Source organism: Amphibalanus amphitrite, unplaced genomic scaffold (genome assembly GCF_019059575.1).
Source record: "Amphibalanus amphitrite isolate SeventyFive unplaced genomic scaffold, NRLGWU_Aamphi_draft 000756F_arrow, whole genome shotgun sequence".
In the NCBI taxonomy this organism is placed as follows: Eukaryota; Metazoa; Arthropoda; class Thecostraca; order Balanomorpha; family Balanidae; genus Amphibalanus; species Amphibalanus amphitrite.
Genome location: NW_024882250.1, coordinates 1 through 108,508, shown reverse-complemented (window position 1 = coordinate 108,508; position 108,508 = coordinate 1). Strand labels below are relative to the sequence as shown.

The following is a 108,508-nucleotide window of genomic DNA, read 5'->3' as shown; positions in this document are numbered from 1 at the left end:
ATCACTACACGGTACGGCGCAACGCAATTGTCACTGCACGGTCCTGCGCGACGCAAGAATCACTACACCGCGCGACGCAGTTATCACTTCACTGTCGGCACCACGCGATCAGGATCGTCCTCGAACGCACGTACCTACGCGGGCGCACTTAAAAGTATCTGAAGTCCGGTTGCGGCCGGAACTGCACGCGGCGGCCGCTGCGGGTGTGCACCGGCGCAGCCGCGGACGGCTTGTCGTCCTCGGCCGGCGATGCGGAAGACGTCACTCCAGGTCTTGAAGTCCTCTTGCTGGACGGTCTTGTAGTCGTCGGCGTCGGTGTCGGCTCGTCGGGCGCCCCAGTGGCGAGGGGCCCGAGCGAGGTCGACGGTGACGGCTGCTGCTCCGGAGCCGTAGGCTCGGTACTGCTCGGACCAAGCGTGTCCGCAGATGGCGGCATGTGTGCCGGTTTGAGTCTGTCGACGCTTACAGTGTCGTGGGCGCCAGTCGGCAGCTCCAACGTGAACACTTTAGGGCTGCGTCTGATGACTCGCATGGGGCCGCGGTACGGGGACTCCAGAGAGTGCCGCACGCGGTCAACGCGTACCCACACGTGTGTGCATGTCATGAGATCGGGTGGCACGTGCGTCGGTGGTGTGCGGGCGTGGTTCGAGCCCTGTGAGAGTGTGACGAAATCGATTTCTGACATACGCTTTGCCAGTTCTTGGACGTACTTTGTCCCGACGGGGACCTTCTCGACGGCGCAGCGGGGAAACAGCACCTGCGCGCCTGTGACGGCAGTGAATGCCGAAAAACCCGACTCTGCTGGCATGGCTCTCAAACCTAGCAAAACGACGGGTAGCGCGCGCAGCCACTCTTGCTTGCGCGCCCGGATGGCAGCTTTGAGCGTTCGGTGGACCCGTTCCACCATTCCATTGCACGTCGGATGATAAGCAGTGGTTCGGAGGCGATGGAAACCTATCATTGAAGACAAGTGTGAAAACAGTTCTGATTCGAATTGGGAACCGCGGTCCGTGACTACATGCAGTGGCACTCCGAACCGGGTCACCCAAGTGTCGAGGAAAGCGGAGGCTACACTTTCCGCGGTGATCGAGACCAACGGCACGGCCTCGACCCAACGCGTGGCGCGATCGATGCATGTCAACAAATAACGAAATGGTGCGGTGAAGGGGTACCCGTGAGGTACTGACGGGGGCAGCGGCCCGACTATGTCTATATGTACAGTTTCGAACCGCTGCGAGGGCACATCAAATCGACCGGGCGGAGAACGAGTGTGCCTGTGCACCTTGGCTTCCTGGCACGATTCACACTCCTTCACCCATCGAGCAATGTCGCGGCGCATGTCACGCCAGAAATAGCGTGAGCTGATGAGGCGGGTGGTGCCTTTCCTACCCGGGTGCGACAAGCCGTGGAAACGATCAAACACGGCGCGCCTGCATGCCTCTGGTACGTACGGGCGTGGATGTGGTCCAGAGTTTTCACACAGGACTGTGATGTCGCCAGAAAGTGTTACTGGCTCCAATCGGGAGGTGTCCTGCGGCTTTGAGCGCGATTCTGAACCTGACTCGGCATGCTGGTGCTCTGACTCGGCACTGTCGGCGTCTCTCTCCTTTTCCTGTTTCTGAGCCGCCGCGATAAAATGGAGGTCACATGCATCGAGGGACACTGCATTTACCGGGCGACTGAGGCAGTCCGCCACCACGTTGTCACTGCCACGAATGTACGAGACCTCCGTGATGTATTCCGTGACGACACACCAGTGGCGCTGTTGGCGGTCAGACTTAGCAGTGTGCGGGCTGTGAAAAGCGCGCACGAGTGGCTTGTGGTCCGTTCGCAGGGTAACGTGGCGGCCTTCGATCATGTCACGAAAATGGAGTGTGGCCAGATAAGCCGCGAGTAGCTCTCTGTCATACGCGGCGTACTTCTGTTGGGCCTGACTGAGCTTCCGTGAAAAGAAGCCAATGGGAACGGGTACTCCGTCCACAATCTGATGGAGCGCGGCACCCACCGCGACTTGTGATGCGTCAGTAACGAGCTCGTACTGCTCGCAGTGTGGCACTGGGTGTGGCAGAGTGCAGGCGCCAGCCAGCGCTGCTTTACTGTCACTGAACGCCTGAGTCTGTTCCTCTGTCCACGTCAGTTCTTTGCTTTTTGGGTTGAGTCGAATCAGTTCTGTCAGGTGGAACGTGACATCGGCGAATCGCGGAATCATACGCCGGTAGAAGCCGATGAGTCCCAGATAGCGACGCAGTGACTCTGAGTCATGCGGTAGAGGGAGGTCCAGAATCTCCTTCACTCTGGCCTTGGGAGGTGTGACACCTGTGCTGGTGACGTCATGACCGAGGAAAATGAGTGACTTCTTCATGAACTCGCATTTCTCCAGTGAGATGCGAAGCTTGTGCTCAGCCAGCTTGCTGAACACGAGGCGCAGATCTTTCTCATGCTGCTCCTGGTTCTCGGAAAATACCAGGATATCGTCGAGATAGACGAACACGCACGGCACGTCTCGGAAGATGCCGTCCATGACCCTCTGGAATGTGGCACCTGCGTTGCGAAGGCCCATGGGTATGAAGGTGTATTCGTACAAGCCGAAGGGCGTGGTGACGGCCGTCTTCTCTGAGTCAGCGGGGTTCATAGGCACCTGGTGATATGCACGGAGCAGATCGATTTTGCTGAACCACTGAGCGTTGTGGAGCTTGGTTGAGAGGCTCTGAATGTGCGGCAGTGGGTAGCGGTCCGGTTTGGTTAAGGCGTTGAGCGCGCGGTAATCACCGGTGACACGCCACTCACCAGGGGTACTCTTCGGAACCATGTGGATGGGTGAGGCCCACGGGGACCTAGAGGGACGAATCACTCCTGTTTTGAGCAGCACATCGAGTGCTTGTTTTGCTGCGGTTAGTTTGTCGGGCGGCAGCTTGCGTGGGCTGGCGAACGTGGGTGGAGCGCTGCCGGTGTCGATGAAGTGAGTGGTTTTGATTGGCGAGTCTGTGTAATCCGGCTGGTTAGGGCTGAGAACAGCGGGGTGATCCTCTAGGATGGGCCGCACTGCCTCAGGCACCTGAGCGAGATCATTTATCACCAAATGAACAGACTCCCCGGTCGTCGGTACACCGGGAGCAGAGAGCAGAGTGGTGGAGTCGCGGAGAACTTGGGAACCACAATCGACAACCAACGAGTTGTGAGCGAGAAAATCGTTACCGAGTAGTGGCTCTGTCACTTCAGCCACTACAAATGTCCATGTGTAACTGCGTCTGAGTGTGGGGAGGACAATATCGAGAGTGGCCTCGCCATGCACGCGCAGTGGCTGCCCGCTGGCAGTCGTGATCGAAACAGCGGACGGGTGAATTAGAGTTCCATTCACATAGGAGGGTGGAACCAGGGATACACCAGCGCCAGTATCCACGATGAATTTCAGGGGCTGATCATTCACCTTGGCTGTTACCCTAAGGAGCGGCAGGCCGAGGGCTGCGTTTACGGCCTGCTCCTCTCGTTTCCCGACTCTGAGACTGCACGGGAGGGAGATGCAGCTCGTGAGGACGGCTGCATGGTCAGATCAGCAGCTTTGTCGGGCCAGTGACACCATGGCTTGCAAGTGCGTGCTCGGCTGCCGAAAAACAGGTGAGCACGGCATACTTTCGGCTTCTGGTCAGGATGGAACGGCGTGAGACCGAGAGACGCCCTTGAATCACGAGCATCACGAGCAGGGGAGTGTGTGGCGGCTCGGCTCTGCGGCTGAGTGGCCCTGTGGTACCTTGGGTGCTGCTGAGCCACAAAGAACGCCTGTGAGTCGGACTGTGGGTCCTGATCCTGACAGTGAACCATGTTAGCAGCTGAGTTTTGCACAAGAGGCATCAGCTCGTCCGCGAGTTTGCCCAACTGCGACAATGAGAGCTCGCGCTGAGAAGCCAGGGCCGTTGCAATGCCTGTGGGTAGCGACTGGATAAATTTGTGCCGAACGAGATCGTCTCCGACACCAACCTTGTCGGCCACCTCTCTGAGTTCGCTTAGAAAGAGTGAGGGCCGGCCCGTCAGACGCGTTTTGCTGATCAGTTTCTCAAACATCTCTGGCTTTGTCTTTTCGTACATGTCAGTGACGGCTGTCTGTAGCTCAGAGAAATTTTTGTTGCTCAAGACAGCACGCGGGATGTGCGAGATGGTTTCCGGAGGCAGGGCAGAGAGAACGTGGTAGAATTTGGTCTGCGAGTTGGTGATTTTGGCAATGTTAAATTGGGCGTCCATAATAGCAAACCAGCCGTCAACTGCGGTGTCCATAAAAACCGGCGGCTTGATCGACACATGATGGACCGGCTCAGCATGAGCGGGTTCCATCGTGCCCTCGTTCGTCATGATCGTTAAAAGTATAGCCGGTGTTTGCAATGCACTGAACAATTAAAATTCAAAACACCGAGTGCAAAATCCGAAAGAGCCAATGGAACGCCGAAATAAAATCACCGAGAAGATAACTGCCTAACTAATCACACGGCGGAGAGATGGCACAGAAACCATCATGGAAAAGTGGCGCAGAAGCCACAGTGGAGCGACGGAATAGCAATCCATGTGGGGAATAATATAAAATAATTGATTCGGGAATGAGCGGAGGCGACAACCCGGAAGTATGGAAAAATCGAACAAGAATCACGTCGGGCTCACCAATATGTGGTGCTGTGGGGCTGTTCACCACATATCAGTGACTGGATTTTACGTTAATCAGAAATGGATAATATCAACCTGGTGCGTGTTCCAAAAATTCAATCAGTTCGATCCAAACGGCCCCAAGTAAAAGAATTAATTAAAAGAGCGGGTTGTTATATTTAAATTACCAAAACGAAGTCAAAACCAAAACAGCGAATCAGACAATGGAGCGACGAAGAGACGAGAATGAAATCCAAGTTTGCCAAATATGCCCTGCTAATCTAAAGTTCTAAATCCCGGACAGAACGGGCCTAATGGAGCCAGACGTGACGCGTCTGCTCGGGTCAAGAGCTCGGCCTAGAATGTCGGGGGAGCGGAGCGCGCGGCCCGACGCAGCGGGCTGGGCCCCAGACATGCGCAGAAGCACTCGGACACCACGTGGCTGCCGATCGGAGCGCGGATTGGTCACTGGCCGACGCACTGCGGCAGCGCAGGCCGCAGCCACGCGGTCGCATCGTGATGGGACAAAGTTCACGAACAGACACGTCCTGGGCCGCCCCCCCCAGCGCCGGGGCGGGGTAGCGACGTCACAAGTCGGCGCGCGAATCGGTCTGCGCCGGGAACTCCCGTGCCGGCCGGCGACACACGTGGTTACCACAACTGGACTGCTCAAGTGCGCCGAGCCAAGGCCATGTCACCGTGACGACATTGGTATTCAGTCGGTCAGCCGGCGTCCTACACGTGATTCAGGCGGTCAGCCGGCGTCCTACACGTGACTTAACGCCAGGAATGGCAGATCAGTGGCGCGTGCTGTCTTCATGGAGTTTTTACAGACTTCAAACAAAATGTATAATTGGGATTCCATTCTGTTCATGTAAGATTTCCATAAAAAAGGAGATATGCTTGCCTGAACGTGAGGAACGTCATTTCTCGAGCCGCGCGATAGTACTAAGTGCATTGTTCGGTTTTATGCAATGTACTAATTTACTAATTTTATGCAATGCATGTGGAGGAAGGACATCCCAGGGATGGCGATAGGAGGTAACGGAGAACAGACAGAGAAGTCGGCGATCAGAGCAGCGAAAAGACAGAAGGACTGACTGACCGACGGATTGATATATGTTGAAGCTGACAGACTTAGAGACGGAAACGGGCCACTGGACTGACAGACCGATAGAGACAGACAGGCTGACGGATTTAGAATGACAGAGACGGACAGCTTCACATCTGATCGCCGATGATGTTCGTCCTTGTGACGCCACTACCGCTGCCGGTTCGGGTTCCTGTCCCGCTGCCGCTCCCTGCGGCAGGTGCGGACCGGCCATCGCCACTGTCCAGGTGTTGGGAGCCCCCGAGGCGGAGGATCCGTGGGGTGCCCGCGACCACCGCCAGCTGTCCCCAAAAATACACACCACCCATAGGCAGACGGTGCTGAGCGGCTTTGTACCGAATGAGGTTAGTGAGAGTGGAGGACACAAGAAGAGCGGTGAAAGCATTTGTTATTTTGTCGACTTTCGAACAGGGTAGACATTTATAAGTTTACACGTTTCCTTATTTACTGAGATTTTTTATTGCAAATGTAGATTGTAGAAACTGCTGATATCGTCATTTTACCAGAACGTTCAACGCTCTACAGAAAAATAAAGCCAACGGGCAATTCAAAATAAGTCGGACATAAAGTAACCGCCGTGTCCGTGTCCGTAATCGTATCCTATCGTATCGTATCGTATTTCTGCATATTGCCGTAAATTTTTTCCCCGTAAAATCAACCTACGAATGAATAACTCAACCGCGATCGTGTTTTCGTTTGTACCCCAAATGCACGTGACCATGAAAACTGTCATTTTCAATTGTTGACCACGGCGAGGCGGGCCGCGGTCTCTGCACCCCTGCGTCCATGCACCCCAGCTAGCTGATTCAGCTGCATCTACATATGCCGTGAGCCCTCGTGTTCGTTGAAGCTGCTCTGTTTGAAACGTCAGCGCCACAGCTGTCTGACCGTGTCGGTCTTTTGTGTCATGTTTTCACAGCAGATCGATATGCTTTGCCCACGGTTTAATGGAGCGTTTATCAAACATGGGTCGTGTTTGTAAACGTTCATTGTTCAATGGTAAGGCATGCAGAAGATGTGGACAAACAGAGGGAGAAATGAAGCAGGGCTGAGGCCCTCAGATAGTGTTTAGGGCACGGAGGCGTGCAATTTAGTCCACATCAAGATATCAATTGCTCTCTGATGCATTAAAAAACATCTTTTAATAATCAAATGTGGCATGCGTCACATCATTGCTCTAGGCGATTAAACAAACCGTCTAGCTCGCAACAGTTATCGGATTATTTGCACTTTAATCTGATTCACTGCCCAAATCAGCCTCCTCTCAACCCAGTGCTGCCGCTGCAGAGCGCTCTGCTCTTTTCGGTTCATCTGCAGAGAGTCAGACAGGGCGCCAGCCAGGGGTGTCAGAGAAACCGACCCATCAGCTCGCAGCCACTCAGGTCACGGGGTCATTAGTGGCGCGCCCCCACTGACCGGAAGGCCCTCAGTGTGGTCCCTTCCGTCCATCAGCCGGGCCCCAGCTCCAGCGGACATGTCCCGCACGGCAGGGCATGACCATGGGAGGTGAGGGTGCAACCGAGGAATGGGAGTGACAGAAAGGATGTCCTTTCTCAGGGTTGAGGACGTTAGTTTGTCAGGAATAGTGGGAGGAAGCAAAGAATGAAGACCGTCGGAAAAGAAATAAAGAAAACGCTGATAATTGGCTGCTGGTGGTGTAAGAACACGTGACGATTTACTCTTCTTTTTTTTTCTTTTTTAGCGGTGTCATGGAGAAGGGTGGGTGTGTTCCGGGTGTGCGTCCGCACCGCTTAGTCATTCGTGTCACGGGGCAGAGGCCACTTGGGAATTGTCGGCGGTCTCTGATGCTGCCGGAGGGGACAGGTCCGACGTCTAAGCTGATAGCGATGCAGAGAGGATCTGACGTCACCCTGCGGGAGGGGTGACGTCACCCAGAGGGGTGTGGGAGTGACGTCATCCGGAGGGGAGCGGCGACTGTTTCGATGCGTCTGACCGCGGGAGTCGTGCGGGTATGACATCATAATTCATAACAAGGGTGTGCTGTTCATAATTGAGGTCTAACAGGAAGTGATGTCATAGTCCAATGTCGATATTTTTTCAAATATTTTTAAGCTTCAATACCTGCAAAACCACATCATCATACACGAGGCAATGTCTTCCTGGGATGTTGACCTTTTACCAACCATGATTTGATGCAACGGTGAAATTCTAAACGTGAACTGGTTAATTCTGAATGCCCGGGGGCTCCGATTACAGCCGCGCGCGGAGGCGGCGGCCGACTCTGGAGCGAATAACCTGGATTTATGCTGGCCGCTTTATGCGTCTGACAATGAGGTGAAATGTGCTGCACGTGCCAGGTCGGCGGCTGGCGGCGTTTGGTCGGTTGCCAGACGCCGTCACGTGCCACGGATAGCCGCCGACCAGCGCGATGCCAGTCGGCCACTTCCTGGAGGCAGAGATAGAGGAGCAGTTGCTAAGTTCGACAGTGGTTTGATAAGATACATGATAACATTCCTCATTTTTGAACGTTGCTGGTGCGCCCAAACATTTAATAACTTCTGCAGAATTGTGCGGGTTGAAGGAGCATATGTTTGATGCTCATGCTCATGTTTCATTCGGCGTACGTAGCTCATGCTTCTGATCTACAGAAGCTAATTAGGTGCATTGGTCCAGACACGTTCTGCAAATGGATTCAGTCTTTGTCATCACTCTGTCTTTCCTTCTCCACGCGACAGGACAGCTAAAGTACATCATTTTGCCTCTGATGTTTCTCTTTTTCATGGCAGTGTGCTTCAATATTACGAGGGTCAAGTGTGACATCCGACCCTCAGTCCTACCACTAACACTCAAACTAGGAGGACTTCTGAAGACCACTGTCGGTGTTCGTAACGTGTCGCAGCCTGGCGTCTCACAAACAATATCATGCACCCATGCACTGACATTGCACAGACGGTGCACAGTAACAGACGCTGGCTAGGTGTTTGGTCCACTCGGCGCACATAGACAACTGTGACGCGGACTGTTTACACGGCCCGTCCAAACACCGCCGGCGACACTTGGTTACACGGCGTGTGTAATGTGTCCATTGCATATCGACCGCAGGAAGATGCTTATGCTCTCCGCGAAGAGCTTTCCTTTTGTCTTAGCCTGCTTTAAACTAGTTATGTCTCGGCTTCCGGATGGACTTGAGCAAGTCACTTAAGGTTTCCTTCTTTTCAGGCAAGAACATTTTTGGGTGGATATATATCCAACATGATGTTTCATACAATGAAATAATTTGCATGAGCTAGTGAATTTACAGGGTGTCCAGAAAAAACGGATACTATTATTTTTTGCCGTAATTCCGAAAATAAACACCTTACATTTTAAAATGGCACATGCTTGTATTCGCCAAAATATGGCAAAACAGACAGCAGGTGCCACATGGCATGTAAACTCTTTGGTTAGTTGCGGCAGCTCCTCAAAGCAGATACTCAATGTGAGCGGCCTTACGGCGGATCAGCTCCAGCACTAGCACAGTCTGCAGGTGACTGATGGTCATGTTGACCATCTCGGAGGGCAGGCAGACAACTTTCCAACGACGCATTACAGTGCTCATGAGTTTTGCCAAATCTTGCACTATAAGCACATGAATTTGGAACAAAATCGGCACGTGCGTTAATGAATGCGACATAATTTCCGTAGTATCTTTTTTTCCTGGACACCCTGTACGTAATGGACATCAGCGATCACTGAAATGCATTGATTCAACTGAAGTAAATGGATACCTGAATCTCGCTTCCCAAGTCTCTGCAGATTCGATCCCTCCGTTCACCGGGCAATGACCGGTGGGCTAGGGGTCACTGGGGGCGACCACCATGTGTGTGCGACGTGCGTGCACCTCTCGATGGCCGTGCAGACCACATAGCTGCATGATTTTGCAGAAAAGTTGCTGCGCGCGCATTGATAAGCCGTACACGCGGCTGCAGCTGCGGGTTTGAGCTGATGCCCATCAGTCAGAGTCGGGCAGCTCGCCGCGGCTGCAGCGCTGAGAGAGACCCGTCCAGGGGCTCCGCCACAGGGGGGGTCGGGGGGTCCGGACCCCCCCAATAATTTTGGTGTGGGGTACAGACCCTCCCAATAATCCATGTACATATCTCAACTTTTGCTTTTATTCTCTTTAAAGAAAGAACTTAAAAAAAGTTTAACCGCGGAATATTTTTTTGGTCTGTTTTCAGTATTTCGTTCTAACAAATAATTAAATTCAAAGTTTTCAAGAGTTCATCACCAGCCCGAAGGCCTCACTGAGTATCTGAGAGTGCAGTTTCTTCAGGTCCTAGACAGTGCACTGAGCCATCTCAAGGATAGGTTTGACCAGGATGGGCTAAAAGAAGTGGCCATCGTTGAGGGAGTTCTGCTGGGCCAGCATGACCAAACATCGGTGTCCGAGGCGAAGGAGCGGATGCACTCGTGGCCACCAGAACTGAAGGTGGACGAGCTACTCTCGCAGCTCCGCGTGTTTTCCGAGAAGCATCCATTTTCGACACTCAAAGAAGCGTGCGAGGGTTTCTCAGGGCTCAGTGAAGATGCCCGAGAGCTCCTGCCTCCAAGTGAGGCTTCTGCTGACCTGGCTCCTGACAATGCCCGCGAGTACGGCGACGGCGGAGCGCAGTTTTAGTGCGCTCCGCCGTCTCAAAACATCGCTGCGTTCAACGATGAGCCAAAAACGACTCAACGCTGTGGCCATCTGTCATATTCACAAGGACACAACCGAGTGCATCGACGTCCGCAAGCTTGCCAGAGTGCTCCCAGCTCCTGAGCTCGCCTCCCAAGTGGATTTAAGCGCTATGAAAAGCGACGTCAAACAATGTGAACGTTCCTCGCAATACAACTGCTATGCTCTGTAGATTTTCGTTTTTGTATTGGTGTTCCATTTCTATTATCAACCACTTTTATTTTTATCATTGCTGAGTACCTCCATTACAATTTTGAAATGTAGGGAAGCCGGGGGAAGCCCGGGCGCGGGGGAAGCCCGGCCACCCCGTTTCCGGCTAAATTATTCACAATAAAATGCTCAACTGTTTGTCCTTTCAGCGTGGCAGCTAAGGTAACGCCAGCAAAACAGTTAAGGCTAACAAAAATTGCATATTTTTAAAGTTATAGCGCAAAAATGATATTTTAAGGGTTTTTAGCTAAAAAGTGAGATATGTTGCACTGTTAATGTTATACCATACAGTACTAATATTTATACGAATGTTATGTAAGGACCGTTTAAGTGTTTGTAGTGAGGGGTGACGAGGCAGGCTGGCTTAAGTATGACATTTTTTTCGAATATCGCTGTTCTAAAATAAACATTAGCACATTGGGGTAACCCCGGGCGAGTGGCCAAGCTTACCCCCAACCGAGAGCAATGCCACTAAACCACTGTTTTCCATGAGATAATAGGTACTGAGCAGGTTTGGTTTACACCTAGATCAAAGATAAATTTCGAAAATAAACATGTTATCATAGACAAAGCCAGTCATGTCACTTAAGGTCAACTGGGGTCAAACTACGTTTTTGCAGATAACGCGACAGACAATGAACATAGAGCTTCAAAAATGGTGTCGTTGTGTTCTTCTTCATCAGCCGAGTCGAATGATATGCAATATGATGCATTAAGGTAATAAGAAAAATAAATTTTAAGAAATTTTGAAATACACATTTTTTGTCAATTTTGCATCACGATTTTCATCGACCTGTACTGTATATGTGGTAGACGCTAGCTAAAATACCAGTAGTGACATAAACTCTAAGATGTCCAGAGCTAATCAGTACCTTAATATTTCACTTTCTGTTAATATTTGGAAGACACATAATGGTTTCATCAACTCGTTGTAAAGCGCTGGGGAGGTGGCCGGCGTTACCCCTATGCCGGGCTTACCCCAGAAAAATCAACACTTTTTTAAAACTCGATTTTCTCAACCTTATACTTATTCCACGAAACCGAATTTTTGGGAAAACACGGCCAATGAACTTAGCTAGCTAACAGGATATCAACATTTTATACAGCACGTATGGTATGTAATAAAAATGAAAAAGAGCTTACTATGCCGGGCTTCCCCCGGCTTCCCCTATCAGTCCTAGCAGAAGAACAGCTATTACAAACACAGGAGAAATAGGTGCACTGACAGTAATATGAGTTGATGATATATTTATTCAACATTACACTAGGTACTTAAGTAAAGTTTTGCATGTTGATCCAGTCCATATAAGGTTATGCACTGTCCTGTCGGACCATAATAGGCGCGGGAACCGGGGGGAGGGGGCAGTGGGGGCAGCTCCCCCCAACTCTGGGGCCGTGGGGGCGGTGCCTCCACAGCTTTGAGACGGAATACTGCACTTTTTTGCAATTTTTTTGTTGTTGTTGAATAAGCCAAGGGATGAAAAGTAAATGGCCTAAAACCGGTGAGAAAACGGGATTTGGGGGTACCCTAGGTTGATCTCTATTATGGTGTGCCCCCCGCAGTCTGAAGGTAGTTCCCGCGCCACTGTGTCGGACCCCCCAATCATAAAAACGTGGCGGAGCCCCTGGACCCGTCCCAGCACTGTCTTAGGTTCAGCGGGGAACGGGATAGAGGACTGGTGCAGGATGTCACAGAGACCAAGACCTGTCTTGGATGCCTTAGGACCGACATAGTCCATTACAGCCCAGCGACACGGGCTGTCATGGGACCGCCCGCGCTGTCACAACAGGTCTGAAAATGGAACTCAATCAATTTCCTAGCTGTCACTTGAAAATCAGTGGCCAGTTCGGTGTCATAAGCTGATGTCAACGGGAAGACCAAAAGGAATAATTGGAATCAGCGCCGGCTCAATTTTGGTTCATTCGAGACTCATTGATTCATTGGATCATAGACTGCTGTATTACTGATATGGAGTGGATATAAGTTGATGATTGGATGTAAGTTGACGTGGTCCTCCTTCTCTTCGCCACTAAATGAAGATGCTATGTGACATATTGGTATGGTTTTGACTGCGGCCTGAAGCTGCCGATTCGAAATAACTGGAACCTTAGATCATGTTCCATGGAGGCATACAGGTGCTACGGTGATATTTATTTGACTTACGATTACATTGGTTATTACGGTGAGTCAAAATAGTAAATAAAACCGATGAATGCTTAACTTCCCAGACGGTTTCAGCGAACATGACGCGGTCTACCCGTGTGCGGATCTGCCAGAATGTCGTTCCGTCAGCGGACAGTTGGCTGACGGTCGACTCGGCGGCGCAGTCAGACCACCTCACGTGACCGCTAGTAGCCTCAGGCGGTGCCAGGAACCCCTCCCCTCTACCATCCGACTCGAGAGGTCGGCCGTCCGATCGTCGAGAGACGACGGTGTCTTCCCGCAGCCACCCGCGCCGCCCGGGTCCCGGCCCGACCGTGACCTATGCAAAACTGCCCCGTCTGGTGCGGGTGAACGGCCCTCAGCACAGCCGTCAGAGTGAGGTACCGAGTGGTGAGCGAGCCTCTGCTGGGGTCGAAAGGTACTGACCAGCTGCATGGCGGGTACAGGTGGCGAGCGGGGCGGCACAACGGCTCTGCCCGAGGCAAATTGGTGGGGATGCGACTTGGCATTGAAAAGAGGAAACATCCATCTTTCAGCAACTTATGTTTGACCATGAACTATCCAAGAACGGCACCCGGCAATGCATGTAGGTGTTAGCATCACTCCAGTCAGCCAAACATACATAGCGTAGTTAGTACACAGCAGGGCAAACACCCAACACGTGATGTCAACACTCGTAGATAACGCGAGCCCTCATTCATTCAGCTCTGGTTCGTGAGTCACCGCTCTGCGGTTATCCTACCCTCATGACTCAGAACCACACCGAGAGTGAACCACGTCCGCTCCGGTCCCACACCCCACAGGTATTTAACACGGGCACTAGACACGTTCCTTGAGGCACTCCCCACCTTTGTCTTCTGAGCACGGCTCTCGCATGTCAGACTCGAGTGGAAATGCCCTATCCCGTGTCGCTGGGGTCAGGAAAACCCGTCTCCTTTCCAGTCTTGATTCCAGCTGAAGTGGCCAGACGGTGACTGTTCAGTCGTAGGATAACGGTTCTCTCTTTCCTGGAGACGTGTAAATATGAATGAGATTCTCACTCACCAGACAGCGCCTTCTTGCAGGTATCCCAGAGGACATGGAAGTGTTGTTGATCAACATATACTTTGTAGCACCGACCTCCTGAACGGCCTGGTCGACGCCAATGGCTGAAGAACGTAACGCTGTACGCTAATGAATGACAAATCATTACAATGGTTATAATACATTCTATCTCTCCTCTCTTATATCTCCTTTAATTGCCAACCCATGGGTGGTCTCATGCAGGGACCAATCCTTCTCTTTGCAAACCTTCTCTGCAATTTGATCACTTCCTGCAGTCGACCTTCAAGCCTCCAGATTCCTCCATCATTTCCTTCACCGTGTGCATGTCTGCCATCACTCTCTCGGCTTCCTCCATGTCTGCCCAGCCTCCTCTGTATTCTCTGCGCTGCCTCGTCACGCATCAGCCGCCCCGCGGGGGCGTCTCCCACACGTCGGTCGGCCGTGACCGACATTATGAGCAGGCCCCATCTCCCCCGCACGGCCCATGCAAATGCGCCCGCGGCGCCGGCGGCGGCCGTCCTGGGATTAATCACCGAGAGGTGCGCTCCGTCCACGCCCGCGGCCATTTGTCAAAACTATGTCCGTTACGCACGCAGCGCTGCTAATTTCTACCACAGGTGCCGGCGTGCGGCGCCCCTGGAGGTCGGGAGGAGTCGCGGTGTGGTGCAGAGGTGTTGGAAGATTGTAGGTAGAGCGTCGGGGAAGTGCTCGTCGATCAGCGGTGTCCACCTGACGGGGATATATAGTGGGGACTTATATGCAAACAGTAGCATTTTTATTTTCGACAAAGTTGCCTTGCCTCCTTTTAAAAAATCAAGCTATCAATCGTTTGGTAGCAGTAGATTCGTAGCGGGTCGCTTTGTTAGAAACTGATAACAATTATCAATCTTCATCCACCAATTCATTGATGCAGAACCGTCAGTCAGATGCGTTCTTCCACTACCCATTGAAGAGCGTTACTTCGGTGTAACACATCATGCAACATCTATCAAACTTCCTATCCACAGACAGACAAGTCTTTGACTACCGCCTCTCACCCGTTATGATGGTGGTTGCTCGGCAAATGTAAACTGCACGCATGGTTTGGAGAATCACACCGTAGATTGTGTAAGATCTGCTCGTGCAGGGTTCACTGACAACGATCAAAATGTTGGCCGACACTTCGCAAGATTGGTGAATGAACTCAGCCCAAAAATCACAAGTTCAACGTTCTTAAAATTTCTAAGTCGGTAATAAGATCGTCCGAAGTAGAATTCATCATGGACCAGACCACCTTATGGCGTGAAGTGTAGGTTTACGATAGACTCAGATCAGATTGTGCATACAAATCCGCAGTGAAAGTTAATTAACTGAATCATCAACAATAAATCTCTTCCCGGCCATTGTGAATGCATGGGCGGGCGGAGGAAGGGCAGCCTTGTCTCGTCGTGAACAAGTGTTGTTGTTTGTCCACAAATCAAGATTAATGTGTCGGCCATTTGTCCATCAGGCGTGGTGAGTTGTACGGGGCTGGGCTCATTTGTCCATTGGCCACATACGGTCCATTGAGTTGTTTGTCGCCGTGGGTGCCAGTAGAGACGAATGGGTCAACCCGTGAGCGCAAGTGCAACGGTGGAGAACACAGCGCAACTGCAGCAAGCCAGCAACCTCTTATATGCTTTATATGCCTCATTTTGAACCGACACGAGGTTTTCGAACAGGGAATTCTGCTTATCATCCGTGAGCAGCTTGACTACATGCCTCTCCATCACTCAACTTTCCTTCTTGACGCTATTCCTATAGGTCCAACTTGCCCAACTGGCCCTGCCATGATAGCCCGCTCAGTGGCTGCCTCTCCGAGTCTCTATGGAAGTCCAAGGACCCTCCACCTCGCACCCAGCCGCTGGCACGAGGGTTACCGTCCGTGGACACTGTAATTTGAGGGTTCCGCTTTTCCCAGCGATGTGCGGCTCGAGTCCGACGATTGGGCGATAGTGGCCATTTCTGGGGAAGTTGGCGGCCACACACGCCGGGCAGCGGTCGTAAGTGGTCACCGACCCTGAGCAGGTCTGCAGTCGGGCGCCAGAAGACGGACGGACAGACAGACAGACGGACGGAATGACAGACAGACGGACGGACGATGAACGGACGGACGGATGGAGACACCAGTCAGAATGGACGTCGTTCAGACGGGCCAGCGGGGAGTGCTCAGTGCATGTGACCACTGTGAATTCGGAGCGGACATTCTAAAGACAGCTCAGTATCGTGTTAGGCTGCCGTGGAAGATATGACTTATTAGTTGGCTCCCTCCGCCAAGCGAGTACGATATGCTGCTGTGGAACGCGAGGCCACGAGGACATACGCGTTGTGCTGCTGATTATTTCCGGCCATTTTATCGTAATTGTCTCCAGTCGTTAAAATTTTGTTTGGCTCCAAAATTCGAAGTTCTAAAAAGACAGACAAAGGCTAGCATATTTGAAGACTTAAAATGTAGAAAATACTTGCACTTTTATTTTCAGAAAGGTAAAACACAACTCAAATGTATAATAAGTAAATAAAATGATCAAATTACACATCAAACAACTTTTGATACGACGTAGAGGCTGCTCTTACGCAAAATGACTCATAGAGCAAACTAGAATGGGAGGCCTCGATTAGGTACTGCACTATTAGGGGATCGCGACCCTGTAAGGCAGTTTCAATGGAGCAGAAAAGGTACCAAGATGGATGACTGAGCCACCGAGCGAGAAACTAATACGGAAGAAATATTACCAGTAAAACGCCTTTTGGGCGAAGAACGAGCGAGCGAGATAGTGAGCCCTGCACGTGCAGAAGGGCGAGAGGGTACTTCCAACGGGCTTGTGCAAAGCACCCTTCTAACCGGTCACTAGCGGTGTACCAAATTTGAACGCAATCGGCCCAGCCGTTCCTGAGTTCTGGAAGCGGCATTCTGCACGTGCGCACGTGCAAACGGGGTCCAAAATGACTTTTGCACGGCAGTCTACTAACCGGTCCCCAACCGTGTACCAAATTTGAGCGCAATCGGCCCAGCCGTTCTCGAGATCTGGAAACGCCCCCTGCACGTGCGCACGTGCAGTAGCACCCTAACCGCAACACATGGGAATGCATTGCCTGGTGGGTGCCTACCTGTATGCCAAGTTTCAGCGAAATCGCCCCAGTAATTACCGAGTTACTGAAATGGGAACAAATTTGGCACCTCTTATTGTTGTATTTTGCACGTGCAGTGGGGGTCATTCACATAGATCAAGAGTATCCGACCATTGGTAGAAGGGATGCAGCTACCCTATAAAAATGACCGCAAGACAATCGCCCAAGCGGCTGCTGAGATATGAGCCTTTCAAAATCACTACTTTTGCAAAACAGCTTGAACACCCTTGACTTTTCACGTGGCACGTGCCACGGCGGTCACTGAGATGTGTCAAGAGTAGTCAATTACGGGGTAGAAGGGATGGGGCTACCCAGCAAAAAAGACCGCAGGCCAATCGGTCCAGCGGTTGCTGAGATATAAGCCTCTCAAAAGCGTTACAGGCCGGGCCGGGCCGGGTCGGGCCGGGCCGGGCTGGGCCGGGCCGGGCCGGGCCGCTCATACTGAGATTTTTCCGTTATATTGAAAAGACTTCGCTTCGCTCGCTGCGCTCGCTCGCTCGTAACAAGCCAAAGAAGGGAGACAACCATACAAAGGGGCTCGTAAATGCGGATATATGTGGCGTGAGGATGATGTTATTGGCCTATCCAATAAACCACCCCGTAAAACTCAAGGTTAACGTGTAGTGTACATTGTCCACGGTTCTTCACGGAGTAAGAAAATAAGGAATGCTCACATAAAATCACAGCGGACGATTTTTTTTTCTAGTTCCTGGCCCCTGACCGCACAATACATCTATAAAAGTGGGCTAATGTGATTTACTATGGAGAGGCCTTCACTCGAAAATAAATGACCGACTTGCACTCCCTTTCAGTTCAGCAGTAGTGCCTTTTCCGTATGCACAGAACTGTCAGGCTATCCGAACAGTCTCTGCTCAGGTGATACCCATTGGCCATCGACAGCGTTCTGACAGCTCTTAAAGTTAGGTCACACGCCGCATTTCCATTCATATCCCAAAATCCGACTTTGGTGACTCGAACAAAACACAGTCGGAGAGAGAGAGAGAGAGAGAGAGAGAGAGAGAGAGAGAGAGAGAGAGAGAGAGAGAGAGAGAGAGAGAGAGAGAGAGAGAGAGAGAGAGAGAGAGAGAGAGAGAGCTTTTCAGTTGGAGCCGTGGCGGTGGGAGGATTTACATAGACGGGACCGCGACCTTCTCCATCTCGCATACCCAGAGAAATGCTCATGAGCCGGTCACTCCAGTTACTCTCAGAGCGCCCCGCCTCAATGGCGAGTTCCTGATAGTTCGGTAACTCTGCACGGTTCTCAGACATTTCACGGGCGTTCCCTCTGAGTGTGCAGGGCCAGCCTTGGCCGTAACCTTTATTCGTCCGTCAGCGGTCCTGGAGGCTGTCACTGGACGGACCGGTCGGTGGGGTACCAAAACAAACACACCGTCTCTGCCGTGTCGGTCCCGACGTCTCCACCGTCACAGCCGCCGCTGCAGAGAGCTGCTAAAATGAGCCGGTGCCGGTCGGTCCCATAGTGCGCCTGTGGTGTGTTTGCGGTGATCGTGTGAAGTCCGCTTAACGCTTCCGTCTGTAACAGTCACATAGATGAAGGAGGACGGCTTGATGGCTGATGACTAAGCGTGGTTTACTTGGTGTGTTTTTAAGTTTGCATGACTTTGCCAAGTTTTTAGAGGCAAAATCATGTTTGACAGAGTGAATCGTCTGCATGTTTTCAGTAAAAATAGCGCACGTCACGCCCACCTTTATCTAGCGACGCATCTTCCCACACCCTTCCAGACGTCCACACCAGAGCAGCCACCGCACCGGAAGCTGCAGGAGCGACCAGTGGCCTGCGACCCATCCCGCCCACACCGCCACCGCCGTGGCCGACTGGCGCGGGAGGCCGATTTACCGGCAGCGGCGCCCCCGCCGTCCGTGCCTGCCGCTGACAGCTCGAAGAATGGGTATCAGATGCGGTCGCCACTGCGGCGGCGACTGGAAGTCGTCAGAGCCCAGAGGTCGGCCGGAGCCGCGAGATGTCTCCGTGGTGAGTGCGGGGGTGGGTGTATGTGGGTGCCGTGGGTGCGGCGGGTGCTATTTCAGGTGCGGTGGGGTGGCCGGCGGCTGGTGGGTGACTCAGTGGTCCGAACGGGTGGGTGGGTCGCCCCCCCCCCTGGGTGACGTCAGTGACTGTGGGTGGGTGGCCGCACCCCGAGTGATCTCACCCTGTCCGCAGTTATCACTACCAGTTGGAACCTGTCCGGGGCAGCGCCGCGGAACTGCGACGGCTCAACAGAACTCAGTGAGTGAGAGCGACGGCTCAGAAACTCAGTGACAGCTTAGGAGCTCAGTGGCGGCTCATGAACTCTGCACCCTGCAGATCAGTCGGCCCAGAGACTAACTCTGCGGGGGTCAGTATCAAACGATGGTGCGGTCTGCAGCGGTGCAATGTTTTACATCTTCATTTATGGACCAGCTTGATGTTTCTGCCCTGTTTATGAACCGTTTATGGGACGATAAAGTGTACCGATGAAAGCCTTACTGAGCCTGCAGCCTACAATATGTTACTGAGATACCAGTCAATTCTTTTGTGTTAGAGATTACCCATATGCATGTAGGCGCATTTAATCCATTTTTGTGCTGACTTTGCGTTGTACGTATAACGAATGGATGCACTTGCGTGTACGTATGCTCACATAACTGATATTGTATACAGCGCACACCGCCTGTATATCTGATCTACGCATCACGCTGCGCACTTCGGAGGGCCCGCAGAAGTCGCGCTGTAATGCATGCCTCAGCTGACTGGCATCCGGGTTAGGGCTGGCTCCATACTCGTGTTTTGGAGACGCACACCAGTAATTATGGAAATTTATACTCAGCCGCGAGACCCATCTTATTACGAGCTCGTACATGCGTGAGCGCCGCCTGATCTGGTTACCGATTCAAACAGCGGTGAAAGCAGCACCGGCCGGGGGGTAAATATCACACAGATTCTCATTGGCGCGCAGTGAGAGTAAATTCGGGGCAGATCGCGTGTCCACCAGTGCTGTAAGCTAGCTATTCCCTAAGCACCGAAGTTCTGCCGAGTTAGCAACCTCGCCCGCGCTGCATCCAGTGCCTATCTCTGATCCCTTTCAATCGACATCACCTCGCGGCTCGGGAAGCAGGTAGCCCACCGTGCCTCGAGCGGCCGCTCTATCCCGACCTTCGTGATCTCCCGTCACGGCAGCATGACCATCACTAAAGAGGCGATCAGGATTTGACGCGGCCATTCACCAGACGTCAGCCACACTTGGGGCTATTGTTCATTGTTCATTGTCAGATCGAGATATTGCTCCCGTCCGAACTGATATGAAATGTGAACTCGTTTGCCGCCAACTAACACGAGTTTGAAAGGTGAGGATGAAGAAGCATCTTCACCATAAAAGATGTGCAGAGTAACGGCTATCGGACGGACATCGATCAAGGCTGCTCTCCGGACAAATGTGATGCCAATCGTTCGGCTTTGAGACACAGACGTCAAGGTGCATGGGCAGAATTAATCACCACCACCTCTTGGCTTCTCATAGACTGCAGCCGGTACTGTACCGATCAGTTATACCACCTACAAAGGCCATCCATCACTGGCTAATAATGGAGCGGCGTGCGGGACGAGATGCAAGCCGTGACCCAATTACGAGCGGGCACGACCGGCTCCATCGCCGCGCTCAGAGACAGACCCGAGTGCCGCGGCCTGCAGCTCTGTGCTGCAAGTGCATGCAAGCTGAGCCATGGCTCAGCTCAGCAGAGAGTAGCTCAGTAGCTCAGCAACGGAGAATCTCAGTAGCTCAGCTCATCTCAGCGCTGCTGCTGGCATACTATGGCTAGCCCACTGGCTCAGTTGTCCATCTACTATGGCATAAGTTGTTGGTTTTTCTGTGCCTAGTTTGGTTGGCCCTTTGCTGAGGCCAGCTCAGTTGATGTAGCTTGTTCGGCTGCAGTCAGCCCCGTTGCTTACGTCCATCGTCGAGTGAGCAACATGTTGGGTAAGAGGGGAGAGTCTGTGCCGGTGGAGGGGGAGGAGAGGTGTCGTGGGGAGTTGTGACCTGTACTGAAGAGGAGAGAGGAGAGAGAGGGGCGGAGAGGGTCAACGAGGGTCGGAGGTGACACGGGGCCGAGGTCAGCGCGGTGTCGGTAGGCGGGCGAACAAATGTTGTTTGCTTTGTGCTGCATAGGCTTTATGAAAGCTGTAGCCGGATCGTTTACAAATGCGCCGCGTTTAACAGAGGATTGACGGCGTTTTTACAACACGATAACAAGGTGTGTGATGTTCGACGTCCGCTTCAAGTGTGATCAAAACAAGCAAACGGATGTCATACATTTTCAACAGTGGTTGAAGATGTATGGCATTCACAATACACCATTACACCATTCACTTTACACCATTCACAATCCTCCTGGGTTTCGTTGCTGCAGGGCCAATTTACAATGTTTATATTGCAAACGTTCTAATATCGTTACTCAAAGGAGGTAATCAGCTATCCACATTCTCTCATCGATCTCACTTATTCCTCACACACACACACACTCATTCACCTGCCCCAGGCCACTCCTTCGCACCCGCCCTCCTGTCTAGGCTGGGAACGGCACTCATCAGTACTGCACGCACAATCGAACGCATAGACGGTGGCTTCTTCAGTAACCGAGTGCTCACTGGTACACCTCACCCCAGTCCAGAAACCGCCAGACCTGCCTGCAATGACACGCAAGTTTTCCCCGTCTCTTCCTGCGCCTCCCTCCTTCCTTTCGACCTCCCTCCCCTGTTTCGGCTCACGACTGTGCGCAGAAGGCTGCAAGGGGCGCGGCGGCCTGGCCTGGCGGTCATTCGGAGGACAGGCCCATTGTGCGCTGCAGTGCGTGGCGAGTGCAGTGCACGGCGCTGAATCGAGCCACCTTCAATGTGTGAGGAGGTGCCTACGTGCAAAGAGCGGCTTTTGATTGAAATGATGACCGTGAAGGTGGCCTATCAGTATTACAGCGCGTGAGGGGGCGTATGATTGTGATTGCGCAGTGCAGAGAGAGAGAGAAAGAGAGAGAGAGAGAGAGAGAGAGAGAGAGAGAGAAAGAGAAAGAGGGAGAGAGAGAGGAGAGAGAGTAAGAGAGGGGAGAGAGAGGGAAGGACGGAGGGACGGAGGGGGAGAGAGAGAGAGAGAGAGAGAGAGAGAGAGAGAGAGAGAGAGAGAGAGAGAGAGAGAGAGAGAGAGAGAGAGAGAGAGAGAGAGAAAGAGAGAGGGCTATACCGACCTATGAGCGAACAATGGCCGACTGCGTTCGGTGATCTGTTTGAAAAGAAGCAGACGCGGCGCCCGATGGTCACTGATGGATGGCCCCGGAGTCTGTCGATCCATTATGTGCACTGGCCGCTGCTGTCAGCTCACCGTCAGTCCTTCTGCAGTGCCCATCCCAGGAACTGTGGTACCGAGTACCAATGGAACCATTGGTACTCGGTACCCACACGGCAGACGGTTCTAGCGACAGACGACAGGAGTTGAGACGGGAGTGGGAGAGTGACCAGCGGAGTGTGTGTCGGTTTCATATCTTGTCAGTCTGACAACCGCACTAAAGCGCGTCCTGGAACAGCTCATGCTGCCAGTGTCCTTCTCTGTCACTTCATCCACTGGCATCCTTGACAATCTTGTTCCGCGTAGATAGGAAGTGACAGTTTGACAGGTTGGCAAATTTAAGGTGGCTAAGTGGCCGGTGGTATGCGAATCGCTCACACTTTCTATGTGTAAAGTATGCAAGTGCTGGACATTAACGAGTTAGCTGTCCTACGGTGTGACGCCTGAATGTCAGTTCCCTGGTCATTTAAAACGCTCAAGATCTAGCTACGTTGTGAACGTTTTGCTTTTTTAGTGTCTATGTACGCTCAACGACCGTTGATTTGTATTGTAATGTATTGCGATGTATTGTATGGTACAATCATTAGCTATCTGCATTTTAACTCATCGTGAGATACTGTATTTCAAGTTACGTTATCGTAGTATGCGCTATTGGTAAACGTTTTCTTCGCACCAGTCGCGTCGATCTCGTTTTTTATCCTTTGCCTCCCACGGTCCAGAAACGGACCGCCCTGGCCCACTCTGAGCTGCTCACCTCCACACCCTATCTGGTGTTTGATCTCCTCCCAGCTCCCTTTGAGCTGGTGACAGCCCATTGGCATGACAAAGCGGCAGCGCTCAGACCCTTTCATCGCGGGTCTGTCGGCACCTGGGACCAGGGGCGCGGGAACTACTTTCCGACTGGGGGGGCACACCATAATAGAGATTAACCTAGGGTACCCCCAAATCTAGGTTTCTCACCGGTTTTAGGCCACTTATTTTTCGCCCCTCGGATTTTTCAACAAAAAAAGAAAACATTTGCAAAAAAAGTGTGGTATTCCGTCTCAAAGCTGTGGGGGCACCGCCCCCACGGCCCCAGAGTTGGGGGGGGCAAGCTGCCCCCACTGCCCCCCCGGCTCCCGCGCCTATGCCTGGGACCGTCTCCAGTCGGCTCTGATTGCTCTGATCTCCCGCTCCAAGGCTAGGGCTGGTCGTGTGTGCCTTAGCTGGGACATGGGAGCTGCTTAACACAGTGCTAAGATACAGGCATTTATGTCGTGTATAATATGTAGGTACTAAAAAGACCGTGCAAATGCATTGCTATCACGTGGTGTGTCTAAATGAGTGTTGTATTTACCGTTCTAAGAGGTGTAGTTAGATACCTGACGTCGGTAACTGAGAGAGATTAACAACCGGTCCAAATGTGAACTAACTATGCAGCATGCAGATGGACTATCTGATTCTCTATACATGGCTGTCGTAAAGTGCTTAGTCACCAAACCAGCAGCTAAACACTTGCAGCAGCCTTAAGCAAGTCTTAAACGGTTGGATTACGAGCGACGATAATGTGACTGAAATTTGATCTACGCCACAATCTGGCCTTGAAAGAAAAGATTGTAAAGCCCACCTTTTCCGTATCCTTATGGTGAGCTTCTCACTAAAAGTTCGGCTGAATTCGGAGAGCTGTGAAGATGACACGAAGATTTTATCTCGGGTGCGATTCTAGGGGCTGAATACAATGGCCGTTAAATGTCCATGGCGGCACTTATTTGCCACGAAGGTCACACGACCACGGCTATAAAAGTCCATTACCGATTTACTGTCCTCTGTTAAGTGGTCAGCCAAGTGACGCATCACACAGATACCATCACTAAATCACATCTCCGTGTTTAGGCACGTGCTGGTATGCGTATCTGTAAAATAGCTAAGAGCCTTATGGATCATCTCAGGGATCATTTACCGTTTTTAAAGAAAATTTACATCGAATGGATGCTTGCATACGCTGGAAACCGCGTCATTACTAGCAAAGACCGTCTCACTCGCTCACTCTACCACCTATTGGCGTCCCCATTTTCCTCCCTATTACAATCTGCCCTCGTTTTGTGGTTGGCGTGCAACGGTACACTGACGACCAACTGCACAGGAACAGCGACACACCTCAATTTAGGACCGCATTTAAAAGGGTCGGCTGTCGCCATTTTTTATTTATCCCGCGTGATATGATGATGCAACTGAGTGATTACATTGTACTGCTAAGTGGAGCAATGTTGTGACCACCTGCAATAATTACCATGTGGGGATCATCACGACTGTTAAACCTTGTTAATGTAATTACGCTGCCGTGCAATAATTGCGCTAACATGCAGAGTTTTTAGTGATGCACCCGCTTGGCGTTTCACCGTTCCCACCTTAGCAGATACGTCCTATTAGTGCAGTTCCATGGTACAGACTACAGGGTACCTCACGTGTCACGGTGCAGTGGGGTTATGGTGAGCTAAGAGCTGAGAGTTTTGATGCCTTTCCATACAGCTCTAAACTCAAACATCATATGCTGGCTGTCATGTATGTAAGCTCGAGCATTTTAGAGTCCCAGCAATGTGTGCTTCTGACGTCTGAGACCATCAGCTTATTGATTTAAGCCGATCAGACACGCACTTTGTGTGCTTTTACATCCCTCAGCAATGCCACCTTCTTCTTTATGTTATCGCCACACAGTATAAGCCATGGGCTGCCGAAACATCTCGCCCGATGAAAGCCTACTTCTTGGAAGCCTCGCAAAGCTCACATTCAAAGATAAGCACATGATCATGTGTTTCACAACGGCCGCGCTGCACAAATAAGCCGCGGAACACCGTGCCAAACGACATTTCAAGCCCACCAGCTGAGAATCGACCGTCCGAAATAGTTCCCAGGCTGAATCAAGGTTTGATTCAAGGAACTATTGACGGTCGAATGCTTATACCTATTGGCTATTGCTGCTGAAGAGATGCAGTTATTAGAGAGTATACAGACGCAGTTCGTAGCAATAAATAAGCAGGAGCTAGGGACAGTCTTTTACGACGTCGACGGTCGAATGGATGTCGTAAGGGAGCTTCATTCAATCCCACATTTGGGTGTTTGAACTAAGCTCTATCACGCATACCATTCCCTCGCCTGTCGGTTTAACCCTATTAGTGGCAGGCTCCTGGCTACCCCCTATTAGTGGCAGGGGTGGCTGTTTACGACCCCCCCTTGATATCTCGAGATCTAACGGGCCGATTTTCAAAATTCAAACGGCATTCGCTTTCGCTCAACGTGATCTACATTTCTAAAAAATAAAAATTAAAAAATGTCAATAGGGGGGGGGGGGGGTAGAGGGGGGTAAAAACGGGCAAATTGCAGATACATTTTAGACTGTTTATCACGGCCAGGTTTCTGAACCAATCTTAACGCAACTTTTGCCGATCGATAGAGAATGAACCAGGAATTCACATGGATCCTAAAAATATGCATTTTCGAAAATCATAGGCGGATACAGATCATTGAGATTGGGGGTACACAAAAAGTATAGTAAATAAGGTTTTTGTTGGTACTGTTTCTAAAAAGGGTGGTAATGGTCTTGTTATGTTACAATTTTCTTATGAGAGAACGACTACAATTGTATTGGTCATGCATAGGCGGTGTCAGGGCACCTATGTTGGGAGGTAAAACATAACCCCCCTTTTTGGACGCCTGGATCCGCCTATTATGGCAAAAACGTGTCAAAAGAGGATGCACAATAACTGTATATGTTATCACATGATACCTTTCATTCACTGTTCGTAAAACTGGTGCAGCATCGTGATCTTCGCCCAAATGACTCGCTTCACGAATAGGACCCCCAATTCCCAGTGCTCTGGAGCCGCCCCTGGTAAAGTTATGAACTTGAAATTTTCAGGGAATGTGCCCAATTTAGTTTTAGGAAAAGTCAGAAAATTTCAGCATCGTAGCTTCAGCGGTTTCGGAGATATTCCCGAAAAACCTGAGGGGTGGATAAAAACAACCCCCCCTGCCACTAATAGGGTTAACAAAGTCCCGTCACGCCCTCACACACAGCTTTCTGTCACCCACGGCACATCCCCCCTTTTCGGTCCATCACTGCTGACGTCTCTGCGGCTACTGACTGTCCGACCAGTCTCCGTTGATCCGTCAGGGCTCCTGCTGGTTTCCGGTTCGGCCGGGTCTGAGGACCGCCAGGCTTCTGGCCAGCCCGTGATGAGCCACCAGTGGTTGGTAGACGGAACCAGACGCCACCGGCGGCGGTCAGCGATCAGTCGGCGCTGTCTGACCGCAGGACAGTGGTGGCTGGGTGTGACGGCGATCTGTGACAAACAGAGGTGACGGCTCTGACACACGGAGGTGACGGAGGGGTGACAGGGTCACGTGACGCTGTGTGACACCACCCGGCACGGGGCCGGACGTGACGACTGGAAACGCGAGTCAAACGGGTCACGGAGCTGGAGAACGTTCGTGGGAGTGGGTGAGGCTGGGAAGGGTATGTAGGACGACACGGTAATAAATTTAAGTGAGAAAAATGTTAACAAATCGGAACGATGTTAAACATAAGAAAAAGACATACAAATTGGTTTATTTTACCCAAAGAAGCATCAATTCAGGTTTTCAAGTAGCACATTGAAGACAGGACTTGTAAGCGATTTTACCTATACAGTTAACACTTCGAGCATACTTTTTACCAGCTCAGCGCACCTGGACACAAATTACCTTAATTTCACTGAATCTATCACTAGATCACACCTTTGCCCCGTCCCAGCCGCCCCGGTGTCCAGATCACTTCGCGAATATCACAGGCACGCGATCTAGGAACCACAGCTTATGTCTGACGCTAGTTCCTGGACGCATTTCCCGTCAATTCCAGGTACCGCGATCGATCAGCGCTCTGAATGGCGCCAAATTATGTGTCTAGCCAGCCGTGCTCACCGACCCTCCATGGTGAGGAAGCAGACCACGGTGGCTCGGTGGAGGACCCCTCCTTACCCTCCCACACATCACACCCGTCACACACGAGTGCGATCACAACCCCCACCTGCGGCGGCCGCTCCCAAACACAATCTCCCGGCAAAAACCGCGCGCCGCGCGCTGCCCCACTTACCTTAGCGCCCACTCAGCTGGTGGCCAGCGGGGTTACGGCCGCAGCAGCAGGCCGGCGGCGAGCCCCAGCAGCAGGGTGGCCGGGCCAGCACGCGCGCACACCGCCGGATTGCCGCCACCGAGGGTGCCAGCTGAATGGGAGACGGATAGGGAGGTGGTCAAACGATAGACACGGCGACGGTTATGAAGTTTCATAAAAATAAGCCACATAAATATTATGTATGTTTTACGTGTTGTTTCTGCTGACTACCGCCGAAAAAAAATATCTGTTTCGTAGGATCGAGACGGTCTTTTTAATGGAGACGAATGCAGCTCGAGAAGTGCAGCCTAAGTCCCCATCGTTTGGGCGGTCCGAGGACCGAGCGCTGTCCTACGCCTCGTGCGTTTCTTGGAAGATCAATACAGAGTTTGGTGGGTTCGACGACGCTTTGTTTGAGATTTATTGAGACCATTGACCGCAGTAAATCCTGAGTTTCAGAGTAGCCCATAACCAAATACACAGAGTGAAGTCGTAACTGTAACAGAACCACGATAAAAAGTGATGTGGATTTAATGTCAAATCAGCACCACTCTTCTTGACATTCAAAATTAAATTATTTGTCTTCCAGTGAACGAAAATGCTTGATAATGTGTTATGCAGCATATTGTTCCTAGTGCTTAGGCTAATTCTAGTTTGATTCATTTCTGACTGGATTAATTATGCGCTGTGGTACCCGAGAGCCAATAATGACGGGATCTAATGGTAATATGACGTGACGGCCGCTGCCCATGACTTTTTCATTAGCCTGCTATTGAATGCTTTATTAGCACTATGATGAGAGTTTGTATATGGGGAACATCCGATGCGCACCCTTTGCTTTGCTCATTTGCCCATATTTGCTCGGTGTTCGGCTTCCATCATCACCATGGCTTTTATCGATGGTACTGTAGGTAGGTAGGCTGTGCCGCAATACACTGTCACTGCAGGTAGGTAGGCTGTGCCGCAATATATTGTCAGTTGTCACTGATTGTAGGAAGGCTGTGCCGCAATACACTACCGGTAGGTAGGCTGTGCCGTAATACACTGTCACTGCAGAGGTAGGCTGTGCCGCAATGCACTGTTTCTTCTGGTAGGTAGGCTGTGCCGCAATGCAATACAGGAAGGTAGGCTGTGCCGCAATGCGCAGAAACGATCATATTATACATTTCCCGATTATCAACTTTTAGTTCCCGACGTCCGTAATTCATCTCCACCGTCAATGTTGTTGCAGCTTGCAAGGATTCATTCCGACTACGTTGCTGTGGCGTAACACGGCGCTGAAGGGTTGCGAAATAATGATAATCCAAATCACCCGAGTTACAGTTTGTAAACAATGACGGGCACTGTAAGTGAATGTTATTTCTCAATTAGGGCCCACTGAATGTTGTGTAAGTATCTCAGTTACACGTAATTTCTACGGTAGTTTGATACAGCACGACGTGTAATTCGTTTATACGATGGCCCCTCCGCTGTTCATGAGTTTTATGATGCCATGACTGCCATAACGTGCCATGAAGTCGGTCTGTCCGACAAAAGAAGTGCGAGCAGTTACAGCCAGAACACCACATGACATGCACTTAAATTATATGAAGGTTATTCCCAATAACAGATTGTCCTCAGACAGTAACAAAAAGCATGCAGTTAAATTTTGAAATGAAATATCGTAACAGGAATCGTCCATTTGGGGGTTCGTCTTTGGGAACGACGCCTCTCTTGGCTATAGGCGTTACCTGTGCTTCGAAGTGGGCTTTGCAACTCATCTACATATGCAGTTTCCGTGACGAGCATTTTTCACACACGCAAAGTGAAGGTCTTTTCGGACTGTGAACACTGGTGTCACTATTGACAAATGGCGAACAGGTGGCCACCACCCCTGTCATCATACTGCTGGTCCATCAGTCCTGTCACGCTGAAACGTGCCACCGTGCAACTGTGCAACGCAACTGCGTGGGTTTGCGTGCTTCTGAGCGGTGCGTGAACATGGTTTGGCCCTGTCTGCTGAGGACCTGAACGAGTGCTTTTACACGCCATTGTCTTTTATGTACACATCATTGCCATGTATGGTTGCATATTTTATGCAGAACGAACTCACCACTGTTATGTTGGGTCTGACGAACAGGGCCCTTTCCTGCGAAAACAAAAGAAATTGTTACATTTCCACGCATTTGAAGTCGTGATTATTTTCATCATTCTTGGATGATGAAAATAATCACCCCTTCTCTCGCTCTCACTCTGAATCTCTCTCTCTCTCTCTCTCTCTCTCTCTCTCTCTCTCTCTCTCTCTCTCTCTCTCTCTCTCTCTCTCTCTCTCTCTCTCTCTCTCTCTCTCTCCACCCCTACTCTCACCTGAACCTGGTGCCGTCCGGAACACGAACTTTTCGCTCGGTTTACTCCATCCGTGTTTGTTCTGCGCCAGGACATTCACCTCATACTCCGACTGAGGCTTCAGCTTGCGGATGACGTACTGATGGCTGTTGTAGCCGTCATCGGCGGCGTCATCCAGATCGTCCTCGGCGGCATTCTTGTCCTCGTAGCTGTCCTCCTCCTCCTCCTCTAGGGGGATGACCGTCTCCAGCCAGGCGGTTCGCCAGTACCCCACCGGCCGGTTGGCGTCCGTCTGGGGAGGATGTAAAGTGCCGCGATGTAAATCATGAGCAGAGCACAGTGCCGCTTCTGTCTATCCGTCCCTTTGGTGTTGTGTGGGGAGGATAAGCGCTATGCAGTGTGTGTGTGTGTGGGGGGGGGGGGGGTACCTACTTGTCGCAGCGATGGTAAAAAGTGACGACTGTGTTGTTGTGTTGGGTTGAATGTCATTATAGAAGAGACTGCAGGGAATCATGTCCCAGAATCCGTGAGACAAAAGCTGAATAGAAACGGGATAGAAAAGGTCAAGACGTGAATGGATTTACACTCCCGTATCATAACAGCGGTCATGTGCCTCTTGCTACATCCGATGCTATTCGTATGCATGCCTGCAGCTTTGGAGGTGCGCGCCGTTAGACAGACCGCTGTACCACCTGGGGCTTTTTTAGGTGCACCCTGCCTCCTCTGTATGAAGAAACTCCCCCGCCGGAACCCCAGCGCAGCTTCTGTCCGTCACACGGCAAACAGCCGGGCCCGAGTGGCCTTTTCTCTGGGCCGACCGAACGCACAGCCGGTTTCAGAGGGTTCTCCCGGGTAAATATGGCGACAGAGTGTCGGCAAACAGCCATGACGGCGCTGTGGACAGGCGGTGATTTGCGAGACCAACTGCTACGTCCCAGCGAAGTGCGTGGGAGTGGATTCATGTCTCGGCATTCATGCACCCCGTGAAGCGTGGCAGTGTTGACAAAGGTGATTCGTAAGAATATCAGCCGAACATCGCAACTCATTTAGCCTTCGAGGTATCATCTGACTTTTAAACAGAAATTGCGAAATGTTAATCCGTATGGTTGTTTGGCTCTTGCCAATGTCAACTCACCCCTGAATTCACCGTAAGATTATTTATCCATTATTGAGCCCATCTATCTATTGTACTCGCTTGGCCGTACACGTGTGCACATCATTGTGATATCATCGATGATCCCAACAAACTGGCATATTTACCAAGGAAATAACAGCTAACCTAGTTCAATAATGCAGCAATGGCTAGGTATAATGACATTGTCGCTGTGACGGCGCGCATGATTAATAAAAGAACAGTCCTTTCTCATCAAGTCAGTCACCTGCCGACACAGATCAATAACATTGGGAGCTGCGTTCGACTGAGCCGGTATCTCCATGTGAGGCCTATGTACAAATTGCTCCACGTCGTCTATTAGCCTCATGTCCCAAATCTGTTGTAACACTTCTCTCAGCCACCTAGCTCCACTCAGTCCCCTGAAACCGCCTGATGACCGCCCGCTGCGTCTCGTTACCCCCCCCCCCCCCCTCTGAGAGACGACGGTGCCCAGTCTCTCTCCCTAACAGCGTCGAGACCGACGCGACGCGACCGACGGGCGCCAGGACCGGCACTGCGGCGGGGGAGGGGGGGGGGAGGGCGCTGCAATGCACTATCGATCGCCCAAACCGGCCCGGCTGGGGCCGGCGAGAGGGACGCTGCAGGTCGGCATGAAGGTCGTGCAGAAATGAACGTGGGGAGGAGGAGGGATTGGATAGTTGGGATGTACCGAAAAGGGAACAGACTCCATTCGTTTGTGGTTTATTGATTTTTGACATAGCATGCACATGAATGGAAAAAAGATAATACCTAGTATCGACCAGGTGTGTTGCGTCACTGCTTAATACATTGTCCGTAATACCATGATCGCAACTAAACGAACGCTGTCACCGAACTGTCTGTTTGTCTGTCTGTCTGTCTGTCTGTCTGTCTGTCTGTCTGCCTGCCTGCCTGCGGGCGGATGCTGTAACGCAACAGGCCAAAAACACGATCATAAACCCAAGAATATGAAGATAAATGGAGATGCTATACATCATAACCGCCGTATTTTATGCAGTAGTGCCTATAACGTCCCGGCGTAAAATCACGTTTGCTAGATTTTATAGGGATTTTTTTTTGGGACATGCTAGCGAATAATTCAACTTGAAACTTATGCGTGTTGTTCGTGCATTTGTATGACGTCGGCCTTTATGTTCGCCTCTAAAGGGTATCTCTGTCTTGCCATTTATACCTATCGATTGTATGATTTGAAAATGCTTGCAGCCTAACGATTTCAAAAGGTGGTACTTTATACCTCTTATTAGATAAAACTTGGCGACCATGTGACCTTTAAACTTTAATGAACCACTGTTATAAAATCTAATCAAGTCGCAGCATCTCGAGTAGGGTGGTCACCAATGTTGGATTACTGAGCATCTGAGGGGTCAGTTTTAGTTGCAAAAGCAGTCAACTGCAGCTGTTTTACAAATATTCAACAACAGGCAGCCACAATCTTTTGGGCCTAATGCTATCGTAACGCCCCCGCTTATCGAATCAATCATCCCCAAACACCGACTAGCATTTCGCCACGGCTCGTGGAGCGTGGGCGTGTTTTCCCCGAACGGAACCGGCTGCCGAAAGTTCGCGTATGCATGCGATTCAGCAAGGCCCAGTCAGTTGCAGCCACATGGCACCGCTGATCCGTCGATCCCGCTGATAGCCTACTGAGGCGAACGGAATCTCCGATACACTAGGCACCAAACTCGTTCTGTTGGCCAACGCGCGGCTGCCACCGGGCTGCACTGGACGGGGCAGTGGCGGTCTGGTGTGTGTGGAGCACGGAAACCGGCACCGTTATATTGAATGCGAAAGTGAGGTGTTATGCGATTGATTCAATAGTTAAATGACTGATAATGAATAGTGAATACTTTCTATATCCAAATTATATTACGATTTTAACCAGTTCTTATTACGGCAAATGTTTCAAGTCCCGTTAAAAATCAACAAATATTTAATCTATGCCGGCAGGTTCTCCAAAGCAAATAGGGGAAAGGTAAAGACGAAGTGTTTTATTACACTGTTACAAACAAACAGCTCCACAGTCCACATTTCGCCGTTAGATTGCAGCTGTTTGAGTGCAATACCCACTTTTCCCCGTTTGATTGCAGCTGTGTCCCATATCCCCCGACCACCGGCGTTGCCCCGCCCTGTCCACATGGCACCGGTGGCAGTAAATCATTAGCAGCCATTGTCTCCGGACCGGTGATGACAGCTGGAACCGCCTACCAACCGTGACACCGGGCTGACGGATCAACCCCACCCCACCCCTGGTGACGTCATCGTGCACAGGGGGGGGGGGCACATCCGCAGCGGCCGGCTTTGAAGTGAGGTCATCAGGGGGAAGGTCGTGACTCGTGACCGTGGGGTGCTGCGACACGGAAGGGTGGCTCGGTGTTCCGCACTGCATTGGTCGGGAATGGCAGGAGTAGATAGGGACGGTATACAGGACGGGTTATTGTGATCCGAACAACGCAGCCCTTTGATAACAGTAAACAACCGCATACAGTCTATAAGAGTCACAACAATCTGTGTCAGAGTTCAATGTTGACATGTCAGCTCTAATTCTGGCATGCATTGTTGCTCTTGCGAAGTACTTCATTCACTAAAAGTAACACAATTTATGAAACACTCGTCGATTCACCTGTATTTTTAAGCCATAAAATGGCAACTTTACTGGGAATCTGAAAAAAAAAAAATGTGTAAAATGCGTATCAATCAACAATTCAAATTGAATTCTTTATCTTCCAAAAAGAGACAATCAAAGGTTACATAATTTCTTAGCTTCTCCTGTCTCCAAATCATTTTTGACCTCAAAAACTTCCTTCCGATAAAAATAGCGGTTTGGGCGTTGCCACGGGGCTGGGGCGTGCCTGTACGAGTGCGGCGAACTTTTAGACATGTCGGCGGTGCGCGAACCACCATGAATGACAAAACCCCAGGTGGCCGTAAAAACCGCTACGTGGAAAGAGACATTGGCATTGTGGGAGGAAGCTAATGATAATGTTCGGCACTCACGCTTCCGGCGCGGATTATGGGACACCGCCAGCCGCAAGGTGCTGGTTAGGTGGCGACTGTCGCATGCCTAACGCGACGCTCGGCAAAATTGGAGGAGACTGTCGCCTGTGCAGCGGTTGTAACGCGACGCAACAGGCACATTGTGATGTGAAGATTGTAAACTGGCTGTCAATTATGGTATTTTGACGATACGACGAGCAGTCAGGAAAGGTCCAACGAATGAGCATTTCATCGGAAGCAGCAACATTGAAGCTCTAAAATGCCAAGTTTACTAGTGTTTTCCTGTTGCAGGCAATCCCGCACGGCATAAATACCCGTAGTATTCAACGCTAAGCCTCAAGCCGTGTATAAGAATATGCACTCAATGCAGCGATCCCCCTGTGGGTGACGGGTCTGCCGATGCTGCGACTCTGTCAGACTGTGTTACCGCCTCTCCTCTGACATTCACCGCTCCATTAGCTATTCAAATCCCACCCGAAGTCGCTGTTTAAATCACGGTTTAAATCACGGCTTAGTGGGCGGAATTCCTGCCACTGTCTCGTGCGACTGCTGCCGACATCACCTCCGCCATCCGTCACCCGAGACCGTCATCGACGTCATCACGCGGCGTCATCGCTCGGCGTCATCACCGTTCACCTGAACGGGCCGCGCCGGGCAGGTAGGAGCGGCGGCGGTGGTATCATCATCCGCCTGTCTCCTCCCCCGCACACTGCGAGCTTTTAGAGTGGTATCACTGACCGGCCGAGTCGCGGCCCAGGTCATTTGGAGGTCGCCTGAGGACGCCAGGTATGCGGCACATCCGTAGAGTCGAGCTGAGTCAGGGCTGAGTCAGGGCTGGTGAGTCACAGAGTCAGTTGACTCAGCGCTCCGCGAGACAAGTGTCACTGAGAGGCCACGCCGAACCTCGACAGCGGTGCACTTCGGGAAATGGGGAAATTATACGGATGTTTCGGAGAAACACTTGGGGCTCTGTTAGTGGCTCCGATAGAGCTGTGCGCCTAACGGCACCAAAATATCTAATGAATCGAGACAGTCATGCACAAGTTTGGTCTCCCTGGTGAAACGAATTTCACGAATTAGATCAATCGTTCAAACGAACGAATCAGATATCGTTCCGAGTGGCGTCATCGTGATTTTCTCCTTGTCATTTCGGTAATGTTGAGCGTCGAAATGGTTAAAGGTAAGGCGGGTAAGGATAACTTCCAGACCCCATGATCGTTGATGTATACATGATATACATGATCGTATGATGTAGCCTGCTCGATTGCACTCAGCCTTACTATTCGCCGTCGGTAGATGAGTTTGTAGGCCATCAGCGGCGGGAAGCTGGGGGCCCACCAGCGCAGTGTGTAGGTCTCAGACTCGGAGCCGCGGGCTGGAGAGGTCACCACGGGTCGACCGGGCCGACCTGCCGGTCACAGAGGCGTGACGTCATCGCGGGCCGACCGGGCCGACCTGCCGGTCACAGAGGCGTGACGTCACCACGGGCTGACCGGGCCGACCTGCCGGTCACAGAGGCGTGACGTCACCACGACTCGACCGGGTCGGTCACAGAGGGTGTAAGGGCTGACCTGCCGGTCACAGTAGGGTGACGTCACTTCGGGCCGACCTGCGGCCACAGACGATTGACGGCATCTGAGGCTGGTTTACAAAACAGCAGCCGGAATAGCCTAAACACTTTAGGTACGACATTTAGGTATTGTGGATGACCATAAAGTAAAGCAAACGGACCAAACCTTGGCAATGCATCGACTTCGAAACATGAACTATCGGCAGATGTCACGAAACTAATCAAAGGACGAATACAAAAAGACGCCATGCAAAAAATTGCTTAGCCATTTATTGTGGAACGTAAATGCACCTCCACGACCAAATAAGGGTAAACAAAAGTGCAATGCAACACAGCACATAACAAACAAGGTCTGGACAATAAACTGCTGATCAACTACGGTATCACCATGAATCGAATCAACATAAAGCCGAGTTGAATCTCATATGACCTCATACGGCAATAAATATGTCATTACCATCGGTGCATGGTATGAGATTTGCGGGACAATGGCTCGGGGCTAGGATGACATCAGCACGAAAAAAGGAGAGGCGTGCACTGAGGTGTACATGGGTCAAAACGGAGAGGAAAAGGTTGTAAATGGCGTCAATTCACGGGTGCGGGTCGGTTCACCGGTATCTTCGTCGTAAAATGGCGTAGCAGCAGGTGGTCTAACATTACCGAGCTTTGCTGGGGATGGACATAAGACAAAGGCATGTTATGAATGACAAAGTTATATGAGAAAGTTTGCATCGGTCCATCAAAACGAGGAACGGATGCGTCGCATCATCCGCCGAATTATATGTCATGGAATGTGACCAACGGCTTATCAGCTGATTACTATTATCAACTCCCATTTCATTTGTTCTGAAATGGGTAGACAAAACTTATAGGAAGGCCGGATGTTCGTATCTAATTGCAGTGACCACTAAATCGTCGGGATCCTGGCAATGCAGCTGTCACCACGTGAATATGATCACGGGGGACGCGGGTAGGTAATGTCCCCTCCCAAGTCCACACGCACCGCCATAACCGGATGCAATTTCCGGGCCCACTCTCCCCTCAGCCGGCCCGCTGCCGGAATCAGAATACCACCCTGTTCCCCCCCCCCCGCTCCTGCTGCTCCCACGCACCTAACAAAGTAATTGCGTGCGTCGGCGTCGTTCAGGGTGAAATCGCAGCCAGTGGTCGGCGAGACCATGTGCAATGTTCCGGCCAGTGGTCAGACCAAGACCACTCGGCTGCGGTTTGATGGTTCGGTGCACGATGGGATCACAAACGCCGCCAGAGTTTGGTGGTCCACAGGGAGGAGGTACATATAGTCGCACGGTGGAAAGAAAATCGTAAATTGCGGCTGGAATGAAGTGCGGAAGGAGCTCACGAGGCTCGGGTTTTCAAGAAAACGAAAGGTGTGAAGTAACGAGTTCCTTAGAAGACGTAGAGGAAAACGTTGAATGTCTTTTACCGAGTCCGGAGCTGTTCTGGCCCTATACCTCATCACTTGAGGCCCATGTGTGCCTCTTGAGCCACCTGGTACATTTGAGGTCACCTGAGAGTCTCTGAGGTCACCCGAGACTACACTGAGTGTCTGCAAGGTCACGCTAAATGCATCTGAGGTCACCTGAATGCCTCCGAGGTCAACTGAGCTCTGAGGTCACGTTGAATGTCTCTGAGGTCACCGTGACTTTTCTGTGATCACCTGATGATTTCTCTCCCACCCACCTGTGAGGACGACGGGCGCCTCGGCTCTGCCCAGCGAGTTTTCAGCCTCACAGACGTACGTGTCCAGGTCTTCGGACTCGACCAGCATTGTCAGCCTGAACATGCCGTCCTCCTGGGTCTGCAGGTGGTGACCCGGCCGGAGCGGACGGCCGCTGGTCCGCCTCCAGTGAACCTGCAGGGTGGGACGGTGGCGAGAGGTCACTGGTTATAGGTACTGCGTTCAAAGCCACATGAGGTCTAGGATGGTATACTTCCCATATGTCCATTGGGTGTACCATTGACGCTGAATTTAGGCATTCTGCTTGTACCAGAACATGTTAGAACCGTGTCGGAGCGTCTGCAGCGATCCGTCACCCTCGGCGAAGGAGGCGGTGATTATTCCGTTTCCCAGCGGCGGTCCTGTGGTCGGATTGATGACAGGTTTGTGGTGACAGTTTGAGACCGGTCCGCCGACACTCACCCGGCGAAATGGAGACGGATCGCCGCCCCCGCGGTCCAGAGGTGCCCGAAACGGCACGGCGCATACATTACCAATCGACCCTATTTGTGAGATTCGCGTATCCACCGTTACACGGCGCGCTGTGTATTGGAGACGGCCGAGGAAGATGTATTGCCGACTGCGTGTGGTATATGGTGATGACGAAAATGGATGATCGGCTCATGTGCTGTCGTTGATGCGTCGGTCGGTGCTTACAAGGCCTTATGCACCGTTAATTGACGGCGAAAATCAAGAAAGCGTTGATGTCGGTAGGAGTGCGCTTCTACACTTTGTGTAGTTCATAACAACGCATTGCATGATAAACTAACTGGCTCTGTGCATGGGTGCCAGATCTCCAAAAAGCTGCTTGTGTAGGATATCTGAACGAGGTTACGTGTAAGAGGTAAGAGAACTCACCTATTCTGGCTGGTGTGAATACGCTTACCTTTGCCGGCGGGTGGGCCTCGACCCGGCAGTTGAGGACCGCCTGGTGGTCCTCTCCCGAGTGCACCTCCGGCTCCGGAGCGGTCACTTCCGGAGCAACTGAGCACATAAAGGCGGCAAAACAGTCAACTACGCACTGCACAATACACACAGCATTAGGCGGGTGGTGATTGCAATGCACTTAAGTAATACAGTGCAATTATTATTACATCAGTGTAAATCAACAGTACAATCCGTGGTATCGTGTTGTTGCTGGTAAGACGCAGATAAGTTTTTCTTTAATGCCAGCATAGCAAATCATTCGCCTAACGCCCCAACATCGCACCAGCTCTAGAAAGTCCTATGTGCGTTTTCGACTCATCATGCGCCCTAATGGTCGACCGCTGGGGGCTCCAGCCGCAAATTGTCACATCAGAGGACGTCCGACAAAAAACTGTTGACGTAGCGTGCGCCCGAGAGAGGGTTGCGTCGGCGCAGAGCGACGATTAATTCGGGGGTGTCGGTCCACGGCCCGGTGTGGGGACGGGAGAGAGGGGAGGCAGGAGTGACTTAGCACTCTCGGGCACTCTGCATGAGGGACTTTGTCAACGCAACTGTCGCCGGACGTTATGCAGACGGGCTCTTTTAGGACTTGCACTGCATAAAGGAGCGTCCGAGTGATTTTATTTCTGAGTTCCATTTTCGTATCTTGCATAAATAAATAATTAAATAGGTTGCAATCCCGTAAACTGAGTGACCACGAAATTTTGACTCATGGGGATTTGCGTTGAGATTCGCGTTGGTAGACGCGGTCTCCAAGTGTGAAAATGTAAAAAAGCAATCGGGTTTACATTCATTCATAGTTCACACGGGTGAATGAGTGACTGTAGATATCTACTGATAAGTCGGAGGACACTTGATTATTGAGTGAACAGGAGAGCCATTTAGGTACGGTGCTTCACAACGATGGCCTGCTGACACTGATTCTTATCTCATTGCAGGTTACATGAAATTGACCAGCACTACTTGATCACCGTATCAGACCAAGTGGACTTCTTAGAATTGATATTTGATAAACAGGGACACAGATAATTTTCTGATATGTGGTAATGTGAAAGGCTCCGCCTCTGCCTATGTCATGTTTTTGCAACATTTTTAACCTGTGTCACCCACAGTTGACCTGCGCCCCTCGCGGTTGACTCGTGTCACTCACAGTTGACAGCTCATAATTGACCCGTGTCACCCACAGCTAACCCATGTTACTCACAGTTGACTTGCAGCAGCAACGTGCGGGTCTCTGTCCTATTGTCGGCAGTGGTCACAGTGCAGCGGTAGGTTCCACGATGGGCCGGCATCACCTTACCAATGTCCAGTCGGGGTCCTCTCAGCATTGACTCGCCGTACGGCAGATTGCCCTCCTGGGAGCAGAAACGGACTGTCAGTTGGCGTTGTGTACCGAGGGAAACAGGTGCGCCCTTCTACATATGTATAGTTACAGACACGGGCTATGGAATCGGAGAAACAGTCGATGTCTGGAAGACGCTTTAGACTAGATAATCCATCAAAACGCGATTGTTGAGACTACGTGATGCTAACACTTGCTAAACAGATTGCATCGTGAGGAATTCACATTCCTCCCCAATGCTGTCAGACCACTCGTCTGGCTTCCCGTTCCGGTGTGATCCTTGACCTTCGGAGCCAGGGATCATCCCTGGATCGCATGTCACCACACAGCCATAACAGGGCCGAGGCGCGCCATTCATTGCTGGCCCGCTGCACCGGCGGCGCCCCGAGGACCCTTTTAGCTTATTGCCGCTCAGGGTCGACGGGTTCTCATCGTGCTAAAACGCCGCTACTGTCCATCGGTAAACGATCTACAAGCGATTGGAGCGAGTGCAGATGGTAGACTCTGTTAAATGGTGCGAGTACGTTTGTGGCATGAAAGATGAGCAGACGATTTTTACTGGGCAGTTTACCTTTGAGCGATTTGCGGTTAAGATTGATAGAATGTGCTTTAAATACACGTCATGACGACGAAAATATTAAGTTGACTAGGACAGACGAAAAAATCGCTAAATCGATAGAACTTGTAGCAAGACGCCTGCTTCGTGAGATAGAATATGACTCAAAAGACAGTCCCATCGATTTCAGATTTGTGCTAGGGCACTGTTGGATGACACATTATTTGCATTGGAAAACGTGCTCATGTGAATCCTTCCTTTATCCTTTTGATAAATTTTGTGCTGAATTATCATGACGTAATCCCATCGAAGAAATGACATTCTGGGACACTGCAGTCCCATTTGGACGTAATAACGTCAAAATAAGCTGGGAACCGAAAACCCGGTGAGTGACACGCCTTGTTCCCCACGATTAGCGTACTTCTATGTGAAAGAGTCACCAATGAAATAAATAAGATAGTTCAGTAGGCAGCCGACACAGCGAGCGCGAACTGTTTGACGATAAGGATCGATAATAATGACTCGAAGGACCGCATTTCACATACGAACACCGTTAGATGGTTCACCGTCTCCATAGGGTTTCAGAGTTTGCCCGTAAAAGACTGTCGAGCGCGAACAAACAACCCTGCTGGTCTGTAAGCAAAATCGTTGCATTCTCCTAGCTACCTTTTAATCGTTCGACCAGTTCGGTCACCTCATTCTATTCGTGCACCGCAAGCAAAGACCGGATGAGCGAATGACTCTGACACGAGTGCCTTCGTTTAATCCGAGATTAGCTATTTCCGCGCCCATCCGCGCCCATAAGTTCGTTTAAGATATTGTTCAAGTACCCACTAAGACGTCATTTAGAAGTGATATCGTCACATATGTGGTAGTAAAATAGTTATTCAGCCTGAATAGATGCAACAGTAACAACGAGCTTAGAGTGCATAATTGGACAATACGACGGTCACATATCGTGTCTAAATTTGCACGAGTTCACTATTGCAAACTACGGCACCAAGTTCCGCATGTGAAGATAAGGCATGAGATCATGTCCGTGTGACAGAAAAACATGTGTATCATCCAAACAAACAAACAAACACAGGCTATAGCATCATTCATGTAGTAAAACAAAGAGCGTTATTTTAATGGGAAAGAAGTTTATCTAACGAAAGGTCTCCCTCTAGGCTCCGTCAGCCGGACTCGTCGACGCTCTAGCCTGGCTCGCTGACTCTCTGTGCTGCTCGCTGACGCTCTAGACTGACTCCCCGGCTTGACGTTTCCATCCGACAGGGATGGTGTGGGAGCACCCCTCACCTGTTTGGTCCAGGTAACTGTGGCGCGGGGCTGTCCGGGCGCCCAGCAGGACAGGCTGGTGGCCTCATCCCTCTCCACGATCCTAACGCCATCCGCGGGCTCGGTGACCACCTGAAGGGATGGGGCTGAAAATGGGGGCGGGGGCGGTCAACAGGCGACAGGACAGGGGACGCGACAGTCAGGAGGCGACAGGGGTAACAGCAGTCAGTATATGGCGACGGTCAGCGGTGGAAACAGTGTAGCTGCGACAGAGACGGCAAAAATGAAGAGGGAACAGCGACGGGGACGGTGACAGTATCTACGACAATACGTGCTCTTTAGCATCTGTGGCAATGGTAAGTGACAGCGGACATTCTGAATAGAGAACTCGCTTGCTTCAATGCCCAGTTTCGGTGGGTTTGATTTTGTTCGGTGGGTTTGATTTTGTTTTGTTGTGTAGTGCTTACTATGCAGGTCGAAGGACCTCGAAAATTCGAGCTAGTCATCATTGTGGAATGCTGCAATATGCATGAATGCATTGCTGTAAAAGTTAAAACATATGGATAATACACGCCTGCAACACGTGGTCAGCAACCTGAATGGATGAAAATTGTCCAGGAATGTCTGTATAAAGATGAAAGATTCAATGGATCATTGCGATCTAAATTGAGCGAATAAAGGGAAGAGCGCATCGTGCTCGTCAGTCTAATTACCTACCAGTGATCATATCATTATTATACCGTGTACCGTGAGCGGATTGGAAAGCATCCGTGCAGGTATTCGTGTGTCTATCAGCCACGTCATCAGGTCCCAGTCGCAGCTGCCCCCGGTCACGTCAAGGTCGGGGCAGCTGGCGGAGTGGATCCACAGCCAGGCAGACAGACAGCACGGGGGGTGGAACGCGCCGGCAGGAGCACTCCAGGCCAGTGGAGTTCATGGGGGCTACAACCCTTATGGAGTTCTTACGGACAAACTCCAGTGAAAAGTGATGTCCGTCGCGACAGTTGCCTTACATGGCGAGACCAACAACAGCTTTCAATCTCATTTGATGGCGAGCTGGCGGGCGACGGAGCTGGCTCGATGCACGGCAGCATTGTCTCAGAGAAAGGGCATGGCACGCGACTTAGGGGCGAGAACCGGCGATAAAACAATAGACGGCAGACACAGACTCGATTATGATTACGGTCGGCACACACGAAACGCGAGTGTTGCAGGAAATAAACGGAACAGCCTGGGATAAAGGATGGCCGCCGCCCAGTGGGCGCTTCGCGGCAATGTTTTAGATCTGCGGACGGTAGAATTCTGCTTAAGCAATGGCTGCCAAGTAAACAATGGCCATGAACGCCAAGTAAACTACAATTGACGAACATGTCTGAAATTCACCATAAAATGTGCTATAGAACCATCGACACAGAGTTGAGTTTCATGCAGCTGCTTTATGCGATGACGATAAGGATTTGTCGGGTTTGGAAGGATTGGTGTCATCCCAAACAGACTCGACGGTTAGTCCATTCCATGGGTTCCGGACGGTGATGGCTCATTTTGCAGCTGTTCGGCCTCCATGACATAAATGGTAGGGAAATCATCCGCTTTTTATAGCGTTTGCCATTATGAATGCTTAGTTATTCCAAAGTTTTTTTTACAGCCATATTACGTCACGTTGCAAAACGCTTGTTATAATTCCTTATTACAAAAGGCCGATACATTTAATTGAATTGGTGTTATTAAACAGATGCGATAACCCGTTGTAACAAAAGAGAATTGACAATTACACCAACCATTAAATTATCCACGTCACGGGCTATAGGAGATGACCGTGATAACACAAACGCCGCCTCACATCGTATACCCCTTTCTTGCGAAAAAGTACCCGCCTCAAAGTTATGTTAATTGTAATTGTGATAATTATAGTTATGATTATAATAGAACAGATGGGTGTTACATCGGAAGTTTTGTGCCTGTCACACTTGTTCCCTTATCGAAATATAATATTACCAATTTCAAACCACAATGGAGCCCGAAGAATTCCCGGGACGTTTTATCGGGGCTTGCTTTTGAATCACCCGATCAGGACACCAGGGATCCCCTCTGCTGAGCCTTGCCGATAAAACAGAGTGGAAGGTGTGTACGTTTCAGTGATATAATTTCACTAGTAATGCATGTAGCATCGGAAGGTGTTTATGAGGCCATTGAACAATGCGTCTCTTCACTCACATATCGACCGAATAAAACAAATTTACCAGTGGTACGAACGAGCGAATGGGAGACGTTTAACTAGATATACAGGAAATGAAACCAAGTGCCATGCTATCAACCACAGATTTGCTCCCGGTTTAGTCATTGTCACAACAGCGGCACTCACCACTTCCCAGGGTCCTGCCGGCCTCCTCCTTCAGCGCCTCCTCTCTGCTCCTCACGTGCACCCGGTGGCTGGTCTCCGTGAAGGCGCCCTCGTCGCCATACGCCCGGCACGTGAACATGCCGTCGTCCTGAGTGGAGGCTGAGGTCAGCCGCAGACTGCCGTCGGCCAGCAGATGGAGGCGACCGTCTGCAGATAGGGAGCTCTGCCCCTGGAACAGCGGCCGGCCGGACCGGTACCAGCGTACCGAGCTCTCTGACCGAGGACCAGGGCAGACGGGTCAGTGCGGCACATCTGCTAGGTGCTCAGCTCATAGAAAGGCTTCTAGTGCTACAATGACCGTCGCTAGTCATTTACAAGACATTCTACGTTCTTACATTACCATATGTTTATGCACTGTTGTGTAGGTGGTTCTGTCTATGATAACGCTCACGTAACAGTAATACGAGTGGCAACAGGGTCGTGCTCCCGACCGAGGGACGCCTGATGGCGTGTCACAGACGGGGCGTGGTCGGCAAAATGACACCGCGACACGCGTCCGCTGACAGTCCAATGGCCAGGACAGTCACTGCATTGGCGGCGGACGCGGTACATGTATCTACACTCTGTAAATACATTAAACATCACCAATGTACATACAGGCCACCGCGCGCCTAAAGAGGCTGGCATGGGGAGGCACGGTTTGCCCGAGAGGTTAACTCTGTATCGCCACTCACTTGTCATCATGGCGGAGCCACAGGGCAGGATCAGAGAGCCCCCCTCCTTCACGCTGAATTCCACTGGTGCGCTGGCAAGGGCGCTGGAGTCGAACGTTCCTGATGACGGCGCCTGGAGACTGGCAGGTGCTGCAGACTCGTCTCTGACCGGCTCAGCGCTGCCGACCTCCACAGCAGCAACATGGATGGATGGCGACCAGAGCTCAGACGGCAGCTGCTCGCCAGAATCGGCTGTGTCGTCATCAGCGTCTGTGTCGGGATCGTGATCAGTCTCAGAGTCCTCGTGCTGATCATGAGACGTTTGCTGGTTTTCTTCGCTGACGTCTATTTGAAGCCGTTCTTCCGGTGCATGATGGTCGCCAGTCTCGAAGTTGTCAGGCTCAGATTCCTTCTTCCGACCGTCAGTGCTTCCTTCATGATCCTCTTCCTCTCCTTGAGCACCCTCTTCTAGGGGCTGCTCCAGCACTTCATGGTGACTATCAAATTCAGCATCAGACACATCCGCACTACCTTCCTTAGAGTGTTCAGGATGAGTTTCAGCAGTTGCTTCTTCCTTCTCTTCGTGTGATAGCCGGTCCTCCACTTCTGACAACTCCACGGTCTCTTTTTCTTCTGCTAGCCCAGCTGCATCTTCAGACTTCTCTTGAGTCTCACTAGCAGCGTCATCCGGCTGATCTTTCAGGATGTCATCGTCCTCAAGACCATCGTCCTCGACCACAGCAGGCTGTTCACCTTCAACAATCTCCGGTCCTGGCTCTTCTCCGGCGGGGTCAGTGACCTCGGCGGTCAGTTCGTCCCCTGCTGGATCCTCCGGAGGGTCCTCGTAGTCCAGAAAGGGCAGCTCTCCCTCGGAGACCGGGGGCGGTGCCTCGAGGTCGGCGGCGACATCCGCTGTCGGCGCCACCTCTGCCGCCGCTGAAACACAGCACACGTCCGACAAATTTGTCACATTAGACCATGGGAACGGTGCGGAATAAATTCAGGTAACAGTGTCGACGGGTACATACATTACTGAAACCCCGAAATATGCTGGCAGCTCGCATGTAAATTGAACTTATTGAGGAAGCAGGTGTGTGAATTATTTAAGCCGATAATGCATTGTAATCCGAGGTGTAAGTCTCGTTAATGAAACCTGATCGACCATTTGAAAATGAAGCTGCGCTTTGACGCAACTGACACTGGATAAAGAGGATTATTTGAATACCAATCGAGGCGCCGCATTCCGCGGAGTTCCCTCCCGTCTTGTGTTCCGTCGTGTCTGCCTCCCTCCTGTCCCCGCCGGCCGGAGGGTCCCGCTGGCCGCCCTCCCGCGTCCCATCGGAGGGGCGGGCGCCGAGCGAGGGGCGCCGCGGCGCCGCTGACGCCCAAAACAAATGATACCAATTTGATTCGTTAGACGGAGTGGCCATTGTGAATGAACACAAAGAACCCAGAGGCGGAGACTCGGCGGAAAAACCGGCCAGAAAACTGTTTTGTCCACGCTTCTTTGCCAAGGGTGCCGTTGCTCTTGCCTTTGCGAGGAGCTTTATGTCGCTTTTTTGGTGTTAATTTATAAGGGCCGGTCCTAATGCATTTCTCTGTTGGTGCATGTGATGCACTCTACGAAATAACTGACGTCGGATTGACCTCACCGGGTCTGTCATGGTTGAGCCGCCACTGATTTGAGCCGGGAACTGATACAGATCTACAGCTAGGGCACCAATGGCAACTTAGCGGCCCCCGGCTAAGAGCCGTTGGGCGAGGGCTAGCTTTGTCGTTTAAAATGTACGGCATTTTCGGAGCTAATTCGAAGACCTGCCTTATATCATAAACATCCCGCATATCAATGCCCTCAAACACGGAGCTATAGCTGCTGGTGCATGGATGACGTCACCGGACGGGTGGCCCGAAAATTGAGCTGCCAGCCCCACTCCCGTGAAACTACCAGCTCTAGTCGGCTGGTCGCGTCGGAGCAAGTACTTCAACGACGCAGAGAGGCTATATAAGTGCCTATATCCATGGACATTGGACACGTCATGGGCAATGACCGGCGGATATTTCTTACTGGCGGTCATCTCGCGCCGTTCCCATAACCTTCCGTAGATCACGCTGATCTTTATCGATCAAAAATAGGTATGCTGACTGAATTATCGTTTACCTGTGAGCTTCCCTTTACACCTATATGTCCCATGTACCTACCTATTTAGCATTTTTCCTATATATCTTTGTTCCTATGTTGCTCATTACATAAATTTCCAGAGGCGAGGCTGTTCTCCCGGGGTTTCTGACGTGCGTGAAGTTAGCGTCGTATTCCGCGACGGATTCAGCGTCGAGTCCGAATTTAAACTAAACCCAACCTATCCGATGCAGTTTGGGACGCTGATTCCGAATATCGTATTCATTTCAAATTTCAAGGTCATCTCCAAGGTCAAATCACGGATTGAAATTGAGTCCCCGATTTTTCCTACACCGATCGTCCGATCCGATTTCTGAAGGTCGCATTCGATAGCTAGGGTCAGAATCTCGAATTCCCTAATATATACCTTATTAAAAATATTTGACCTTAAAGGTCAAATCACGGATTGAAATTTTGAGTCCCCCCAATTTTTTCTACACCGATCGTCCGATCCGATTTCTGATGGTCGCATTCGTTAGCTAGGGTCAGAATCTCGAGTTCCCTAATATATACCTTATTAAAAATATTTGACCTTAAAGGTCAAATCACGGATTGAAATTTTGAGTCCCCCTATTTTTTCTACACCGATCGTCTGATCCAATTTCTGATGGTCGCATTCGATAGCTAGGGTCAGAATCTCGAGTTCCCTAATATATACCTTATTAAAAATATTTGACCTTAAAGGTCAAATCACGGATTGAAATTTTGAGTCCCCCTATTTTTTCTACACCGATCGTCCGATCTCATTTCTGATGGTCGCATTCGATAGCTAGGGTCAGAATCTCGAGTTCCATAATATATATCTTATTAAAAATATTTGACCTTTAAGGTCAAATCACGGATATTTGACCTTAAAGGTCACATCACGGATTGAAATTTTGAGTCCCCCGATTTTTTCTACACCGATCGTCCGATCCGATTTCTGAAGGTCGCATTCGATAGCTAGGGTCAGAATCTCGAATGCCCTTATATATACCTTATTAAAAATATTTAACCTTTAAGGTCAAATCACGGATTGAAATTTTGAGTCCCCCTATTTTTCTACAACGATCGTCCGAACCAATTTCTGATGGTCGCATTCGATAGCTAGGGTCAGAATCTCGAGTTCCATAATATATACCTTATTAAAAATATTTGACCTTAAAGGTCAAATCACGGATTGAAATTTTGAGTCCCCCTATTTTTTCTACACCGATCGGCCGATCCGAATTCTGATGGTCGCATTCGATAGCTAGGGTCAGAATCTCGAGTTCCCTAGTATATACCTTATTAAAAATATTTGACCTTAAAGGTCAAATCACGGATTGAAATTTTGAGTCCCCCTATTTTTTCTACACCGATCGTCCGATCTCATTTCTGATGGTCGCATTCGATAGCTAGGGTCAGAATCTCGAGTTCCCTAATATATATATTATTAAAAATATTTGACCTTTAAGGTCAAATCACGGATATTTGACCTTAAAGGTCACATCACGGATTGAAATTTTGAGTCCCCCGATTTTTTCTACACCGATCGTCCGATCCGATTTCTGAAGGTCGCATTCGATAGCTAGGGTCAGAATCTCGAATGCCCTAATATATACCTTATTAAAAATATTTAACCTTTAAGGTCAAATCACGGATTGAAATTTTGAGTCCCCCTATTTTTTCTACAACGATCGTCCGAACCAATTTCTGATGGTCGCATTCGATAGCTAGGGTCAGAATCTCGAGTTCCCTAATATATACCTTATTAAAAATATTTGACCTTAAAGGTCAAATCACGGATTGAAATTTTGAGTCCCCCTATTTTTTCTACACCGATCGGCCAATCCGAATTCTGATGGTCGCATTCGATAGCTAGGGTCAGAGTCTCGAGTTCCCTAATATATACCTTATTAAAAATATTTGACCTTAAAGGTCAAATCACGGATTGAAATTTTGAGTCCCCGTATTTTTTCTACACCGATCGTCTGATCCGATTTCTGATGGTCCCATTCGATAGCTAGTGTCAGAATCTCGAGTTCCCTAATATATACCTTATTAAAAATATTTGACCTTAAAGGTCAAATTACGGATATTTGACCTTAAAAGTCACATCACGGATTGAAATTTTGAGTCCCGCGATTTTTTCTACACCGATCGTCCGATCCGATTTCTGAAGGTCGCATTCGATAGCTAGGGTCAGAATCTCGAATTTCCTTATAAAAAAACTTATTAAAAAATATTTGACCTTGAAGGTCAAATCACGGATTGAAACTTTGAGTCCCCCTATTTTTTCTACACCGATCGTCCGATCGAATTTCTGATGGTCGCATTCGATAGCTAGGGTCAGAATCTCGAGTTCCCTAATATATACCTGATTAAAAATATTTGACCTTAAAGGTCAAATCACGGTTTGAAATTTTGAGTCCCCCTATTTTCCTACACCGATCGTCTGATCCGAATTCTGATGGTCGCATTCGATCGGTAGGGTCAGAATCTCGAGTTCCTTAATATATACTTTATTAAAAATATTTGACCTTAAAGGTCAAATCACAGATTGAAATTTTGAAACCCCCTATTTTTCCTACACCGATCGTCCGATCCGATTTCTGAAGGTCGAATTCGATAGCTAGGGTCAGAATCTCGAATTCCTTTATATATACCTTATTAAAAATATTTGACCTTAAAGGTCAAATCACGGATTGAAATTTTGAGTCCCCCAATTTTTTCTACACCGATCGTCCGATCCTATTTCTGATGGTCGCATTCGATAGTTAGGGTCAGAATCTCGAGTTCGCTAAAATATACCTTATTAAAAATATTTGACCTTAAAGGTCAAATCACGGATTGAAATTTTGAGTCCCCCTATTTTTTCTACACCGATCGTCTGATCCAATTTCTGATGGTTGCCTTCGATAGCTAGGGTCAGAATCTCGAGTTCCCTAATATATACCTTATTAAAAATATTTGACCTTAAAGGTCAAATCACGGATATTTGACCTTAAAAGTCACATCACGGATTGAAATTTTGAGTCCCGCGTTTTTTTCTACACCGATCGTCCGATCCGATTTCTGAAGGTCGCATTCGATAGCTAGGGTCAGAATCTCGAATTCCCTAATATATACCTTATTAAAAAATATTTGACCTTGAAGGTCAAATCACGGATTGAAATTTTGAGTCCCCCTATTTTTTCTACACCGATCGTCCGATCCAATTTCTGATGGTCGCGTTCGATAGCTAAGGTCAGAATCCCGAGTTCCCGAATATATACCTTATTAAAAATATTTGACCTTAAAGGTCACATCACGGATTGAAATTTTGAGTCCCGCGATTTTTTCTACACCGATCGTCCGATCCGAATTCTGATGGTCGCATTCGATCGCTAGGGTCAGAATCTCGAGTTCCCTATTATATACCTTATTAAAAATATTTGACCTTAAAGGTCAAATCACGGATTGAAATTTTGAGTCCCCCTATTTTTTCTACACCGATCGTCCGATCTCATTTCTGATGGTCGCATTCGATAGCTAGGGTCAGAATCTCGAGTTCCCTAATATATATCTCATTAAAAATATTTGACCTTAAAGGTCAAATCACGGATATTTGACCTTAAAGGTCACATCACGGATTGAAATTTTGGTCCCCCGATTTTTTCTACACCGATCGTCCGATCCGATTTCTGAAGGTCGCATTCGATAGCTAGGGTCAGAATCTCGAATTCCCTAATATATACCTTATTAAAAATATTTGACCTTTAAGGTCAAATCACGGATTGAAATTTTGAGTCCCCTATTTTTTCTACAAACATCGTCCGAACCAATTTCTGATGTTCGCATTCAATAGCTAGTGTCAGAATCTCGAGTTCCCTAGTATATACCTTATTAAAAATATTTGACCTTAAAGGTCAAATCACGGATTGAAATTTTGAGTCCCCCTGTTTTTTCTACACCGATCGTCCGATCTCATTTCTGATGGTCGCATTCGATAGCTAGGGTCAGAATCTCGACTTCCCTATATTATATCTTCTTAAAAATATTTGACCTTAAAGGTCAAATCACGGATATTTGACCTTAAAGGTCATATCACGGATTGAAATTTTGAGTCCCCCGATTTTTTCTACACCGATCGTCCGATCCGATTTCTGAAGGTCGCATTCGATAGCTAGGGTCAGAATCTCGAATTCCCTGATATAAACCTTATTAAAAATATTTGACCTTTAAGGTCAAATCACGGATTGAAATTTTGAGTCCCCCTATTTTTTCTACAACGATCGTCCGAACCAATTTCTGATGGTCGCATTCGATAGCTAGGGTCAGAATCTCGAGTTCCCTAATATATACCTTATTAAAAATATTTGACCTTAAAGGTCAAATCACGGATTGAAATTTTGAGTCCCCCTATTTTTTCTACACCGATCGGCCGATCCGAAATCTGATGGTCGCATTCGATAGCTAGGGTCAGAATCTCGAGTTCCTTTATATATACCTTATTAAAAATATTTGACCTTAAAGGTCAAATCACGGATTGAAATTTTGAGTCCCCCTATTTTTTCTACACCGATCGTCTGATCCGATTTCTGATGGTCGCATTCGATCGCTAGGGTCAGAATCTCGAGTTCCCTAATATATACCTTATTAAAAATATTTGACCTTAAAGGTCAAATCACGGATTGAAATTTTGAGTCCCCCTATTTTTTCTACACCGATCATCCGATCCGAATTCTGATGGTCGCATTTGATAACTAGGGTCAGAATCTCGAGTTCCCTAATATATACCCTATAAAAAAATATTTGACCTTAAAGGTCAAATCACGGATTGAAATTTTGAGTCCCCGTATTTTTTTTTCTACACCGATCGTCTGATCCAATTTCTGATGGTCGCATTCGATAGCTAGGGTCAGAATCTCGAGTTCCCTAATATATACCTTATTGAAAATATTTGACCTTAAAGGTCAAGTCACGTATTGAAATTTTGAGTCCCCCGATTTTTTCTACACCAATCGTTCGATCTCATTTCTGATGGTCGCATTCGATAGCTAGGGTCAGAATCTCGAGTTCCCTAATATATATCTTATTAAAAATATTTGACCTTAATGGTCAAATCACGGATATTTGACCTTAAAGGTCACATCACGGATTGAAATATTGAGTCCCCCGATTTTTTCTACACCGATCGTCCGATCCGACTTCTTAAGGTCGCATTCGATAGCTAGGGTCAGAATCTCGAATTCCCTAATATATACCTTTTTAAAAATATTTGACCTTTAAGGTCAAATCACGGATTGCAATTTTGAGTCCCCCTATTTTTTCTACAACGATCGTCCGAACCAATTTCTGATGGTCGCATTCAATAGCTAGGGTCAGAATCTCGAGTTCCCTTGTATATACCTTCTTAAAAATATTTGACCTTAAAGGTCAAATCACGGATTGAAATTTTGAGTCCCCCTATTTTTTCTACACCGATCAGCCGATCCGAATTCTGATGGTCGCATTCGATAGCTAGGGTCAGAATCTCGAGTTCCCTATTATATACCTTATTAAAAATATTTGACCTTAAAGGTCAAATCACGGATTGAAATTTTGAGTCCCCCTATTTTTTCTACACCGATCGTCTGATCCGATTTCTGATGGTCGCATTCGATAGCTAGGGTCAGAATCTCGAGTTCCCTAATATATACCTTATTAAAAATATTTGACCTTAAAGGTCAAATCACGGATATTTGACCTTAAAAGTCACATCACGGATTGAAATTTTGAGTCCCGCGATTTTTTTCTACACCGATCGTCCGATCCGATTTCTGAAGGTCGCATTCGATAGCTAGGGTCAGAATCTCGAATTCACTAATATATACCTTATTAAAAAATATTTGACCTTGAAGGTCAAATCACGGATTGAAATTTTGAGTCCCCCTATTTTTTCTACACCGATCGTCCGATCGAATTTCTGATGGTCGAATTCCATAGCTAGGGTCAGAATCTCGAGTTCCCTAATATATACCTTATTAAAAATATTTGACCTTAAAGGTCAAATCACGGATTGAAATTTTGAGTCCCCCTATTTTTCTACACCGATCGTCTGATCCGAATTCTGATGGTCGCATTCGATCGCTAGGGTCAGAATCTCGAGTTCCCTAATATATACCTTATTTGACCTTCAAGGTCAAATATTTTTTAATAAGGTATATATTAGGGAATTCGAGATTCTGACCCTAGCTATCGAATGCGACCTTCAGAAATTGGATCGGACGATCGGTGTAGAAAAAATCGCGGGACTCAAAATTTCAATCCGTGATGTGACTTTTAAGGTCAAATATCCGTGATTTGACCCTTAAAGTCAAATATTTTTAATAAGGTATATATTAGGGAACTCGAGATTCTGACCCTAGCTATCGAATGCGACCATCAGAAATCGGATCAGACGATCGGTGTAGAAAAATAGGGGACTCAAAATTTCAATCCGTGATTTGACCTTTAAGGTCAAATATTTTTAATAAGGTATATATTAGGGAACTCGAGATTCTGACCCTAGCTATCGAATGCGACCATCAGAATTCGGATCGGCCGATCGGTGTAGAAAAAATAGGGGGACTCAAAATTTCAATCCGTGATTTGACCTTTAAGGTCAAATATTTTTAATAAGGTATATATTAGCCCGCGCACCGACGGGGGTCTGCGCCAACTTAGTACCGACGGGGGGGGGGCGGATGACCGCCCCCCCCCCCTGAGATCTCGAGAACGAAGCAAGATAGCGACAAGCGGTAAACGGCATCGGATACGCACGGTCAAGATCTACAATTTTTACTAAGGTCATTTTCAGGTCAGGTCAAAGATGACGTCACAGGGGTCGAAAAAGTCAAAATGGCGGCGCTAAATATGGAGAGAGTTTTTCTCGAATAACTTTCGAATTAGTCAAGATAGGAACAAACTAAGGGCATCATCGTGATCCTCTCGTCAATCCGCATCGAATGATATATATGTTGACCTCGAAAGGTCAAGGTCAAAGGTTGACCTCAGGTCACGTGACCTCGAGGTCATCATGTATATCATTCGATGCGGATTGACGAGCTGAACACAATGAGACCATCCACGCGTCTGTATCTTGTTCCTGTACGGAGTTATTGGCCAAAAACCTTTGGTGACCTTTGATGACGTCACATGACCTCACAGCTGCCCAACAGCAAAACAGACCTCAAGGTAGTGAAGGTTGACCGTATATGAAGTCATGTATGGTATATGGGGCCATTCCGACCCGTTTTAGTGGTAAAAACAGGGAGTTGATTTTTCCCCCATTGACTTATAATGGGGAGGTCGCGAAATTGACCTGACCTTAGGTCACCGATATCAAAATTCCGAGATATACAAATTGTAGCTACTAATGACCTAATAACATCCTGCGACTTTCAAAGGCCTTCGACATCTACTGTAGCTCTGGCACGGTGACAAAGTTGCAAAAAAGTGACTTGAGGTTGGGTCATTCAAAGTGACCTGGTGACCTGACCTTGAAAGGTAGGAGGTTCAAACTTGCACACCATGTGTAAAATTGATAAGGGAATAGTCATACCAAATTTCGCGGCGCTACGCGCCGCGGTTTTCCCGCTATTCGCGAAAAACCTCAGGGGGGGCGGATATCCGCCCCCCCCGTCGGTGCGCGGGTTAGGGAACTCGAGATTCTGACCCTAGCTATCGAATGCGACCATCAGAAATTGGTTCGGACGATCGTTGTAGAAAAAATAGGGGGACTCAAAATTTCAATCCGTGATTTGACCTTAAAGGTCAAATATTTTTAATAAGGTATATATCAGGGAATTCGAGATTCTGACCCTAGCTATCGAATGCGACCTTCAGAAATCGGATCGGACGATCGTTGTAGAAAAAATCGGGGGACTCAAAATTTCAATCCGTGATATGACCTTTAAGGTCAAATATCCGTGATTTGACCTTTAAGGTCAAATATTTTTAAGAAGATATAATATAGGGAAGTCGAAATTCTGACCCTAGCTATCGAATGCGACCATCAGAAATGAGATCGGACGATCGGTGTAGAAAAAATAGGGGGACTCAAAATTTCAATCCGTGATTTGACCTTTAAGGTCAAATATTTTTAATAAGGTATATACTAGGGAACTCGAGATTCTGACACTAGCTATTGAATGCGAACATCAGAAATTGGTTCGGACGATGTTTGTAGAAAAAATAGGGGGACTCAAAATTTCAATCCGTGATTTGACCTTAAAGGTCAAATATTTTTAATAAGGTATATATTAGGGAATTCGAGATTCTGACCCTAGCTATCGAATGCGACCTTCAGAAATCGGATCGGACGATCGGTGTAGAAAAAATCGGGGGACTCAAAATTTCAATCCGTGATGTGACCTTTAAGGTCAAATATCCGTGATTTGACCTTTAAGGTCAAATATTTTTAATAAGGTATATATAAGGGAACTCGAGATTCTGACCCTAGCTATCGAATGCGACCATCAGAAATCGGATCAGACGATCGGTGTAGAAAAAATAGGGGGACTCAAAATTTCAATCCGTGATTTGACCTTTAAGGTCAAATATTTTTAATAAGGTATATAATAGGGAACTCGAGATTCTGACCCTAGCGATCGAATGCGACCATCAGAATTCGGATCGGACGATCGGTGTAGAAAAAATCGCGGTACTCAAAATTTCAATCCGTGATGTGACCTTTAAGGTCAAATATTTTTAATAAGGTATATATTAGGGAACTCGGGATTCTGACCCTAGCTATCGAACGCGACCATCAGAAATTGGATCGGACGATCGGTGTAGAAAAAATAGGGGGACTCAAAATTTCAATCCGTGATTTGACCTTCAAGGTCAAATATTTTTTAATAAGGTATATATTAGGGAATTCGAGATTCTGACCCTAGCTATCGAATGCGACCATCAGAATTCGGATCGGCCGATCGGTGTAGAAAAAATAGGGGGACTCAAAATTTCAATCCGTGATTTGACCTTTAAGGTCAAATATTTTTAATAAGTTATATATTAGGGAACTCGAGATTCTGACCCTAGCTATCGAATGCGACCATCAGAAATTGGTTCGGACGATCGTTGTAGAAAAAATAGGGGGACTCAAAATTTCAATCCGTGATTTGACCTTAAAGGTCAAATATTTTTAATAAGGTATATATTAAGGAACTCGTGATTCTGACCCTAGCTATCGAATGCGACCATCAGAATTCGGATCGGCCGATCGGTGTAGAAAAAATAGGGGGACTCAAAATTTCAATCCGTGATTTGACCTTTAAGGTCAAATATTTTTAATAAGGTATATAATAGGGAACTCGAGATTCTGACCCTAGCGATCGAATGCGACCATCAGAATTCGGATCGGACGATCGGTGTAGAAAAAATCGCGGGACTCAAAATTTCAATCCGTGATGTGACCTTTAAGGTCAAATATTTTTAATAAGGTATATACTAGGGAACTCGAGATTCTGACCCTAGCTATTGAATGGGAACATCAGAAATTGGTTCGGACGATGTTTGTAGAAAAAATAGGGGGACTCAAAATTTCAATCCGTGATTTGACCTTAACCCTCACCCATGTAGGGGGGGTTGGTGCACCCCCCCTGAGGTTTTTCGGAAATAGTGCAAAAACGGCGGCGCGCAGCGCCGCCAAATTTTGGGTACCTTATGGGGCAAACCTTGCGCATCTTTTGATAAAAAAAAATTGACCGGGTCATGTCAGGTCACGGAGTTATGACGTCACAAAGGGAACAGCCTCCGGCCGGATTTTCACAAACTGAGTGCCAACGCCCGAGGTTTCCTGCCGGTGGTACGGACATCGGTTGATGGATCGTGATAAAAAATTCCCATGCATGTTGGGGCAAGTATTGGCTATCATATGGTATAAGAAACTTGACCGGGTCAGGTCAGGTCACGGAGCTATGACGTCACAAGAGGAACAGCGTCCGGTACTATTTTTGAAAAGCGCCCGAACCACTATTTTGCTAATTCTTGTCACCTCAATGGGAATATGCAGCAATATTAGCTTCTATAGGGAGCAAATGGACCTTCCAAATCCAAAAATACAATCAGATTTCAAAAATTTAAATTTTGATTTTTCGAATTTCTGCCGCCGACTGTGACCTTGCCGACTTCCGGCGCTCCCAACGCGCCATTTTTAGAGCTAGGGAAACGAAATACATACCAAACGATAGAGAATTGATCAAGGAACACGATAGTGAAGGTTTCAAGTCGATATCTCCCACCGTTTTGCCGCAATCGCCGCGGAAAGTTGAAAAAAGTCTATTTTTCCGAAAATTTGACCTTTGACCGGTCAAAAGTAGGTCAAATGTTGACCTAGGACCAAAAAATATACCACCAATCGCGAGATCTCGGCGAGAGCAATCCGTTGGTCTTTTCCGCTAAGCTCTACGACGCTCCGTTTTCAAACGCCAAGGGGGGGGGTCGCACCAACCCCCCCCCCCTGCATGGGCGAAGGTGGCAGATCGCCGTTTACGGGCGAGGGTTAAAGGTCAAATATTTTTAATAAGGTATATATTAGGGAATTCGAGATTCTGACCCTAGCTATCGAATGCGACCTTCAGAAATCGGATCGGACGATCGGTGTAGAAAAAAATCGGGGGACTCAAAATTTCAATCCGTGATGTGACCTTTAAGGTCAAATATCCGTGATTTGACCTTTAAGGTCAAATATTTTTAATGAGATATATATTAGGGAACTCGAGATTCTGACCCTAGCTATCGAATGCGACCATCAGAAATGAGATCGGACGATCGGTGTAGAAAAAATAGGGGGACTCAAAATTTCAATCCGTGATTTGACCTTTAAGGTCAAATATTTTTAATAAGGTATATAATAGGGAACTCGAGATTCTGACCCTAGCGATCGAATGCGACCATCAGAATTCGGATCGGACGATCGGTGTAGAAAAAATCGCGGTACTCAAAATTTCAATCCGTGATGTGACCTTTAAGGTCAAATATTTTTAATAAGGTATATATTAGGGAACTCGGGATTCTGACCCTAGCTATCGAACGCGACCATCAGAAATTGGATCGGACGATCGGTGTAGAAAAAATAGGGGGACTCAAAATTTCAATCCGTGATTTGACCTTCAAGGTCAAATATTTTTTAATAAGGTATATATTAGGGAATTCGAGATTCTGACCCTAGCTATCGAATGCGACCTTCAGAAATCGGATCGGACGATCGGTGTAGAAAAAATCGCGGGACTCAAAATTTCAATCCGTGATGTGACTTTTAAGGTCAAATATCCGTGATTTGACCTTTAAGGTCAAATATTTTTAATAAGGTATATATAAAGGAACTCGAGATTCTGACCCTAGCTATCGAATGCGACCATCAGAAATCGGATCAGACGATCGGTGTAGAAAAAATAGGGGGACTCAAAATTTCAATCCGTGATTTGACCTTTAAGGTCAAATATTTTTAATAATGTATATATTAGGGAACTCGAGATTCTGACCCTACCTATCGAATGCGACCATCAGAATTCGGATCGGCCGATCGGTGTAGAAAAAATAGGGGGACTCAAAATTTCAATCCGTGATTTGACCTTTAAGGTCAAATATTTTTAATAAGGTATATATTAGGGAACTCGAGATTCTGACCCTAGCTATCGAATGCGACCATCAGAAATCGGATCAGACGATCGGTGTAGAAAAAATAGGGGGACTCAAAATTTCAATCCGTGATTTGACCTTTAAGGTCAAATATTTTTAATAAGGTATATATTAGGGAACTCGAGATTCTGACCCTAGCTATCGAATGCGACCATCAAAATTCGGATCGGCCGATCGGTGTAGAAAAAATAGGGGGACTCAAAATTTCAATCCGTGATTTGACCTTTAAGGTCAAATATTTTTAATAAGGTATATATTAGGGAACTCGAGATTCTGACCCTAGCTATCGAATGCGACCATCAGAAATTGGTTCGGACGATCGTTGTAGAAAAAATAGGGGGACTCAAAATTTCAATCCGTGATTTGACCTTAAAGGTCAATATTTTTAATAAGGTATATATTAAGGAACTCGAGATTCTGACCCTAACTATCGAATGCGACCATCAGAATTCGGATCGGCCGATCGGTGTAGAAAAAATAGGGGGACTCAAAATTTCAATCCGTGATTTGACCTTTAAGGTCAAATATTTTTAATAAGGTATATATTAGGGAACTCGAGATTCTGACCCTAGCTATCGAATGCGACCATCAGAAATTGGTTCGGACGATCGTTGTAGAAAAAATAGGGGGACTCAAAATTTCAATCCGTGATTTGACCTTCAAGGTCAAATATTTTTAATAAGGTATATATAAGGGAATTCGAGATTCTGACCCTAGCTATCGAACGCGACCTTCAGAAATCGGATCGGACGATCGGTGTAGAAAAAATAGGGGGACTCAAAATTTCAATCCGTGATGTGACCTTTAGGGTCAAATATCCGTGATTTGACCTTTAAGGTCAAATATTTTTAATAAGGTATATATCAGGGAATTCGAGATTCTGACCCTAGCTATCGAATGCGACCTTCAGAAATCGGATCGGACGATCGGTGTAGGAAAAATAGGGGACTCAAAATTTCAATCCGTGATTTGACCTTTAAGGTCAAATATTTTTAATAAAGTATATATTAGGGAACTCGAGATTCTGACCCTAGCGATCGAATGCGACCATCAGAATTTGGATCGGACGATCGGTGTAGAAAAATAGGGGGACTCAAAATTTCAATCCGTGATTTGACCTTTAAGGTCAAATATTTTTAATAAGGTATATATTAGGGAACTCGGGATTCTGACCCTAGCTATCGATTGCGACCATCAGAAATTGGATCGGACGATCGGTGTAGAAAAAATAGGGGGACTCAAAATTTCAATCCGTGATTTGACCTTCAAGGTCAAATATTTTTTAATAAGGTATATATTAGGGAATTCGAGATTCTGACCTTAGCTATCGAATGCGACCTTCAGAAATCGGATCGGACGATCGGTGTAGAAAAAATCGCGGGACTCAAAATTTCAATCCGTGATGTGACTTTTAAGGTCAAATATCCGTGATTTGACCTTTAAGGTCAAATATTTTTAATAAGGTATATATTAGGGAACTCGAGATTCTGACCCTAGCTATCGAATGCGACCATCAGAAATCGGATCAGACGATCGGTGTAGAAAAAATAGGGGGACTCAAAATTTCAATCCGTGATTTGACCTTTAAGGTCAAATATTTTTAATAAGGTATATATTAGGGAACTCGAGATTCTGACCCTAGCTATCGAATGCGACCATCAGAATTTGGATCGGCCGATCGGTGTAGAAAAAATAGGGGGACTCAAAATTTCAATCCGTGATTTGACCTTTAAGGTCAAATATTTTTAATAAGGTATATATTAGGGAACTCGAGATTCTGACACTAGCTATCGAATGCGACCATCAGAAATTGGTTCGGACGATCGTTGTAGAAAAAATAGGGGGACTCAAAATTTCAATCCGTGATTTGACCTTAAAGGTCAAATATTTTTAATAAGGTATATATTAGGGAATTCGAGATTCTGACCCTAGCTATCGAATGCGACCTTCAGAAATCGGATCGGACGATCGGTGTAGAAAAAATCGGGGGACTCAAAATTTCAATCCGTGATGTGACCTTTAAGGTCAAATATCCGTGATTTGACCTTAAAGGTCAAATATTTTTAATAAGATATATATTAGGGAACTCGAGATTCTGACCCTAGCTATCGAATGCGACCATCAGAAATGAGATCGGACGATCGGTGTAGAAAAAATAGGGGGACTCAAAATTTCAATCCGTGATTTGACCTTTAAGGTCAAATATTTTTAATAAGGTATATATTAGGGAACTTGAGATTCTGACCCTAGCTATCGAATGCGGCCATCAGAAATGAGATCGGACGATCGGTGTAGAAAAAATAGGGGGACTCAAAATTTCAATCCGTGATTTGACCTTTAAGGTCAAATATTTTTAATAAGGTATATATTAGGGAACTCGAGATTCTGACCCTAGCTAATGAATGCGACCATCAGAAATCGGATCGGACGATCGGTGTAGAAAAAATTGGGGACTCAAAATTTCAATCCGTGATTTGACCTTTAAGGTCAAATATTTTTAATAAGGTATATATCAGGGAATTCGAGATTCTGACCCTAGCTATCGAATGCGACCTTCAGAAATCGGATCGGACGATCGGTGTAGGAAAAATCGGGGACTCAATTTCAATCCGTGATTTGACCTTGAAGATGACCTTGAAATTTGAAATGAATACGATATTCGGAATCAGCGTCCCAAACTGCATCGGATAGGTTGGGTTTAGTTTAAATTCGGACTCGACGCTGAATCCGTCGCGGAATACGACGCTAACTTCACGCACGTGGGTTTCTGCACGTTTGGGGCGTGGGTCACTGCACACGAATGTCTGCCACCTGCCGAGCAGGTACTTCACACGGGAGATAAACTATGTCTGACCTCCCGTGAACATCTGACCTCTCCAAACGATGCATGACACATGCAAACGTTCCATGCTTTCGAGGAGAGGCTGAACCGTTCTGCTGCAGAATCATTAGTGCCTTTCTTGCTCTCTCGACGACCTCTGGACAATTTAGGGTCTTTAACGGAACAGTGAGTGTGAGCAATCTCGTGTAATTGCATCGTTACATTGTCGCCCGAATAATATCAATCCATCATCGAGCACTGTATCTTTTACGGACGGGCCCGTTGGTTCATGGGAGATGGCGTGTAAAGATGCGTTTGTTATTCAATATCAATCGATTTAAAAATGTTTTATATTCATATACTTTCAGATCGGCAATTCAAACATTCACATAACTCAATTAAAAGGCAAACATTGAAGCCCAAAAATCCATATGATACCTCACCTAAGGAATCGGTGATGTATCGTGATGGTGAACTCAAAAGGGCCAAGGTCGCCCGAGAAAATAAGCGACAGGCAGCTCAGTTTCTTCTATCGTCACGAAGTGAATTCGCTGGTCGGCCGTCGCCGCCGCCCGTTTTCCGCCACTGCCCGGGTTTACGGCCCTGACCTGCCAACTGCAGACTATATGCAGACTGCCGGGGCACCGTGACCATTGAGCCATTGACCGGGCGATATTTCAGACGGGCAGTCATCCCGCGTCGTTCCCGTGACCTCGGGTGACCCGGGCGGCGGGGGAGCGTCACGGACCGCACAGGGACCACCCAGGGACCGGATGGTCCCGGTCTCGGCAGCGCTGCAAGGCAGGCTAGGACGGGATGAGAGCTGTTGTAGCTGAACGAACCCTCATAATCTGTGGAGCAGGGGATGTACGACTCGGGGAGCCGTACATCCCTTGATACAAATACGCCCTCCGTAAGCCGTACGTGTTAAACAGTACAGACGAGCTGCCAATAACCAATACGTCCGCATGTATCAGTACCTAGGTATAGGGTAAGTAAACACCTTTCAGCCATCATGCCGTCCGTTCCCATATCGCACATGTCTATTGCCTAGCCCAATACCAATAAACATAAATAGACGATAGCCTTTACGATCAATAGGAAAGCCACCGCTGGTTAGGTTATAAGAGGGACCGCCACGGCAAATAGCCCCTATTGGTGAGGATAATGCGGCGTCACACAAACGCCTTATCCGAGTGACTGGTGCACCATTAGAACGGGATGACATACGGTCCGAATGCTGAGATTCGTGGTGAAGTGAAGACGGGTAGGCACTGCTGTGACCTCAAAGTCCTCAACAGACGGTAAAAGTGACTTCAAGTTTGTCCGGTTGCATTATGAACTCGCCATCGTGTACCAAAAGCTATCGGCACAGGTAGGTAGGTAACCGTGTGCTCAATTGAAGTATCTGTGCGTGACAAAACCCCGTGATGGCGATTTTTGGAGGCGCATGACTGCCATCTAGCGTTGAGTTCCGAAGTGCCGCTGCATAGAGGACGCGACGTCCGCTGAACTTCCCAGTCCGTGTGGGCAGACGGCTGTCGCCCCTCCGCCCTCACACACTAGCTAGGTTATAACTTAGTCTTATAGCCCATTATCGACACTCAGAAACTTCACTTCACCTGCCACCATGGAATTTATAGATATTGTTCTTCATAAGAAAACAAAGCAACCTTAGTGAACACACTGGCACACTGTGAAGCGTTGGACTGAATGGTGGTCGTCGAATATCAAATGACTGCCCCATCTGTCGACTGCCTACCTAGTGCCTACACCGTTGCAATTAGCGATGCAGACAGCTGTAGCATGTCATGCTAATTACAGCTACTAGAATTCCTAGCTACATCGAGTTTAGTCCAACCTCACGGCGTCACGCAGGTCCCTATGAACTCACCGGTCCCAGCCGCCATAGTCAGACAGAGCAGAAGCACAGCCGATGGCGCCATCTCACCGCCGCTCTCACACACCCAGCGGGCTCCCACCACTGCCTCTCTCACCCAGCGACCTCTCACAAGGGCCGTGAGGCGTGCCACCTCCTCGGGCCTTCACTGGGAGTAGCACGGACCGCGCCAGTCAGCCGGCAGATAGCCACTGCTGTGGGCACTATTCTGTGCCGCCAGACGCCGCCGGCGCTATCTTATCAGGTGGGTCACAGAGTACAGTGAAGTGCCCCCTAGCCCCGCCCACTGCCCAGCTCTGAACACCAGGTCAGTTAGAATGGTGGTAATCTGCGTGAGGCAAGGGGCCTAGTTTGTCAGCAATCTTTAGGACATTGCGGTATTTTCTACAAGAGATTCTTTCACAGGAGCGGTAACGAGCGCTTTTCACGAATAGTTCCCACGGGAGATACATGTTTGACTTTAAGATAGCCCACATTAATATTTGTTCTACCTTGAGACTGACACCGATCCTAAGCTAACACACCTGCCCATCTAGTAGCCAATGGGAGCCACGTGTCAGTTATCAGTGAACGGTAGCAGTTTCAAACCCCAATCGGTCAGAGCAGCAAACACCCTAACTTTTCAACATAAACGGTTGCGAAACCACCGCCCACGCATGCCATACAACCGCCACCAAAGCGACAGAGCGCACCTTTACCGATGATCCGTGTATTACAAATGGAAATGCTCGCCCGTCGGAGCGGCTCGCCCGCCGTTTTGCCCACGGAACACCGCCAGGACACAAAAACTCATGAAACGCCAGCAAGCACACCAATGCGTCAACATACACACAGGTGTCGATCGACACCAACAAATCGCCATCCCGCACACGGGTGGATTTCGGCGCCGGCGGCCGCTAAAGGTCAGCCGGGTCACCTCTCGCCCCCGCCGCGCTGCGCCGACCGCCGGCCGCGGCCCGCTGGCAGTCACTTCAGGTAGTCGGGATCACATCCCGAGTCGGCGCAGTGGCGCCACCTCACACACTCGTCAGGTTTGTCGCCGGAGCGCCATCCAGCCCGTCACGGGAGACCGATTGTCGGCGCCGGTCAGCGCCGACCACATAAAACTGCGTGGGCCGGGCAGCTGGTGGCCCGGTCGGTGGCGCATTTGGAGCACACACGGGCCGGGCGGTGTCTAAAGACAGTCCAGCCGACCAATAGATGCCAGCTCGACCGACATTGCGCCGCGCTGGTCTAGCCCGGCTCGGCCGCACGTCAGCACTTCTCACCACAGGAAGATAGCGCGGCACGCCCACACGCGGTCGCCTCAGTCTCTGTCACATCTAACACTGGGTCGAGTCTGTCCCGCCGCCCCACTGCTGCAGGGGCCGCGTCCTGCCTCTCTGTCAGCTGCCGCGCCTCCTCAACAGAATTTCCACCTGTGGCCGCACTCGTTGCACATGCAGAAGGTGGTCATCGGCTCATCGGCGCTGCGCGTTTGGATCTGGTTGTAGGTGACGTTACGCTTGCCGCATTTGCCGCACTTGAGCAGGTCGGTCTGCGTGCCCTGCACAGAGGCCAGCTGGGCGTCGTTGATGGACTCCTTGTTCAGTTTGTCTCTGAGCGCCTTCATCTCGTCACTCGCCATCTCCTCCGGAGCCATCTTGGCCAGCCGCTCCGGCGTGATCATGCCGGTCAGGTAGTTGATGCGCAGGTTGGCGTTCTTCGAGTCCTTGAGGTTGGCCACGCGCGACCGTATCCGGTTCTTGTACTTGGGGTTGGTAGACTTGAACTCGTCAAAGATGGCCGCCTCGAGCCTCTCGGCCAGGTCCTCCGGGTCGCCGCTGCCTTCCGGCGGCGTGTCCGCCCGCAGCGCGTTGTACAGCATCTCGCGACACTTGAGTCGGACGGCGTCACCGGTGGGCGGCGCTGCCGGCGGGAAGCGCGCCACAGACGTCTTGCCGCGGTCCTCGGCCGCCGGCATGTCCACGTCCTTGGCGCCGCTGGACTCGCCGCCGCCGCCGCCGCCGGAGGCCGAGGAGGACTCCTTGCTGGAGGAGGAGGACTTTTTGGAGGAGTCGGCCGGCGTCAGCAGCTTCTTCCAGCCCTTGATGAGCGATTTGGCCAGCGCGATGATCTGCTCGTCCTTGCTGGATTTGCGCAGCGAGTTGACGGTCATGCCGACGCGCGTCTTGTTCAGCACGTGCAGGGTGATGGGCAGAGACTGCAGCTGCCGCAGCGCGTCCATGGCGTCGTCAAAGTTCTCCGAGGAGATCATCTTGTCCAGCTTCTTCATGACGCGGAGGACCTCCTCCTCAGTCGACATGGCTGCACTCTGTGTGTTGGCGGATACTGCTCAGACCGCTTCACCTGGAAAAGGCTTTATATTAGCTAACAAGGCCGCTTCACCTGGAAAAGGGTTTTTATTAGCTAACAGTCAGATAGGTACCTAGTCAGTAGTCATATGATGGATCTAAGAATGTACAAGTGGTAGATAGAAGCAGAAAGGAGAGATGATCCTTTTTAAAGAGGTTATTCAAGCGCCTGAACTGTATAAATACACTGTGGTATACTATTTAGTATTTACATATATCAACATTCACTCCATTTTTTCACCATACAAGGACAATCTGGCGCTGGCCAGAATGTAGACTATGGGCAGTGAGGATTTTAAGCTTCTCATTCCCCAATGATACCTTTCCCATTGAATATAGATAGCTGAGATGAGCTTTATCCTAGGTTAAAGAGCTCAGTTTTGACAGGTCATTGGGCCAATTGCCAGCAAATCTGAATTGTATACCAGTGCATTTATTCTATTTCAAAGGTGTTAAATTTAAGGAGATTATGTTATCTACTAGTAACTGGTGTCAATATGTTAGCAGTGGGAAAAAAGAGGAATTGAAATAAAATATACCATTTATCCTTTATGATAATAGATTAATGGTTGATAGAAATAACTCAACTGGATTAAGAGGGCATTTCTTTGATAAAATAGTAACAGGCATTGCTGATAGGTATGGCTAATTATTTAGGACAATGAGGTGGACATGTGATCAGTGATGAACTGTGACTGTGTGACAGGAGTACAACTGTAGTAAAGAGCTTAATAATTAAGCATACTAATTGAGTTAAATAATTAAGCTCTCACTTCAGTTCTTTAAAATGCCTAAATGTTTGAATAATGGAAGCATGAGTTCACAATTCTATGTTTTATTTATGTGAACTATGTAGCTGGTTGCCTGCTTGAAGAAACACTAGCTTGTCTGCTTGTTGACTAGCTGAGTCATGAAATGTATTGTAAGGTGACCACTGTCACCAGAGCATGTCTTCATCCAGATCAGACTGTTGAGGGTAAATGAGTGATGTCACATAGGTAACTTATCAATAAATTAGACTTGAATAAATCAATTTTAAAAACATGAAATATGGCCTTTGAATTGGAAAGATATCATACACCATTTGTGAGCATTGCTCCTTTTCTGTAACAGACTTAAAACTTGCTGAAGTTATTTGAAATAAATGAGGAAACTTAAATGCTTCAACATGAAAAGAAAATATAGTGTCAATGATCATAATATAATTGCCTATAAAACACCATTGTTATGCAAAAAAAAATAATACAGGGGTAGGTACCCACATAATAAATTCCCTGCTACTAGCATGTAGCAGCCAAAATTTGAGAGCCGTAAAATGATAAATGCTTTATAATTCCACTGCTCCTTTAGCAAATGAGAATAGCCATAAATGTTAAGGATACTGTGAACAATGAAACCCCAGACAAAAGACCATTATTTATAACATAAAAATATTGACTGGTCAAAAATGCACCGCATCGTTACAGGGAGCAGAAACAGGTTATATTACAAGCTATCAACCAAAGCAGCCTGGATAAAAGTGGTGATGAGTGCATAATTTTGCATGATTCAAATGTTAATGTATCTTTTGGCGATAAAGATATTGATTTTATGGCGACCACGTTTTTCCAAGGCAAGCGAAAACCCGGGCAACCACCCACCCCTGATCCAACTCGACGACAGCACGCACAAAAAATGCGGCGAATAATCAAAAGATATGCGCTGCGTTTGTCGCATGCGTATATTCGAATGCAGTATTAGTAGAGCATGGGTCCCGAAAAATTCTTCAGAAACTAGAGAAATTCTCGCGGGGCAAGACGACTGTCAAACTAGCAGCGAGCAGCGAGCGGCGATTCTAGCAGCGAGAAACGGGCCATCCCGATTTAGCTGAAAATTTGCTCACAGAGCCTTCTCAGCACGCTGATTCCGAAAATCATGGTCTCTAGGGTAGGAATCTTTACCGTTCTCGAGATAGAACCCTCTAAAGTTTTCGACACCCATGACCGGGCCATCCCGATTTGGCTGAAAATTGGCTCACAGCCCTCACAGAGCCTTCTCAGCACGCTGATTCCGAAAATCATGGTCTCTAGGGTGGGAATCTTTACCGTTCTCGAGATAGAACCCTCTAAAGCTCTTACCACCCATGACCGGGCTGATAGGTTTTCCCTGCTCCGGTGTGAACCCGGCTTTAGTAATGGATACTCACCGGAGGGAACGAGGCTTTATTTAGGACCGACCTTGGTGCAAGTAGCGTGGGGTGGCCTTGAGGCCTTGAGTATGTATTCGGGCTGTGTACCACGTGTGGCGTGTCAATGACCTATTTCTGAAATCCAGACTTACCTTTTACTCGGTGTTTCGAGACCGGGAGAAATGGGTCTTTCGTAGGAAGACTAGATCAATAGAGTTGGGCACCTAACATCTCAGCGGTGGGATGGTAACTTACAAGAATGCAGAGGCTCGCACGTTCGTGGGGCGCTCGAACTGCGGCAAACGTGGCGCAGGCATGATGCAAGATTATTGCCTGTGATGCTTTGTGAAGCCGGCGTGCCTTGGTGGCAATTGGCAAATGAAAGGCTATGTGCTTGTGAAGTCCTTGGTGAAGCCAATTTGTCTTGGTGACAGCCGACAGGTACCAATATCTGACTTTGTGACTTTGTGAAAAACCTGGTGCTTTGTGTGACCAAAAGGAGGACATTGAATACTGTGTGAAGCACGTCATGGGACATTGCTGTAATGTGGTTGGTAAATGCTAAGTGAAAAATCAGCCAACAGCACCTACCTTCAGAGTCGGGTTAGAACTGCAAGGCCTGCGGAAAGTCAGTTGGATTTTCAGTGAAAGCTGACATTGCCCAAGATACATCTGTGTGAAGTTTGGGTCCGAGACAGCCTATGTGAAGCAACTATGTTCTTTGTGATGATCACTTGCAAGGACTAAGTGAGACCAGTGATCCCTGTGAGTGTTTCTGTGTGAGACGAGTACCTGACGTGAGTACGCTAAGTGAGTTTGTATGTGTACTAGGTGTACGGCGTTGTCATTGCTGTGTGATTTTGGATTTAAGATAGTTTAGAGTTGGTAACCATGGCGAGTATGGGATTGCCACTTCCAACATTTGATCCTCAGGATTATAAGCGTTTCTTTAGGCAGATAGAGAGGAGAATGAAGGTAGAAAAGAAAACCCCAGACGAGGTGTATGATCTATGTGTGTATGCCATTGGGGCGAATGAGAAAACTGAGTGGATAGCAACAGCTCTTGAAGAAAAGGTGCCAAAAGCGGAAGACAATGTGCCATCACTGCAGGACATTGAGAGGGGTGTGGTACAGTTGCTGGAACCAGAAAATCTCAAGGGTTTTCTGCTGCGAGATCTTGATGAGCTTCGTCTGGCAAGGAACCAGAGTCCACGTGAGTACCTGCAGCATGTACGTGACAAAGTACAGAGGGCCATACCAGAGGCCAGCACTGAGACCTGGGATCAGATGTCCATCCATCAAGCAATAAAAGGGGCACCAGACCATTGGCGACAAAGGCTGTTTGAAGCTAACTGTCAGACTGTCGAATCCTTGGTGAAGAAGATGACAACTCTGAGACTGTCTGAGAGAGCACCACCCTCTGTGGGTAGGGAAAGTGTCTCACGTGTGAGTGGCAGCTACCGGGGTGCCAGAAGTGGTCTGAATCGGGGAGCCACTCCAAGAACCTGTTATGGATGTGGGAAAACAGGTCACTTCATAAAGGATTGCAGAGCTCAGTGTTCTAAGTGTGGCAAAAGGGGCCACATCGAGTCTAAGTGTAGAGCGAACGAAGTGAAGGAAAAGAAAGCTGGTGCTGTGAAGAGAGTGAATGGGAACAGAGAAGTGAGGATGCAGGTCCAGATCAATGGAAGAGAAGTTGATGTTGTGGTAGACACAGGGAGCCAGCACAACCTCATGAAGCCAGAGGTTGCCCAACAAGTAGCATTGAACGTCGTAGCAAAGCAGACACCACCACTGGTTACTGCTGTCGGAGAGGAAGTGCAAATCGAAGGAGTTGGTGTAGCAGACATCATGATGAATGACAGTACAGTGCACGCAGAGTTCTTCATCGTCTCCGAGTTGACTGATGATGTCATCTTGGGTCTGGATACACTCGGGGAGCTCGGAGTGCTGATCGAGTGCCGAAGGGGACAGGTGAAGACCAGACGAGTCTCTGACGACTTCAGAGGGAAGTTCCAAACTCTATTCAACGAAGAAGATGCTCATGGATGCATAAAGGGCGTGACACACCGGATTGAGACGAGTGGTCGTCCAGTCGTGAGTAAACCGTATCGTGTGCCACTGCATCAACAAGAAGCTGTGAGAAAGCAGCTGAATGACCTGTGTGAAAGGGGCGTCATTGAGAAGAGTGAGTCAAGTTACGCGAGTCCAATGGTGGTGGTAAAGAAACCTGATGATACTCTACGTATCTGTGTGAACTACCAAGCACTCAACGACCAGATGGAGAAGGATCCGTACCCAGTACCGTCGTTGAGCAACATCATGGTGAAGTTGCGAACAGGAACATGGTTCACGAAGTTGGACCTCCGGACTGCGTACTGGCAGATCAAGCTGGACGAGTCAACGAAGCACAAGACAGCCTTCATAACGGATCAAGGTCTCTTCCAGTGGACAGTCTTGCCGATGGGAATGAAGAACTCGGGAGCTGTCTTCCAACGGGCGCTGGATGACATCCTGTCGGGACTGCCCTATGTGACAGCGTATGCCGATGATGTGTGCGTGTTCACCACTGAAGACAACCTGGATGTGCACATGCAGCAAGTGGGGGAAGTGCTTCATCGCCTTCAAGATGCTGGAGTTCGTCTGCGGTTTGAGAAATGCGAATTCGCCAAGAAGACAATCAAGTGCCTGGGACACGAGGTCAGCCACGGAAAGGTCTCAACGCTGGTTGACAAGGTGGAAGACATCACGACGTGGCCTGAGCCGACATCGACGGTGGAAGTACGACAGTTCCTAGGGCTGGCAGGCTTCTACAGGCAGTTCGTACCACATTATGCTGAACTGGCGGCGCCGCTCACTGACCTTCTGAAGAAGAATGCACCGTTCATCTGGGGAAAGCAGCAGGATCAAGCGTTCGAGGCACTGAAAACGGCTCTGGCAAGTCCACCCGTCCTCGCGGAGGCAGACCCTACCAAACCGTTTGTGGTGACAACGGACGCCTCAGACGTGGGGTGCGGAGTCGTCTTGGAGAATGATGGGAAGCCGGTGGCGTATGCATCGAAGAGATGGAGTGTGGCCGAAGCCAAGAAGAGCGTGACGGAGAAGGAGTTGGCCGCGGTGATCTTTGGCGTGAAGAAATTCAGGTTCTTCTTGAAGGGAGCCCACTTCCTGGTGGTGTCCGACCATAAGCCGCTTCAGTATCTGCTCAGGAAGAGGAACGCGGCGGAACATCTGCGGGACAAGTTGCTGGAACTCGCGGAGGACTACGACTTCGACATCAAGTACCGACCGGGGCAAGAAATTCCCCATGCAGATGCGCTCTCACGAAAGCCGATAAGAAGACTGGCGTTTGAGTCTGACGCGCTGAAGGTTGCTACCGAAGCAGATGACGACATACGTGCTTTCAGAGATGGGCTGCTACGTGGAGGCCCTGGAACGACCTCCAGTGCAGAGATGCAGTTCTATGCGTCGGAGAAGTCCAAGTACTACGTATCTGATGGTGTCGTGATGAGGAAATCGAGTCATGGCGCGGTGCCGCAGGTTGTGGTGCCGAGACAGCTGAGAAATCGTGTACTGGAGATGTGCCATGACCACCCTACCGCGGGACACTTGGGAGTTCGACGAACATTGGCGCGGCTCACGAAGAACTACTATTGGCACAATGTCAAGAAGGATGTTCGGAACTTGTGCAGAAGCTGTTTGAAGTGTGCTCGTAACAAGATCGAGCGACAACACCACTGTGAAGGCCGTGGTTCTGTACCAGTGGTCGGAAAACCCGGATCCCAGTGGGGGGCAGACATCTTGGGCCCTTTGAACACAACCATTCGGGGAAGGAGGTACGTGCTTGTAGTCACTGACCTTTTCACCAAGTGGGTGGAAATCTTCGCACTCACGGACACCACAGCCGCTACAGTGGCGAGGAAGATCGCGAAGGTCTTCACAAGATTCCCTCAGTGCAGCGAGCTTCTAACGGACCAAGGAGCCAATTTTGAGAGTGAGCTCGTGAGAGAGTTGTGCCGCGTGCTGGGAGTGACAAAGCTGAGGACGACGCCTTATCACCCAGCTGGGAACGGGCAAACGGAACGCTTTAACGCCACTCTGTGCGAAATCTTGAGGACACGTTGCGATGGACAATGGGACGAGGCGCTCCCGTGGGCAGCATCTGCGTACAACAGCTCCGTACACGCTGCGACGGGGTTCACACCCTACGAGCTGATGTTTGGGTCGCAGCCGGACGGGATGGCGGTGCATGAACTCCAAGGAGCAGGCGCGGAGGAAGGCCATCGTTTCAGGTCGTACGTGCAGGTAGCCCGAGACATCCACCGTGATGTACAGAAAAATTCAGCTCGAGCGCTGGAAACACTACAGCGGGACCTGGACGGCCGTCGGGTACCTCCCTCAGGAAGCGGTTTCGAGCCGGGGTCAATGGTGATGATGAAGCGGCTTCGAAAAGGGGGAAAACTGGAGGAGTTATACGAAGGGCCTTACGAGGTCTTGGAGACCCGGCGTCCGGACTACGTCATACAACGTGAGGGAAAAGCCTACACCATTCACGGCTGTCATCTCCGCCCGTGGCGAGGATCGGCTGAGATCAGTGAGCGTGAGGACGCACTCACCTGTGACTCTGATGGAGACCTCGCTCAAGAGCCCGGTGAGGACTGGCTCAACATCGACGAGGTCGACGAGTCCGTCGACGAGATTGACGAGTTCGCCGACGAATGTCGCGAAGACAATGAAGTTCGAGACGGTAGAGGTGGACCGGATCCCCGTCTGACGAACGATCGTGATTCTCCCTTGGCCTTCTTGCCTCAGCGAACTCGGTCGGGACGTCCGGTGCAGAGAAATCGTCGTTATGTGTAATCTGACTTGAGGGTGTCTGTGGTGATTGGTTATGTGTTACCTCGTTTGCTGACGGCAAGGGTGAATGTGATCGTCTGACTGCCCCGAGGACCGTTGTTAAAAGGGGTGGGGGATGATAGGTTTTCCCTGCTCCGGTGTGAACCCGGCTTTAGTAATGGATACTCACCGGAGGGAACGAGGCTTTGTTTTAGGACCGACCTTGGTGCAAGTAGCGTCGGGTGGCCTTGATTATGTGTTCGCGCTGTGTACCACGTGTGGCGTGTCAATGACCTATTTCTGAAATCCAGACTTACCTTTTACTCGGTGTTTCGAGACCGGGAGAAATGGGTCTTTCGGAGGAAGACTAGATCAATAGAGTTGGGCACCTAACACGGGCCATCCCGGTTTGGCTAAAAATTGGCTCACAGAGCCTTCTCAGCACGCTGATTCCGAAAATCATGGTCTCTAGTGTGGGAATCTTTACCGTTCTCGAGATAGAACCCTCTAAAGTTTTCGGCACCAAAGACCGGGCCATCCCGATTTGACTGAAAATTGGCTCACAGAGCCTTCTCAGCAAGCTGATTCCGAAAATCATGGTCTCTAGGGTGAGAATCTTTACCGTTCTCGAGATAGAACCCTCTAAATTTCTTACCACCCATGACCGGGCCATCCCGATTTGGCTGACAATTTGCTCACAGGTCCTGCTCAGTTCTCAGCACGCTGATTCCGAAAATCATGGTCTCTAGGGTGGGAATCTTAACCGTTCTCGAGATAGAAACCTCTAAAATTTTCGACACCCATGAACGGGCCATCCTGATTTGGCTGAAAACTGGCTCACAGAGCCTTCTCAGCACGCTGATTCCGAAAATCATGGTCTCTAGGGTGGGAATCTTTACCGTTCTCGAGATAGAACCCTCTAAAATTCTTACCACCCATGACCGGGCCATCCCGATTTGGCTGAAAATTTGCTCACAGAGCCTTCTCAGCACGCTGATTCCGAAAATCATGGTCTCTAGGGTTAGAATCTTCACCGTTCTCGAGATAGAACGCTCTTAAGTTTTCGACACCAAAGACCGGGCCATCCCGATTTGGTTGAAAATTTTCTCGCAGAGCCTTCTCAGCACGCTGCGGCTGATTCCGAAAATCATGGTCTGTCAAATCGACCGGGCCATCCCAGTCAAATCGGGATGGCCCGGTCATGGGTGGTAAGAGATTTAGAGGGTTCTATCTCGAGAACGGTGAAGATTCCCACCCTAGAGACCATGATTTTCGGAATCAGCGTGCTGAGAAGGCTCTGTGAGCAAATTTTCAGCCAAATCGGGATGGCCTGGTCATGGGTAGTAAGAACTTTAGAGGGTTCTATTTCGAGAACGGTAAAGATTTCCACCCTAGAGACCACGATTTTCGGAATCAGCGTGCTGAGAAGGCTCTGTGAGCCAATTTTCAGCCAAATCGGGATGGCCCGGTCATGGGTGTCGAAAATTTTAGAAGTTTCTATCTCGAGAACGGTTAAGATTCCCACCCTAGAGACCATGATTTTCGGAATCAGCGTGCTGAGAAGGCTCTGTGAGCCAATTTTTAGCCAAATCGGGATGGCCCAGTCATGGGTGGTAAGAGCTTTAGAGGGTTCTATCTCGAGAACGGTAAAGATTCCCACCCTAGGGACCATGATATTCGGAATCAGCGTGCTGAGAAGGCTCTGTGAGCAAATTTTCAGACAAATCGGGATGGCCCGGTCTTTGGTGTCGAAAACTTTAGAGGGTTCTATCTCGAGAACGGTAAAGATTCCCACCCTAGAGACCATGATTTTCGGAATCAGCGTGCTGAGAAGGCTCTGTGAGCAAATTTTCAGCCAAATCGGGATGGCCCGGTCATGGGTAGTAAGAATTTTAGAGTGTTCTATTTCGAGAACGGTAAAGATTTCCACCCTAGAGACCACGATTTTCGGAATCAGCGTGCTGAGAAGGCTCTGTGAGCCAATTTTCAGCCAAATCGGGATGGCCCGGTCATGGGTGTCAGAGGTTTCTATTTTGAGAACGGTTAAGATTCCCACCCTAGAGACCATGATTTTCGGAATCAGCGTGCTGAGAACTGAGAAGGATCTGTGAGCAAATTTTCAGTCAAATCGGGATTGCCCGGTCATGGGTGGTAAGAAATTTAGAGGTTCTATCTCGAGAACGGTAAAGATTCTCACCCTAGAGACCATGATTTTCGGAATCAGCTTGCTGAGAAGGCTCTGTGAGCCAATTTTCAGTCACATCGGGATGGCCCGGTCTTTGGTACCGAAAACTTTAGAGGGTTCTATCTCGAGAACGGTAAAGATCCCCACCTTAGAGACCATGATTTTCGGAATCAGCGTGCTGAGAAGGCTTGTGAGCCAATTTTTAGCCAAATCGGGATGGCCCGGTCATGGGTGTCGAAAACTTTAGAGGGTTCTATCTCGAGAACGGTAAAGATTCCCACCCTAGAGACCATGATTTTCGGAATCAGCGTGCTGAGAAGGCGCTGTGAGCAAATTTTCAGCTAAATCGGGATGGCCCGTTTCTCGCTGCTGAACTCGCTGCTCGCTGCTCGCTGCTAGTTTGACAGACGTCCTGCCCCGCGAGAATTTCTCTAGTTTCTGAAGAATTTTTCGGGACCCATGCTCTACTCATACTGCATTCGAATATACGCTTGTCGCATCTATTCTTCACAAGAACTATTGATTTGGTATGTTTTTTTTCGATAAGTAAAAATATACTGCACAATATTTCAAAAACTTTCGGCATATTTCATTTTACGAACTAAAATCAAGAAATGGGACGAAAATGTAGGTAAAATAAAGAAGAAATAACACTTCCTTCATAATATAGATTGTGCTTCTGCTGTAGTGAGACGTCATTGGCGTCACGGTGACAAGAAGTGACGCAGTCATTTTTGTTATGCAAAAATCAAGGCAAAAAAGTGTTTTTATATACCTTGGCAAAAATATTCTGGGGGGTCTGAAAGCATTTTGCTGTTGCGTGTGTTAGTTAATGATTAGATCGGAGTTTTTAGTTATTTGGTAAGTCAGTGTTTAACTGCTGAAATAGTTTCTGTCGCTCATATGAATTTTGCCTTGGGTTGGCCTTGGGTAGCGCTGCAAGAATCGATTTAGCTCATGCATTTTTGATACTTTTTGTGGGTTCGTCGCGAATATAGTTCAAGATCAATTGTGGTAATTTCACCAGCTACTCTACCGCGTCCTTTCCTTGCTGAAGCGCTAGGGATCAGCGATCATGCTTGTACCAGTACTGTAGCAAGTTGAAGTGATAAGCAAATTTGAATTGGATGTATTCTGCAGGCTGAGACGGCTGAGAGGCACATAAGTTAATATAGTAGGTACTGTTGCGTCCCAGATGAATGTGTTCACATGAGATTTCATTTGTATGTTCACTGCTCAACACATCAGGCATGAGGGAGATACTGCATTGCATTAAATGCTCCAGCTTCTGCACTCATGACAACATGTGGAAAGTGGATAATTGGGGTATGTGTTCTGGCAAATAAATCATGTGTGTTTTCCCTTGGCTGCATCTTCTTATATTGATCAGAACTCATTTTCCCCAGAGTGATGTATGGGGTGGCCATGGTGCCGGAGCCCCCTGCTGGCTGGCCCCCTGCTGTGGCATCATTCCCCTCTCCTGATGCTGTTGACCCGGCCCACATCCGCTGGCACTACAAGAGCGACTCGGACAAACGGTGGACGCCATTCGACGGCTTCGACTCGCTGACGCTGGAGCAGCACTACCGCCACCTATTCCCGGTGCCGGGCGACAGCAGCGCCACCTATCCATCCGAGGCGGCCGGCGACGGCGAGGCGACGGACGTCAGCCAGCTGCTGAGTCGCGCCGGCCGCCAGCAGGCGTTCCCCGGCCCGCCGGCGGCCTACCCCGGCGGTTCGTACCCGCACTACGACAGCGTGTCCGCGGCGGCGGCGGCGTACGGCGCGGCGGCGGCCTACAACGGCGCCGGGCCGCACGCCAGCCCGTCCCACGTGCGCCTTCAGCACGGCCCGTCCGCGCCGCACGCCACGAACGGTGAGCAGACGCGGTGACCGTGACGCTGCGCTTATTACGCTGCCTCGCCCGTTCCGTCGTTTACATCCTCGGGATATTCAAATTCTTCTCCATGCCTCAACACCTCCTCTGTGCTGGACGTGGACAGGCAACTTTATCCCATGCGGGCGGCTCCCATTGGTGCGGGAGCACACCGGTACCCGGGTGCAGTGAGTGTTTGGGGGGGGGGGCTGGTCGGCCCATGTCCTAACGGATGGGATCAGCCCTGGCGACTCACTAGGGTGCCTGCCCAGACCAATGTCTCCCCCCCCCCCCTAATTCCTATCATCCTTCCGGCTCTGCATTGGTCTCATTGGACCGAAAGGACCTAACCCAATAAAAAAAGCAAGCTGCCTTAGGAGATCATCTAAACTAACGAGTTTGTGTGGTCAAGGGCTTGTCTGAAATTGTTTGCCTTAACAGTGATATTGGAATGTGTTCGATGCCATTGCGTATCTGTCTATTTGGAAATGTGTTTCGTCGGCCGAAAATTAAGTTAAGAACGAGAAGTAAAGTACCTTCGCTGAGGCATGCCGCATGCTATTCAATACCTTTGTATGACAGACATCTAAAAGCTGCCGTCCTAAAGCGGACTGCACCGGAAATATTAACTAACAGATGCTTCTGTATTTGTGTGACGGCGTCTCCCCTACCTCCCCGCAGGCTCCTGTCCCGGTGTCGGTGTCTCGGGCAGCACGGGCCGGGTGCTGGTGCGCGGCGGCATGTACGAGGTGTCGCTCCGGGAGCGGGTGGGCCGCTCGCTGTACTGGTCGGGCGAGCAGTTCACCGTGTGTCGCGGCGCCTGGTTCTACGACGGGAGCTGGGAGCCGCTGGAGCAGCCCGTGGCAGACGCCGTGGAGGCCGAGCACCGGAGACTGGCGCAGTCGGGCGCCTGGAGCCAGGCCGACCCGCGCGCCGCCAGACAGGGTGAGTCGCCGGACAGCACCGCCAGGCAGGTGATGTCACAGAACACTGGACAGGACAGTGTGGTGTAGACAGGCTGGTCCGCGCGCCGCGAGACAGGGTAGGTGATCAGACAACGCCCCCAGACAAGGTGGGTGGCTGGATAGGGCAGGACAGACCGACCCGCTCCCCGTCAGACAAAGTAGGTGGTCTGAGGGACAGGACGGGAACGGGGTGGCAGTTCACAAGACAGGACAGATCAGGGTGAGACAGGCTGAGCCGAGTGTCGCCGGGCAGAGTAGGTATCCAGAGAGGGCAGCACTGAGCACTGAGCAGGACTGAACAGTGCCAGGCCCAGGGTCGGTGAACGGACGGGATAGGGCCACCAGATAACCGAGGGGAGTTGGAATTGGAACAGGGCAGCATTGATCTAAAGGTAGTTGGCGGTAAAGGACGGAATAATGTGTGCTCGATTACTCCATGAGTGTCATCAGTGACCTGGCCCGCCGAAACGGTGCAGTGTGCGCCGCATGCTGGACCTAACTGAAAGGTCAATTGGTTAGTTTCATAGATATATGAAACCACGCCTCGATTGCCGGCGGAAAACATGTCCATAGATTCTGCAGCTGGCACGTGTGCTGCGTGTTTCGCCTTTACTGCAACGTAATGTAGAATGCCTTTATCTCCCGTATTTTGCGGTGGTTTTAACGTTTTTATTACACATTCCCGGGCACGTGTCTCTGGGCCCGGGTGTTGTTTCTCTGCGCTTTCAATTAAGCCGTCCGGGAAACGATGCATACCAAGCAGATAGTGTAACCGAGCCCCCGCCGCGCCCGGGGCCTTCTAAAGTGCTGTCAACATTCAACAGTTTTCGGCGCCGTAATTGTGCGCGCGACTAGGCTGCGTTTATCCCAGCTGCGGCCCATTTTGACGGTAACTCGACTGCGCTGCTCTAATGACGCCATTATCCTCAGAGCTACTCATATAACGCTCTTTGTTCCCTTGTCATTTACTTGTATGTATTTTGAACAGTATGCAACAACCAAAAGAGTCATTATTGGCTTTAACTTTTGTGCTTTTATCCAAACTCTTTCAAAGTTGTTCAAATTATGTCTCGGTTATTTCTAATTTCACAATTTAAACGACTTACATTCTAGAATGGTGGATGATTCACAACAGTAATCCCTAAAGCAGCTACGACACGATGACCGCTCGTGCTCTATTGTTTTTCCATGACCCTACACCCCCACTAACACCCGTTCCCTTTGTCCGCAGCGATCCACCACGTGGAGTTTGACAAGTTTGTCGTGGTGTGGTACAGTAACGGCGACGTGGCTGTACACAGCGGGCGCGTGCTCTCCAAGGTGATGCGCGGTCTCTACCAGAAGCTGGGCTTCGAGGGAGGTGAGTCCGCTCCCCGTGGGAGGCGCGCCTTCCGGGCCGGCGTCAGTGGCTCTACTGTAACCCCAGCGGGAGGGGAGGGGATCATATAGGGTGTGCTTAGCGGTCGGCTCCATGAAGGGTATCTGTGGAGCAAGAGGAAACGTATACTGAATGGTGTATACAGTGGCCGTACCGGGACTTAAAAGGTCAGTGTTCGATTAGTCTGAAATCGGTGGGCTTCTTCATCCCCCGGCTGACAGTATTCTGAATGGACTTTGATGCGGCAGCCGCCCCACCTGTCGCAGCGTCGATACGTCTTTGTCATGTGCGGCTTATAAGGTCATAGGTGGCTTATGGGTCTGTCACCCGCAGCCCGCGGCGTGATCTGTAACGTCGACAGGTCTGATTTGTGGCCGGCCGGTGATCGGGTCTCGGACGACCTCTGATCGGTGACCTCTGCCATTCGGCGGCGGATCACGGCTGCTCCGTCTGTCTGGCACTGACCCCACTACCGGCCAGACGGCCGTCCCCGGTATTGGGGACCGAGCAGTAGCCCTTTGGTCCTGAACTGCGATAGCCTTGGTCATGACGTGTGACTTCCGGTGACTGGTCCAACCTCTGGGGGCAGTACATTGACCCCTGTCATCTGCTTATACGCTGTGGTGCTCGTGTATGCCCTCCGTCATCTGAGCTCTTGTGACCTATGATAATCTATAGTGATTTTGCAACTCTGGTGTCGTCTGGTGATAGTCTGGTGGCACATACTGACCTCCGTACAGCCGGTGATCCGCTGCGCCGCTCGTACCTGACCTCTATGACCCCTGGTGACCTCTGCTGACCCCTGGTGACCCCTGCTGACCCCCCTGTACAGCCGATGAGCCGCTGCGCCGCTCGTACCCCGTCCCCTGGTAACCGCTGGTAACCTCTGCTGACCCCTGTGACCTCGTTGACCTCTGGTGAGCTTTGCTGACCCCTGGTGACCTGTGCTGACCCCTGCTGACCCCCTGTACAGCCGGTGAGCCGCTGCGCCGCTCGTACCCGGTGCCGGCCGTGTGGGAGGACCGACTGCAGGACATCACCCACCTGATATTTGTGGTGCACGGCATCGGACAGAAGATGGACTCGAGCTCCATCATCAAAAACACCGCCAGGTCAGTGCAGAGGGCCGCCCGGAACGGGACATAGGTCAATGACCGGGACGGGAACGCACTGCGCCGAAACACTGCGCAAGCCAAACAGCACACAAAATACATTTTCATCTAAATGTTGAATTTTACGCTGCTTGGCTCGTCAAACATTTCTCAGTGGCATCTTATTTTTCGTCACGGTATGTAAAATCCCATCCACAACACCGCATTCATTCACTGCACACAACCCAAGGCTCTTTTCCTGCTGTTTTCCTTTGTCATCCCGAGTAAATCTTCTCGCATTCCCGGCAGCGCCCGAATTCCCACTTCCGCGCTTATGATAGGGACTTTGTCTCGGCGATGTTTTGACAAGGCCCGTCATTTTTCCTGGCGATGGGCCGCGTGGACGGCCTGTTGTTTTCGTCGCTCCGCCCGATGTGCTGCGGCTGGGTGACTTCCCGCGCGGGCGGGGGATCAGACGCGGGTCGCCGTCTCGGGTCGGATTGTGTGATGTTAGCCACAGCTGCAGCGGCGGAGACGGCGGTGTTGTGATCCCGTATTGTGGCAATATCTGCGGCTGATGGCGGCGGGCGGGGATCGGGCGGCGGGGGTGCGCTCACACGCCACAGTCCACGGCCTCTCGGTGCGGCGGCGCTGCGGATGGATCGGCTCGGAAGCAGCTGTCAGCTGTGTGACGCTCCACCGAGTCGCCCCGGCGCCCGTCCGACGCCCCGTCCGACGTCCGACCGACGCCCCCGCCACCCGGCCACGGCAAACTTGGCCGGCGAGGAAATCGCTCTGTCAGGGAGCGACTGTTTTTGGGGGCGGCGAGCACAAAGTTTTATAAAACAATGTTTCTCGTCGCACCACTGATTGCGAGTGTGTGCGAGAAACAATTCCGCGCGTGCGGTTAAGGATAGAATGAGTGGTGTAATTGGAGACGGCCATGTTAAACTCATTGAGGTTCCACACGGTACATGGTTTTGATCATTATGCTATCCAGCCCAGTTCGATTGTCGACAGATTTCATCCATACGACAAAGTCGCCATAGGTAGGTGGTCAGCTGTTTCGTGTTTAGATTCTACAGTTGGTACTGGTTAGTCTTTTCTACCTGATGGGCCACTACATTCGCTGCTCGCTTGGTATGGCTAACGGGTTGTTGTTTTTCAACAAAGGCAATGTCGCAGATGTTTCGGAACAAATGGAATTCCCTATTAGGTGTTGATATTGCATCGTTCAACGCAAAAAGAAACTGGTTTTAAAGTTTACACGATCCTGTTGTTATTGTTCTTTTATTATTTTCACCTGCATTCCAATGTGAACCGTGAAGTTCTACGCAAGTGTTTAATGTACGCATTTTTATTTTCTAAGCTTGGATGTTCCATGGTCTAAGGTGTTTTCTTTCATCAACTCTGTTGCATCTCTGCGTCACAAAGGTATATTCCATTTACTTCATTGCACAGTTCGCCCTTTCATCGGACTGTTTCCTGTCGCAGCCATTTCTCAATGGCCGTCTTTGTGAAAGGGAGAGCCGCTCGGCTTTGGACGCGCTAAGCTCGTCAGCCGTCCAAGTAACCCGTTTTCGATGACATTTTGTGTCGCTGGAACGGCCGCTTCTGTCTGAGCTTTCACAAATCTTCCAGGAATCTCTTACAACTGGATTGCGCCTCCGCGAACTTGGCAACATCCCGGGAACCCCAGCAGCAACTAGACTCGCCATTTTATGTAGTTTACGAAATTCAGAAATTCCTCGTCTGACCTTTCTGACTCTCATTCTCTGTGTGTCAGTTTTACTATCCGGCGAACGACGGCGGGGGCTCCGGGTATAATTGGTCTCATTAACCACTGTGGGGCCGGCCATTAGAGTACCTGGTGACCTCTGCTCAGGTGGGGTCGGACCGCGCCGCGGCAAAGTCCGGCCACCGCCGGGCCTCGTTACTGCCGCGACCGTCCACCGTTCGTGAGAGGCCCACTTGGTCACTAACAAGGCACATGCACTTGTTCAGGATATTAAAGAGTGATTATATAACCTTTGTGAGCGTGCTTTTAATGTTGAATGCTCGTAGGCTCTGGTGTCGGTAGTACTGAGAGTGCTTCAAAACATCCGTCTTTGTAATCCTTATCAAAGGCGACACTCGCTTCATTCTGCGAACAGTACAACATTCTATGTGCATAAGTTGTCAATTACTTCGACATTTACTTCAGCATGTTACATTATATAAGCATGTTCCAACAATACCTCCCACTCGTGCTGAAGTACCTATCTCATTTCCATATTCGGGACTTTGGGTGTAGTTTTGGGTGCAGTTGGTAGGGTGTAGTTTTCGCTCATTTCCCCTCTACTTCTTGTTGATCCATCTCCCCGTCTGTTTCCCCCAGTATGCGGGCGATCGGGCAGCCGCTGCGCGACAAGCACTTTGACCCGTCGGCGGGTCGTGCCGAGTTCATACCGGTCGAGTGGCGCTCGGCGCTGCAGCTGGACGGCGGCACCATCGACGCCGTCACGCCGCACCAGATGCTCGGCCTGCGGCAGATGCTCAACGACTCGTTCATGGACATCATGTACTACACGTCCCCGCTGTACCGGGAGGAGCTGCTGTCCGGTCTGCGCGGCGCGCTCAACTCGGTGTACGCCAGCTTCACGGGCTGCTACCCGCAGTTCGAGGCGCGCGGCGGCCGGGTGTCGGTGGTAGCCCACTCCCTGGGCTGTGTCATCCTGCACGACCTGGTCACCGGCTGGCGGCCCGGACACGACACCGGCGTGGTCTCTTCGGCCGCCGCTCAGCTCAGGGTGAGTACTGGGGACGGGGTGGACGGGACGGGATGGGACGAAAAGACACAGGACAAGACAGGGTAGGGCGGAACGGTGAGGACGGGGATGCTAGTAGTTCGTGTTTATTTCTTTTTGTTGAGTAAAATAATTAGTGTGTATTTTTATTTTTACACTTGTCACGTCTCATGCTGGAAACCTACGATTTTTCTTGATCCGGACAGATTAATGTCAGTAAAGTCATTAGTCGCAGACCATGAACCAAAGACCCGTGCACTACTCGGGCAGTACATAGACTCTGAAATGTCGGGGACGGGTATTTGTAATATCCCGCGTATTAGTTGCACGGAGCCTACACCTTACATTCCCCACCCTGTCATCGTAAAGAGAACGATACTGCCGCGAAAATGGCTCGTTCGTTTCGTAACGGTATTGAGTATTAGTGGTTTGATCTGGTGGTGATGGGATTGGTGATTTATTTTTGCCATTCCCAGTAAAGTCCAAGTGCGAATAATGCGGCCGACCGATGTGTGGTAGGTTTAGGTGTAGGTCACAGTGGCTATGAATAGGTGTAGATATAGGCGTGGTATAGGCGCTCCTAACAGTGGGAGAAGAGGGAGACATTGTATTGGAGTCTGCGGTATCCTATTGTGTATTCTCGGAGCTTGATATGTTCTTATTGACACGGTCGACAAATACATGGTTAGATTAATCACATCAAATCAAGCTCTGCGCGAAGATAACCAGCCCTTAGTGGACAGTAATCGTATGTAAAGAAATGGCATAAGTCCTTCCATTGGTAACGAACAGGACAATTTGGGTTCAGTTCCACCAAAGCTGTGCTGACTGCTGGTTATTTGACCACTGCTATGGTTCATTGGCTAATGTATCGCGGGGTGCCAATATGTCGAGACCGTTTATTTGTAGACAAGATGAACCGTCCCAACACAGGTTTTCTGAGCACCGAAAAAAGGTTCCGCTTTTCGTTTGGTAGTTTCCTGAGCAGCAGTAGGTACTTGGGTTGCAGGTGGGCCGTTTCGGAAAGCTGAGAATCACGTAGTCTTTTCTTTCTTTCTTTTTTGCCGAGAGTTTGTGACTCAATTTTCTTAGGATTTCTCGGTGAATCACAGTATTGACATCTAATGGCCGGCGTGGCATAAAATTACGTCACAAGAGAGGCTATTTAAATTAGTTACTATTAGTTTCTTCTTACTTATTAGTTATTAGTTTAAGTTTTTTTACTTATCACTTATTAAGTTATTAGTTATACTTATTAGTTTCTTCTGGGCGCCACAGAAATTTAATGGCACGGAAAGCACCATATGCTATCTCTTATACCGGCTATAGCGTCAACCTTGAAACCTTGGCCGCTCAACTTACCCTCTACCTTAGGCAGGTATCGACAGTCCGTCATTGCCTCAGCCCCCCCCCCCCCTCTCCTTCCTTCGTCCTCAGTGTTATGAGCATTCCTGGGCGGCCAGCGCGGCGCTCCGTCATGCCCAATTAGTTGGGTGGGCCCCATTAACTCTACGGCCGGCAATAAGCGTCCCCAGTTCCCCGGTAAATCATCAGCTCGGGGAGCTCATACCTCGACTGGTGCGGGCTGGGCCGGTGGTGAGAGCGGACTCGTTTGTCGGTGATGAGGCGGCAAATACGGAGCTCACGGAGTATGGGCTTCATGACAGTGGGCGGTGGGTGGAGGGATTAATTGGACGGAATTTGGTCCTGAGTGTGGGTGGTTTGGTGGCATTGTTGCTGGCACCAGAGTGCCAGATTGTCATTCAAAAAACAATAATTATTCAAACGAAAATATGCACTCAGTCATTAATCCATCGTAGCAACGTGACTTACGGTTTTGTGCCACTCAAAATGCGTCTGTTTTGACCAAGAAGCCAGACGATATTTCCCTGAACCAACTGACCGTTAGCCACCGTGCCGAGGTGCACCCCAAACTTTGGCCAGTGTCCTTTGTTTTCCCGTCCACTGAGCGTTCATTGTTGGTCCGCCACCAAAATGGAACGGAGACCTACCAAGTCTGGTAACTTGTTTAACAATCCCCGCCGCTGGGGAATTGAACGGATCGGCCCATTCCAAGTACGGCCCTCGGCGTCGGACCCCGGGTTGTCGCCGGCCAACATCCAAACTATGTGCATATATTGGGCGGCGCGGGCCAGCTTTTAGCTGCTCGTCTTTGATCCTTTGGCTGTCAGTGGTCTGCGTATCAAACTGCCGTGTAGTTCAGAGGTGTCCGGACAGGCGAGATAAGCTGAGAGGACGAATCGCTTTGTCGGTTCAACCACGGAAAAAGGGCAGCCATGGACAAGCCTGATGATAACGGACATAGACTTTCACAACTGAACTTGAAAACGATGCTCAATCACTCGATATCTGTTTTTCATTTGTTTGAGTGCTGAGGCGCCTTTCTGCTCCCTGAAAGCACCTCGGCTCACTCTGGCTTAGTTGGTCAGCGAGTTGCCACCCTCAGGGATTTTAGTTTGCTCAGCTAATGAAGTGGGAATTACGGAGGTGCTGTGTGGACAGTGTTACACTGTTACATAACCATTATCTACCCGTGTGAAGTGGCTTGCTTTCTACTTCATTAATTAAGCACATGTTCCTTCGCTAAATCTGTAAATAGAATGTGTTGCCACGCGGGAATTCTTGTTCGTGGAGCGAGTTTCAACGTAGACGGTCAAACAAGGTGTCTCTCGCAGTTTTTTCCTAATCCTGACCTGTGATCAACCCTGCCCTGTGCCCCACCCTGACCCCCTCACCCACCATTCGCCACCGTCAGGGCCACGGAGCGCCGTTCCACGAGATCGACAGGCTGTGTGGCTTTATCGAGACGGAGGTGATTCACAAGATGCACCTGGGCCACGGCTCCTCTCTGCGCTTCAAGGTGAGTCCGAACCCGACGGATCGGGTCGGGGGGGCGGCTCCGGCAGCGAGTTTTCTGTCTGTTTGGCGTGGTAACAGGGGCTGTTGTCAACTGGTCTCGGCTGGATGGACCCGTTGGCCGAGGCGTACCTAAGACTGACTGGGAGAGTCTCCAACAGGGAACGAGCGGACCGTACGAACTCTCAGTAAATGAGCGAACATCCAGTGGGCCGAGTGAAGCTGGCATGTGTTGTGCGAGTTTATTCAGTCTCATTGACTTTATGTACAGGGTGGGGCAGAAATATTTACCTCTTGATTTTCTTAAATATTTCGGCCCCGAACAAAGATATCAAATTGATTTCTGGCACATATATGCAGTAACATGTACACATCTCAGCGACGGCATTATGACTCAAAATGGTCACCTTTGTCCTTCACCACTGCCTCGAAACGTTCCTCTGAGGAGGGGCACGAGCGCCGCACGGTGTCCTCGCCAAGATTCGACGGTGCCGTCCCGAGGGCCAGCTTCAGGGCGGCGATTCTGCTGTGTGGCACTGCACACACCCTCCTCTCTAAGATGGTCCAGATTGCGAAGTCCATCGGGTTCAGGTCTGGACTTGATGATGACCGAATGTCTTTGTCCCAGAACCCAGGCATGTGGGTCTTCCACCACGGTTGAGCGATGTTGGCTGTTTGCGGCTACGCACCGTCCTGAACGAAGACGTATCCGTCCCAGAACGACTGAGTGACCCAAGGCAAAACATGTTTCTCCAGCAGATGGACTTTAACCTGTGAACTCACTTTCACAGCCTCCTTGATGAAGACCAAGGTTCCTTTTGAGCCGTCGGATGCGACGGCAGCCCAAATCATGACACCAGCAGGGTTCTGGCGACAAAAAAATGGTGCGAATAGCAGGATCAATGCTGGATGGACCATCTGCCGAAATTCTGACGCTTTGGAAGTGTCTCTGGGGCTCAGGCATGAAAATGTTGTCATTGGACCAGCAGAATGCCTTGTTACCGGCGCTCCTGATCTCCTCCAATGTCTTTTGGGTCCTGTGTAGCCGCTTTTCCCTGGATGCCGCCGAAATTTGGTGTCGACGTTGCATCCTGTATGACGTGAAGCCTAAGCCGTCGTTTATCATTCTCCTGGCGGTTCTGGGCGAAACACCGAGGTCTCTTGGCAGTTTGCGCATGCTTCGCGAAGGACTTGAAACACCTTCTTGTGCACGATATTAACCAGCTTTTGGAAGCGGAAATCCCTTGTTTTGCCAGGCATGGACTTCGTCGACACTTACACTGTCTTTTTAAGTCATTTAATTACACTGCAAACAGTTTTTACGGCAACACCGAGCTGTTTGGCAACGCTTCGGAAGCTGTGGCCAGCCTACTTCAGCGCCGCAATTTGGGCTCTTTTAGTGTTCTTCGCCATAGCTCACCAACAACTATTACAAAATGTAAAAACGATCTTAATGTTGATACATGAGTCAGTTGGGAAGCTGCATGCAAAATTTTATCAAAATCCGTTCATAACTTCTTAAGCTATGAACTGAAAACAAACAGGTAAATCTTTCTGCCCCACCCTGTAAGTCTGTGTAGCCGGAGTTAGCCTGCTCAGTCGCCCCACAGCCATTTTGTTCTGTTAGCGCGCTGTCTTCATAAGAGACCCTCCGTTAGCATTCCTCAGCCATACTGTCAGGCGGGAATTCATCCGCCTACTTACCAGGAACTAGCTAACCTGCCTTTGGGGAACTCACGAATCTGTGCACTGGGAACTCTTCCGCTTACTACTGGAAACTCACAAACCTGTTTAGCTGGGAACCATCCGTTTACCTACCGGGAACTGAACGATTTACACAGTTTGGCTTGTCCCCTCTTCTATTCTCTGAGAACTCGCAACTACCCATACCGGAAAATCTGCCCGGTGTAGTCCCCTCTGGCCCGGGGCGCGCACAGCCGCCGCTGTGGTTCCCGGAAGGGCTCCGTCGCCTCTCTGCCGTACACCTGATCGGGTTATCTCTATCTGAGTTGGCCGGGAGACCCCGCCCGGTCCCACTAACCAAGTCCGTACACGTGCCGGCCGGGCCTGCCCGGGCGTGCGGTGAGCGGATTAGACGTGTTACCGGGGTGGGAAGAGTGCGCTAAGAGAGGGAATCGGTGGCGAGTGGGGCGCTGGGATTCCAGGTATGAGTAGTTCGGTTTACCGAGTAAAAGGCTCCGATCACGCTGCAATGCTGAGTGGTCCAGCTTAGTCGAGTGCTGAGGGGAATACGGAGATTTGATTAACCTTGTGCTTAAGTTAGAGTTGCGGTTGACAAGTGGTTCAAGTTCTCAAAGCAACGCTCAAGCATACTCGATAGATCAAACACACTTTGATGATTGCTGATGAATTAGCTTCGCAGAGGTATGTGGATTAAATGCTAGCGCCATGTTTCTCATTTTGAATCCCTATATATTCCCTTGTAGAAACACATTAAACTGAGCTGTTAGTTTTGGCAAAGCGGACTACTTAGTTGGTTGTTTGGCTGAACTTGTTTAGTTTAGGGAGCTTCTAGCTCACATACGTATCAATTTCAAAGCTCACAATGTCTCGCCGGTCTAAAAGGCAAAAACCTGAACCTGCTGCAATGTAACCATGACCTTAGCGACCATTATTGTTGTTTGTGCTTTAAAAGACCAAAACATTTGTGCTGGCGGAAACGACAATTACGGCATGCTCCTTTTCAAACGTTCGGTGGCTATGGTTTTGCGCTTCATCAAAGCTAAAACATGATAGATAACTGCGGGAGATATGGGATATTGATGAACCAGGCCGCATAAATGATCTATCGCCCGCGACTGAATCAAATTACGGGACGCGCGCGTGGCTGCTCCGAGCCTTCAAACGCCGTCCGCCGGCCGCTGCACGCACTTTGAGCGGGCGCGGCAGGCCGCTCTTCGCTCTGAGGCGTCTGCCCATGGAATATTCATGTGTCGAGCCGCCGCTCGAGGCTGAGCTACCGCTCCTCCCGTCCTATCTGCCACTCTGAGGGACACGGAGCGCTAGTGGGGCGACGGAACACGCGACAAAGTGGGATGGATGGCCATCAGAAGCTGCGGCGTTAACCCTATTAGTGGCAGGGGGGGTTGTTTTCATCCACCCCTCAGGTTTTTCGGGAATATCTCCGAAACCGCTGAAGCTACGATGCTGAAATTTTCTGACTTTTCCTAAAACTAAATTGGGCACATTCTCTGAAAATTCCAAGTTCATAACTTTACCAGGGGCGGCTCCAGAGCACTGGGAATTGGGGAGTCCTATTCGTGAAACGAGTCATTTGGGTGAAGATCACGATGCTGATGTATTATAACTGTATGCACCAGTTTTACGAACAGTGAATGAAAGGTATCATGTGATAACATATACAAAGTTATTGTGCATCCTCTTTTGACACGTTTTTGCTATAGTAGGCGGATCCAGGCGTCCAAAAAGGGGGGTTATGTTTTACCTCCCAACATAGGTGCCCTGACACCGCCTATGCATGACCAATACAATTGTAGTCGTTCTCTCATAAGAAAATTGTAACATAACAAGACCATTACCACCCTTTTTAGAAACAGTACCAACAAAAACCTTATTTACTATACTTTTTGTGTACCCCCAATCTCAATGATCTGTATCCGCCTATGATTTTTGAAAATGCATATTTTTAGGATCCATGGGAATTACTGGTTCATTCTCTATCGATCGGCAAAAGTTGCGTTAAGATTGGTTCAGAAACCTGGCCGTGATAAACAGTCTAAAATGTATCTGCAATTTGCCCGTTTTTACCCCCCTCTACCCCCCTATTGACATTTTTTAATTTTTATTTTTTAGAAATGTAGATCACGTTGAGCGAAATCGAGTGCCGTTTGAATTTTGAAAATCGGCCCGTTAGATCTCGAGATATCAAGGGGGGTCGTAAACAGCCCCCCCACTAATAGGGTTAAAAGTGGGAGGACCGGCAGACGGCAGGGGCAGCAAGGGCAGCTAACCGACAGTAGCATTTGCTGGAGCTGCAGTTGGTACATCGCATTAGATGACCAACAATAATAACCATAACGAGAACAATAAGTAGATGAGTAGCAATAACAAAAGCAGCAGCTGAAAAAGTGTACATACTTACCTATACTCATATTACTTAAGTCAACTAGCAGCAACAGTGGGGGCAGCAGCTATAGCAATCTTCTCTCCGATAGTCCCATCTGACCAGCACTCCCCCCTCCTCGGGCTGTTTTTCGGCGACTTGTCGGCCCGTCTCGGCTACCGTGACTGTGATCAAAGCGTACCACCGCACACCGCTCGGCCAGGTCGTTAGTGGTCTAGGAGCGGTGGAGCAGACCGGTCAACCGGGGCTGACGGGCGTGACGGTTTTTCTTAGGGCCGCCGGTACACACATACATCTATCGTTTCAATCTAAGGAGATGGAAGACGTGGGAGTGGCCCCGCCTGGTCAGGGTACTGGGGACTGTTGGGTATTGTAGGTACCGGCGAGCGGCGGTGGGTGGACGGCGGCGCTCCAACACTGCTGGTAGTGGCGGACATTGCGGCGTAGTCGATCTGTTGTTGACAGTTGGACAATTTGAGTGCCTACATGTTTTTAAATTTAGGTAGAAGTTGCATGACACGAATCGGATATTCTATCTGGTCTCAGCATGTTTATGCCAGACAACTTTTTACAGTCGCCATTAGATCTTTAATTGTCCTTTTCCATATGTAGTCGCCAGCAGGAATCTACTTACATAAGGCGCTGTCTGCGTCTGTCATTCTTGAGAAGGTTCAGCAGCGGCGGATAAATTTACACGCGACGCATTTGTCTCTTCGATCTGTTGACTGTGCTCCAGACGTCATATGTGGATAGAAATAGCCTGAAAGGGAGCTTGTCGGTAATGTCCCAGCGATTACTTGAGAAAATAATGTAATCAGAAGAGGTCCGGTTGTTAGAGAACGATTCAGATTGCCGGTATATTCCGTTATGTAATCTGATCGTGCAAGGAATGCAAGTAAGTACAATCCCTAATGAATGGTTCTCATCGCAGTGTATGCTTATTACTCGTGGCTTAAATCGTTGTGTAAAGCTAAACGATGCGCTGAAATTTCTGGATCCTACTTTTGTGCCTTTTCTTTTTGCTCCACTCATAGGATGCTGCATACCTCTACATCGGTATGTAGAGGTCTATGCTCCATCAATTATTTCACGCACGACATTTACCAGTTAGCCTTGGCGTTGTGCCTTTGACTGGTTTCACCTCCTCCACCGCTGTCGTGCTCGTGTGTGCACTTGCTCAACCGCGCGGGGGCGGAGAATGCAGTATAGGACGCTGGCTCAGCGGCGGCCGGTCCTTGGAGGCTCTGTGGGCGGGGTCGGAGGTGACGGATCCCGGGGGTGCTGTGGGTATGAACCGTGCGTTAGGCAATAGGGATGCTATGGATGTGAACTGTGGGTGTGAACAGAAAGTAGCAGCGGTAGCGGGGGCGACTCCGGCATTGATAAGGTCAGATCACCTTGCCACATCTCCCGATGTCTCCGACCCGCAGTCGGCAGCTGACCTCTCTAAGACCGGGTGAGACCCGCCCCACCTATCCCGTTTCTCTAGAACACGCGGACGGCCATCCGGCCCACCTCCCGGCCCACCATGAATACTGAACACTCGCCCCTCTGGTCCTGAGTTAGTAGGCGCCGCCGGCGTCGGAGTTCGTTACCGATCCGGCGATAGGGCGGCCGGGAATCGCCGGCCGGCCCGGACCGGTGGGTGCCGCGCGGAGCGGCCTCTCATGCCGAGCAGAGGCCGGCCGGGTGGCCTCGGTGTGAAGGTCATCGTCGAGTGATGATATTGTAGTGACGGGCGACGGCACGTGTTGATGTTGAGGTGTGAGTCGGAGAGGGCCGGAGATTCATAGAGCGTGACATACCATGCCGGTAAGGAGAATGTCCGGTATGTGCAGAGGTAGCTATCATGGACGAAACGTTATGTCATCGTCATCCAGGAGCTGCTCTAGGCCTTTCTTTTCAGGCACCTGGGAAAAGAGGGCAACCACAATACTGCGTTCGCCAGGAAAATTAGTAAGTGTGCTTGAAATAGTTTTAACTGTTGCTGGTGACTTGCAACTCCTACCATGAGAAGTGCGTTAGGCGCTCCCTGTTCCTATGATTCGCAAACGCACCCGCATATCACTGAATTTCAAATAGACTTATACGGGAACTTAAATCAGCAAGTTGAATGTAAACTGAGGCAGCGAAGAAAATTGTGTTCCTTCTGAAAGTTTCATAAGCCACTTGTTAATTCAGCTTGTTGTTAGTTGCTACGGCTAATCAAGCCCATAGACGCTGCTGATCTTGCTGGCACGTGAGAACCACGACGGCTGGCGGCGAGCGAACCGCCCACAGACCGCCCACAAATCGCCCGCAAACTGCAGACTGCCACATTCAGTTGGATAGCCGCAGCGTGCCGTGCGGCACAGCGTGTATTTCAGGCGCTGAATGGTGCTGTCATCTAGGGAGCGGATATGTAAACAAACGCCGCTGCGTGTCGTGCGGAGCAGCATATATTTCAGGCGCTGAATGGTGCTGCCATCTAGGGAGCGGATATGTCAACAAACAGCCGCTGCGTGTCGTGCGGCACAGCATACTGGTCAGGCGCTGAATGGTGCTGCCATCTAGGGAGCGGATAGGTGAACTAACAGTCGCGGCGTGCCGTGCGGCACAGCATACATTGCAGGCGCTGAATGGTGCTGCCATCTAGGGAGCGGATATATAAACAATTAGCCGCAGCGTGCAGTGCGGCACAGCATACATACTAGAGTTGCAAAATTTCCCTACCGCACTACCGGCATGCCGGTAATTTTTCACTACCGCAGGTTTTTTCGTGGTATCTGGCATGTCTTGCCGGTAGCATGCCGGTATTTTTGATTTTGTGCAAAAAAAAATATCAGCAAAAGATTCAAACTTTGGACACTAAGAGGCTCTCAAATTGTAATAAAACAGCAATATTAACCACTGCAAGATACATTTTGTGGTAGAAGTTCCATTGCTAAGGGTAGGGGTAACACATGGACCTCAGCATTTCACAGGCTTGGTTATAATTAGAATTGTCAAGAATCTACTGTGGTCTATAAAAGGAATAATTGTAATGGTACTCATTCATGTTGCAAAAGCACAATCAATTAGTAAGTCTCATGGTAGGTAATATGTATACCACAAAAAATAAATGTTCATGACAACATTCCCTAGGGGAAAAGGCAGAATCAAAACACCAAAAAACACATTGTTTGGAAACTGGCCTTGAGTCCTGAGATCATGAGATGTGGTCTGAGAAACTCTCCAAAGAATTTGACACTGAAAATCCAGCTGAAAAGGCAGGTGTTAGGTAGCCCTGAGCCTGACTTTGGTCCCATAATTAAATGAAAATGGATTTGAACTGACATTTTGTCTTATCTTTACAATAAAACACATCATGCAGGCAAAACTGACACAAAGTGGCGCAAAATAACACAACCAAGGATTTACTTTTAAGATGCTCTCTCCCCTAATGAATGGATGTAATATGATGACGTAATAGGTTCGTATAATAATTCATATACCCTTTTTTTGGTTGAATAACTGAAGAGAAATGAATTTTCTTGTAGTGAATTACACTCACATTGTTGATTTCATTATAATTTAATATTGTGTTGGATAATTTTTATTAATATAATCATTCACGAGGCAGTGGCTTGCAGTCGTAAAACTTTTTTTTGCAGCGTTTTATTCAGCTGGTTGAAAGCCTCTGTTATGGCCAGGGGCGGCGCCACGAATTTTTGACTGTGGGGTACTAGGGTGAAAAGGGCCCATGCATAGTGAAAGGAGCCCATGGTGAAAAAGGCCCTTGCACGGTAAAAAGGGCCCATATCATTAACATGGCGTAACCCACACTGTGCTGGGGGGAGCGTTTTTACGCCCCCCCCCCTCCGTCAGTTCTTTTTTGCGAATATCTCAACCTGTTCATACATCATTTCCGCACATGTTGTGAAAATCTCAGACCCGGGTCTTCAAGGTCAGGTCACCAGCATAAGTCAATGGGAGAAAATTGATATGCGCCTCTTTTGTACAAATGTCGTTCAAAACGTCGTTCGTGTTCAAAAATGTCGTTCAAGCTCTTAACCATCGGTTCATACGTAAACATAACACAATGAATCGGAAAACTGCACCTGCGACCCCTCTGTATGCCCCTGAGGTCATCTCAGGTCAAGAACGGTCACCAGCAGTTTTGTGGCCATAACTTTTGATAGAGACGTGCTAGAGCGGTGAAAACACGTCAGATGTGTTCAGCTCGACCATACGGATCGACTGATATGCAGCATGACCCTTTCCGGTCAGGTCATGACCTTGACCTAAGGTGAAATTTAACCCGCGCCCTGCTGGGGGGGGGGGTGTTTGAACACCCCCCCCCCCCCTTGTGGTTTTTCGCGAATATCTCAAAAACGGCGGCGCGGAGCGCCGCCGTTTTTGGTACACCTTATTATACATCAATTCTACACATGTTGTGAAAATTTCAGACCAAGGTCATTCAAGGTCAGGTCACCAGGTCACTTGAAGTGACCTCACCTCATAAAAAGTTTCAATGTCTGTCATAGCTACACCAAGTGACCGATCGCTTTGAAACTTTCAGTGATTGCTAAGAGCAATAGTACGTATAAAATGTATATCTCAGAATTTTGATATCGATGACCTAAGGTCAGGTCAATTTTGCGACCTCCCCATTATAAGTCTATGGGAGAAAATTGAAATGCGCCTCTTTTGGACGAAAGACATTATAAACACTCCCAAACACTGAATTACAAGTGGTTTAGACACACTGAACATGAAAATGGTGTCCGTGACCCCTGTTTATGCCCTGAGGTCATCTTAGGTCACGAATGGTATCTAACAGTTTTTCTCAAATAACTTTTGATAGAGGCATGCTAGAGCGATGAAAACGCATTAGATGTGTTCAGCTCGACGATACGGATCGACTGATATGCAACATGACCCTTTCGGGTCAGGTCATGACCTTGACCTGAGGTAAAATTTTCAAGTGGACCTTTCAAGGTCAAGTTATAGTTCATTCGATGCGTCTTGACGAGAGGAACACGATGCCGGTAAAAGTAAGCTCGTGCAAGGCTTGGGTCAAAAGTTATTGCAGAAAAACTGTTTCCGAAAAAATCGGCTATTTTTGCAGTTTTTGCCCCCTGCAGGCAAAACCGTTGACGTTAGATCAAATCTGAGAGAATTACTCAGAAAGGGGGTTAATAGGGCTATCGAATGCGCTTTTCCGCGGCGCTGTAGCTCTATTGGTTCCCGAGTTATGCGTTGGCATCTTGGAAATTGTCGACATTCGACCTGGAAATCGGCGAAATTTTGCCTTTAATGACCTCTGGTGACCTGACCTTTGACCTGACCAAAAAATTGACCGAAGTGATTTCGTCATTATTTTTTACGCTCTTTCGAACGCCGCCTTCCGCGTATCGCTACGTGGCCCAGGAGCCGAGTTAGAAGGGGGGATGTTCAGACACCCCCCCCCCCCAGCAGGGCGTGGAAATCCAGGACCCCCAGCCGGGCGCGGGTTAAAAAAGACCTTTCAAGGTCAACGAATAGTTCATTCGACGTGCCTCGACGAGAGGAACACGATGCTGCCAAAAGTAACGTCGTGACTCTCTTGAATCAAAAGTTATTGCCCACAAACAGTGTACGGGAAAACGGCTATTTTTACAGTTTTTGACCAGATGGAGGCTAAACCGTTGCCCTGATGTCAGATCTGAGAACATTATTCAGAAAGGTCTGTAAAAGGGCTATCGAATGCGCTTTTCCGCGGCGCTGTAGCTCTATTGGTTCCCGAGTTAGCCGGTGGCAGTTTCCAAAATTATTGAAATGGACTAAATTTGACCTTTGATGACCTCTGGTGACCTGACCTTTGACCTGAAATTAAAAATCACCAAAGCTACGTGGCCCAGGAGCCAAGTTAGACGGGGGGCATGAAAACGCCCCCTTCCCCCAGCACTCGGCGGAAAGTTCAGGCCACCAGCACGGCACGGGTTAAAGGCACTTGCAATAGCAATCTAGCAGTCGACAGTGAAAGATGATAGATCTTGAAAGCCTTTTTTCTTTTTATAAATTTAGTCCGAACCTTTTGATAGGAAGGATTCACAAGGACAGAGCCACCGCTAAGCGAAGCTTGTTGCATTGACGCTGCCCTCTTCCCTCCGATCATCAAATTCCAATTATATGGCAGAATTTAGAGTCCAAAGATTAATGAGCGCATATAGTCGCGCACGGCCGGTCCCCTCGGCCCTCACTGACTTCGCCCGGCTACGGCCTGCCACCAACCGCAACCATACCTGTCAGGAAGCCCATAAACATCAAGCGCCCGTCGCGCTTCGAACCCTGACTGTTATAAGCGGGAACGCGTGCTCTCACCACGTGGAGTTCAACGCTCTACCAACTGAGCTAACGGGACCGGCTTGCGTCGCCAAAAGACTAAAAACACTTAATTCAGTATTGCATACCTATTACCTACCTACCAACAAAGATAACCAGCGTGATCTGCCAAATTTAGGATCTATTTGAAATGCCCTCCTTTCGTCACGACAAAGATGCTTTGATAGATTGCGAGCCTGCCAATTAGGTATTGTTCATATTACGGAATATGGACGAGTTCCTACTACTTTGTGCTACTGTATACAGCTGTACACTGCATACTGTATATCCCTCGCCGGACCTTTTGGTTTTCTACAGACGCGCCGGCCGAGGGGGGGGGCATAACGACCCCCTCTCCGTTTCGCCCCTGGTGGAGCTAGCGCGTCGCGGAAAAAACGAGCGTGTGTGCCGTTACAAGATGCAGAGATTGATACCCGATTTTAAGGTCATAGGTCAACCGGTGACCTCTGAGGTCAGGTCAAGTGCCCCAAGGTACGGTTACGGTTCCGTTTTTGATAAATACGTCTCGTAACTTCGCAAAAAACGGCCGCAGAGCCGCGAGTTTGGCAGCATCGTGTTCGCCGTTGCTCAGGTGCGTCGAATCATATACTTTTTGTTTGGGTGAGGTCAACCTAGGGTGTTGACTTCGGGTCACGGTCAGGTCAGCGCCCCCAGGTCACCAAATTGGTTCAAGGAGGTCAAGTCGCATATCATTCGATTCAGCAGGTCTTCCTGAGTCTATTGCTGGCTTTCCCGACTCGCTTGCTCAGTTTGATCGGGAGTTATTGAAGAAAAACTATGACCCTAATGACGTCATAAATGACGTCACGCAAGGTCAACATTGCAAAAGTAACGCATCGAGCCTTGCAATAAGTGCATGAAATCACGATTCTGTGTGCTTGAGACAGTAGGAGATCGTTCCCGGCGCCAGAATAGCAGTTTTAGTTTTCATTTTTCCCCATTCACTTTAAATGGTGAGGTCACGATAATGACCTGACCTCATATGATCTTAAGACAAATCCGAAACACACAAGTTGTGAGACTCCTTATGGATGCTAGGTCCTGCAAGTTTCATTTCCCTGTGAAAGCTCCTCTGGCAGCGAGGGCGTTGCGAAGTTGCGACATCTAAAGACCGTGCAGAGGTTCACTTATGACGTCATCACTCAGTGACCTGACCTGACCGGAAAGTGCGATTGGTGTCAAAAGATCCGGCTTGAATCAAAGGCCAGGTATGCCAGGTTTCAGCTCTCTATCGTCATTGTGTTTGGAGCTATCGCGATAAAAACCTGGGTGGGGGGGGGGGGCAGTCACCCTCCCTCGGCCGGCGAGGGTTAATTTCCAGATAATTACTAATTACCGTGCACAATTTGAAATCGATTATTTTTGGTAAGAAACTTTGCTTTTAGAACGGGACAAGTGTTAGTGTCGCATAATCTTTTTGGGGATAGAGGATGGAGCCGACTGCAGAGTCGGGTCGCTTTTCCTGGCCCGGATTCTGAACACTTGACTCTTAGCTACAGAAAGAGCCTCTGAGCACTTGAAGGGGCCCCTGAATACTTGACGGGGTCCCCTGAGCTACAGAAGGGCCGTGTGAATACACAAGACCCTCTGAGCGCATGAATAGGCCCCTGATCTCTTTATGAGAGCCCTCTGAGCGCATACAGAACGCTCGACGGGGCCCCTCTGAGCTACAGAATGGCCCTGATTACACAACAGAGTCCCCTAATTGCATGAAGGGCCCTCTGATCACTTGACAGGGCCCCTGATCGCTTGACGGGCCCCTGATTGCTTGACGGGGCCCTCTAAGCCAGAAAAGGCCCTATGAGTACGCGACAGAGTCCTCTAAGCAAATGAAGAGGCTCCTGGTTGCGCATGACGGGGCCCTCTGAGCGAAAAGAAAACTCCGAGCATATATAGGGCCCCTGAACGCCTGGCAGGGCTCTCTGAGCGACAGAAAAGCTCTTAGTACACGAGAGGGTCTTCTAAACGCATGGAGGGGCCCTGCTTCCCTGATTGGCGCCCTCTGAGCACATACTTAGGGTCCCTGATTGCACGACAGGGCCATGGAACGCATGGAGGGCCCCCTGATTGCGTGATGGGGCCCTCTGAGCTACATAAAAGCTATCTGATCATATAAAGGACCCCTGAACGTTTGGTAGGGCTCTCTAAGCGACAGAAGGGCCCTCTAAACGTATAAAGGGCCCCTGAACGTTTGACGGGCCGCCCCATGAGCTACAGAAAACCGTCCACGTACACGACGAGGCCCTCTGACCCCATGCAGGGGCCCCTGATTGTTTGGCGGGGCCTTCTAAGCCATAGAAAGGCCATATGAGTACACGACAGGGTCCTCTAAGCGCATGAGGAGGCCCCTAATCGCACGTAACGGGCCCTCTGAGCTAGAAAAAAATATGAGCACATAAAGGGTCCCTGAGCGCCTGACGGGGCTCTCTGAGCGACAAAAAGGCCCCCAGCGCTTAGAGGGCCCCTAAATGTTTGACGAGGGTCCTATGAGCTACAGAAAAGCCCTGAGTACAAGAGAGGGCCCTTTAAACGCATGAGGGGGCCCCTGATTCCTTGGCGAGGGCCCTCCGAGCACATGATAAAGGCCCTGATTGCTTGACGAGGCCCTCTTAGGTAAACAAAGGCCCTATGAGTACACGGCAGGGACCTCTAAGTGCATGAAGAGGCCCCTAATCGCGCGTGACGGGGCCCTCTGAGCTACAAGAAAACTCTCTGAGCATTTAAAGGGCCTCCTGAACGTCTGACAGGCCTCTCTGAGCGACAGAAGGGCCCCCAGCGCTTAAAAGGGCCTCTGTACGCTTGACGAGGGCCCTATGAGTTACAGAAAAGCCCTGAGTACACGAGAAGACCCTCTAAACCCATGAAGGGGTCCCTAATTCCTTGACGGGGCCCTCTGAGCACATTATAAGGGTCCCTAATCGCTTGACGGAGGCCCCTCTAAGCTACATAAAGGCCCTCTAAATACACGACAGGACAGGCCTTAAAAGCGCCCTACCGATCAGTAGGGGCCTGTAACAGCCACCTGTTAAATTTTTCAGCATTGGCCATCTGTCGGCAATAGTTATTTGATCACTGCTAGAACCTATTTAACGGTTTTAGAGGGCCATTGCACGACTACTAAAAAGTCTTGAAAAAGTTCAGACTGGGCTCCTGACTGTGGGGTACTGAGTATATGCAGTACCCCACAGTCAAATGACTGTGGGGTACTAGTACCCCACGTACCCCACGGTGGCGCCGCCCATGGTTATGGCGCATTTGTTTCGAAATCCTTTATAACCTCGTGTTTGTTCCCATTTGAAGTTGGAGAGGATGGAAGATATCCTTTTTATACATATTATTTGGTGACTGTTCTCAGGACCAGTGAGTTATTAACTCATTTTTTTACATGATTCGTATCTTATTCACGAACCAGCAAGCCATGGTGGATAGGAAACAGTAGATGTTGATCTCGCTTCCTCAGTTAGGAAGATGGCCGAATCTGTACTTGTTTATGTTTTGACCATCTAATGATCCAGATTTTAAACATTTGGCTGGTGCTTGCAACATTTTAGGAGAATGTGGAAAAGTAGAACACCTGTGAAGTGTACATGTGATAACTGCTCAGTGCTCACTGTCCAGTCTTTAGAAACACATTTCAGTAATTCAAGTTCTTTTTGTCCTCGCCTTTTTTATGAATGATAGTTTTTTTTTTTTTTGTAGGCAATACCTCTTTGATTACAGGTGATATTTTGACAGTTATAGACTGGAATTGAGTTTCAAAATTTTGGGTATTTGTGGGGCCAGCTCAGCCAAAATCAGCCTGCTGGTATTTGTGGTTGGACAATGGATGGCTGCTGGGTGGGACAGGTACTGAAACTGCCAAAATGTGGCATCTCCTGTAGGGGTAAGCTAGAATTAAGAATGCAGGTTTTTTAGTATGCCGGTAATTTGGCGGTTTTTTTGCTTGGGGCGTGGTAGCATGCCGGTATCCCAGAAAATTTTTGTGGGGCGGGGCGGTGCCGGTAGCAGCCTTTGGGGAAAACTTTGCAACTCTAATACATACCAGGCGCTGAATGGTGCTGCCATCTAGGGAGCGAACACGTTAAAGGGACCCTCCCACCTTAACATTAGTTTTGAGTTGAGATAGCCAAATTGGTGGCCATGGCCTGAAAATACCGGTTTGGGCATTCACAACATCGAAAAATGCTTTAATTCGGAGATATGGAATTTCAAACTTGCAGTTTTCGGATTCTAAGGGGCTAATGCATTGGTATGCCCCCTTAGAATTTGTGACGTCAGCGGAGATCTAACGATTTTTAAATCTTTTACTAAAACGTTTGGCAGCACGCGGTGGTATATGCTGCTTTGCGCGCAACAAATGCCGCACTTTCAAATAAAGTCGCTAGGAACAGCGGAGATCCCAAAAAGTAAACAAAAGTAAAAGTCTAATATCTTGAAAACCGGTGAATATTTTTCGATGAAATTTGGTAGATATTCATTTTTGCTCTTTCTGAACCGAGCGACATCACTTTCATGCCAATTCATTAACTTTTTTGAAGGTGGGAGGGTCCCTTTAACAAATGGCCGTGGCGTGCCTTGCGGCGCAGCATGCGTCTCAGGCGTCGACTACTGCTGCCATCTAGGGAGTAGAAATGTAAAACAGCCGCAACGTGTCGTGCAGCACGGCATACTTGTCAGGCGCTGAATGGTGCTGCCATCTAGGGAGCGGATAATAAAACCAGTAGCAGCGGCGAGTCGTGCGGTGCAGTATACGCCTCAGGCGCTGATCGCTGCGTCATTAGAGAGCGGGCGGGCGTGAAATGCAAAAACGCAATGCATTTTTGCGTTTTGACGAGTCCAATACCGTATTACGGAATGGTTGATTATTATTTTTTCCGTAACATTACCATGTTTGCACGGCCGTGGTGTTCACATGAATCACACTGTCAGTACCCTGAACCTTTTTATTCGTACGCCGATGGCTTCCGTGGTGCGGGTGATCTAAAACCAAAATCACATTCATTCATGCTCCCACTAGTTATTACATGCATCTTTATAATTAACTCACTGCTGTCCTGTCCAACGCGCAACAAATATAGGTTTAAACCCCGTTCTTCATATCGTCATACCCACCTAATGGACGGTTGGTGCCTACTTGGGAGCCCTACCTGACCGCCCCCGTTGAGTTATTCTGTCTGTCTGGTCCACTCCAGTCGTCCGTCTTATCTGCACTGACACCGCCGTCCCCATAGATCGACAACCTGTTCTGCCTGGGCTCGCCTCTGGCCGTGTTCCTGACGATGCGCAGCCAGTCGTGGGGCCCGCACGTGGTACCGTCCACCCTCTGTCGACGGTTCTTCAACGTGTTCTACCCGCACGACCCCGTGGCCTACAGGTCAGTGCTCGGAGGGGGGGGGGGAGATGAGTGTGAGGTTTGTTCGATGGTGGTGAGGCTAGCTAGGTATACATTCGAGAGTTCAGCTAACCCATAACAGTGAAGGATGTCGTTTGTTGGGTTTGCGTGACATCTAAGGAACTCATGTAGGATATCAGCTTTGATTATCATCACCACGCCATAATATGCGATGACGACATTTGAGCTGCTTCTGTGTAGTCACATAAACCACAGTTATCATTGTACTCCAATGAACCCTACAAATCATTGCCTCAGACCGTCCAACTCACCGAGCCCAGCGAGTCATCTCCCCACGCGCCCTCCTAGGCCCACCTCCTCAGCCTCCCCCTCCCCTCCCCTCCCCTCCCCCTGTTTGCTCTGTCCACTGCGGCCCGTCTCCGGTGACCCGGGTACGTTTCCCGTCGTCCGTCCACGAGTTTGTTCAGTTGAGAGCACCGCCCGCCGGTGTGGGCGTGGGGTAGAGCGGGCTATCTGAGCGCCCGCCGGGGGAGGGGGTTGTAGATGGGAGCTCTTTGTGTTAAGCGGCATGATCCAAGAGGTGCTTAGGCCTGTCTCGGCATGAGAAGTGGTTAACGGAACTCCCGGGAGGGTGATATGTTAATTCATTTTTGGTTCTGCGGGGCAATGGTAAGGCGGATTATGTGCATGTTGATTGTTGAATTAATTTAAGTGCACATTTTAAATTTTAATCCTTTCAGTAATTATGTGAACGGAGTACGTGGCAATTTAGTTTTGGAGTCCAAGAGTATTATAATGTAAAATGGTACAGATTGCCTTGCGTTTTAGCGCAACTCTTGGGTTTTGAAAGCAGCGAGGAATGAATCACGTTTCTTATTTTCGAAACCATTCATATGGAAGGTCTCCTATTGTATCTTGATAGAGTGGTAAAATCAAATCATCGCTCGATTTAATATATTGTCGCATGTCTTGCGATCGCAAAGTGGCATCACTGAAACATTTAGCTAGCCCCGCGAGGCCATCGGCTCAGGGGCCATGGGCCGGCTAATATAATTCTGGACAGTGTTCTGCTGATCAGCCGGCCATTATCTGTGCTGCGCCGTCCCTATCCCGTATGAACGTCCCAACACACGCTCATCATACTAAGAGCGCCGCCCCGCATGACGGTCGCCGGTCCCAGGCGGGCCAATTATGAGAGCATGCCTGTCCGACTGCGTATGTGCCGTCCCCCGTGCCGCCCCCGCCCCCGCCCCCGCCCCCGCCCCCGCCCGCGCCGTCTGTCTGTCGGCCGTCATCGTTAACAATGCATCATTATTCCCGGTCGGGATTACTTGTGATCCGTCCCGGCGGCGCGGCCCCGGCGGCCTCGGTGCAGATACATATGCAGATGACCCCTGTGTGTGTGGCGCTACCTGCCTGCCGGGCAATGACTGACGCGCCGCTATTGTTTGGCGTTCATCAGTGATGAGGGATGGTGCGAGGAATGAGATGGTGATTGTGGAACAGGCGTTATTGACTTGTTGATATTACTGGGTTCATATTCCCTTGGTTATTATGATGCATACCTTTATGTACGGTTAAGTACCACTAAAGTCAAAGTGCCTTGTTTGCTGAACTCGGAGCTGGCCCCGTGATGTCTGTCCTGTGTTGTTCAGAGGCACTGCCCGACTCCCTGGCCCCGGTCTATTCAAGGCTCCGCTGACGGCCCCTCCATGCTGTCCCTGCCAGGATGGAGCCGCTGGCGTCCCGCTACTACACCCAGGTAGCGCCTGTCCAGGTGCACCCCCACACGGCGCCCAACAAGGCGCGCTACTGCGACCTGCCGGCCGAGCCGGTCATACGGCCGGACGCGGAGACGGCGCCGTCACAGAGCCAGCCGCCGGCCACCGCAGCCAAACAGGGTAGGTATCGGACAGTACCGTCACAGAGCCAGCCGCCGGCCACAGCTGCCAAACAGGGTAGGTACTAGTTAGGTAGAGACGGCGCCATCACAGAGCTAACCGCCGGCCACAGCCGCCAAACGGGGCCAGGTAGAGCCACAGCCACATCCCAGAGCCCTCAGAATTAGAGCCCTTACAGAGTCAGCCGCCGGCGACCGCAGCTAAGTACACGGAGTACACGGAGTACTAAGTACACGGTTGGAGACAGAGCCAGAACCACACTCCAGAGCCCTCAGAGCCAGAGCCCTCAGAGCCAGCCGCCGGCCACAGCCGCCAAACAGGTTAGGTTGGAGGCGGGTTTGTACCAAATAGGAAGAGTTATAGACCAATCGGTACTCAACAGGATGAGAGACGGACTGGTTGGTGTTAAAGAGTCGTGGGCCTGTGATAGAGATATGAGAGAATAAAAACCAGCCGTGACGATTCGCGGTATGCCTTTCCAAAGCTGGCAGGGTATGTGTGCCGGCGCTACGTCTGCCTATTGTTTCAGTCGGCTGAATTCACGTCAGTTCTGTCTGTTTGCGTAGTGTCCCTAGTGTTTGCCATCCGCTCCGCCCACAGTTATCAATCCCCGCGCTTTTTGTTCTGAATTAACTATGGTAAAGGGGGAAACAGTGCTTAAGTGGATTTCTGTCCAATGTTATTTCGCCATAGTATCAGTGTCTGTTAAGTATCCACTGTGCCGTGTGATGTGTATAGTGAATGCGATATTCATGTACATATGTGACCTGTGCTGTATCTCAGCAGGTTGTCTCAAGGTGAGTGCTCTATCCTTCAGCAGGCTGTCTCAGTGTGACCGTGTCTTTATCCGTCTGCGAGCTCTCCATATATGTGACGGTGTCTATATCCGCCGCCAGGCTGGAGTCTGTGGACCCTGATGAAGGGCGAGAAGGCGGCCACCCGGTCAGCCAGCTGCCCCGGATCGCCTATGCAGCGATCTGCATCCGTCGGTAAGTCGGATTGTGCTCTCACTTCTCACCCGCGTGTGTCAGTGAAGCATTCTACAGTTCACCTTTCACATATGTGGGTGACGGCAGTCTCATTTCTGACACCTCCGTGAATGAGCATGGTACAGCTACAGTTGCTACCCCCCCCCCCCCCCCCATATAGGACAGAAACAGACGTCCTCGGCTGGAGCCTTCTGTCTTTAGAAATCTCTTGAAGGCTTTGAGCATCAAAAGTGGATCAGGAGGTGAAGCTAACTGTTGGGCTTTAATAAAATATTGTTACTATTGGCACCGACGCCGCTAGCAGCACCGTCACTTTCACCACCACTTACCTCATCATCACCAACACCGCCGTCTAACCCCCCCCCCCCTCCCCCCGGTCCGGTGGCCGTCACCGTCAGAGACCACCGGCCTATTTCGGGCTCTGTGAGAGGACGGACCTCGTCACCTCTGTCTGTGTGAGGGAGGCGGCTCGGCGGCGCCCGAGCTGATACTGACGACACTGGTGATGGGGTCGGGTTAGAGGGATGGCGAGATTCGGATAGGGCGAGAGAGGTAGGGAGTAGGATGGAGTAAGAGTTTCGGGGACAGGGGTGCCTAAAATGGAAGCTCGAAAGATATGAGCGATCGCTAAACTTAGATTAACTTATCTAACTGAGCAAAGTAAGCGCGCTATCCCTTCTGTCCCTGCGTTCATCTTTCATCTCTCATGTCCCTAACCTCCTCTCCATTGATGTCCACACGCGGTAGCACACGGTTCCCCGCAGTACGGATCACCGAGCACCGCGCTGCCCCACTGATCCGTCGCCCAATTAGGCCGGTCAGGATTACACGCACACGAACCGACCGGCCGGCCGGCCGGCCCCGGCGGGGACTGGGGCGCCGTGTCGCCGCCGGGGTCGAGACATGAAAGGCCAAAAGGCCGGGGATCTGTGGGTCTGACAGGGACTGGTGATGGGGACTGATCTCTGCGGAGAGTGAGACTGGAGCTGCTCTCAGAAGGCAGAATCCAGCCGGCTGTCTGGTGTAGGCGCGATTATGCACTGAAACTGGCTTAACGATGCCTGATTTAGAATCCGCCCGGCTATATGTTGCATTGCTGTAACTGACGGTCCAATGCTGGTTTTAGACCCCAGCCGGCGGTCTGATGTGGGTGCGATTATGTGCTTTAACTGGCTGTGTAGCGCTGGTTTTAGAATTCGGCCGGCAGGCTGGTGTAGGCAGTGGGCACTGTATGCAAGTAGTTGTCGGTTGCTGGTTTTAGACCTCAGCCCGTTGTGTGATGCTTGTGCGATTACGTACAGTTATTCGCTGTCTGCTGTTGGTCTTAGACCCCAGCCGGATGTATTTGATGTAATTGGACCTGGAGCACCGCTAGGAGTACAAACCGCGCAAGTCGTCCGGTATATGTGTTTGTGCGTATTCTATGTACTGTTATATATGAATGGTTGCCCTGTTTTTGTGTCACAGATTTGGAGCACCGCTGGGACTACGTGCTGCGCGAGTCGTCGGGTATCGGCGGCTCGTACCTGCAGGCGCTCACCTCGCACTCCAACTACTGGTCCAGCGCTGACCTCGTCTACTTCATCCTGCACCACGTGCTGACCCCCGAACAGCCGGCGCCCGGCGGGCACATGTAGCCGGCCGGAACGCAGCGGTGGCCCGTCCGGTCCCTTCCCGGTCAGTCCTGTATCGCCCGCCAGCGCTGAGGGGCTGCACTGGACGGCGGGCTGAGGCCTAGAACGACGAGTCTGCGGTGACTCGTCCGTGGACACTGCGAGGTCCAGCCGGGCCTGTCTGTGATGGAGGATATACCGATGGTGCTGGGGTGCAACCAGCCACCACATCCGTCCGACGGTCCAAGGTCAGACCGCCGGTCTCGGCTGGTCCGCGGTCTGATGGTCCCGGCTGGCTGGTCCGCAGGGATCACGACAGAGCGACCTCGTCAGCGCCTTGGCTAAATGTGCATGCGTTTGACTCGCCCGTCTTTCGGATCGCTTCACATTCCGCGTGGTCGATATTGTGCACGCGCTATGACGCGGTTTTATACATTATTGTTATATTATTATTAGCTAGTCAAGAATGTGAGCTCACTCTTGTGATATTGCATGCTTTATCTAGTCAGCGAATTTTGCCCTTTTGCGGCACTATGCACTTGCATGACTATTTGCGTGAATCAAAGCGACTAGTGATAGGCGCGGCGTTCCCCTGCGCCGGGCGGTCTCGGCCCGCGTGCCGGTCCGCTCGGTTCGTTACGCAGCGCAGCTCTCCGGCCGGCGGAGAGCCTGGAGGACCCGTGAACGGCCCTTGACCGGCCGGCCGGCACGGCACGCCCCGGGCCGCTGCTGAGGGCCTGCTGGCCACCCGAGAGGCCGCAAAAATCGACTGAGAGCGCGCGCGTCGAGCCGCTCCCCGGCCACAAAGGAGATCGGCTGCTGCTTTGTGCCGACCTGCGGGCCTCGTCTGGCTTCCACTGTATCACCGCTGTGTTTGGGGCTCGGGTTGGAATCGTCACCGCTCCGCTTCGCCTTGTCTCTGGTCTTCTCATCTCATCTGTATTCACGTTTCACTTTTCCCTCCTTCCTCCTGAGTTTGCTCAGGCCGCACAGTTCGCTGTTCACTCTGCTGCGCCGTGATTGTGCGGCTGCTGCGTCCCTCGCTCTCCCTCCCCGAGTTTCCCAAAGTTTTCTCTTCCTTGTTCTGCCTCGCCCGTCTCTGTTCCAGCTTCTCCGTTCCGCTCCGGACTTGTTTTCAGGGACTTCTCCGCTCGGTTAACAACTCTGCTCTGCTTCGTTCCCCGCTTCTCTGTCCAAGCTACTCTCCTCACTCCACTCTCCCTTGTTCCGCTGCTCCGTCTACTCTTCTCCCCACTCCTCTCGCCTCCCTGCTCCGCTCATCTGCCCCAGCTCTTCTCTGCCCCTCTGCCGGGCCGGTGCGTCGCTCGCCGCCGGTCTCCCGGCCGGCCCGGGCCGCTCGCTCCCCGCGCGGCGCCGGTCGATGGCCGCCCAGGTGGACTCTCCCTCTCCTCTCCCTCTCCCTCGCCCTCTCCCTCTCCCAGTCACGGGCGCGCGGCGCTCGTAAACGGTTCGGCGCGGCGGCCGAGCGGTGCCGATTTATCGGCAGACAGAGATTCAATCCGCTCCGACTGGACGCAACGCTGACGTGCCGCGGCATCGAGCGGCGCAGCTTTGATTTCACTTGGAAATCGGCCTATGCAGAGCAGTTGCTGAAGTGTTTAGTCGCGCTGCCGAGCCGGGATCTTAGGGTCGGCTGGAATTGATTATGGAACGGTTTCTGTTGTCTCTGGTCTGGACGCTGCTACACTGGTTTTGTGATGTTCGGACGTCAGTTCGGGTCGGGGTCGCTGAGGGTGATGTATTTGGCCCATGTCTGAATATGAGCCCTCTCTCTGAGATCGGCTCGCTGGCGCCTGGAGCGTTTGAGCACGCCGCCGGTCGGCCTGTCGCCTGCAGGAGGGGTACCAAACCAGCTTTCTGTCGGTCACCAGTGCTCTGCGGTGTGGAAATTCGCCGCCGCACAGTCAGTAGCCGGTTCACGCTGGTGTGGGACTGGGTTCCATTCCCTCGTCCGGCAGCTGCTGCTGACCGGTTTCGGTAAAACTCGGAGCCCTCTGATGCCGACTCAGGGCGGAAGACGAGCCATCCGCGCCGCACTGCCCGTGCTGACGGGTGTGTGACTGACTGTATACGGCGGGCGGCGGTGCCGCCTGTACTGGCCTTATTCCACCGTCGGCAGTCGGCCGACAGCGACCCACTGCTGACGGGGCCGACGAACGGCTATGTTGTGATACACAGTGCCGCGTGTGCGCTAGCTTATTTGGATGTTTTGTTTGTGAACGAATCTCTGGGAGTAGTTAATTTGACTTTCACCACGCTAGTCATTTTTTCTAGCTATGTACGTACACCACCATTGTCTACGGTGAAGCTAGCACATGCCATATTTATTGTTATTGGTTAAGTTAATAACTGGACATTCTGTTTGCGCCTGTTAGCTGTGATTTTGTTTAGACACATGTGTTGGTGCTTTCGTCAATACTGAGTATGTCTCTCACGCCAGAGCAATGCAGCGTGTGTTTCAGTGTGGCAATATACCGGGGACTGAATGTCTTGGGGGAGGGGGGGGGAGTGCGTGTGAGAGTCGCTGCCGCCTAATATGGCCGCCTTTTCTTCTTAACTGAACAACGACCAGAGTGATTCACGTTCATATTACAATACACGCCACCGTGAGCGGTGACAACGGAGCTTCTGGGTTTGGAGGAGGGAAAGAGCGAGACAGAAGAGAGAAAGGGAAAGGGATAAAGGAGAGAGAGAGAGAGAGAGAGAGAGAGAGAGAGAGAGAGAGAGAGAGAGAGAGAGAGAGAGAGAGAGAGAGAGAGAGAGAGAGGAGAGCGAGAGAGAGAGAGAGAG

At 49.9% G+C, this 108,508-nt stretch overlaps 3 protein-coding genes across 8 annotated transcripts; 1 reads left to right on the top strand and 2 right to left on the bottom strand.

The window, feature by feature from the left end:
• Window positions 1–26,225: 26,225 nt before the first annotated feature.
• On the bottom strand, window positions 26,226–63,076 carry LOC122365668. Its single transcript, XM_043337087.1, has 12 exons — window positions 62,871–63,076; window positions 44,394–45,308; window positions 43,681–43,932; window positions 41,340–41,464; window positions 39,347–39,497; window positions 38,102–38,199; window positions 37,179–37,350; window positions 35,188–35,315; window positions 29,782–30,052; window positions 29,528–29,563; window positions 27,418–27,547; window positions 26,226–26,629 (listed from the first exon to the last, which is right to left on the bottom strand). The coding sequence occupies exons 1-11, from the start codon at window positions 62,920–62,922 to the stop codon at window positions 27,450–27,452; spliced, it is 2,298 nt and encodes a 765-aa protein (XP_043193022.1). The 5' UTR covers window positions 62,923–63,076; the 3' UTR covers window positions 26,226–26,629; window positions 27,418–27,449.
• A 493-nt stretch (window positions 63,077–63,569) lies between these two features.
• LOC122365669 (transcription elongation factor S-II-like) lies at window positions 63,570–66,903 on the bottom strand. Of its 6 annotated transcripts, XM_043337091.1 has the most exons (3): window positions 66,871–66,890; window positions 66,310–66,391; window positions 63,570–65,225 (listed from the first exon to the last, which is right to left on the bottom strand). In XM_043337091.1, the coding sequence occupies exon 3, from the start codon at window positions 65,179–65,181 to the stop codon at window positions 64,279–64,281; it is 903 nt and encodes a 300-aa protein (XP_043193026.1). In that variant the 5' UTR covers window positions 65,182–65,225; window positions 66,310–66,391; window positions 66,871–66,890; the 3' UTR covers window positions 63,570–64,278. The 6 variants fall into 6 exon arrangements, with proteins under 6 accessions (XP_043193026.1, XP_043193024.1, XP_043193023.1 ...); XM_043337089.1 differs by lacking the exon at window positions 66,310–66,391 and having other exon boundaries at window positions 66,871–66,903; XM_043337088.1 differs by lacking the exon at window positions 66,310–66,391 and having other exon boundaries at window positions 66,832–66,893.
• Window positions 66,904–75,167: 8,264 nt separating this feature from the next.
• LOC122365672 (phospholipase DDHD1-like) lies at window positions 75,168–108,337 on the top strand. Its single transcript, XM_043337097.1, has 11 exons — window positions 75,168–75,279; window positions 75,825–76,294; window positions 76,976–77,239; window positions 78,491–78,619; window positions 79,611–79,749; window positions 82,106–82,517; window positions 85,291–85,395; window positions 101,073–101,215; window positions 102,923–103,095; window positions 103,992–104,084; window positions 105,552–108,337. Exons 2-11 carry the CDS (start codon window positions 75,829–75,831, stop codon window positions 105,719–105,721), a joined length of 2,094 nt encoding a protein of 697 aa, XP_043193032.1. The 5' UTR covers window positions 75,168–75,279; window positions 75,825–75,828; the 3' UTR covers window positions 105,722–108,337.
• The last annotated feature ends 171 nt before the right edge of the window (window positions 108,338–108,508 follow it).

Coding starts and splice junctions, on each gene's coding strand:
- LOC122365672 (XM_043337097.1), top strand. CDS start 75,829: ATGTATGGGGTGGCCATGGTGCCGGAGCCCCCTGCTGGCTGGCCCCCT. Junction 79,750..82,105: donor ATCATCAAAAACACCGCCAG/GTCAGTGCAGAG, acceptor TGTTTCCCCCAG/TATGCGGGCGATCGGGCAGC. Junction 103,096..103,991: donor GGCCACCGCAGCCAAACAGG/GTAGGTATCGGA, acceptor ATCCGCCGCCAG/GCTGGAGTCTGTGGACCCTG.
- LOC122365668 (XM_043337087.1), bottom strand. CDS start 62,922: ATGGCGCCATCGGCTGTGCTTCTGCTCTGTCTGACTATGGCGGCTGGG. Junction 35,316..37,178: donor GGCGCCCGTCGTCCTCACAG/GTGGGTGGGAGA, acceptor TGTGACCGGCAG/GTCGGCCCGGTCGACCCGTG. Junction 29,564..29,781: donor CCGGACGGCACCAGGTTCAG/GTGAGAGTAGGG, acceptor TTGTTTTCGCAG/GAAAGGGCCCTGTTCGTCAG.
- LOC122365669 (XM_043337089.1), bottom strand. CDS start 65,181: ATGTCGACTGAGGAGGAGGTCCTCCGCGTCATGAAGAAGCTGGACAAG.